We start from the raw sequence: 141,409 nt of genomic DNA on the forward strand, positions 1-141,409 counted from the left end.
CCAGCAGAGGTCTGGTAATGATGCAGCATGGCTGGGTGTGGGGATGTGGCCGTCAGCTGAGAGCCGTAACCTGACCCTATGCCGGCATACAGGGCGTTTGGATACGAAGGCCTTCCCATTGGCGTTGGCGTAAAAGCGCTGGAGCTCTGCATGTAACCGGGGTATGTGCTAACGTCTGTGCGCTTGAATCTTTTCCTTCTCCTCAAAAAACTTCCGTTGTCAAACATGTCCTCAGCTGCGGGGTCTAACGTCCAGTAATTGCCTTTACCTGGTCTGCCGGGCTCCCGGGGGATCTTCACAAAGCAGTCATTGAGCGTGAGGTTGTGGCGGATTGAGTTCTGCCACTTCTTCGAGTTCTCCCTGTAGAAAGGAAAGCGCTCCATTATGAACTTATAAATGCCCCCTAAGGTGAGCTTCCTCTCCGGGGAGTTAGCAATGGCCATGGCGATGAGAGCGATGTAGCTGTAGGGAGGCTTCCCCCTCTGGACGGGCCTCTTCCTCCTGCGGCTCCCCGTGGGCAGGTGCTCTTCAGTCTGACCCAGAGCGCCTCCGTCCTCCGTGTTGGGACTGTTTCCTCGGGGCTCGGACTTGATCAAAATGCTTTCCTTTGACCGGGCCTGCAGCATCAAAGGCGGCGGAGGCAGCGGCGAGTCCAGGCTCACATTTGGAGACATGACAACAGGACTTGCCTCGGCAGGTGATTGCTCTGCGGTCATGTTGCACATGCCAGAGAAGTAGGAATAATTTGCTAGATTCATAAAAGAACCAATGCAACGATCGCCTTTTTGTCGAAATGATCAGCAGGGGAAAGAATCAACCAGGTGCATGTACAGCCCCTTGCTCTGGCCCCTATCCTGCCCTGGTGTTTGGGGTAGTGTGTGTGTCAGTTCAGGTGAGAGAAAGGCGTTGACAGTTTTATATGACAGGGCAGGAATGACGCCACTGAGTAGCCAGTGACGACTGAGGCAGGAGGACCCACCGAGTACTCACCCAGAAATTGTCAATTTTCTAACAGACTGCTGTTTATATAATACAAAGACTTGCATGTAATGATTGTAAAAAGTGTTGTATTTTTACATTGTAGGATTTAACATCTTTAATCAGAAGAGGCCCAAATATGGCAGAACCAAACAATAAAATTGCATTTATTTGTCATTCTCACATGGATGTAATGTTTGAGACACTAACAAAAATTTTAGTGGTGATGCATTCTCTGTCTCTCTCTCTCTTTCTCCTTGTGTGTCTGTATCTCAGCTGCTCTCTCTGTGCTTTCACTAATGCCTGTGTGTATATCCAGGGCAGAAACAACACTCGGAGAGCTGCTCCATGCTACTCCAAACCCAACAGCCAATCCACCAATTGAAAAATAATAACAAGCCACTGAAAACAAGCAATTGAGCTATCAAAGCTTTTGGGCAAGAAAAGTAAATATCCCTTCATTTCATTTTCATTTTTGGAGAGCGATAATCAAACACTCCCCGTGGTGTAGAGGAGAGGTGTTATCTTATGGATTTTGAAGTAAAAACAGGGTTGTGCACACAGTTGGTATGCAGACAACACTCTTTGAAGACCAGAACCTGAAAGTGCTTTTAAATGATCATTCAGGCAAAAAAAAGAAGGCTGAAGTTAATTGCAAAGGTAAAACGTACAGAGATGAACTACCAGTGTTTAAAATGTGGGTTAAGGTGTTGAAGCGAGCTGAAGGGAAGCTTAATAATGTCAATGACATCCAAGCAACAAATTAAAGGAAAACCGAGGATAGAAGTGGTGGAATCGCTGGAAGATTTCATAAGTAAATATTACGTGAGCAGTATTATAAGTCATGCAATCACCAAAAATCTAATTCAACAACAACATGTCACACAAGGTTACATTTTTTGGTAGAAGGGTCAAATCTATGACAAACTAAACTGGGAGCATGCATTTGCCAGACACCATATTGGAATGTTTTTTGTTGTTTTTCCTTTTAGTTGATCTCCCAATTATTACTGTACAAATATGTGGTAAATTATTGACAACTAGGTAGTAGAGGTGGGAATCACCATACATCCCACGATACGATATTATCACAATACTTAACGCACGATACGATATTATTGCGATTTTTTAAAATGTTTTGCGATATTCAGATTCTGTACATAAAGGTAAACTTTATCAATATTCATTTTATCTAATATCAAAGTCTCACACTCAGTCTTTCTCTCATTTCAGTTTTATTGTTGACAAACTGAACGGTTTGTATTACAGTCTAGTCCAACTTAACTGAACGCAACCATCTGGTACAATTATAGCTATTCTGAACTATGCAGTTTATGAAAACTATGCAGCCCCTTCAGCAACTGAAGAATTTGAAAGTAAATTAAAACAAAATATAATTTTACATGAAATAAAAAAGTTTTAAACTTCATTAAAATAAAACATGTCTTAAATTAAAATAAGTAAACTGTCACATTTGGACAGTGAAGGAATGTCAGGATTCTTGCTCAGAAAAAGGATCAACATGCTCTGAAGTCAGAGCACAAAAACCTTTTTTGTAACAAAATATCGATTTCTGCTGTCCCTGTATCGATACATTATTAGCAAACAAAATATCACCATACTACACAGTATCGATTTTTCCCCCCACCCCTACTAGGTAGAACAGATCGTTGGAGACAGAGCGATGATGTTCAAAAGGAGAAAGATGAGATGGCTCGTTTTCCTTCCAACATGAGTAACACAAATAAAAAAGTTTTGACAACAGCCAGACCAAAGCTATTAATCATCGCTGCCCACTCTTCTCCCAGATGCCTTTTCCCCCCGATCGCCCTCTCTCTGCCAGCACACAGTAGCTGCCACCCCTTCCCACAGATGACTGGACCCCTCCCCACCCAGCCACAGCTCAGACAACACTAAGCCCAGCTAGCTACTCACAGCCAGTGGCTAACAGCTTCAGACAGGCGTGGGAGCGGGGATGTATCCAAGCAGGATCTGCCCCCAGAGCTGTCAGGTCAGGCAGGACAAACAGGGGCTCAGGCCAGGAAACGAGGCCTTCTGCCTCGGGGCCTGCGGCCTCTTGCTAATCCCCACGCTGACCACCTCATTACCCTGTCAGAGCCTTCACACCTCTCTGTACCTCAACACTATCAGTACATTAGTCATGTTGTACGGCCAGTCTGCGTGCTTTACCGTACTTTTAATTACTTTATTATGTTGTGGCTAGTCAAGAAAAAGCCTGCTATAGTAAAACATTTTAAATGAAGTCTATGGATGTGGGAGAATTAATCTAAAATGTAGAACAACAGAAGTTACCGGCACCCAAAAAGTGGAAGTTTCATCTTAGAGTCCAAAAACCCTGCTTAATTCTTAATAACTGCAAGAATAGTGACTAAAACTAACTCCAACTCTTATCTGCAATCCAGTTGTTTAATAGTTTAATAGCATTAGAACATTTTTCATCAAATTAAACTTTCATACATTTGCTATTTTTTTTATATTTAACTGTATATTAGACTGTAGTCAGTCAGTTGGAGTAACTTCACTGGTGGGAAATATTTGTTTGTTTTTTCGTTAAAAAAAACCTGACTTCCTTAGACGCCTCTGAACCTACGCTGTATTCTAAAGCGAGATGAATCATGCATCATATCGACAGGATTTTAACTGGAAACTATTTGGTAAGTGACAAATTATTTTAACGTAGAATCCCCCAAATTTACTAGTAAACAGAAGTCACAGACTTTCTCTAACATACAGAGCAGAGCATATATTTATAAGTGCATGAAGACAGAATACGAACAGGTAACTTTTTTCACCAACATCAGTTAAACGTCGCAGCCACTGTGCTTTAAAGGGTAAACATGAACTAACAAGACTTTTTTTAGTTCCACCCGTTCCGCTGCGCATTAACCTAAATATCTAATCAGCCACTCACATCACAACTTAATGCATTTAGACATGGTCGAGTCAACATGCTGAAGTTCAAACTGAGCATCAGAATAGAGAAGAAAGTTGATTTAAGTGACTTTGAATGTGATATGGTTATTAGTACCACATGTACTGGTCAGAATATTTCAGAAACTGCTAGTCTACTGGGATTTTCCCACAAAATCATATTCAGGGGTTACAGAGAATGGTCTGAAAAGGAGAAAAATATCAACTGAGAGCTGATAGGAAAGCAACAGTAACTCAACTAACCGCTTGTTACAACCAAGGTGTGCAGAATAGCATCTCTGATACAGTCCTCACAGATTCGCCAGAATTGCACAATAGATTGAAAAGCATTGTCTTGTCTGACGAGTCATGATTTCTGCTGCCACATTCAAATGGTACAGAAAGGAATTTGGTATAAACAACATGAAAACATGGATCCTTCCTGCCTTTAACTAACAGCTCAGGCCTCTGCTGGTGGTGTAATCATGTGGGGGATATTTTTTCATGCACTTCGGGTTGCTTAGTACTGACTGAGCATCATTTAAACACCACAGACTGCTTAAATATGCTCGATGGACACGTCCGCCCTTTTATGACCACAGTGTACCCTGCTTCTGAAGTCTCCTTGCAAGAGGATGACACACTACCACAAAGCTCAAATCACCTCAAACTGGTTTCTTGAAGATGACAATGACTTCACTGTATAGTCATCTACAGTCACCAGATTTCGGTCAAATAGACTTTTGGGATCTGCAGCTGATAAATCTGCATCAGTGGGATGATGCTATCATGTCAATACTGAATGTTTCCAGAACCTTGTTCAATCTATGTGTCACGGCGGGGTGCGCCGGTGTGAAGAAGAGGTAGACCCAGATGCAGACACGGTGGAGACAGAACTAGGTTTCCAAAAATAAAGCGAGCCTTTATTGTGGCTGATGGCATGACAAAAACACTAGAGAACACTGAAACTGGGAAAACTAAGGAGACCAAGAACACTGTGTAACCTAAAAAGACTACGACACTCTGTGAAAGAACTATGAAGAAACTATGAACACAGAGTAACAAGGCAGGCTATGAAACAGTGACACAATAACGGAAACTATGAAAAGATGAGGTGAGGATAACAGACAATCTGACCCCGACTGAGCAGAAACACACGGATTAAGTACACATAAGGAATGATCAGGGGAAGCGGAATCACATGGGGAAAACAGCTGACAACAATTAACATAATGACAGGACAGGACGTGAAGCTAAATACAATAAACAAAAAACACAAGGATCCTTCAAAATAAAACGGGAAACATAACGAGACCCAGACATGACTCGAACTAGACAAACAAAGAAAACTTGGACATGAAACATGACAGATAAACACACGAAGACTTAACACAGAAAACTTCACACAGGGATGAGACAATGGGGAGCTTGATAAATCATGAATTAAAACTGTAACCCAGGCATGACAGAATGTAAGTAGATAAACTGAAATGAAACTAGACTGAAAGGAATAACAAAAACATCAAGAAACTCAGAATACTGGGTTACATGACCCAGGACCATGACACTATGCTGCAAATAATGAAGACGCTTATGAAAGCAAAAGGCAGTCCAACAATGCTAGCAATGTGCATCTAACAAAGTGTCCTGTGAGTGTAAACTGGATGCTTATTTAAGGAAAGATGGCTACTTCATCTCAGACAGACAATTTAACTTGTCCAGTTTTATTTTGTTCTAAATGTTGATTCCACATTGTGCCGCCACACTGGATATTACATCCATCCTGAACCACTTCAGCCAGAGTTTGACACTGGGGGGATTTTCTCTCAGGAACTGATCATAAGTTTGCAAGATTTTCTGAACCACTTATGCCACTGGTAGGAAATCATGTAGCACGTCTCCTACAGCATGTACTTTTCTTTTACTTTACTTTTTTGTGTTTTAATGTTCTTCACAAGTTTTAGCAAACCTCAGTTACATTTCCAGTCATATTTCCCAGTTTGCTAAGAGATTCACTGACGGTAGCAAGTTCACAGGTTCTCTTTTCCTTTTCCATGAAATCCTGAGAAGTACAGAGGGTGAGATGGATGGACAAAGTTGCTGAGTAAACACTTGGGATCTATTCATTCGCACAGTGGCTCCAGGGGATGGGGAGGAGGGGTTCATGAGAAAAAGTGGGGGAATGAATGAGCGAGAGACAGAGGGAAAGAGAGGGAGACACAGAGAGAGAAACACACGGGAGAGCGCAACCTTTTTCTTGCTCAAGCTCATCAAGTACGGGCCAGGGCTCCTGAAAACGCAGGGATTACCAGGGTACAGGGGCTGTGCTGGCCAGGGCCGCCTCTGCTCACTCCTGCACTGCACGCTACACTGCCCCGCTAAAGCACAGCACATGGTTCTCACACACACACACACACACACACGCACACACACACACACACACACACACACACACACACACACACACACACACAAATCAGTCATGCTTGATGCTTACATATAAGGTAATCATATCTCACAGATAAAAAAGAGTGAATATATGCATCATAAATAGCTTTATAATTACTTCACAAGTAGTAATTTAAAAGTAATCCTCTCTAATTATTATTATTATTATAATTTTTTACATTTTGGGACATTAATGCAACAATAAACTGTCTAGAGCAAACCCCAGTTTTCTACTACTGACCTCTGAACATTCAAATGAAGAAACAGACTTTACCTAATACAGAATATACAGTTTATTCTGCAATCGTTCCTTCACCGGGCAACATAAACCTTTGACCCGTTGCTATATGATTAAAGATGTGTTACTTAAGTTACTTCCTGGATAAATACTTGTCTGCCCCCCAAGACACCCAGACAATCCCTCAGCCTCAGGCAATGCAGTGAGGGATGCTGCAAAATACATACGTAAGACTGAACACCAAGCAGAGGTCAAATCCTGTTAAGGTAAACACCAACAATTAGGAAGTGAGCAACATGTGCATAAAGTGGAAAACATGACCATCTGACAGAGTCTGGTGAAATGCTTCAGGGGATTCTTTTAGCAAGAAGCGAGCGGCGCATAAACAGAAAACTGAAGGTTAAGGAGAAGGGAAAGCGAAATATAACGGCGAAACTTTTAGTGTTGACGTCTAAGCCAAAAAATATCAAAATAACTGACTGTTAACATCATTAAAGGAATAATTTGGCCAATTTAGAAGTGCATCCATTAGAAAGATGAGAGGATTAAGTCCACTCTTTCCATTAAATATAAAGTTGTAGTAGGAGATGGCTAGCTTAGCATACACAGTGAAAGCAAGCAAACAGCAAGCCTTGGTATATCCTATCTGAAGGATTAAAGAATTCACCTAACATCTTAAGTGCTCTCTAATTTAACATTGCATAGCCTAATATAGGTATTTACAGACTTTGTACCCATTTGCTATTATAATGGACTAGTTCTTATACAGCACTTTCCACTGGTGCTGCGTGATACTACAAAAATTGGCATTTATCCGATACCAAGTAAATACAGAGCCCATACTCCCAACACCAGTATCGATACTTTTAACCTATAAAGGCAGTTTATGGGAGAGCAGGGCGTTATGAGTTATGAGATGAATATTCATCACTTTGCAAATTCTGAACATATTTTAATGATCACTAAATTATGTGTACTTTTCTACTATAATTGATTCATCTGTCAAAACACACCTTACAGCTTCAGCGTGTGTTTTTAAAGCTGGAATGTAAATGTTCCTGTCTCTAAAGCACTTTGGGTCAACTTGTGTTGTTTAAATGTGCTACAGGCTATAAATAAAATATAGATGACAGTCAACACAAAAACATTCAAACATTTTTCATACCGGATGTTTAAGATAGAGGTGGGGGAAAAAATGGATACTGTGTAGTATGGTGATATTTTGTTTGCTAATAATGTATGGATACAGGGACAGCAGAAATCAATATTTTGTTACAAAAAGGTTTTTGTGCTCTGACTTCAGAGCATGTTGATCCTTTTTCTGAGCAAGAATCCTGACATTCCTTCACTGTCCAAATGTGTTTCACTTTTTTTTGGCAGCAATAAACATGACAGTTTACTTATTTTAATTTAAGACATGTTTTATTTTAATTAAGTTGAAAACTTTTTTATTTAATGTAAAATTATATTTTGTTTTAATTTACTTTCAAATTCTTCAGTTGCTGAAGGGGCTGCATAGTTTTCATAAACTGCATAGTTCAGAATAGCTATAATTGTACCAGATGGTTGCGTTCAGTTAAGTTGGACTAGACTGTAATACAAACCGTTCAGTTTGTCAACAATAAAACTGAAATGAGAGAAAGACTGAGTGTGAGACTTTGATATTAGATAAAATGAATATTGATAAAGTTTACCTTTATGTACAGAATCTGAATATTGCAAAATATTTAGAAAAGTTGCAATAATATCGTATCGTGCGTTAACTATTGTGATAATATCGTATCGTGGGATGTATGGTGATTCCCACCTCTAGTTTAAGATAGATTTTTTTTTTCATTAAAAAATGTTTTTTTAAACACAATTCGAACTTTTACATACTGAACTTATAAGATGGAAACAAAGTATCACTCTCATTTTGCTAGTATTGATCCAATACCAATACTGGTGCACTATCACTAATGATACTACCCATATTTGGATCCATCTGCCCACATTTACTTTCCACTATAAATCTCACTCACCCAATCGCATTCATTTTATCTAACATTCACACATACACTCAGATCAGGGACAACTTCAGGTTCAGTATCTTGCCAAAGGTAACTTTGACACAAGGACACGATTGATCCAACAACCTTCCAATTGGTAAACGATGCGCTCTACTAGCCACAGCCACAGCCACCCTAGTTTAATGACATAAAACACAGAAGTTCTTATATTTAGGGGCTAAAGTAGTCAGAGAAAACAACGAACAGCCTCGTTATAATAAAGTGAAGAGGCAAACACTGCCCTAATACTCAGGGGGAAGCTTGCTGAGTGTAAAGGTCTTGGCTGACTGGTCTGTAGGTGCTTTTCTATAACAAGAGCCGCTGACAGAAGAGCAAACAGAGGAAACCATACACCCCTCTGTCCTGGAGAGCTGAGCTGGCCAGAAAACAAAGGAAGGAAATTCTTTGTCTGCTGAAAATAGTTTCACATAGATAAATAACAAATAATAATTAAACCTTGTTTAAAGCATTACATATACCCACAAGCAAAACCTTTAAACAGAAGGAAATATAGAGCATGGTGATCTAATTCAGATACTGAACGTTGGAAATACTGTTTGTTGGCTTTGCTGTATGAGGTTCTGTGTTTTTGAAGCATTCCTGGGAGGCTATGTGGACCAGACTGGCAGACTGGGTGATGAGTAACAGCTCACCACAGAGGGAAGAAAGGCATGGCTGGCTTGTGTCTGTTTACACATTATCAAATGCGCACAGATGTTAGGAGTAAATACAAGTGTTTTACTCTTCAAAGCTGTTTCACCTTGCATTATAATCATCCCAAACTGCAGAGCAGAGTATCAGTGAGGTCACAGTGACATAGGTAGATCCTTCATTAGACGTCAGAGTTTCGGAGCAGAGCGAAAAGGCAAGAGAGGTGGGCTCAGAGAGGAGACAAGGACTTTCATTCAGCCCCTCCATGTCTCCTTGTAAAACTATCTTTCAACATGCACTTCTCACTCTTTCAGTGCGAGCCTTCAAGCCTGCTTTCAATGTCTTATTTTACTCCAGAAAGGAAGCGAAAGGAAGCCACATTTCCAGTAGAACATTATTTTTATTTAATCATAAATATTACAAACTGACACCAAAAGTGTCAGTGTTTATGTCACCATCATTAACAACACTTCTTGTATATCTCAAAGCAGTCATTGGTGCTGGCATTGCCTGGTGGTGAGAGATGGCCAGCAAGCATGCAAGCTCACAACAGCCATCTTCAAGGCATTATTACTCTGAGAGAGAAGAGAGTCGCGATAAGACCCGGCCTTTACACAGACTGATAATGTAGGGTTAAGGTGTCTCTCTCTCTCACACACACACACAAACTGTATGCACACACAAATACAGGCATGCACTTGTGTGTGAGATCAGTTTTAGTGCCAAGTCCAAATGGTCAGCCTTCATCGTGAAAAACTCATTAAAACAGAAAGGTCAGAATAAAAGTAGTTTCAAAGGCTGGATGTTTTCCAGCACGTATAAATGTAAAATGTGAAGAAAAAAAACCTTACTGGAAATGGAAACGCTTTTCTCCTCTATTTGAGCACTCAAACTACTTTATATAACATGCTTTGTTCACACAAGCAGATTTTTCTGTCATTCACACACAGATGAACGCACTGGAGAGCAACTCTGCCCAAGGATACGTAGTGGAGCAGCCAGGGATTGAATCACCAACCTTCTGATTAGTAAATGATCCGGTTGACCTCCTGAGCTACAGTCACCTCAAATAAACAAGGATAAGAAGAAATAAGAATATAAAGCCAAAAGTACATTCAGTTTTAGATACCCAGTTATTCTTATGTTCCCTCTTGCTGTCTACTTCTAATGGTTCATCTGTTCATTTCTGTGGAAGGGACTTAAGACAGAAGTGGCTGACCAATGTTTGTCATCCACTACCACACCCTGTTTCCTCCTATTGTCCTTCCTGTTGTTTAAGACTAGCCTATACAGGTGGGATAAGCATTCATTATGTCTTCTAAGACCAGTGTACACAAACCACCACAAGTAAGATAACTCACTAAGCAGATATTCACATATGGGCTGAAGATACACATGTAGGTACATGCATCAGGTCTGCATGTTCTCCGCTGCATCTGTCTGTGAACAGGATCCAGCCAGGTCATCTCTGTTCTTCTGACACCCCAACGAGATTAGCTCCAGACACCTCTTGACCCTCAACAGAAACAAAAACAAAAAAGAAATCAAAACATCTTTACATCAACTGAAATGCAGAACAAATACAGACTTAAATGTAGTTTTAAAAATGATTTTTTGTAATAACTCCTTTATTTATCAAGGTAAAAATCTCACTAAGATTAAAGATCTCGTTACCAAGAGGCGTCATGGCAGCAAAAGTCAAAAACACATGCACCACATAACTACATAGCAATTAAAACAAATACAATATTCCGTACAAATATGTGAAAAATACACAATAACAGCTTTTAGCTTTTTAGTGAATGAAGTTTACATGAATGTCAAAGAAGTTGAGCTTACACTGACAGTGGATGCAGGCTCTTACACCCATCTAGTGGTTACCAGATCAACTGCAGTCTCTGAAATTACCTGAGGTCAGTAGGAATTCTTTTTTCCAACCATAATTTGACTGGAGATCCTCGGCTTGGTCACAATATACAGTTAATCCCATAAGAGTTAAGTATCAGGTTTTTTTTTAATTACAGTCATTTTTATATATAGTGGCCATATTAAATTGTAACTGGACAATTGTAATTGAAAAATTAGGGCCAGGCGAGGTCTATTCCTTCATTATTCCATGACAAATTAAGAAACTAAAAGATCTGGAGTTGATCCCAAGTGTTGAACTTGCAATTTGTAGCGTTTCATTAGAATTCAGTCAGTGCAAGTGAAGGGGGCCATAATTAACCCCCACATAAATCTATTAGAGAAAGTTGCAAAATCAGCAATCTGGTTCCATCTTAAAAAGAATGAATACTCGGGAACACCAAAAGGTCAGGAAGATCATGGAAGACAACCAAAGAAGATGATCACAGAATTCTCTCTGTGGTAAAGAAAAAAAATTAGAACATCTACCCAAGTGAAGAACACTCTCGATGAGGTATGAGTATCATTATCCAGGGTTTACAGCAGGGTGCCATCCACTAGTTACACTTAAGAATGGGAAGGGCAGATTAAACTTTGAGAAAACATCTAGAAGACATCCACAAACAAGCAACAGCTGAAGAGTGCTGCAGTAAAGAGAGAAAACGGTATTTGGTGATATCCATTAATTTTAGGCTGCAAAGGATTTTCAACCAACGACTAAAAACTGTTTTTATACTTAAAATTGTTGAAATTGTCCTTAATTTTGAGCTTCTCAAAATAGGGAATTGTGTATAAAAAGACAGTTAATGCAGTTAAACCCCATAAGGTAAACCTGAAAGTCTGCACTTCAGTCAGCGCTTGACTGCATGATTCAAAATCCACTGTGGTGATGTACAGAGGCAAATTTGCAGAAAATTGTCCAAGTTTGCAAAATCCTAAGGACGTAAATCTATGTGCAAACACAATTGTTGCTGTTAAAAATGAAGCTTCAGAATAAGAAGAAGGAACTTAACTAGGGGTTATGTGATATTCTGAAGGAAAAGATTACGTAGCTACAAATCGTTTAGTAAAAAAACGAATTTAGATGAGCCGTGATAACTGTACTTCAGTACTGTAGGTGCAACAGACGTTCCAGTTGCTTTTAAAAAGCCGCGGTCGAACACGGAACAAAAAGAAAGCGTGAGTTCATGTTTCTTCCGGTTTACAAAGTCGGCGTACAGGCGGTTTTCTTCAAAACATTATGGCGTCGAGAAGAGCGACAACAGTTCCAAGTAGTTTTAAAAGCATCCCCACCGACTCTAAAAGGTAGTTTCTATATTTTCTTTTTTCTTTTACACTGCTGTTGTAACATTCTCCGGTGTTTGATTTGTTTTAAATTGTAGCTTATTTTAATGTGCAGAAAACACACTGAAGCTCTGCGGTTTCTCTTTGACGCACTATATATTCTTTTCTTTAGCGACAGGCCTAGACGTATTTAGAAAATAGTTTATAAGTAGAAATACATTTACAAGAATTTTTTTGTGTAGAGAAAGCTGAGGATAGCTCGGCTAACATTATAGCGTCTGGCTTAGCATACTTTGTTTGTTCCATTTTCGTCCTCATTTCTGTATCCTTTATTTCTTCTCAGTTCAAAAAGCAGTAACCCTGCTAATAAAGCCAACAACGTCGGATCTGTGAAGAAAACTGTTAAATGTAAGTATGCGATGCTACTATGGGCTTAATAGATTGTTAATTTTACCTACAGCTGTCAGTGTCAGACATCACATTAATTTATAGTCCTAAAAACTCCTCAAAGGGTCTTCCACAAGGTATTTGAGCTGATCACTGTCTGTGTGATTTTCCACAAAAGATCTAATAATGCAACTCAATTTTCATGATAGCTGTTAGGTATAAATAAAATAATCATGACACAATTTTTCTAGAACTTGCTGAACTATTTTTCCTTTATAGAGGACTTTAGTGATGTGAGGCTTGCACAGATGTGTTACAGCAAGGGTGGGGAACTCCAGGTCTCAATGGCCAGTGTCCTGCAGGTTTTAGATCGCACCCTTGGTCAACACACCTGAATCAAATGATTAGTTCATCGCCAGGCCTCTGGAGAACTTCATGACATGTTGAGGACGTAATTTAGCCATTTAAATCAGCTGTGTTGGATCAGGGACTCGTCTAAAACCTGCAGGACACCGGCAGTTGGGGCCTGGAGTTTCCCACCCTTGTGTTACAGCAACATTCAGTCTAAATGTTTTTTTCTTTCTTAAATAATATCCATAAATGTCCTCATTAATCTTTAGCAAGTGGGACTGTTGTTAAGTCTCGATATCTTCAGTCTGCTGAGAAGACATCTCTTTCAAAGGTAAGGTTATTTTTATTTCTGTTTTTCTGTAAAATATGTGCTTCACTTGTTCATTAGATGCATCGTTCTTCATCGTTTTACATAGCTTTCAAAGCTAAGCTAAGATGTTGGGATATTGTCTTCAGCCTCACATTTATATTTATCACACGTCTTAATTTCATCTTGAATTTTGCTGTCACGTTTTTCATACTGATTGCATCTCTGTAAACATTAACAGAGTAACTCACTGACCAATGAGTCGATCACTGTGCCACGACCATCTTCACCAAAACCCACAGGTGTCAAACCAAAGGCGGCTACTCCGACAAGACGCTCAATGGCCCCATATGCAACATGTAAGTAATTCCTGCGGCCATAGTTGTGACTGTGGGTGCTGATTCAGACGTGTATGGTAAGTGTTGTGCGCTGTAATTATATTATCAGCTTTATAAAAAGCTTTTATTTTCATCTGTCAAGACTTTGATGCAGATCAGAGGTATCCAGTTCACTTTAGAGCTCAGTAATTTGGTCCACCTTAGCCAACATGCCAATAAAATCATGCATTATGATAATAGAGTTACAAGTGGGCTGCCAAACAACCAAGTCACAACCACTTGAAATATTACAGCTACAGGCAGTTTTTAATTTTGGACTGCAAAAGATCTTGTATCATGAAGTTTACAACATAGCATGCGATCTAGCCTTCTGGAGAGAAATTGGATACACATAAAAATAAACAAAAATTAAAAGGAGAGAAGTGAGAAAATCCCTCACTTTGACTTTGGCTCTTCTAAGATAAAACTTCCCAACTACATTCCATCAGTTTGAGACTTGATGGAAAGTAGTTTTGTGCCTCTTTTCAGTTCAGCGGCTTTCCGAATCCACTGTTCCTGGATATGGATGTGCTCTGCTTGTATATATTTAAAAAAAGTGACAATGGAAATTATGTTTTCTGAAAAAATATTATCAGCTGACAAATGGATACAGTCAACTATTTAGATGGATTCTAGTTGAATTGTTTTCAGTTAATATCTTTAGTAGTGCAAAAAACACAGCATCTGAGTAAGCATCTATGGTCTAAAGCAGCGGTCCCCAACCTTTTTTGCGCCACGGACCGGTTTATGCCCGACAATATTTTCATGGACCGGCCTTTAAGGTGTCGCGGATAAATACAACAAAATAAAACTAGTACCGGTACTGAAAAAAAGAAGATTTATTCATAACACACGTGAAAAGACCAAGGAAAACCGAGTAAACGATAACAACAATAACAAAATAACGCTGAAAACCGATAAAAACCCTGAAAACCATACATTTCCCACCTGAGCCTCAACTCTCGCGGCCCGGTACCAAACGACTCACGGACTGGTCGGAGGCCCGGGGGTTGGGGACCGCTGGTCTAAATGATAGCTGTAAATAACACATTCTCATTTTTCTTCCTTTTTAGCAATGATGTCACGTGAAAATGAAGCATCACTTCTTGGGAAAAGTGTTCTGCAGTCCACATTCTCAGATAATCCCCGCTTTCGACCAGATTTAGATATTTCAGTTATCAAAGGTAAACTGAATAAAAATGCTGAAAATTTTTTATGGTTTGGACTGTCCTGTAACTTTGTTTTTTGTTCTATCTCCCAAGATCGAACAGTCATTGAAAATGCAGTAGAACCTGAAAGAAATCCAGAGAATGAAAAGATGATGGTTGAGATGGAAACATTTCTTCTGGCCTACCTCACAGCTAAGGTTAGTTGATGTAATAGATCTGATAATAGTTCAGTTAGTGTACAGTAAGATATTAAGTGAAAACATAGTCATCTATTTTATTATTTTGGTGACTTCTACATTGGGAGATATTATGCTTACAATTTTTTACTTAAGATGGAGAGCAATACAGCAAAACTCAAGGCTGAGGCAGAAACAAAGATTCTGCAAGCAATGGAGGAAGAGCAGTCATTGCATGATGAGGTCAAGGAGAAGAAACGTCAGTACCTCCTCGCAGAAAAGAAACGGCTGGTGAATGAACTGCTGGATTTGCAGGTCTGGAATAATAAATGGTGTTTTCCTTTTTTAACATGCGTTTTAATGAATACTGTTGTGTGTTCTGTTGTGGCACTGCTTACAACACTTGTAAGCAGATGAAGCATGGTTCTCTAAAATCTGCTGGTAGATGTCTGTGTTGATTTTGGACATGAAAAGTGATCTGGACCTGGATTCTGTGACACTGGCTTTCATTCACTCCTTGGGAATCTCTCACATGTCCTTGAATCAACTTTTCTTGACAATCCTCTCAGGGCTGTGCAACTTTTCCTACCACATTTTTTTCCCTATTTGTTGATAAGATAACAAATAGGAAAGATTGGGGAAACCTGCAGCTGAGACTGAAGAGAGGTCCTATTTGTTGACTTCCTGTTAATATGCTTTAGTACAGCACTCTGTGAGCATTCAGCCTTTGCTGTCCTCGTAGAATGTGTCGATCATTGTCACCAATGATGCAGTCCCAATTCAGGGGCTGCATCCTTTGCGGTCTACGTGGACCAGGTCCTTCAAAGACCGAGAAGTGTGAGGCTGTGATATGGGACGGTCTAGTCTTCAGATTTGCGTCACTGTCTCAGAGGAGTTTAATAAACGCAGCTGTCTGCTCCTGGCTTATCTAAAGGAGTAATATTTCAAACTCTTTAGCCACTCTCCTCTGCCATTGCTGCGCTTGAAAAGTATTTTATATTATTATAAAAATATTATAAATAATAATTTAATTAAGTATTTGAAAAGAGTAAGAAGAAAAACCTTACAGCCAAGTAGCTGCCGTCATTGTTGGAAACTGGAATTGGCTGGGCCGTTCTATGAATTCTGGGATAGGTTGGGCCACGACGGATACCCCCGGCCCATCCTTCAAATTTGGGGAAATGAAGGACGCATTTTTCGGCTGCATTTGGAGCAGCCTTCGAGTTGGGACAGCCTTTGTCACCTGGCTGTGAGGTAATCGGCCTTCAAATGCAGCCTCCGAAGGATGCAGCCCCTGAATAGCACAACTGTCATCAGTTTTCCTCATATGGCAGCTGTAAGCCAAAATTATCAGAATTAAACAAAAAAGGCTTGAAATATTTCACTTTAAACATATTGAATATAAACTATATTAAACCTTTACTTTTTTGAATTAAATTACAATTGTGTTTTTTTTTTTTGGGGGGGTTTTTTATGATTCTAGTTTTTGGTGACGCACTAGGATATTTAATGTCCATTTGAATTTTGGGTTAACTAATGCGAAAATACACTTAGGTAGCAAACTTTGGTTCTTCTGTACACTCTTTTGAATGATGCTGGATTCTATTAATGTCTGGTCAAAACACGTTTTTGAAATGAAAAATGGTGGACACACAAAGCGTATAATTGATTCATGTTCTATAATTATTGTCCCTCAGATTGCTACACTGACTCCTGTGGCAGAGGCTGTTGGTCAGTTTACAAAGGACTACAAGTCTTTTGCTACAGCTGTTGACACCACTCGACATGAGCTGCCTGTTAAGAATTTCTACATTGATGGAGATAGACGTGAATTTCTAGGTAATTTTTTTACATTAAACTCATAAGTACGATTTTAAAAAAACACAAAATTGCACTGATGCAGACTCCATTAAGCCTCCATATAAATGTTTTGATCTACTAATTATGTTGGTGAAATTTAAAAGCTACATGGAGAAATCCTTTCTATGTCAAACTGTTGACAGGAGGAGGATACACACACACACACACACACACACACACACACTAATTTAAAAATATACTTGGGGTGATTTAACTGTGGTTTAATAACAAAGTGCTGGAAAATTAATAAAGACTTAAAGAACTGCATTTAAAAATAAATAAAATAAAATTCTTCCATGAATCAAGTTTTGCTTGGGCTCTGTTGCTTGGATTTTACAGGATAGTGGTATACTGTAAGGCTATGGTAAGACCCTTGTTTTAAGTCTAATTTTATATTTAGAAATATATTTTTGAGGCATTTAAAACTGTATAAACCACTGTGGGCTTTTGTTACAACAAAAGTCATATGTGGTATGTAGCTTGGAAAAAATTATATTGTGTTTTCTGATGGTTTTTTAAATTTTTTTTTATTTTTTAAATTTAAATTGACCCCTTTCAGATAAAGCTGTGGCATCCTTAAAGGAGAGTGAGAAATTGCTGTTGGAGTGCACAGAGGGCGATTATAAGGACAACAGCACATCTCTGGAGTGCCTTCGAGACATAAAAGTAACATCAAAGGACATCAGTCAGCAGCTGTCCGGGTAGGCACATGTATAAAGAATGTTGTTTTGCTGTGTTAGGTTATGATTGTTTTGTTCCTTCACAGGTTGTGTAACAGTGTGGGTATGGCAGCTTTATCAAAACCTTTAAAAACTATCACTTTTTTTTTTCTCCCTCCAGGGCCTTTAAGGAGCAGCTGGAACTGTCATCACTGGTCTGTCGTCAAAGAATCTATGTGCAGCAGAGCACAGAGGAGGAGCAGCTGGGCAGTTCAAGATCCAGAGAGCTCTACTGCCCCAAACACTGAAGGATCGCATTCAGCATGGGATACACAGAACAAGCACTTTGGATATGCTCCAACTCCACATGTTTTATGATTTCTATATATTCACAGGTTTTGTCTGTTTTTGTGTGTACTGTGTAGGTGTACATTTGTGATTTTCTTTGTGGTTGTGTTGTAATGTTGTAAATGTGGACTAATTGCTTCTTTATAGATGTGACCAATAAATACAAGAAAGAATTTAGATTTTGCAGACTATGAAAAATCGCATTGCACTAAGAATCCATAATATCCTAGCCAAGGTTGCTGAATACATGGATCAAATAACTCTAACATACCTTGTCACTAAATAAAAAACTTGTGATATCTCGGAAATAAATTGGCAAAATTATTAATTTGATTTATGAGTCTAACAACACGTTTGAATTTTTGTTCTACCCCCTATGTGTGCTTGTTTTATATTGCAATTTTAACTAAACATCAAAAACTACGTTTTAAAGTCGTAAAAAAATTCGAATTTAAATAAGTCCATCCTCACCCGGATGTGACGTTCATCAAGACAACAATGGGTCATTTCTATTGGTAGTTTGTGGAAAGTGACGACCTTCCCTTTACAGAGAGCCAATGAATCGCAGGAGAAACCGTCGCATGTGAGTAAAACATTTATTTCACATAAAGTGAGCATTTCTTAAAATTGTATTATAAACCAAATGTCAGTTGTATGTTTTTTGCTTCGAAAAACAGATGTTTGGGTGGAAATAACGATGTTTTTGTTTGGTAGCCAACCGTCCAGACCGCTAGCTAGCCGTCCAAGTTAGACATTAGCATGATGGTCAGCGCTGCGCTGCAGTAACACCTGTGGCAGATATATATGTATATATGTGTGTATATGCAGTAATTTATCTTTTACACATTGCATGCACGACACCGTATCCTTTGTTGCGTTGTGTTATTCTAACCCTGAATCTGCAACGGAGCAAGAGAGGTACTTTAAGATTTGGGGCTTCCTGTTTTAGCGGTGGGATGAAAGCGTTATATAAAAAAAAGTTGCTTGTTGCATATTTACTTGGATAAAACTCGAATATGCACATTATAACATAAACGTTAGCAAAACGTTTATGCTGCAGTTTAAAAATGTTGAATTGGTGCATGTATGAGGATAGTGAGACGGTAGTGGCGTGTGCAGTACAGCGGGCATCAGCACTGAGATTTTCCTTGTTTGCAGTGGTGATGGACAGGCTGACAGATGAGGTCAGGCAGGAGTCTCCATGGACCATGATCTCTGCAGGTGATATTGTGTTCTTTAGCGAGAGTATGGTGCAGGTATGCTCTGGAGATGAGAGGAATAAAAGTCAGTAGAAGCTAGACAGAGTACATGTGTGAATAATTCAATTCAATTTTATTTATTTAGCGCCAAATCACAACAAAAGTCGCCTCAAGGCGCTTCATAGATACAGAGAAAAACCCAACAATCATATGAACCCCTATGAGCAAGCACTTTGGCAACAGTGGGAAGGAAAAACTCCCTTTTAACAGGAAGAAACCTCCGGCAGAACCAGGCTCAGGAAGGGGCGGGGCCATCTGCTGTGATTGGTTGGGGTGAGAGAAGGAAGACAGGATAAAAGACATGCTGTGGAAGAGAGACAGAGATTAATAACAGATATGATTCAATCCAGAGAGGTCTGTTAACACATAGTGAGTGAGAAAGGTGACTGGAAAGGAAAAACTCAATGCATCATGGGAATCCCCCGGCAGCCTACATCTATTGCAGCATAACTAAGGGAGGATTCAGGGTCACCTGGTCCAGCCCTAACTATATGCTTTAGCAAAAAGGAAAGTTTGAAGCCTAATCTTAAAAGAGGGATAAGAGGGATACACGCGCAACAGCGAAGTTGTAAGAAGTAGAGGTATTGAAGGTAGGTATGTTTAGATACCTGGGGGCAGCCATCAACACCAAAAGACAAGAGAACAGAAGAAGAGGGTGCAGGTAGGGTGGAGCAGGAGGATACAAATCTTGGGACACATTTGTGACAGATGGAGAAAAGGGGAAGATCTATCAGAAAGTAGTGAGACCTGATCTGTGGTTTGGAGACAGTGGCACTGACAAAAAGACAGGAGGCTCCAGGATTTCCATTGAGAAAGACCACAGGATTGCAAATATAGGGACGGTTCAGGTTGAGCAGTTTGGGGGCAAAGTTAGAAGCAAAGATGAGACCAGAGAAAGCGGTAAGAGCACAAAGAAAATGTATTCAGCTCCGGAGATAGTCCTTCTTCTATTCAGCAGTTATTGTTGAGTTTTGTGGACCAGCTGATGAGCCAGTACTCCACCTTCTGCAGGGGCTAGCTACAGTGGCTTCTACCTCACAGCAGTTCCCTGGTGTAGAACTACCATCGTCAGCTCCAGTTCAGTTGAAGATCCAGGAACACAATCCCCAAGGATGACATTTATCCATATATCGTCTTTGCTTACAAAGACCGAGTATAAGCGGTAATGTTAAGATGATGCTGGGAAAGATCATGATTTTAGAGGCAGCACAGAAATGAAGTAGCAGCTTCTGTTGTTTACCTTGGCAGACGGATTCAGGCACAAAGCAGGGCTCATTTAAGTTTGCTTGACAACGAGTAGAGATTACTTGTTGTTGAAAAAGGTAAATATGAGGTAAAAGGTGCTTCTAATACTTGCTTTGCAATATCAATATTAATTACTAATTAAGCTGTCAATCAAACAGATCTCACTCACAGAGGAGGGGTGCACCATCAGAAGGACAATGGAGACAAAGGGATAAAGAGCAATGGCAAGGTGAAGGGAAAGCACAAGTTAGACAGGCGGACGAGGAGGAGCAGGAACCCAGACAGCATGAAGAGGACACGGTGCCAAAGGGGACCTGCCAAACGATGTGCCCCGCTCAGGAGTTACGGGATCGTGAGGCTCAGAACCGACTTCACCATTTTGAAATGTTACCAGGCACAGAGAAAGATCGGCGGCCAAAAGGAGACCCATCGCGTGCCGTTAAGGAGTATTCCAGACCAGCAGCTGGGAAGGACTCAACTAAACCCAGTGACCTCAGACCACCTTCTGTGCTGCTGAAAACTGTTAACTACCTTATTAATGACATTGCAGCCGCCCCGAGCCTGTATCCATGGACTGAGGTACGTAGCATTTACACCGATCGGTCAAATTGTTGATTTCCACAAAAGCTTGGGACTTTGTGTAACAGTAAATAAGTCCAACCTATACCCGCTATAAAATGTGTAAAATACTGCATTCACAAGAGTCTTTCTGAAGTAACATTTCTCAGCAAAAATCATTTCATTGTTTATGGTACATAATATCAGGAAATGATTCATGTTTAATAACTGAATTGGTGACTTAGAAATTAAACTTTTGTTATTATTTAAAGACAGCTAAAGAATTTAAATTTAGGATCCATCCATCCATCCATCTTCATCCGCTTTATCCGAGGCTGGGTCGCGGGGGCAGCAGCCTAAGCAAAGAGGCCCAGACCTCCCTCTCCCCAGCCACCTCCTCCAGCTTATCCGGGGGAACACCAAGGCGTTCCCAGGCCAGCCGAGAGATATAATCTCTCCAGCGTGTCCTGGGTCTGCCCCGGGCCCCCTCCCGGTGGGACATGCCTGGAACACCTCACCCAGGAGGCGCCCAGGAGACATCCTTGTCAGATGCCCGAACCACCTCAGCTGGCTCCTTTCGATGTGGAGCAGCAGCGGCTCTACTCTGAGCCCCTCCCGGATGGCCGAACTTCTCACCCTATGTCTAAGGGAGAGGCCAGCCACCCTTCGGAGGAAGCTCATTTCTGCCGCTTGTATCCGCGATCTCGTTCTTTCGGTCACTACCCACAGCTCGTGGCCATAGGTGAGGGTAGGGACGTAGATCGACCGGTAAATTGAGAGCTTCGCTTTTACACTCAGCTCCCTCTTCACCATGACGGACCGGTGCAGCGTCTGCATTACTGCAGCTGCAGCCCCAATCCGTCTGTCGATCTCCGGCTCCCTTCTCCCATCACTCGCGAACAAGACCCCGAGATACTTGAACTCCTCCACTTGGGGCAGGAATTCATCCCCGACCCGGAGTGGGCACTCCACCCTTTTCCGGCTGAGAACCATGGCCTCAGATTTGGAGGTGCTGATCCTCATTCCCGCTGCTTCACACTCGGCTGCGAACCGCTCCAGTGTGAGCTGGAGGCCTTCACCTGATGAAGCCAACAGAACCAAATCATCCGCGAAAAGCAGAGATGAGATTCTGAGGCCACCAAAGCGAAACCCCTCCGCCACTTGGCTGCGCCTAGAAATTCTGTCCCTTAAAATCATGAACAGAACCGGTGACAAAGGGCAGCCCTGGCGGAGCCCATCACCCACTGGGAACGAGTCCGACTTATTGCCGACAATGCGAACCAAGCTCTTGCAACGGTTGTATAGGGATCGAATGGCCCGTAGCAATGGGCCAGATACCCCATACTCCCGCAACACCTCCCACAGGACACCCCCATTTAGGACCCATTTATTTATTTTGCAGAAGTGTGTGTTACCATCTTCAAAACAACATGCATGTGCAGAAGCCAGTTCTTTATTTTACCAAGAACCTAATGGTGCTTTGACAAAAAGTGCAGTTGTAAAACTTTAATTTTTTGTTGTTGTCATAATCCCAATTCTTGAACCTTCCCGTCTTAAACTTGCTGTAGGTTATTCTGCTATATACATTTAAACTGTATTGCAAGTGATTCTTACAAGGGATTTATGGGTCAACATAGGCTGCTTGCTGTGAGTGACTCTTTCAATATGGTCACTTCCTCCTGTGCATCACTATTGCTACAGCTACTTTTTTGCTGCAGTTTTTGAATTTATCAGTGAAAGAATAACAATCGCTTTCTCTTGAACAAATAATCATGACATCAATATAAACACTCACAAATGTCAGCAAATTCCTGAAGGGAGATTGGTGAAACTATCAGAATGGATGTGAGCAAATGTACAAAGAAATGGAAAAATTTAAAGATACAAATATATTTGCCCCAAAAATAACTAACCACAACAAAGAGGCGGGTCACAGCTCGCTGTACAACCCAGGGACGTTACAACAAGGTAATTAAAACATAATACACCAGCACAAGCATAAATGCCAGCAACAACATTAGCCACCTACGTAGGTTACGTTATAGCCAAAGTCTAAATCAAGCCTTACCAGGGAACGACAAATATTTCACTGTCTGTTCATTTTAAAATATGTGAAAATATCTGATGGAAAAATAGCAAAACAGAATCTATCATCATAGATTAAAGATGACTAGTTTGTTGTTTACTTATTTGTTGTCGCGCAGGTTTATACCTTTGTCTTTGACCGTCTTCGTGCTGTGAAGCAGGACATGATCATCCAGAGGATGTCAGGATTGGACTGCGTGGTCATTTTAGAGCGGACTGTTCGTTTCCTCATCTATGCCTCTTATCGTCTTTGTGGGGAGCCACTGCGGCTCTACGACCCACGTATCAATGATACACACCTGCAGGAATACCTCAGCTGGTTGCTGGATTGCTACATGACCAAATCAGGACCTCATCCCAACCAAGAAGAGTTCCAGTCGCTCAGTTTGCTGTACAACTTGGGTTGGTGACTTTGTTTATCATCTGCTATTTTGGTGTATTTGTATGCATGTTCGAGCTGGAAGTCATGCATGCATTAGTTCAGTGTTGTGCAAACAGATTTTTGATGCAGGGAATGTTTTCAAAAATTAAGAACTCCTCCACGTCCTGCAGAAAGCAATTCATTTTGTATGCTTTATTTTCTCTTACAGGTTCAGCTCGTGCTATGCAGCACACCATGCAGCTCCCATTGCGACTGCGCAGCACTCCAAACATCAAACTTGCTCTTGTCATCAACCAAGCTTTCCTTGAGAGAAACCCTGTCCGTTTGCTTCGGTCGGCTCAAAAGCTAAACTTCCTACAGACCTGCGCGCTGCACCGTCACCTGATGACATGTCGTCAAGATCTGCTGCTCATATACAGCCACGGATACAGCAGCCGCAACTGTCGCTTTCCTCTTGACAGACTGGCTAAGCTCTTGTTCTTAGACGCATCACTTACAGCTCAACTGTGCCGGTCATATGGAGTTGAGGTTAACAAGGACAATCAAGTAGTATTCTCCAAAGCTGCTTTCACGGAGCCGGGACAAGGAACACTGCACTGTAAACTGTATCACAGCATAGCATCTGAGAAACAGAGAGATCTCACTGTTAAGAATATTCTTCAGAGCTGTGTTGAGACAAATAAGAAGTAAACAAGCCATACAAATACCGCTCGGTATTCTTATAAATTAGGAAATGGACTGTTTGTTTGTTTTTTAAGAAATCTGGACTGTCACTGAGCTGATGGCCACGAGTTACATTAAGATGTGAATTACTTTTATATTACTACCAATATTTTGTGTTGATGTTTCCCTTGAGTATTTTTTTACAAGAACTGTACAGAAATTCAAAGGTGTAACTGTTTACTCATTCTTATAAATTCAAATTTTGGAATCAATTCAATAAATTTGGTTACAGTCGAAATACAATGGTGGTCAGAAGTTTACATACATCACGTCGCGGTAATTTTGAGCTTTTAATGATTTCTTTCTTTAATGGCTGGAATGTCTGTAAAGTGTACGTCTTTAAAGGCTTTTTCTTTAAAAACAAAATGAATTTATTTAGGATTTTCTGTAATCCACACAGGCTCGTGCACTCACTTCATTTGTTAAGTGGTGCTGAAGGTTCTACGGTGTCTTCTACCTTGACAAGACTTATTAACTTATGGCAGAGGTGTCCAACTCCAGGCCTCGAGGGCCGGTGTCCTGCAGGTTTTAGATGTGTCCTTGAACCAACACAGCTGATTTAAATGGCTAAATTACTTCCTCAGTATGTCCTGAAGTTCTCCAGAGGCCTGGTAATGAACTAATTATGTGATTCAGGTGTGCTGACCCAGGGTGAGATCTAAAACCTGCAGGACACAGGCCCTCGAGGCTTGGAGTTGGACACCCCTGACTTATGGTGATCATCATCGACTGAAACTGGTAGTTTCTTTGCAAGTTTAAAAAACAAAAGGATTTGTCAGCACAATGTTAAAAGTCCAAGGAACTTGGTGTAGATCTAAGAAGGAGAATTGTAGATTTGGGATAGTATCTTGGGGTCATTTCTAAACAACTGCATTCTAAGATCACCAGTTCAAGCAATTGTACGCAAGTACTAGTTATTCACTGTCACCCAGACGTTCACCCTCAGATGAGAGGAACTTGATTACGACGTTCAGGAACCACGAAGGCTCAAGCCTGAACTGAAAACTGCTGGTTATCCAGCATCACTGTATACAGTGAAGTGGGTTTTACATGAACATGGACTGAGAGTGTGCTGACCAAAAGGCCCTGATGCAAAATTGACACCTTCCAGTCCAACTGAAATTTGCAGCTGCCCACATGGACGAGCCTGTTTTGGTGCCAGTGGTAGTGGCACAGTGGATGGAATAATGAAGCATGACTACCTCCAAATTCTTCAACCTTACCACAAAAACCAACAGCTAAACGGGTGAAACTTGAACACAGCTGGGTGATCCAACAGGACAATGATCCCGAACACACATCAACATTTATTTGAAAACGAATAAAGAAGCTTCTGGAAGCTAGGATACGCTTAAACGCCTTACCAGGAAACCAATTTAAATGAACTTTACTAAAAACGTGTATACTGTACAATCATTCCACCCTGGACAATCAGCAGCTCGAAAAAGTAAATAAAAGACCAAAATAACCATGACATTCATGCCCAGGATGAGTGTATGTAGACTTCACGACTGCATGTAAACCTAAGTGCCACTAGAGGGCAGCAGATATCTTATCAGGGCATCAATGAACTCCAAAAGTGCAAATTTAAGTGAGTAAAACTGTTATAATCACGCCTTCAGTAATTGAATTGTGTCATTTCTGTTATGTTTCATAACAAAACAAAGTAGCTGCAGATTTGAGATATTCTGACTTTTTGGCTGAGCTAAAAACGTGCAGATAGTTTTTAGTGGCTAAAAGGACACGTTGCTACTGTTTCTTAAGCGGGTCTCATTCATGCTCTCTGCAGAGAAGAGAAGGTATCAAAGCGAAAGAAGCGCCGTCTGATGCCTCTCAACGCGATGCTGTAGGAGCGGAAAAAAAGACCGTCCGACTCGAGATCACCAGGAACAACCGGGGACAGCGAGAGCTGCTCGGATTTTAGATGTCAAACAAATCGTAACGGTGACATTTCTCCGCGCTGAAGTGGGAGGACACTTACAAATTGTAATGCTGAAATATGAGAGAGCGAAGCCGGGGCGGGTGAAGGCACATGGGAGAGGACTGCTCGTATACTCCGGGCTCTAAAAGACTAAAAAAACAAAAGGCACGATTTGCTTGGACCTGGATTTGGCGAAGACAGATGAATTCATTAAGTTGATCTTTGGTTCTCAACGGAGCTCTGCGCACCTTTCTCTCCTACCGATCTCAATGGATAGATAGATAGACCGTGAGGGTTGGGATTCAATTTCATTTAACATTTAATCAGGGCTTTCAGAGCCAGTCTCATTCAGACGGTAAAGACTGTATCCTGAAGTATCCTGGGCTCTGGAGCCAAAATGTTACGGTTGTCTCTGACAGCTTTGAGGCTTTCGTGGATTTTGTACATCTGCACCGTGAGCACAAGTTCTGCACAAGAAAGACAGTAAGTAGCCTGTGTTACATGTGGTGTCTTTGAGCTGCTGTGTGCTCTACTACAAGCATTTCCCGGTGCTTTAAGTATGGATAGACTGTGATTGTTCATTGGAAAACTTTTAAAAATTATCTTTAAAAATAGTTTTATTTAAACTGAGTGTACGGATCAGTCAGATTAAAACCTTTTTGTGAATAAGCCACGATTTAATGTCATTACTGTCCCAACCACACTGCCACTAATGTATTGTTGTCATACTTTCATTAATTGTGTTACTGACCTGTGAGGAGTCACACAGAGTGATGCATTAGGTCAATGATAGCCCATAACCTGCCAAATATGAATAGATGCACTCCTGTGTTTCTTTCGTTGTTGTTGTTGTTGTTTAACCCAGACCCCGATTCTATCAGTCAGGTGCTTGAGGGGTTAATTGTGACCTTGGGAGATAACAGACCAACTAGTTGTAGCCAGGGGCGTAATTTCCAGGGGGGTTAGGGGGGTTATGACCCCCAATAAAATTATGAATTATCTTGCATAAATAGGATGTTGATTTTCTTTACTCATTCCAGGTATTACCAGCAAAATAGTTGCATGTCTAATCATCTGGGAATTTACCCAGATTTATTTATTTAGACAGAGATCAGCACAAAGTTACGCCGATGGTTGTAGCAATTCTTCCAGGAAGAGAGGAGGGGTTGCTATCAAACTCAAGCTAAAGCAGATCTTTTTGTGAAGCTTTAAACTTCTAAGCTAACTTAGAAGTTTGAGCAATGAGCAAAACATGAAACCATGTGACTGTTAAAGGCTTCACCTAGACATGAGAGCAGGCTCTTAACTCCCACAGGACAAAAGTTGAGCGAAAACAATTAGAACTTGAGTAAATGGAGCCATGTGACTGAAATAAGCACGGTCTCCACCACCTGATCCCAGCTCATCCAAGAGCTGGTTAAACTCACTGTAGATCAAACGCACAGAGTCAATTTCCTCTTATTATCCTCCTTCTCCCGAAAGCCTTATTTTCCAGGGGATTTTCTCATGACTTTTTCTCTCTCTCGGGAACTGCAGTCGCCTCTAGCTGTAATGCCGTTGTGCTGTAATGCCAACCACCTGATCCTTCTCTCATGCATGCAACTGGGCTTGTGCTCAAGGATTTGCTCACCTCTAATTTGTGTGATCTTCAGTTAAGTTGTTAAGGGGTGAGTTGGCCCAGTCGAAAAAAGCTGCAAGGCTGGGGTGAGCAAGCAATGAGTTAGACTAACAGGAAGATATTTACACTTGCGTTGCTGCGTCAGCCTCGGTCATCACATGGTCAAAAATAATTAAAATAAGAGTCTCAAACACAGCTCAACATTTGGTGGACACTTCAGTGAACTTGCTCCACACACTCTGGTGATTGAGTAATACTGGAGCATGCTAACAAGAGCACCTATTATTCTACCTTTGTTACCTGAGAGAAGTAGCCCCTTTGTGCCAGAAGGCATGTTCTTTCAAAATAAAACGTAAATTGGACCCCCTCCCCGCACACACACACACACACACACACACACACACACACACACACACACACACTCTAGACTCTTAATAAGCATCAAAGAATGACCTTTGCTCTGTGACCTCAGTGACAGGTCCCCTTCCCTCAATTAAATGTCAGAGTGACTGTGAGGAATCTCAGCCATTATTTTTCCAAACAGATGTCGAGGTTCTGTCAGAGGGTGCCGGACCACCCAAAAAAAAGGTTAAAGCAACAAGCTCAGTGGTCGTCAGGTGCTGCATCCCTGGTGAAAGCTGCAGCTAACCTTGTGCGTGCATGGAAGTGAAAAACATGAAGCGAGACAGAAAAAAATGTGTATTTACACCTGGTCTCCCATCTCCTTTTGCCTCCCTTGCCATCACCTGTATTCTCCCCCTACTGTCATCTCACCTCACCTTACCCCCTTGCTCCCTCCTTCCTTTAAACTCTTTCCCTCTCTCTGCCCTGCTGCTCTTCTCTCAGGGGTTACTTGGTCGCTGCACCCTCCGTCTTTCGAGCGGGCGTCGAGGAGAGCGTGAGCGTAACCATCTTTAACGCGAAAGCAGAAACCCGCGTCCAGGTGCAGCTGTCGGTGAAGGGACAGACGGTCGCCCACAGCCATGGCTCAGTGCTCGGTGAGAACAAAATTCTTTAAGCTAAAGTTACACTGGCACAGTGGGTTACGTTTGGAAACAAAGCATGCACCGACAAGTTAGGCAAGCTAAAAGATACCCCCTTTATGTCACTGTTTTCAAAGGATGCAGGCAAATAGATTAAAGAACACACACACACACAGACGGTGGGAGCCTCTGCTACAAGACAAGCTTTGGCTTTTATATAGATTATCTGTGACTGCAGGCATCAGTTCAGTCCAGCTCATCGGCCACTTAATGTACACACTGTGCGATTTGTTTGACAGCGTAGATAGATGGTGCTGACTCTGCTTAGAGGAGACAGGTTGCAGCTGGAACAGCAGCTGAACTGACTTAACCACAGCGCTTACAGTTAAAGCATGTTAGAAGCATGCATTTTATTGATCACTTTACAGATCTGTGAGAAACTGAGGTTTAGTTTAGCTTGGTTTATTACGATCCCTATTAGCTGTAGCAGCACAGCAGCTATTCTTCCTGGGGTAACTGATTACTCAAAGCCGTACAGCATCAAAAACAAAACAAACCACACATGCAAACAATCAAACAGCTCCTCACAACACAAATGGTGTTCCGCACCAGCTAGGCACTGATGACACACTATTCGTACGTACGCACTAGTTCTGCTACATTGGCAATGAATTCTATTCCATAATAGACCAATAGAAAACTGCTCTACTGATTGAACTGCTTCTTGCTGTGAGTTATAAAATCTCTCCTTGTGTGGCGTGTTTGGTAGAGTAATTTGTCATTCATTTTCAAACAAAATCATTGGAGTGTTTGTAACAAAATATCCCAATTCGATACAAGGAAAGAATAAACGAATCCATGTTTCACAGTTAACCAGCTGAGGCGTTTGTGCATTGTTACAATTAGGGATGCAACGATACCAATTTTTTCAAACCGATACGATACCGATACTTGGATCTGAGTACTTGCCGATACTGAGTACAAAAAACGATACTTCTACCAGACACACACACACTGCCCGTGGATTTTCTCTTGACATTTTTCATCGCTTTTCCAAAACCTGAGTTAAAGTTGGCTGTTCCGGTCCACACTGCTGACATTTTGTTTAGCCTAGCTACAGCAGCCTCCAGTTTCTCTTTTTTATCTGGAGCTGCCAGTCTCACTCGCCTAACCCTGTGCCTGTTAAGCGCGGGATGTCCCCCTAGTGGCCAATCTAAAAAACTACAACAGAAATGACATGCCACCCTCTGACTAATGAAATAAGTTGGTATCGGTTAACTTTTACGAGTATGAGTACATACACATTTTACAGTATTGGCCCCGATACCCGATACTGGTATCGGTATCGGGGCCGATACCCGATACCGGTATCGGTATAGGTGCATCCCTAGTTACAATGTAACTAACTTTCTACCACTTGCTACTTCTTAATCTGCTTCTTTGTGCCACGTAATGTTGGGCAATAATCAAGATGAGACAATATCAAAGTCTGGACGAATTGTTTCATTGGGTTTGGTTTCAAAAATTTTGCACATCCTTTAACTACAGAAATCCAGTTTTTCCCATTTTAGCTCTTTATCTCATTAATGTGTTCAGTCTCAGGGACTTGATCATCAAGCACATCGTTAATAGAAACCTCTAAAAGAGTGGTTGTAACCCAACAAAACCCATTCAAAATCAATTTATTCCTCTTTATCTATTTATTGATTGCACTTAAATCTGAGGTGCAGTCAGTGGTCTAATCGGGTGTGTGTGGCAGAGCCTGTGGGGGGGGGAAAAAAATCTTACTTTAAATCTCACTTTTTCTCCTTTTAGACAAAGGCGCCATCAAACTAAAGGTGAGTGGAACTTTGTGTGCCACTAAGTGCGCTTTTATTTTCTCAGCGGCGGTGACAGCTGCACAGTAGTGAGAGCCCCCTGTCCGCTGTGTGCACATTCCTCAAGCAACATGCAAATCAACACTAACATTATTTGCAATGCAACATCTGTCTCTGCTCATTCATTGGGAATAAGGTAACAGCCTCGATGTAATACGCAACAGCTGTTGACGTGCATGTATGGTCCGCCGCCCCCGAAGGCTGGAATAGATCAATCTAGTATGCACGACTTTTAGAGATTCTTCGCCTCTGTCTCTCTCTCTCCCTTCCCTTCTCATAACCTCTACCCTCATTCTCGTAAAATACCGTCGCGTGAAGCGTACTCCGTTGGAGGCTGACGTCTTCTCTGCTTTTTTTTTTTTTTAATCTGTTTTTGTTATTCTGGAGCTTTTGTTCTCTAGAAAATGAAATTGAATAAATCACGGCAAATAATTCAGCCTCGAGTAAACACTTCGATGCTAATTTACGTTTTCAGTTCCCGCTGACTTTGCTTTTGTATGCGTTTATGGATGTGTGTATACGCCACCAGGTTCCCTCGGGGCTGAGAGGCCAGGCTCACCTGAAGGTCTGGGGGAACCGTCACCTCGCGGAAGGAGGCTACATTTTCCACAACTACACCACCGTCACCGTGGAGAGCAAGGGCACGGCTGTGTTCATCCAGACTGACAAACCCATCTACAAACCCAAACATAAAGGTTCCCTCATAGTGCACCTGGTAGTTAATCAGTTAATCACAGAGTAATGCCAGTTAGAGGAAATAAGTCAGGGGATGCAGGCATGTTGATGCTGCATTTGAGCTGTACAGATGTTGTAGACATAGCTGCTGATTGCATAATTAAGGATTTTAACCCATCAAATGATTTCAGACAGCTGGGGTTGTTTTCTTTAGAAGTATCAAGATTTTCATGTGCGTGCAGATTTTTCTGATTAGAAACACGAAAGACTTATTTTAAGATTATTGCATTTCTTTTTTTGTCTTTAGTTCTCATCAACGTTTACACAGTTGACCCTGACTTGAGGCCAGTAAACGAGAAGGTAATTCTGAATTGATCTCATATTCAGACAAATATTAAAGCAATTTGTTGTGCTTCTTCAGCAGATTCACAGTAAAATGATAATCTTTAATAAAAACGTGTTGGGTTATTAGCAAAACCTGTGTTTTTACGACAGAGTTGACAGACAGACTTTGATTTATGACCGAGTGTTTACTACAGGCATGCTTTTCCACCTTTTAATTGGTGGAGTTAAGAGGAGAAACTTTGCACTGTGCGCAAGCAAATGTACAGTTGCCTGTTTACTGTAGCCGAGCTCGACTCATTTCTCTTGGAATGTTAGCAATGACTCCAAACATACTGTGCAACTGTGCACACAGACAGCTTATTGATGTTTGCAGCTATAAAGGTACATTGCAGGTAAAAGGGCAAAACTTAATTGCACAGACAGAAAATTGTTGAAATCGAAATGAATTGGAGGAAGCATAGAGATAAAACACAGGATTTGTACTTTTGTTTGTCATCTTTATTGCAACTTTTTCTTGTGTTTCTCTCTTTTGTTCTTTTTTTTTGCAGATTGAGGCATATATTTTGGTGAGTGCAGGCTGACAGGACCACCCAGGGTTGGCAGAGCCACGTCCGGGATGGGACAGTGGCAATTTTAGTTCCCAGCCTGCTTGGAGATTACAGAGCAGAAGTCAGGGCAGCTCACCTAGATAACAGGGTGCTCTTTGGACCAGTGCAAGGATAAACAACATGAAAGGAACCTCTTCTCTTCTCTTCTCCTTTGTCTTTTTCTATCTGTACATCTACAACACACTATAATCCCTGTATTAGCAAACCTAGCTCACATTGGATCTTCATTCATCTTTCCAGATCTTAGGAAATATTTGGAAAACACCAAGCAAAGACTTCATGGGAAGTGAAGAAAAGCTTATACATGAGTTAACAGTAGCAACAAGCACACAGATGCATTTTTCTCCCTCAGTTCTAGCCTACAGTATATGTTATTTTTAGAAAGAGTTTTAAAAGTATTTTGGCAATGATATCAGAACCCAGATATCTGGGTCAAGTTCAGCGAGGGGACTGTTCAGCAATAATAAGACTATTTATGACTTTTTCTATTGTGTGATAACAACATTCACTGAGCAACTAAACTTGTACCACATTTTTTTCTTTCGGTATGTGAAGTAAAGGAATCTTAACATTGGTTTGTGACGTCCTGCTTTGATCTTCCAGGATCCACGAGGATCCAGGATGGTGCAGTGGAGAGGGCTTAATTCTGTCTGCTGTGGTGAGCCGCATCATTTGCAGTATTTTTACATCATCTTTGTGTAAGCTGCACGTTTACATTTCATTGCTAGGTCACTCTGGGGGATTGAATTAAAACACTGCTTTTCTGGACTCATAATTGAAGAACGGTGATATATGATTGCTGCAGTTTGGTTAATCACTATCAAGGACGCAGGAGTTAAATGTGTTAATTAGGTTTTTGCGTCCTGTAGGGGTGGTGAACATGAGCTTTCCTCTGTCTGACCAGCCTGTGTTGGGAGATTGGTTTGTCTTTGTGGAGGTGCAGGGCCACACCTATAACAAGTCATTTGAAGTGCAGAAATATGGTGAGGACCTACACACTTTTGCACACCTGCCATTGTTTATTGAGAGCACTGTAATGAGTGTGTGTGTATGTTTTTTAACATTGTGGGCTCTTTTAAATGCCTGTCTTTTTATTTCAAGTTGTGTTAAAAGCATATTTGCTGTTTTACTCTACTAAAATGTGTGTAGTTGTCAAATAATATATTAAAATAAACAACAAGGCTATTGCTGTATAAGATATAACACAAGAAAAGAAATATTGTGCTGCCTCTCTTTCAGTGGCGCCCAAATTTGAGTTGGTGATTGATCCACCGCGCTACATCCGTGATCTGAACTTATGTGAGCAGGCCACGGTCAGGGCCAGGTAAGTCACTAAATATTCAGCGCTGTACGAAAGAGGAACAAGACTTTAACCTGGACTTGTGGAGTGGTTTCCTTGTTTCTTTGTTTACACTAATCAGCCACAGCATAAAAACCACTGACTATGGTGAAGTCATAATCTCATTCCAGTGCAGCGCTCTTCTGAGAAACTGTGGGTCCTTACGTGCTGACTTTGACACACAGCGCCTGCTAAACATTCTTGCAAAAGGGGACATCTTCCCATGGTAGTAGCCTCCTCCTTTAGGGGGTGTGCTCTCATATGCCACATATCAAAAACTGCACAGGATCAGCTTAAAGGACACATTAAAGTGCACAAAGCGTTGACTCGATCGCCAAACTTAACTACCAGCATGACAGAGCAGCCATGGGGTGCACTAGAACAACCCTGGTGCACAGAGCCCACTGCCATTGTCCCGGTGCTATACATCACATGAAATCCCAGCAGGTATTGTTTCCATGCCCCACAAGTCGGAGCAGTTTTGAAAGAATGAAGGGGACTTACTCAGTGGGAAGCAGGTGGTTTTAGTGTTGTGGCTCCTTGGGCTATGTCCACACGTACCCGGGTATTTTTGAAAACGCAGATTTTTCTATGCGTTTGCACCTTTCGTCCACACGTAAACGGCGTTTTTGGTCACTGAAAACGTAGATTTTTAAAAGCTCCGGCCAGGGTGGAGATTTTTGAAAACTCCGTTTTTGCATTTAAGTGTGGACGAGAAAAACGGAAAAAACGCAGCGTCAAAGGTGTGCGCATTTTTTGACGTCACACTGTGCGCCACGTTATTGTTTCGGTGAAATGAATTTCTACAATACTGTTACTGTTAATTTTACTCTCTGCAGTGTTTAAATGCTTACATATACACACACAGTTACTGTCCCTCCACACATACGATTCGGTTCTGCTTCTATGCGCCAGCTTTGTTTACTTTTTCCCCACTGAGGCTTCTAGACTTCTGATTGGCCAACATTTCTACACGGTTAGGAATATAGCGCCACCTGCTGTTTTGGCATGTTCCTACAGCGTTTTCCTTCATTTCTGCCTTTACGTGTGGACGGGATTATTTTTTTAAAACGGAAACGGAAAATCTCCGTTTTCAAAAATATCCGTGTACGTGTGGACGTAGCCTTAGTGTGACAATGGAGTTATAATAGGTTATAAATGTAATGTTTGAACTTTTATTTTGAAATCACCGGATGTAGATAGGTACGCCGGCAGCTTGTTCATGTGCTAGCTTAGCAGTTTACAGTTGCTTACGGAATAAAGGAATCTATATGACGACTCCGAGGCGATTTCTTCATAAGCAGTAAAGACACAACAATAAATGTTTTTTATTATTGTAATATTTATTTACAATACAACCAAAAAGAACACATCATCAGTTTTACACTCTGGCATGTCACTCTTTTGCAGATATACCTTTGGGAAACCCGTAACTGGGAAGTTGACAGTAAATATGACAGTGAATGGGGTCGGCTACTACCGCCATGAGATGGGCCATCCTGTCATAAAAACTATGGAGGTTAGTTCATTTAATCCCTATTCTACATGCTTTGTGAATTTATTAGAGACTTCCAAGCTGATATGGAAACAGGGTTGTTGATTGATTGTTGTTTTGTCTTCAGAGTTCCTTCAAAGTGCTACTGTTTTATGCATACACTGTAAATCATTGTTATTATCTAAGAGGTTAAGCTCCCTGACACCAAAATTATACATGTCCTGCTATACCTGATTACATCTTTTCTGCTGTCAGATCAAAGGCTCTGCAAATTTCAGTCTGTGCGTCAAAGACATGATGCCCTTGGATGTGGCTGATCACTTCAGGGGGACCGTTAGCATTTGGGCTTCTGTGACCAGCGTAGATGGAAGCAAGCAGGCCACATTTGATGATTCCACACCAGTCCATAAACAGCTCATTGACATCAAGTACTCTAAGGATACACGCAAACAGTTCAAGCCTGGTCTGCCTTACAAAGGGAAGGTGAGAGCCCGCGAAAACGTTATTGGCACTGTGGGGGAAAAAAGAGAAGAGAAATAATCAGCTTGGATCTTCATCTCACTGGCGTTTGCTTTGAGAAGAGCTCAAAGTATATTTATTTGTTGTGCTTTTTAAATAAAGTATCACTTTAACTGCTAGTCAGTTAAATGCTAAAGATAATTAAGCCTGTATTCAGCCACGTACATTACTGATTCACAAATGAGTCTGCATTTGCACACTCAGTCGTTTTCCCTCTGCTCTGTAGATTGAGGTCACCTATCCTGACGGGAGCCCGGCTGAAGGGGTAAAGGTGCGCGTTAAAGCAGAGCTGACCCCGAAGGACAACGTCTATACCAGCGAACTAATCTCCAAGGATGGCCAGGCCACCTTTGAGATCCCGTCCATCCCTGCAGCTGCTCAGTATGTCTGGCTCGAGGTCAGAACTTCCTATTGTCACGTAATATAAACAGAGTGATGCAAGAAGCAATTTGAAGCTAATCCTAATTGTATTTTCTTGACAAAGACCAAGGTGGTATCCATTGAGGACAGGACAGTTGGAAACCAGTACTTGCCCAGCTACCTTTCTATCAGTAGTTGGTACTCTCCTAGCAGGTGTCACATCCAGATCCAAAGTCCCAGCACCCCGCTCAAGGTAGGCGTGACCTTTTTCGTCGGTATGAGTTTCTTGCTTGACTTTGGATGATTTAAACATGTTTCAAAACATCAGATTGTGAAGTATATTTATATCTGTCTGCATGTATAGGTTGGACAAGAGGCAGAAGTGGCTCTCAAATCCACTTGTCCCTGTAACTTCACCCTGCATTACGAGGTAGCATCCAGGGGAAACATTGTCCTATCAGGCCAACAGGCAGCCAACCTGACAGCCTCCCACAGAGGAAAAAGGGCCACAGTCACCTTTGACAAGAACATTCACAGCACCCACCTGCCTCCTTCTGCTTCTGGTACTCATTTCTTCTTATTACAACTCTAACTTCACTGTCATCCAGGTAATTTTAAGAGCTAAAGTTTCACAGAAGCTGTTTTAGCTGTTTTTTTTCTTTCATTGTCGTAGCGCTTGGGAAATCAGTGTCCAATCAGAATGCCAGATAGTTTTGGAGAAAGCACTGTCACCCTGTCACTCTGCCAGATGTTGCAGGCTCTTCCTCCCAGACTGAGATGGACAGATGTGTGTCCTACCTACGTTTTCCTGTTAGTCACAGCATGGCACCACTCAGCCGTCTGCTGGTCTACTATGTGAGGGAAAACGGTGAGGGTGTCACAGACAGTCTGCAAATCCCTGTCAAGCCCGAGTTTGAGAACCAGGTTTGGAAACAGAACTATTATAACTTAATTTATCCAGAGAAAAGTACTGCAGTTGGTACTGTTGCATATGCTTGTTACGAAAACACCAGTGTTTTTGGATATACAAAATTAAGTTTGTGTTTTCATGTTTTGTTTGGGGGGTTTTTTTGCTGCTAAAATAGCGATTTATTAAAACCCGGAGAAAAGGGTGCACTCTCTGCATACATTTTGGAGCTGAGCCTAAGTATCCATGCATCAACCATTACACCACAGTGTAATGTCTGTAAACAAACAGCTGTGTTGGCTTGGGAGAGATCCCCAGTTCCTGCCTGCATTAGGTGGAGTTAACTCCCTGAAGTATTTACAGCTCTCTGGTATGCCCTTACAACACTAAGTGTGTGTGTGTGTGTGTGTGTGTGTCGTGCGTATGTGTGCCGGAGGAGGGGGTTGTGAGGGCAGGATGAGACAGCGGCCGCACAGGCCGCAGGCAGATAGGTGGGGTCATGACGGGAGAGCATGACAGGTTACAGAATGGTGAAAGGAGGGCAGCGGAACCGATTAACGGTTAATTTGTGACTTTGTGCTGGTGAAAAATAGTTCTGATGTGTGAAAGCTGACTCTGGCCATCCCTCCCTCCCAAGGCTGTAGTTTTCCACTCTCAGTCAGAGCTTTCCAAAGTTTGCTGCTTAGAATTGTCAGACTGATATTATTCCGAATGCCACTGAGGATCTGCCAGCTAGTGCTGAAATTATTTAGTTTTTTAGCTGACAGTTTGATAGTTTTGATAGATATTTCAGATTTTTCTCTTTCATGAGGGAAACATTCAGTCTTCTGGTTCAAGTTTTATGTTCAAGTGAGCAATTTGAAGACATCTGTGAACCTTTTCAGTAAATTTATAACCGGAAATGTGTTAAATGCACCTTGTTTATGCAGAATGCACTTATGCGTCATGTTTTGGATCGCAGGTATCTATTTCTATGTCGACCAACGAGTCCATGCCGGGGGACTCGGTGACCCTGCGCGTTCGGGCTCAGAGGGGATCCTGTGTTTGCGTGGCCACTGTAGATAAGAGTCTTTACCTGCTGAAGCCCGACTTTCAGCTGAGTCCTGAAAAGGTTGGTCATATTTATAGATTATGGTGATATTACACTTTAATAAACAATTGATTAAAGCGTTCTGTAACTTAAAATCGCTTTATAGTTTTTAAGATGTTACCTGCTGCATTTTTGTAAATAACTTTACTTTTAGTGTAACTTTATATAAATATGTTTTTCACTCTGCAGGTGTTTAAAGAGCTGGCAGAGTTTGATGTTTCAGACGCTTTCAACATTCCTAAAGACGACGGACACTTCTGGTGGCCTGGGCTGACGGCAAAAAGACGGAGGCGGTCCTCTGTGTTCCCATGGCACTGGGACATCACTAAGGACGCGCGCTTTGCTTTTACAGTGAGAACATACACTTAGTGAAAGAGCTGACAGCTAGTGCTGTCACTGGGTTAAAAGGTAATCAGTACTAGTGCGTGCAGATGTTTATTTCTCCCTATATTTGATACAGGAAACGGGACTGGTTGTGATGACAGATATGGTGAGTTTAAACCATCGGCAGAGTGGGGGCATGTACACAGATGAAGCTGTTCCTGCCTTTCAACCGCACACCTCTACCTTGGTGGCTGCTATGCCCTCCCGCCCCACAAACAGGTACAGGATGTTCTTTATAGGTGTCCCAGGCTGTCCACTGGGCATCAGCAAACTCTAATGATCTCATACCTAAAAATGTGCAAATTGTATTATTCAAAGTTTTCATAAATGGCGTGAAAGTTCTTCTTGTACCAGCCGACGTTTCTTTATATTTTACTTTCATTTTTTTAAAGTGGTTTTGAGAAATAGTTCTCCAGGCTTTTTGAAGGACTTTTAAAGTTTCTCTTTAGGCACCGGCTGCTTTTGCATTCATTTTCATGATCATGACCATTTTTCATGGGAATGATTGTCTATGTGACTCTTAACTCTGTTGAATCATTCAAGCATAAAAAGGGCCCCTAACTCAAGGGATGAACCAGTCTTGTGTGTACACATAATGGGCAACTTAGCAAAAAAAACATTTTAAATTGTATCGTTAGTGTCATGGTTGGACCCAAAATTGCAGGACTCTGGGAGACGGGAATAAACTGAAAACACAGCTTTATTGCTGGAGGAATGATTCACAAAATAAGACTTACAAAAGCAAAACAAAACTCTAAACCGAGGTGCTGGAGGACTGGTCATTACAAACACACAGCAAGTTGAGGGTGAACAGACGTTAACGACGCGACACCGAGTAGGGGAAAACACAGACACTAAATACGAGAGGTGAACGGAGCGAAGAGGAAACAGCTGGGAGACACGGCTGACGCTGATTACACTGAGGAGACAGGGAGAGCACAAAGCTGAACGCACTGACATAGGACACAGACCTACAAAATAAAACAGGAAGCACACGACAGACAGAGACACAGACTCGTAAACAGGCATAATGACGTCACGGACAGACAGAGGGACATACGGGCAGAGAAGAATAAGCACAGGCAACCTAAACCAAACATGAGGGCAAGATAACAAAACCTAAACCAGAAATAATCGTCATCATCATCATCATCATCGGATAACTAAAGAATCAGAACATAATTATAATCAAAACAGTATCACCAGAGAATAAAAACTAATCCATAATGCAAAAATAAACCAAAACATAAGAAACTCAAAATGCTGGGTCGAACCGACCCAGGACCGTGACAGTTAGACACTTTGTTACTAGCAGCACGCTGCAAAATTAAATAATTTCTTCATTTTTTTAGTTGAATCTACAAAAATCTCTATTTGTCAGCGTTTTTGCACCATTGAGGTGATTCCTAAAGAGCTGTAAGCCAAAAACTAGCGTGTCCTTAAAAAATGAGGAAATTGGACAAATCCAACAAAGACCTGACACAGGACCGAAGAGACTGATCTGGACCTCTGCTGGATCCATCTGCTGTTCACTACTGCTCGCTGTTCATCAGAATTTATCTCTGTTAAAGGGTGTCTGTCAAAGAAGCCATTGTAAAGGAAGGGGAACGGGGGAAAAGGCTGAGGTTTGCCAAAGACCTGGACTAAAAACCATTGGCAACAGGTCTCATGGAGTGATGAATCCAAAATTGGCTTTTTTTTGTTCAAATTGTTGTCAGTATGTATGGAGGAGGTCAGGAGAGAGTGTCTGCAACCCTCTGTAAAAGACGGTAGAGGCTCTGTCAAAAACTACCATCAGATTTTGATCTGCCATGCAGTGCAGCTGGAAAGTATCTGATTGGCTGCAGCGTTATTCAAATAACATCCAAAGAAGAGCTTTGAATTGAAGAAGCCTGGAGAACTATTCCTGAAAAATACTTAAAGAAATCAGAAGAAAGCTCATTCGAGAGATTTATTTGTTAGAACTATACAAATAATTGCACATTAAATAATGTGTTTTGCACATAAATTGAAATTTGCCAGTTTTCTGGCAACATATAAAGGAATGAGGGGTGGATCAAGACTTTTACACGGGACATTATAAATTTTAAAAGCGTGAATTATAGGAAACTAGCTTATCAAATACCATACTCTATTGGTATTACAAGCCACACTGTGAGCCACTTGGGTGTGGTATCATGTCAAAGGTTATTCAGTTGTGTTTGTGTATGTTGGCTCTTTAACTGATGAAAACAGATGATCTTTGTCTGTTTTGGAGGTTCTTTTTAAACCATTAAATTTGTGTACTTGTATGTATTACTCCACCCTCTTTAATGTCAGAGGGAAAAAAGTGGTTATTATTGTTGAAGACGATTAACTGTAATCCTTCACTGGACCACACACTGTAATATGGGCATGTACTTTACCGAAAACAAGGAATCTGAACGCAAACCCATAACAGAATAATGATTACATCAAGATCGCCCTCTTTGTTTGATTTCATATGTTAGGCCTGTGCTACGAATACTTTTCATTTTAGTGCCGAACTTTAAACACATGATGTGACTTATCACTGTGGAATTTTAAATAGTATATTTTTCCATTATGTTGTTATTTTATTAGCTAAAGCTTTTTCACTGATGTCTTCTTGTGTTTTGGCTGTAGAGTAGAGAGGCGGAGGCGTACATTTTTCCCAGAGACTTGGGTGTGGCACTGCCTCAACGTCAGGTATTTAAATCTTTAAATAATATTTGTCTTGTGTGAGCGTGTGTGCGCGTCTGCGTTACTTGCCTCTGGCGAGATATATCAGGTGCAACAGATTGTCTATCCTTTTATGTGATTTAGTGCTTGAGAGAATAGAGAAATGGAAAAGAGAGGAGCAAATGTGGGAAAAAAAATGATAGCATGAAAAAGATACAGGAAAAACATTTACAGAGAGCAAAGAGGAGGCGAGAAATATGTGAAAAGCAGAATATAGGTAGACGAAGAAAGGTGAGAGTAGAGCTGGGAGAAAAAAGATTGGAGAGTACTGGAAAGGAAAACGTGAACATGACAGACTCTTGGAAGAAATTTGTGAGAGGAAAGGTGCGAGGCAGCGCTGTACGCCAGACGGCCGCTCTTCCATCATGCAGCAGCATCCGCCACTTCTCCCACTGGGTGTGAAATGCCTCATTCAATCTTGGAACAGACTCTTACTTTCTCAAGAGCTCCTTCCATTCATGTTTAGCCAATATAAATGAATTGCCCATAGATTTCCATATGCTTGATTCCCTTGGATGGGACTTCAGCTCTCACTAATTTCCTGTGAAGTGCAGAGCTCTGATTTTTCCTTAAAAGTATATTAAAATGGATTTTGGACGGCTTTGATCAAAAGGTAGGCTGTACATGCAGTTTTTGAAGTTTATTGTGCCCTCTTGCAGTTTGCCAAGACCAACATCCAGTGAGCGCTGCCAATAATGACTCCAGCTCATTTCTTTCAAAGAAACAGATTAGGTCAACACCTGACCGTCCCTTAAAACCGTCCATTTTTAGAGTGTTTGCTGTAGTTATATTGGTGCAGACGTTGGTGTTGACACAGGTGCTAACATTAAAGTAATCTCCAGCCTTTGATCAAGCTCTTCCTTGTAGTTGATGAATTTTAATAGCTTGTATTAAAAAGAAAATACGCTTGAGTTATTTTATTCCACTGTTGCGTCTCCACGTAACAGCTCTGAAACTGGGGAAGCTGAACTGCACCTGGATGCGCCGGATTCGATCACCACGTGGGTGGCGGAAGTTGTTTCCCTGTCCGAGCAGAAGGGGTTGGCTTTAGGAACGAGAGCAGAGCTTCGCACCTTCAAGCGCTTCTTTGTGGACTTTACGCTGCCCTACAGCTTAATCAGAGGGGAGCAGACCAAAGTTCCCCTCACCGTCTACAACTACCTGCCTACCTGCTCTGCGGTAAGATGTTTTCTTAATGTGGCAGATGGACAAGTCTCTGACATTAGTTCCTAGCAACTGCCTTCAAGTCCAATCTTGACATCATATTCTTTAAGACAGGACATGTCACATCCGTGCTTTTTAATCATTTATGACTTGTAAACCATATTTCTTAATACATTTTCACTAATTATAGGTTGGTATGACATGTTATCCAAACTCTTAACAGTTAGTTTTAACACTAATCCTAAAATGACTCCATCTAAACTAAGAGTCTGTTAGAACATCAAGTTAGGAACCACAATGACGTCACTGAGACGTCTCTTCCTATTTAAAGGCAGTTTTTCCTTCCCACTGTCGCCAAGTGCTTCCTTACATGGAGTCGTTGGCTTTTCTCGCTATTATCGTAGGGTCTTTAACTTACAATATAAAGCACCTTAAGACAACTGTGATTTGGTGCTGCATAACAGACCATTCTCACTCCTGAGGCGTAATATACCGACGATTTGTCACCTAGTGTCAAATGTTACGCTTTGGGAGTGAGAACGTGTTGCGTATCAGTAAAAATGACATTGAAATTGTATTAAAGTGAAGAAGAGCAACCCATAATGTAGCGCCCGAAAAATTAAAAGACCACATTCGGCAAATATCTCAGTAATCTGAATTTGATAGTTAAATAAAACCACAATGACGTCACTGAGACGTCTCTTCCTATTTAAAGGCAGTTTTTCCTTCCCACAGTCGCCAAGTGCTTCCTTACATGGAGTCGTTGGCTTTTCTCGCTATCATCGTAGGGTCTTTAACTTACAATATAAAGCACCTTAAGACAACTGTGATTTGGTGCTGCATAACAGACCATTCTCACTCCTGAGGCGTAATATACCGACGATTCGTCACGTCCCAAGATGTTCCATAGGAACGTGCCCGGCGCGAACGGTGACCTTCAGCATTCTTATGCTGCGTGCTGGGTTGTGGATGAAATCCAGTGGAACGACAGTCCCGTGGTAATAGACGTTCCAGCCATGTATTCCAGCCCTAAACATAACCTTATCCCTAACCTTAACCACCACTTTAATGACGTTAGATAGTGTTTTCCAAAGCGATTTAAGTAAAATAAACGTACATGTGTAGATTCATTCCAAACGGTTCTCATGTTTTCCTAATTTTTCCGATCTTGTAATATAGGGACGTGTTGGGTGCCCGGAAGCGTAATATACCAACGATTTGTCACCTAGCGTCAAATGTTACGCTTCGGGAGTGAGAACGTGTTGCGTATCAGTAAAAATGACATTGAAATTGTATTAAAGTGAAGAAGAGCAACCCATAATGTAGCGCCCGAAAAAATTAAAAGACCACACTCGGCAAATATCTCAGTAATCTGAATTTGACAGACTGACTGCTCACAACTCTCGCTATGATCAGATCCCAGATTTGGTTAAGAAAAAGGTTTCTAAGAGGATCATCAAAGGATCATCAAAAAAGAAACTTGAGGTTTGTCAGTCAAATGAGGCATAAAGTAGGTGCTCCGTTTAGTTATTAGACAGAATTAGGTCAACGATAAGCTGATAAAATCCATAGTCATAGAGATTTGGGAATCTTGGAACGAGATGAAACCATCCAACACACAAATGAGTTCTCAAACCACTTCAGGAGCCCTTAGAACACCTCCTTCCAGCGGCTCTTTATGCAGAGCTCGTGGTTCAGACCGGATACGTCTTGGAATTTGTCCAGTCCTTCATTTTGTTCATAGCTATGCACTAAAAATGGTACGTGCCATAAATCACAGAGGATTTTCCAGGTAGGAAATATTAAAATATAAGATGCAAATAACTGTGTTGATATTATTTCTGCATGTATCAGAGCTGGTTCGACATTATATACACATGCAGAACAAATATTTTCAAGTGAAATAACTTCTTCGGTAGTAAGTATAGGTTTGTAATGTGACGATGAAGAGATTAGCCTAGCATGTTTGTTCCAGCACTTACTCCGAAGAGCCCTCTAAGCTCTGTCCCGGCCTTAAATGGGTCCATCCTGCACGCCATACGGATGACATCATGATGTTTGCAGATGAGCCTGTTAAACGGCCTGTGCGTGTGCTGCCCTGATGTCATGTTAGGTGAATATGCAAACCAGAATAGCCCATCCTTTGATGTCCACCCCGGCAACATGTGATTCCTATATTTTCTGCTCAGTTATTTATGACTCGTGGCATGCGGATAAAGAACAGTTAAAAGATCCTTCTGCATTACTGAGCCCTGTGAAAATTGGACGATGAGGGGAACTTAATCCTTCAGGGAGTTTGAGAAGCATGAGTCAGTCAGCATGGAAAATTCACAGTGCGATTTAAAAAATTCGCCCTCGCTTTCAGAGCTTTGACGAAGCACGCTATATGAGGGAGGGGCGTGCCTAACAGATATGATGTCATTAAAGGCTATCGGAGGAGATCGCTTTTCTCTGATTTGGCTCTTCTTCTCCTCTCCACTCGCAGGTTCATTTAAAAGTGTCGGTTCCAGAGGGCATCAAGTTTGTCGGCCATCCCGGAAAGCTTTATCTCACCAGGAAGAAGTGCGTTGCTCCCGGAGAGGCTGCTCCTACAAATATCGTGTTGTCGTTCACTGAGCTGGGATCGGTTAACATCACAGGTATCCACAGAGCTCAGTCAAATTCGTAAAACTCGCTTATTATTTTATTTCTAGTACTACGTTGATAAAGTGGCAGAAATGTTTTATGTTTCAAATATCTTTTTATTAGGAGCAAGTATCATGGTTGTTACAAATTGATAGAACTTATGTCCCTTTTTTTCTCTAAGCTTACAAAACAGACAAATAAACAACATCAAAAGAAAGAAAGGAAAAAAAAAAACACCCACTATGAGCCCCAACCCCCAAGTTTATATTTTCCCAAGGTATGTAAGTAAAGGATGCCAGATTAGTTCAAAGTCTTTTACATTATCATTCATGGTATATCTTATTTTTTCAAGATGAAGAGTATTTGTAAGTTCTGTAAGCCACGTCTTTAATACAGGAGTCTCTTTGCCTTTCCAAAGCTGCAGGATCAGTTTCTTTGCAATAATCAATGCATATGACATAAACCTTTTTTGAGAGTGTTGTAAATTTTGTGTTTCTTTGGCGCTCCCAAAGATAATTACTATCGGATTTGGCTCAATCTTACTCTTAAAAATATTAGACAAGTAGGTAAAAATGTCACACCAAAAACCCCGAAGCCTCGGACAAAGTGCAAAACAATGTAACAGATTTCCATAATGTATCATACATTTTTCACAGAGGGGGGAGCAGTCTGGGTACATTTTGTGAAGTCATTCCCTTGAGTAGTGTAACCTGTGTATGATTTTGTACTGAATTAAACAGTGACGGGAATTAATAAAAGACGTGTTTATGTTGCGTAAGACCTCCTGCCAAAAATCTTCTGATAGGGGGATCCCAAATTCCTTTTCCCGCTCCTCTTTAATTGAGTTGAAGGTATACTCATCTCCTGTATTGAGTTATAGAATAGTGAAATTCTCTGTTCAAACCCCCGTCTATCACTAAGGCATCTATCCAAAAAGTCAGACGGCATGTTTTCAAACTGCGGATTGTTTTAATTAGGAAGCCATAAATATTTTGTTGAGACGTATATTTGAGCCACAGGGCAATTTTTCACTTCTTCCAACTGTGGAGAAGCATCTCTGCAGCAGTGCATGCTCACGGATGGTGATTGTGTTACCAGTGCTATAAAAGCATAGACCTGCCATAAAGTTCCCATTCTCTAGATCAGCCGTTCTTTAGAAAAAAGAATGATGCAGGGTTTTGATGCTAATGTGAATGTTACAAGGTTGATTTGTGCTGACTCATGGAAACGGCCTTATTTGCATTGGCACTTACAAGCAACAGCAAGCTTTCACCAGGACTTTGGTCCACTCAGTGTGATTCCACACAAAAGGGCGAGCCTATGACTGAGGAAAGCTTTGCTGGCCAAGGAGCCGTGTGTGTGATCTGGTCACCCACCCGGGTTACAAATAGTCCCCTCCGGAGCGCATGTGAAAACAAAGCAGGCCAGCAGTGGGGGAGTAACCGGAGCTGCACTGTGACACTCAGTGGCATGTTGATGAGTTTGCAGGTCACTGGCGGTCAATGGGCCCCCCATGGCCCCACTCCTAGTCCACTAGCCCCTTGTGTTTCCTTCTCACTACACACACACAAAGAGACACAATTGGCACAGGGCCACATTTCCAGTGGCCTCCCCAGCAAAAGAACTGGGAATCCTTTTACAGATATGCTTGTCTTGTCTAATGTATTTTGATGTCTGGAAATTTTGCAAAACATATTTATTTGACTGCTGATCATCTCACTAAGAAACTAATTAAGGTAATTAGAAAAAAAAAGTATCCCAAATAGACAGAAGTACAGATGGGAACAGGCTCACTATGACTCATTTCCCTGGCTAAAGAAGAGCAACTGCTCAAGCCGCTGTCTCTGAAGCTGCATATGGTGTCAACAAAAACAAAATCTTAAGCTGACTTTTGTTCTGTGCTGCCTTCACAGCTCGTGCCATTGCCTTTAGTGAACCAGGCTGCTGTTCAGATGGATTCCAGATAGGCAAAATAAGTAATGACATGATCCAAGGCCAGGACTACATCCGTAGGACTGTCCTGGTTGAGGTAAGAAAGCTGAGATTTTCCTTTAATATTTTTTTTTTTTATCCTTTAATCTTTTAATAAGAAAGAGCTACTTTTTTATTGTTTGTTTTGTGTGTTTCTGTAATGTTTTTCTGCATCTTTTCTCTTGCTGCCACCCTGTTTACAGCCAGAAGGCCTGCCCAGAGAATACACCTACAGTGTTTTCTTCTGTCCAAATGGTCAGTGTAAATCATTTTTAATTGATATAGCATAATGAGAATACGTTTAAGTTTATTTTGCATTTCATTTCTCAGAGAGGATTCATATTTCTACCCCCAACAAATATGAGTATCAGTATGTGAAAAAGCCAAGCAGGATGAACCAGTTCCAGGTGGCGGTAAAGACACACAACGATGCCCATTTTGCCCTCTCTGCCAGTCCCCACGACAGCGCAGAGATGCTGGAGATCGTACTCGGGGGCAGGCAGAACACTCGTTCCTGGATTTCCGCTGGCAAAATGGGCGAGCCTCTTGTCAGCGTCCCTACGCCAGGGATCCTGTCTTGGGATGAGTTCCGCAGCTTTTGGATCAGTTGGAAGGGAGGCGTGGTACAGGTAAGAAGAGAAAGGAATCGTAGATGTAACACTTCCAAATGTACGGCGTATTTGCTTCGAGGTTGCGCTCGGATGCTCTGACACAAAAAGAAGTGCGGCAGGCCATGGGGTCTGTGTGTTAGGAGAGCTGGCGCCGTTTTTACTGGTGTGCCTCTGGGTGAACTCACACTTAACAGGGGACACTGAGGGCAGTCGATGATCCATGGCCAAGGACTTGCATGGCAGTGAATGGCTGGCACACCACTTCCCGGCTCCGGCCACAGCATTAATTAGACTTGCACCATTCACCAAAGGCAGTAATTAAAAAGCCGCATATTACTTCCCAAAGTACTTTGGGAATACGTTTATTTTCTTCAACACCAATAGCGTTGGGAAATGGATGAGTTTCATGGTCTTATGGTGTAATGTGATTATGAAATTAAACTTTTGTACCGGAGAGCAAGTGTGCTCTGCATGGGTCTGTGTGAGTGTTTGTTTTTGGGATTATCTGTGGGAGGTGCATGAATCACAATGGCATCACCAACAGCTGGAAGAAGGACCAGCTGGAAAGGAACCGTACCAGTAGGTTCACAAACCCTCTCCCATAAAAATTTAAATCTTTAACACTGTTAGCATGTTCATATGGATTTTTTTTATATATATGCTATAAGAGAAGTCAAAGCCATGGCTAAGAATTTTCACTTTGTACCTCTATATGTACCGGTGACAGTCTTAAAAACACGGATTCAAACAGCCAGCGTGTCTATGAAGATACCAATATTTGGTAGTTGGTATCCTACTCTAAGCCCAACGCAGAGTATTTTGCTAAGACAATGGGACAATGAGAGCAAATTGAAATAGCATTAGGTTAACTTCTAGCTTTATTAAACTTGCATGCAGTGTGTTTGCGCTATTGCTTGTGGGAAAAGAGAGGGGGGGTTTCTTTTCTACTTCCTGTATCCATTTTCTAAAAACTTCCCTGATGTTTTGGCTGGTTGGTTGGTGGTTAACCAAGACCAGGAGGGCACCTGGTTTGTAACACACTAGTGGAAATCTCTTATTTTATTCAGTTTGAATGGGTACCATCCAGGCGGTGCCCACTGTGGATTTGGGACCTTTTCCATCTCCTGATCGTCTGGATGGATGTTGTGTCTTACTTTAAGTAGCAAGAGAACCCAGTCATGAGTTATGAGGCTGCAGATGCAGTCAAACAATAAAGGGGTGAAGAGGGAACTGAGTTCTTGGAGCAGAGATAGCTGTCAGCTATCTTGGGTCTAATCTGTGCCAATGTTTTTGTTGGTATCGTCTATTATGGGGCGAAAATAATGAAACGTTTCAAGCAAATGCAGAATAATAATTACAAATAATTATTCCTGCGTTCCTTCCAGGTGGGCCATGGTTTACATCCAACCAATGAATCGGTCATCCTGCGATGGGCAGGCCAATTCACAGGACAGGTTTGACACTTTTATGACATCTTTGTTCCAACTCCAGGAAATTTCTTTAGAGATCATTTCTGTAAAAATACTCTTTTTTCCCATCCAGGTGCGGCACATAGGCTTTTCTACAGGCTGGGGCTCAGTAGGGGAGTTCAAGATTTGGAGGAAGGAGGACTCTGATGACAACCACAATGAGGCTTTCACACTTGGAGTCCCACAAAACATGGTGCCTGGATCAGAAAGAGCTGCTGCATTTATGATTGGTAAACTGTTTTCTGGTTGGATGCTTATACATTCCATATACTATTATTGCTTCCACCATACTGTCATTTACATCTGAAAAAAAACCTATTTTAGATCATGCAATCCTCAAGTGAATGGAACTAATATCCTGCACATTTTGCAGTGTCAGTAAGTGAAGTGTGTTTGTGTATCTTGCTCTAATATCAGGTGATGTTATGGGGCCAACTTTACATAACCTGGACAAGCTCTTGAGGCTACCCTTTGGGTGTGGTGAGCAGAACATGATCCACTTTGCCCCCAATGTCTTTGTTTTGAAGTATCTGCAGAAGACCAGGCAGCTCAGCCCTGAGGTTGAAAATGAAGCAACTGACTACTTACTTCAAGGTAAAGAAACTGAATCCTAACAAATCGCTTCCTTGGATCAGATATTGAGTATTTTCTTTTCCTCATAGGTTAAATATGACCTCCTCGCTAAGACAAGCTCTGATGGTCTCTTTAGAATTATTTGTTCAAGTCCAAATGTGCTTGAGCTGTCATCAGAGTATTTAAGATAAATAATATATTAACAAGATGCTGAGTTAACTCAGTAACACCAATGTGGTGATTCTTAAACATATGGATTACTTTCAGTACCACAGATTCTGCCATTCGTGCCCTCCCAAATACCCACCGATGTAAACCCAGTTAGAGACCAGCACATTAAACACAGGAACAAGGAAGTTATTTAAGTTCTTCAAGAGTGTGTCATGAATCTCAACAAGTCAAATCCTTTCTGGCATGAAGCTGCGCAAAGTGGCGTCATGCTCAAAGAAAGGAATGATTTCGAACAGTTTGCTGTTTTCTTCAAGTTATGCACCATAATTGGGCTGTCTGCAATCAACAAGAATATAGTTTACCTTGAATAACGGAGTTCATTTATCAGCCTTGGACTGGCTGGGATTCAAAACTTTGAATCGTAACCTGAAACATAAAGGTTTATTCAGAGTTATCAAGATTAGTCTTTGTCCCTCACAAAGATATAAAAGGAAAACTTCAACTTTAATAAATGTCAATAGGCTTTGTTATTGTGCCACACAAGGACAGGTAAATTCAAGAGTTTGCCTTTGACACTAGGGCTGACCCTAAAACAAAGTGGAAATTCAGCTACCGAGTGTCTACTGTCTTAGGTACAGCAACAAATGTTTGAATATTGGTAAATGATTATATTGTGGGCTATTTTTCTTGTTCGTTTGTGTTTTTTAAGACCTGAAAACTATGCTGGATTCACCCTCTTGCAGGCAAGCACCAGAATATCTTTGCACAGTTTGCTTCATTGCATAGTTGCAAGTGAAACCACTCAACTGCATATGTAAGAACATCGGGAGCATGTCCGAGCAAACGTTCTGTTTTCCTTCATTTATTTAGTCGCAGCGCACTATGCACCACAGAGCTGGGTGAAGAATCAGAAATCAATGCCAAAAGAGAATTTCAGGGATCCACAAATGTTATATTTTTGAAATGTATTTGAATTTTTTGGCTACCTTTTAATATACCATGTTTAGTTTCACCGCGTTGATTCTGGGCTGCCTGATCTTCCAAGCTCACACGGGCTCGTTAACATGGTGGTGCTTCTCCTGCACATTACTTTTATTCTGTGCACATTTCTGCAGCGGTGGATAAAAACTAAAAAAAATACATCCACCTCGAGATTTATCAGCAAACCTGAAAAAGATGTACGTAATTTCTGCGTGTTCTTAGGAACCAACCTTTCTTACAGTATTCTCTTCTCATCCAGGCTACCAGAGACAGCTGACCTACAAGCGGCGGGATGGATCATACAGTGCTTTCGGAGAGAGGGATTCCTCTGGCAGCATGTGGTGAGTAGCTGTAGGTGTAGTTGCTGAAATGTGCACAACACATACCATCTAAGCTATGCTCGGCTGTAGCCACATTCTTCAGCTTTCAGTGGGACATGGGTTGCCGGCCAAAGCAGTAAAGTTTTTATCAAAACCTTCGTACGCTGTGCTCATATTAATCTATTCCTGTTGGTATGTTTAAATCTCTGAGTTTTTCCCTTTCGAGTGTTTATTGCATGTTTACACTGCCTGGAGGCAGGCAGGCAGACAACCATGTTAATATTTATAAAACTCGATTCGGTTGTCTCAATGGGGAGCTCCACTGCTTGTATTTCGAGGCCCACGCAGAATGTACATACCTCTGGTTGATTTATGAACTGAGGTGGGTATTGTGATATTTAGTAGAGCTAACACCGTGAAACAGCAGGTTACATAAATGACAGAGAATAATAAACAAACTGCATAATTGGATCCCTGAGGTAGGCAAAGTTGTCAAGATTTATTTGCAATTAATCAGGGTTCATATCCGTAGCACTGAGTGGACCCATGCTGCTTTGGCCCCGCAAACAAGCTCTTAATGCCACTATTGGAGACAGTGTTATAAGTTGTCTGGAGCCACTTTACCAAAAAGGTTTTACCTTTTTTTTGACATGGTCTAGAAAATAGAAATGGTGCATGTCTCCTTATGACTCACTACCTGGGTGTAATTGGTAACATTAAACCGCTGCTGAAAGCTTGAACTCTTCCCCTGATGACTGTGAGAGGATATGAGGATGTAACCAGCAGCGGTTTGGAGTTTTCCTTGGCACCCGGGGTAACAAGTGTGGGCTGTGGGCACAACACAGATGGTGAACATTCAGTAAAACTGCATCAGACACTTTATGAATCCATCAACAACATGTTTGCATCCAAAACAAGCGCAGCTTTTGCTTCAGACTCCGGGTTCACGAGCAGAGCACGGCTTTACTGCCTGCTTAAAAGCAGCTGTAATGCAGTGTTAATGTATCCCAGGATGTGGAAATGTATCAGTATGGAAATTGACAGGTTTTAATGAAAAAGGTGTGTAGCGCTAATTATCTCTGATGTCAAGGCTGTTAACAGTTCACAAACTGGGCTGAGCGTTCGCTGACTTGATGTTGTGCAAAAGTAGAGAAACGCTGGCAAAGAAAGAAATTATGAGATGTGTTTCTGACCCTTTGCCTCTTTCATTCTTATGGTGATAAGAATTAAAAGAGCAATATTTTGCAAATACAAAAATATAGAGATAGAAGAAGCAAATGATGACTTCACCCATTCATTCGCACTGGAGCTGAGTTTAAGCTGAGTGCAGGGCTGTCAAAAATAAAGCCCGGGGACCAGAATCAGCTCGGTAAAGACTCCAATCCGGCCCACTTGACAGCTTTGGAAAATGTAAAGTAGGGTCTAAATTTCCAACTTTTATCTTAACTTTTAGAATTTTTTTTTCTAATGATAAAGACATTCCCATGGCCATTCTTACTACACTGAAGTAATTAAGTAATAGTTAGCAATTAAAGGACCGAAAAGTTCTCCTGTAGAAATTTCAGTTTTTTACAGTGTCCACAGTTAAAACAATAAATAGGGCATTCCTTAGAATAAACAGACATCTGGGCAATGAGAAGACACATCTTTTTCTGTAATTTTACACATTTCCTTTTTCCAATTCTTACCTCAAAGATGGTGCTGACAGATATTTTTCATTTACTTCAAGCAGAATTTCTTTATCATACAGAAAAACTGAGACATACAATTGAATTTGCACTTCTTTTTCTTATATTAAGATGTCTCCAAGATTAAATGTGCATTTTAACCTCTATACACTGACAGAAAGGAGAGTTTCACTGATCCGACCCACATCAAAGTGATTTGTATGCAGCCCACAATGTAAAATGACTTCGACGTCCCTGGCCTAGAGATTCGCTTTATGGTCCACACCATCTCTTCTGGTTCGAGCCAGGATCTTCCAAATATGGGAAGGGAGCTAGAGCAGACGAGTGACACTTGAGCCTGACTGGGGTGCATAGCTAATGTGTACACATTGTACTTAATGCCAAAATTGCCTTGTCAGTCTCTCTAGACCAGGCATGTCTTTTAAGCCGACCACGCCCCTAAAAATACCTCCTTTCAGGCCTGATATTTGCTTCATATTGGAATTAATTTCAAGATGATCACCAGCACACTGAATCGTATGAAGTGGATTTAGCGAATGACATCACACGGACTTGTGGAACCAATTTACAGACTCACTATTTAATGAGAGAGGTTGACTCATTTTCATTTGGGGTCTATTGAAGGCAGAGATTCCTGTTTTGTTTTGTTTTTTTAAGCCAGCACCTGGTGATATTGTACTTTAAAGTACTTCTGGATTGTCTTCAATTTAAGATGTGAAGCCCGTTTACTGACAACATCAGTTTCCCCTCACTTAATCCCTAATGTGACCTTTACCCCTAAAAGTAATTGAAGCCTTGAACTTTATTTCAAACTAGAGGTATGAATTCACTATTTGGATACAATTACAAGATTTTTACATTCCCCCTGCACAATATTTTTAATATTCCAGGCAGACAGTAAATAAAACTTCAGAGTGAAGCCTGTCTTGCAAACTGCAATAAGCCTTCAAATTGTCTTGTATTCTTTCATTTTAGCTAAAAGAATAAAGCAAAGTTGTAGTAAATCAAAATATGCTTTAAAAACTTGTTGCTTTTTCCTTATATAATTATCCTTAATAATAGGGTTTAGTTCTTGGCTCTACATGTTGAGACCGGCATGTCATTTGTGTCTCGACCCAAAGATTGATCTGACAGCATTAGCAGGGTTACAGGCTGAATACCTGAGATTAAAAGAACTGATACACACTGCTGTATTAACTTAATATGTTTCCGTTCCTGTGCCAAACCTGTATGTCAGTGTTTGTGTTGTCGCTTTCCTTCTATTTGCAGATGTGTTGTAAAATATGTTTTAAAGTAAAGCCATTTACTGTGTTAACTATATGCAGTGTTGGGGAGTAACGGAATACATGTACCGCCGTTACGTATTTAAAATACAAAATATGAGTAACTGTATTCCGTTACAGTTACCGTTTAAAAAGGTGGTATTTAGAATACAGTTACTTTGTTGAAATAAATGGATTACACGGCGGTACTTCCCTGTTTCATATTGTGGCGGGTCAGGACTGTTTGGGTTTTGTTTGACAGCTACGTTCTGTTGTTCCAGGCGGCAGCGTTACGGTTGCCATGGTTACAGGGTGACGCTCTCTCTCTGCGTGTTTCCTGGGTGAGAGAGGCCTTTTTGTTGTTGTTGTGCTAAGCTAATAAGCAGAATGCTACAGGTATAGCTCTAAAGAATGTAGCATCATAGGCAGTGTAGTCCGTGCTGCAGGGAGAATGGACTGCCATACCCGTTATGTGTCTGTGAGCGAGGGAGGGAGAAAAAGGAAAAGTACGAGCTGTCATGAGCAAAAACGGGAGCTGGAAGCATGTAAATATAATAATAACCACTGCAGCCAAGAAGAGAGCCTGACGAGCCCAGTTGTAAGTAAGCTATTAAGACTCGACTGTACACCGTGTTCGTGTTTTCCTCCAAAAACAATAAGTTCTGTTGGAGCAGCCGTTCAACGCCTCTCTCTGTCTCTCGCTAGCAAAGTTGACCCAGACAACAAAGTAAAGCTAGTTTTCGGCTACGAGCCTGACGTATTAGCCAGAGGTCCCTTTACTACGGTTCAGAGCCGCGGACCTTCAGTAACAGTAATAAATCACATGTAGTTGTAAACAGCATGATAATATATTAAGTAATCCAAAGTATTCAGAATACGTTACTCTCATTGAGTAACGTAACAGAATACGTTACAGAATACATTTTGGGGCATGTATTCTGTAATGGAATACATTTTAAAAGTAACCTTCCCAACACTGACTATATGATATATATATATATAGTGAATCCAGGCTCCTTACAGTAACGATAAGCACTTTCTCTGAATCCACCTCGTAAAAATTCTCCTTAAAGCTTATCAACCTCAGCTTTATCATGGAGCACACCCATGCATTGATCAGAAAAGTCCTTTAGCTCTGACGGGGCTGGATAAGTGTAGCTCATAGAGAGGATTTGGATGTGTGGAGTCAGAAAACAGGAGAAACAATAAGTGAAGGCGAGAGTCGTGAGACGGTGACCTTAGTCGTGGGGTGAGTGGTGGAAGTGAGCTTGTCTACTGCTTCCTTCCTTCTCCAAGCTAAATCATATTTACATTTTCCAGTACCTTTCCCCGAAGCCTAACATTTAAAGTCAGTGACACAATATCACTTAACATTATAAAAATTCCAGCGGACTTGTGGCTTCAGCCCTAGTTTTGTCTCTGGGGAGGAATAATCCAGGTTCCAACCACGGAAGATTTAATGTTTTTGGTTTATGAGTGCAAAGATCTTTTTTTCCAGTTCATCCCCTCTGGTGCTCTTTTCTCGGAGTGTGATCTCACTTACAAGCTGCGTTGAGAAACTAGAGTGTGACCTGTTTGTTTATTCCGTTATTTCTCTCTTGTGTTTCTTTGTCTTTGTTGTAAACAGCTTACCTCATCCTGTGAGTCTCTTTTGGTAAGGGGGTGCTGTAATGGAATGTCTTGTTGTCACTGAGCGGTTGTTGGCCAGAGACCGCTGCTTTCTACCAGTACCGGGAGGTCTGTTGTTTATGGATGCGTGTATGTTTATTAGCTCAGCCGTGTCCCCCAGGGCTGACCTTAGCCTTTCTCCATTTCTCCCCTGGTTCTTCTCCACTGTGGCCCACTAAAGCCACAGCTCATAAACTCTCAGTTGCACTCCCAGGCCAACTGGATTCGCAACCTTCGTCCCTGATATTCATGTTTGTGTAAGTTTCGGAATGCTTTCGGGGAATCTTCGAATCACAACCAGAAACATATTCGATTGGCCCGTGCGCAATTTCACATTCCCAAGAGCACAGCTGCCGCATCCTGTAGCACTGATCAAACCCTGCCGCACCCATCTGCTCCCCTCCTTGCTTCCTTGCTTTTTTCCATTTCATCAGCTCCATCTATACATACCAGTCCTCTTGGAAAACAACATCCCAACATTTATGGACGTCTCTATCAGCCCCTCTTCCCATTTGTTGACAGATAGAAAGAGTGTGGAAAAACGTCTCAGTCCACTGAAATAGTGATTCCATATGTTGTCAGAGATCTTTGATATCTTTTCCTTTCCCTTTTTCTCTCACCTCTATCTGTCCTTCCTCTAAGGTTGACAGCATTTGTGCTGAAGTCCTTTGCCGAGTCTCAAGGATTCATCTACATCGACCCCGATGAGCTTCATGCAGCCAAGTCTTGGCTCATCAAGCATCAGGGAGATGACGGCTCCTTCCCCGCTATGGGACGCATCCTCAACAAAGACCTGCAGGTAGGGCTGTGTCTACATAGATGTGAGGTGACAGATGTTTAATTTTCTGTGCTTGCAAAGCAGGAACGGGTGTAAGAAGTAGATTGGATAGACAAGATGGATAATGGCATTGATTGAGAGGGCAATAATCACATAAATTGACAGCATGAACCTGGTGCCAGACTTTTTAGCTAAAGGATTTCTGGACCGATGAATACATGTAAAGTTTAACAATATTTATACTGCGGAGAAATGAGAGCCGAGATGTTATTAAGTGAAAACATGTCTGGTTTTGACCACAGGGAGGAATCCATGGGAAGATTTCACTTACAGCTTATGTGGTAGCAGCTCTGTTGGAGACAGGGATTACCACGGAGGTAAGCAGGCCAGCAGCACTATTTATTCCTCTCGCTTCACAGTTGCTCCTCAGGGGCAAACAAACTAGCGTTGAATTAGGCAGGCCTAAACAAGCCCACTAAAACATGCTAAAGTTTCTCATTTTGACTAATACGTCACGTAAAATCAACGCAGTGGTGTAAAATTTGATTCACGGTTTCATCCAGTCTCAAAGTGAGGTGCTTTATTTAATAAAACATACCTGCCCTATACTCCTAAAGTCCTTCCTCGCAGCCTGGGTCGTGTGTGGACGTATCGCTGCATTCCTCATAGTTGTGAAGATGGATGTGTTGGCAGTCCGCCTACTCAAATTTGTTATGCCCCAGTGCTGCTAATGTACCGTCTTATCACGTTTAGGACTACTTCAAAAGTTTCAGGCTGATGCGCAGAGACATTTGATTCCCATGAAAGACACCTCTGTTGCATTGCTCTCTTTCTGCCATCTGTTTTTTCCCTTTGTCCCTCCGCTTTGCTCTCTTTTTTTCCCACCTTGCTTTTTCTTTATTCTCCTACTAGTAGCCGCCCTCGATAAATAAACATTAGTGTTCACTAAAAGAAATGGAAAAGTTAGGAAAAGATGATCGTCCTCAGCGTGTGCTGGAAATCCCTTAAACACGAAAGCCTCCAAACCTCAGATTGTTTTTGTCTTTGCTCACCAATCGTCCAGATAGTTGACTCTTTATTTAGCATTTCCTCCGCCTGGCTCCTCTCCACCCATCTGTCTTCCCCCCTTCCTCTCCTATCTCTCCCAGAAGGTTTCTTCTGAGAATCTGCGCTTTTACAACTGATAAAAACCAAAAAGGTATCCTTCACTTCAAAGCAGTACACACACCCCCACCCCCACCTCCTTCAATTTCACTTAATTAAAAGATGACTGCTGCAATTACAGTGAGTGGCTCTGGAGACCTATCATCGCATGGATGAGAGGGGAGGTCACGTCTGCATGAGATGAAAGTCACTCTCAACTTTTTAATGGCTAAAATGAGTGTTTATTCAATAACTACTGTCGTGTTTTTGGACAGAGCAGCCTCTTAAAATAATTAGGTTGGTGATGATTTTGTGTGCGTGTGTTTGCATTGGGGATTAAAAGTGTAGCAGTAGTTACAATAACTAAAAGCTATATCTGATGATCCTGGGATATAGATTTGCACAAACAGACCAAATCACTGTAACCCACTCTGTTATTTGCAATGTAAACTATAGAGATTTTGTCGCAATGTTAACAGCGCATTAAATGTGAAATATATCACACGTTCATCTGTGTTTGCCCTGTGGTCTTTCTTGTCTGGTCCAGGAAGAGAAAGTGGCAGTGGCTAAAGCCAAGGACTTTCTGGAAGGGAACACATACACTGCTGATGATCCTTACACTACCGCTCTGTCTGCGTATGCCTTGGCGCTGCTACGCAGTCCTTATTCCCCGCTGGCCTTGCGACGCCTCAACCACATGGCTATCACACAAGGTACCACTATGAGCAATACTGTTAGTAGTAGTATTTTAAGTCAGAACTTAACCAGGAAAATTGAATCAAGTATTTTTTTTGTAACCACGACAATATTGCACGTTAAAATGTAGAGATTTAGATCTTCTTTGGTCAAATCTTTGCAGCAAAACAAAAGTATTACTGGTTTATATTTACAGCTATATATAGCTATATAACTATAGGAGAGCAGCTACTTTAAAACCAGCTGCTGCAGTATTCAGCAGCAGTTCGCTCCACCCCTCCCTTTCCCCTTGTCTTTCTTATCTTATTGTTGATTTCCTTTGGCCATTTCCTTGTCTTCCTCTTGCCTGAAACGTTCTGCAAGTTTGGCAGATTTAACAACGTTGCAGGCGTCAGGGGGAGTGGGGCTCTTCCTTGATAGCAATCATTTTATTCCCCAGGTACAGTAAAGGCATAGGGTGGGGTAGCAAAAGGATAATCAGGATAATGATCCATGAAATATCTAGCATAGTTAGCGAGCCCACAGTGAGCTAATGTGTTGAATTTTGCTTGTTTCACTTTGTCTTTGGGCGTTTGGGTGTGGATGTTTTCTTTTAGTTTTTATCAAAGGAGATCGATGGAAGGAGCGGTGAGTCGTTACCCCTGCCTGTCTGTTTCACCTGGTTTGTCTTTATAGATGGACTAACCCACTGGAGTTTAACTGGGAGCACGATGACAGATGAAGACACTTTCATGGGGTTCAGTGATGGCCTCGCTCAGTCAGGTATATTGTACATTTACAGAATAGCTCCTGCCTGTGTAATAAAAAAGAGAGCATATAACCCCCGTGCTGGCCTCTCTGCACTGGCTGCCTGTGTCTATTAGAGTTAATTTTAAAATTCTTATGTTTGTTTTTAAATGCCTTCACAGTCTTGCCCCGCCTTACCTCTCTGAGCTTCTTCATCTCCACACACCCTGTCGGTCTCTCAGGTCAGCTGACCAGCTGCTCCTGGAGGTACCGAGATCCAGGAGGAAGCTCAGAGGGGACGGGGCCTCCTCTATTGTGGCTCCAAAATTATGGAATAATTTGCCCATGCACGTTAGAGAGGCCCCTTCACTGTCCACTTTTAAATCACGTTTTAAAACCCACTTTTATTCCTTGGCTTTTAACCTCAGCGAGACTTAGTTTCTCTTTTAATTGAAGTAGTTATTTAATTAATGATTTCACTCTTCTTTTATTTGGTTTTTACTTATATCTCATGTAATTTTATTTTACAGTTCCAATGTACAGCACTTTGTGTCAGCTGTGGTTGTTTTAAAGTGCTTTATAAATAAAGTTGATGATGATGATGATAATATAATGCAAAGGAGGTGACAGAACAGTACTATACACTAGCTTTGAATTAGCCGCAACTTTCCTTCTTATTGTTAACACCAGCAATATAGCACTGATTGAGTTTTTTAATAAAGCTAAGAGTCAAAATGCTGCCCTTCAAAATCAGTTTTTATTTGTAGTGGTATCAGCAGAAGTGGAGATGACCGCGTATGGTCTTTTGACCTACACGCTGCTGGGGGATGTGGCGTCTGCCCTACCCGTCGTCAAATGGCTCTCCCAGCAAAGGAATGCCTTGGGTGGCTTCTCCTCCACACAGGTACCTCTGTTTTTGTTGTAGATTAAATTAACTATAAGTAATAAATGACAGCAAACTGTATTTCAGTGTTATGGACAGTTACTACTAAAGTATAAATTGTTAACTTGGTGCTTCTTGAAAACCCCCTGTGCCAGGACACATGTGTGGCTCTGCATGCTTTGTCGGAGTATGCCATCCTGTCTTATGTCGGAGGGGTAAACCTCACTATCTCACTGGCCTCCACCAACCTTGACTTCCAGGAGACCTTTGAACTCAATAGGGACAACAAGAAGCTCCTCCAGAGTGCCAAGGTAACCTGAATACATGGTCTAGTTTAATGTCAAGGCTGTTCAGCGGTTTTGCACACAGGTCATAAAGGAAAATGAAGACGTTGTCCTTATGCACATGTAACACACAGCAGGATATACACACATCTAGTTTAGGCTAGCGTGGTCACACACACAACACCTACTCGGTCGCTGTGAATCCTTCTGACAATAAACAAGTTATCCTCATGTGGGAGCAACAAAGGACGAACTCTGCAATATCTAATGTCTTGAAAAGTCTGGAACAGCAGTGCGGTGTGTGAAGATGCCCTAATTTGACAGCGCTTTATCAAAATGAAATCCCTTAATCATGACCAGTACTTGAGGTGGTAAATCCTCCCTAAGAGAACCCAGTGCACTTTAATGCAGTTTAGGAGCTGTGATTGATGAGCAGTTATGTACCAGAGCTGGTATTAAACATTAATCCCCGTTTCCGTGTTCAACTGTGCAGTAGCCAGGACCTTTTGATACTGCCAAACCATACCAGGCTTAACTGGGCCGGATTTCCCGAAAGCACCTTGTTGGTCTGTTGATTTAATAACTGGATTTATTACAAACCTGACAGCTTAGGCATGAACTACCTTGGCCAGAGCACTGTGGTGTCAGGTCAGCACTACTCTGTGTGTGTGTGTGTGTGTGTGTGTGTGTGTGTGTGTGTGTGTGTGTGTGTGTGTGTGTGTGTGAGAGAGAGAGAGAAAGCGCTCCATCAGCCAGCTGGAGTGGTTCAGGTGAGAGTTCAGTAGGTTCTCTCTGCCAGGCATATTCCTCCACTGTGATTAGTAGTGTCATCTTAATTGGGGCAATTAAGGCCTGCTGGTTAGTAGCCAGGGAACCACAAGTGGCAGTGTAGCAGCCTACAGCATTCATTCACTTGATAAATGACTCATTCACCTCTCCCTGCCCCCCCTGACTCTCTTTGTTTCTCCTCTCTCTCCCATTTTTTCAGATCCCCAGTATCCCCACAGGCCTTTTCGTCAGCGCTAAAGGAGAAGGCTGCTGTCTCATGCAGGTACCGTGCTACTACAGACACAGGCTCACACAAACACACATTTGCATTCTTGAAAATTGCCCAAAATTGAACTTTAATGCAATGCTTATTTCAGTGACTCACAGCAACACTCTGCCAGTAGGGGAGAGGCTCCACAACGCCTCAAATTCCAACATGAAATTTGAAATGATCTGGCATAATTTGGCCAGTTGTTTTGGGGTGTGTTGATCCCTGTTGTCTCTCCCTGCCTTGTCACAGACAAACAAAAGCCCCTTTTCTAAACAGAAAGAGTTATTTTTCTTTGTAGATGATGACCGTGCCTCTCTTCTTATCACTCATACTCAAACATGTGTCTGCTTTAAAACTAAACAAGTTGTAAATGAAAAAGCATGTGCGATCAAAGATGTTTACAGTCCCATTTTCCAAATCCTGTATTTGAAATCTGACTTGATTTGAATGAGGCACTAGAGGATGTGGTGGTCGGCTTCCAGCTCTCTCCCCTCTGCACGGTTCCCACACACAAACATGTTTTTTTTCTTCACACCTCTCTCCCTCTCTGCTTTCCCCATATCCACACCTCTCCGTGAGTCAACACACCTCTCTGTCAGCCCCTGGGGCCAGCAGCACCTGGGCTCTAATGAAATACTTGAGCGGTCCTGCCTGTGTATGTGTTTGTAGGCATGCAATGAGTATATGCAGTTGCCTCAGGAATATCATTTAGCAGCTCTGCTAGGGTCTCGGGTAACACTGAATGATTTATCAGAAATGTGGACAGTTCTGTTGAGAATAATCTTCTGTGAAATTAAAACGAGCGTCAAAGCAGTGAGTTGTCCGCAGGCTAAAATACAAGCTGCTGAATGCATTTCTGTTGTCCACAGAATATGATTTGCAGTTTACACTTTAAAGACCTTTTCTGCTTTCTCTTTTTGATGTTAGAGGTTATAAAAGAAGGCGTCAAATTTTTAAACATTTTGTTACTTTTCTTTATTTTACTGACCGTGTTGGTATTTTTTTTTAAAAAGTAAAACTTCCATCCAAAAAGTGAAATAATTTGGTTGAAAACAAAAGGCTTCACCTCTGTAAGATCAAAGTTAATAAAGAGGAAATAATCAGATTTCACTTTTTTACAATAAACTTGAAATACGACAAGGACTACTAATCAAGATTTAATATCCGGATCACAAAGGAGCATTTGAAGTCTACAAGACCAACAGGCCACAGTCATACTACTGGCTTTATGAGACAGAACTGTTCTTAGGCATCAACGTTTTTCAGTTAGTGTAACCGGTGTGATTCTGCGTTGTGTCTGATAAAAAAGGTAAAAGAAAGAAAGGCCTCCAAGTAAATAATTTGCCCACTCCAGCTCCTACGACCAAAAACAAACAGTGGAAGAGGGTTAGCTCAACCCACCACAACTTCCAAGCTAGCAAGAAGTATATATTCATGCTAGCATTTATGGCGCCTAAAACCCATTTATGATACATACATACTACACACTTGTAACATCTAACAAAAAACAGGCTTAATAATGACAATAATTGAACTAAAATCACAATCAGAAACATCCAGGTGGCTAAATATGCATTATATGAGCGTTTTACAGTGTTGGGAAGAAATGACACCCACCTCTCCCACAGGGGAATTGTAGAAAAGGGGAGAGGCAAATGGGGTACACTGTATTTATAGGGTTGCACCAAAGAAGAAGAAGAAAAGAATGAGGAGGGGCTCTAACTGATAATGAACATAACTACAGGCTTGGAGGTCCTAAAAGTCAGGTATAAAAGGAACGGTTTGGGGGTTTAGAACACATTTTGTGTAATTATAACACTGTGATTTATGACCCTGTTACATTAGCATAAGGCACCTCGAGGAATAATAATATTACTATTTGCATTTATCATTAAACCAGTGGTATGGAAAAAGTGGTTGTTAGATTCAACCTGAGGGAAGAGTGAATGTCGATAACAGCTTTAATGGCTGTCCATTAAGCAACATAATGATACAGGGGAAAGTCGGGGAAATACTAAAGTCAGCAGGCTTCATCAAATATGTGAGCTTTTACCATAATTTGGAAAATAGTTGCAAAATGATGGAAAAATGCAGTCATGGTAAAAATAAAGTACACTCACTTTCACTTCTAAGAGCTTACGCAACAGGACATAACGACATTCTGTTCCTTGGAAGGTCTTAAAATTGCATAAACACAACCTCAGATGAACAACAAAACATGATGTATTACATCCGTTATTATTTAATCAAAAGCCAAAATAAAGAAGCAGTATGTGAAAAATGAAGTACACTTTTACTCCTTCCACGGGAATTAAGAAGGCGCTGCTAATCAGATGCAGTTGAGTACTTGATCATCAGCAAGTGTGACCATGTTTGTAAAAGCAGAAGTTTTGGCAGTTTGGAGGTCTGGAGCATTCAGGTGTGTTCACACAATGCCAAGAAGAAAAGTCATCAACAGTGATCTTGGAGAAGTAATTGTAGCTCCCCATCAATCTGGAAAGGGTTAGAAAACCATTTCCAAACAATCTTAAGTCCATTATTCTCCAGTGAGACATATAATTCATGAGTGGAAAACATTTTAAACAATCTTCCCAGGAGTGAACATCCCAGCAAATTTGCTCCAAGATCTGACTATTCATTTCTCAGGGAAACAGTCCAAAAGTTGAGAGGTACATCTCAGACTCAATAGACCTCAGCTAGCATGTAAATGTTAAAGTTCATCGCAGTACAGTTAGAAAAGGACTACCGTATTTTTCGGACCATAAGGCGCACTGGATTATAGGGTGCATTAAGCCAAACAAAACAGTCAGATAAGTCAAACTTTACTCAACTCCTTCTTGCTTCCTCCACTTCTGTACCATTGATTCATTAATGTTGAATTCTTTGGCAGCTCATCTATTCTCATGTTACTGCAGTATATTAATGACTAACCTCGTACTGTTGATGGATTATCTCAGTTGTTTTCCTGACTGATTGGTCCATTTACAACATCCTGCCATGCGATTGCATTTGTCCCTAACCATTGGGAACCCTCACGCTAACTTTTATCGAGTGGTAAAAAGTTAGCGTTCATCCTCCAGCTTCACTGTGTTTGTGTTATGCTAACATAGCTGTGTCGCTAGTGATCACGTAGCACAACATTATATACTAGCTAGTCCAACTTCAGTAACCCTACAAAAGTGCTGTTTAGTTTTCTGTCTTGATTTATGTTGGAAGTGATAGCAGAGCTGTACCTTTTAATTTTTTCAGAAATCTCTCAGTCAGAACATGCTATATCGTGTTTAGGTGGAAACTAGCGAGCTAACTTATGCTAACTCTAACGCCATTAAATTTAATAAATTCTGTTTTCATGGATGCCTGGATGTTAAACTTAATTGTTACACCTGGTAAAGCAGCAACACTGATCATTTTATTAAAGATGAAAGAATTTAGACAGTTTTTAACTCTCAGGGATGCCGCAGTGTTCGTGTGACTTTGGGACCTGAAGCGGAGTTTGGACCCAGATGACTCTGCGAGGCTCCTGACTACGTTAGCCGTATTGCTCCGACAATCCATCAACTGGTGCGGCTTCCTAGCTTACCAAAGTCGTACTAAAACATATGTTTTGAGCACCATGTACAACATAAAGTTGGTTCGAGGTCAGTAAGCAGAACCAGAAGTCATACATAAGGCGCACTGGATTATAAGGCACACTGTGGATTTTTTGAGAAAATTAAAGGATTTTAAGTGCGCCTTATAGTCCAAAAAATACGGTAAACAAGTGTGGCCTATTTGGAAGGGTTGCCAGGAGAAAGTCTTTTCTCTCTAAAAAAGCATGGCAGTACAGCTTACATGTATGTTTGCAAAATTCACCCAACGTCTGGAACAATGTCCTTCGGATGAAATGATACCAAAATGGAGATGTTTGACCCTCATGTACAGCACCATGTTTGAAGAAACCCACGTACAGGATAAACTCATACTGTAGATCATTGGTTAAATGATCGCCAAACAATAGACTAACAAAGCTAGTCCAACCGGAATAGTATGGTGGGGGAGTTTTGTTCTTCCGGTACAACCATTGTGTTTTGTCATGTGCTGGAGTACGGATTAAAGTTTTATAGCGGACCAACATCCAGAGTGATCATTGGCTCATCGCATCACACGAGAGTGCTACACATACCAAGTGTTAAGCACGGTGGTGGAGAGGTGATAACTTTGGCTTGTTTTGCAATCACTGAATCAACCATGAACTTTTTTGTATACTAAAGTATTCTAGCGTCACATGTGAGCTGGGGTGTTCACACTCGACTTCTTGGTCTTGGCTTTGCTTTTATTAAAAAAAAAAAATCACCTGTGTTGTTGGTCATCTGAGGTTGTATTTACCTCATTTTAAAAGGTGCTTTTATTATGTCCTGATAAGTAAAACCGTAGGATTGACAGAGGTTGTGCTTTCTTTCTACTATAACTGTAGCTCAGTGGTACAGACCCTGAAGCCACATTGCTAGCGTGCCTGATTTTCACAAGTATCTCCTTCTCTCTGTGTGTCTGTAGATCGACGTGTCTTATAATGTACCTGACCCAGTTTCCAAGCCAGCCTTTCATCTCAAGGTGGATCTGAAAGAGCCTTTTCAGGAACGAAACCTGCAGCCCCTCTCCTCCTCCTCCTCCTCCTCTTCCCGTCATTCTACTTCACGATCCCGGAGCCGCGCTGACAACCGCTCTGAGCTTAACTGGAAGCGACGGGCACCCATTGACGATGATGACCCAGCAGCCCACCAGGACAAATTGGATTATCACATCTCATTAGAAGTTTGTGCAAGGTAAACGATTACCACACACTTACACACAGAGCTGGGGAAAAACATGTATTCATCGCCAATCCTTTGTCTAGGTGGCTTCATTCAGGCTCGTCTAACATGGCTGTCATAGAAGTACCCATGATTTCTGGTTTCCGAGCAGATGTCGAAAGTCTAGAGCGGGTATGTAATCACACATGACCACACTTTAAAAGAGGCATTTAGCAGTTAGCCATAGTGACTGACATATTGCTTGACAGGCAGGTAATCAGGTAGTTGACTAAACTGAAAAGAAGGTAGAAAGAGACAGATGCATCTTGAGGCCATTTAACAATAATGAGTACGTCATGGAATTGATCAAACCCCTTTGCAAACACCACGCTCACACGCTTCACAACCTTCACAACCACACAGGATGCAACATTTAATTCACTCACATAAACAAACACACACATTTGAGATATTGTTGGGTTTTAGCGTAAATAGCACAGTGAAGCATTCTGTCCCGTGTTGTTTGACAGCACAGCTCCTGAAAACATCCTTCAGATAGAGGCAGGTCGTTTAACTACTGCATGTTATGCAATATGTGCTGCTGAAATGTTATATTCATGTGTCTGCATGTGTGTGTATGTGTCTTGCTGATGGGGATCATTTTTAACTTGGAGGTTAAAAGTCGTCAGGCCTCTCTGGGCTTACAAGACCGTAGACATACACTTCACTAGGCCACGTGGGGTACATAGAAAACTTGTAAAGTGTAGAGTTGACAGACAGCATTATGCTGGATGGATGAAATGAGTAATGGAGAGGAAGGTAAATTTAAGGGCTGTATCAAGGTCAGCCCTCCAGCCACCAATCTGAAACTTGTCCCTCATTACTAGACAGTTATAGGGCTAAAGTCTGCAGGCTTCCACCTCCAAAAGAGCCACCTCTCTGGCTACCTGGAGAGATGTAAAACATGCATACTCATACACACATAGTACTGTGAGTATATCAGTCATGACTGACCCGAGTTGTAGTGGCTAACAAGCTCAGTTTACACCCCTGGAGTTTTACTGCTGCCTGCCCGACTGCCACTTACATTCCTCAGTTTATGGTGGCAAGCTTGGCTTCTGCAGTGATGTCTAGTTGCATTCATTGATGCTGCAGTACTGAATGATTAGTCCAGTGACTGACTGGGAGCTGCCACAGCCATGGCCTCTTATCACCCAATATAATGAGCTTTCTTTAACAACCCAGGGCACTCTGGGGGTGTAACATTTGAGCAATGGGAGTTCGTGAGCAATTTTTGGTTATTATATAGACAAACAATGCTTTCGTAAACAGCGTGTAAGTGCGTGTGTCGTGGTGGCGCCAGCTCAGGCTGAGCACCTCATAAACCCCTGCTGTCCAAAGGCTGCCACCTCTGACAGAATGAAAATCCCCCGGTGGGGGGAATTAACTGCTGGCTCTCTATGCACACGCTCTGATTCTGAGTAAACAGCATCCTCGTCGGTCATTCACACCGTCCTAATTATTAGACCGTAACAAAAGCCAGGCCTGCGGCGCTATTTCAAATTCTTCCTTCCATAGTTAGTGGTGAGTCGAATACAATTATATTGCAGAGACAAATTTTCGTGACTATTAAGTTACATCCAGGCGAACAGTAACGTTGCATTCGCAAGGAGATGATGAATGCAAAAATCCCAAGAATACTGATGTTAAATGTTTTTTAAAAACATAGACATTGATAATTGCTCTTTGTGTGGTGATGTTAATGCAAAGTTTCATTCATATTGCCCCAGGGTTCATACAGGAATATATACATGCAAACCCTATGATCATTATAGGAAGATGTTCATATAAACATGATCATTTGTGCATAATTTAAAAAAATAAGTATTAAACAGAGTTCCGGTAATTCTACAGGAAAGCTGTTTATTATTTTTATTTCAACTACTTAGAAAAAGCCTTTCTGAGTCTTTTTCATTTTCCACTGTGGACATGACTTCATGATAGAGTGGGTATGGTTTGCATTTCTGTTGTTGCTCACACATGTCACACAATAATAGAAATTCTTTATATTCACTACAGTCTGTACAAGCAGAAAAGGGAGCATTTTAGTTAAATAATAATATCCTAGATGCACTGTAGTGTAGCGGTCACGGGGTTAACAGAAGAACTGTGGGTTTTCTTTCATGTTTGACACGTTATATTTACTGTTCTGTAAACCTCGGTTGGCATGAGGTGGAGCTGTCCAGACTGCTGTGGTGCTGATTACTGCTAATGTCCATTGTTAATGACTTCTCTGCATGTTCATATATAAATACTGGAGCCGTACATGTAGCTGACTTAGCTGGACGCCATGCGTTATGCGTTTTTAAATTGGCATTTTATAATCTTACTCGGCTGCGATTTTAGAAAATCTAAACACGTTTTTATCAGGATCTGATCTGATCTTTAATTCTTCTCAATAGGTACAAAGAGATATTCACAAACCCCTTCCAGCACTATAAAATCAAGTTAAACGTTATTAAACTTTTGCTATTTTAAATGAGAATGTCAAGAGATCGAGGTTAATATTTGCGTATGAAGCTTGATTTCTTTATGTGCTGTGCTGGTCAACAGCTGCTTATGGACAAGAGAGTCGGTCTGAAGAGATACGAGCTGAATGGGAGAAAAGTGTTGTTCTACTTTGATGAGGTGAGTGCAATCAGTGTGTCTGATTGTTGCATCACTGTAAACACGAGATAAAAAGAACCTCTGATTTATTTATTTGGTTTTTTAAAAGCAGGTTTAATAATACCCATGTGTGTGTCTGTATTCATGTGTATGTGGGCTAGGGTGCTTTCATGAGTCTTTCTCTGCTTCGACCTTTTGTAGATTCCCAGCCAGTGTATGACGTGCGTGGCCTTCCAAGCTGTCAGGGAGTACATTGTGGGCAAGACGGCGCCTGTTCCGGTCAAGATCTATGACTACTACGAACCAGGTGTGCCTCTGATGAATATTTTAACCCTTTAAAGCCTGAACTGTGAAATAATCGCCATAAAATTCAAATTATTTGAAACTGGAGTGTTTATTGAACCTTTTGGCAATAAATAAATACATATTAATATGCATGTATCATATTTGCTACATTCAGCATTTTTTTGCAGTTTATTGCTTAAATACATTGTCTGATATATTAAGACTTTTTTAATAGGGGAGAAAATCACAGTGATGATGAAGAAGTCTTAAAGGCTCTGGGCATTAAGAGCTTAAGTGCTCCTCTTTAAGGAGTTAAACACTTTGGAATTTTTCAAGTTTATGACCTACTAATGGTGAGCTTCATTGTTTCATGTGTGTGGATGTGTGAACATGCTCGTGTGGGTCTGTGCTTGTCGTGCAGCTTTCGAGGCTACCCGGTTCTACAATGTTAGCGAGAGCAGTCCACTTGCACGGGAGCTGTGCGATGGACCTACGTGCAATGAGGTGGAAAGTTCAACCAATCAGTGGATAGGTGAGAAACACGCGCAGCGCTCCTAAAAGTGTGGAAAGGCCTCGCTTTCATGAATCTAATGAAAAATGATGTTTCTGCAGGTTTCGTGCAGGCGAACCAGTGCAACAATGTGTTTGGCTGTCTGGAGGAGGAGCGGTTTGAGCGCTGCACGTGCTACAGGGATTGCGGTTACGATGGCGATCCTGTTTGTGGGTCAGACGGGCAGCTCTACCAGAACCAGTGTCAGATGGAGGTCTTTGCCTGCAGAAATGGCACGAGAATCAAGCAGGTTCCGTTGTCCCAGTGTCCAGACGGTAAGAGCTCTGTCATCACGCATCATCTCATCTGTTCACAGATTCTGGACCTCTTTGTTTAAGCTTAGTTGTTGTTGTTTTTTAAAAATGCCTCTAATAGTGATGTTTGCACAATACAATAGCCAAGCTGCAGACCAAAGACTCTCCCAAATCCTGGATTTGTAGTGATTAAAATAGGTCTGGTTCCTGTTGACAGGAAGCCAGTGGTAAGAATAGATCCGTCATGTCTGTTCATCAAAAATTTCAAGTTTTTGCAAGTCCACATGTTAAAAAGTTGTGAAAACATCCTCTGCAGTTCAGTATCAACAGGAAATGTCACAGACTGGATTTATACCTGACTCGCATCACAAAGGTTGGCTGAACGAATGATCCAAAACTACTATTAAATTATTGTGTACACGTCCACATTTCTCTCTGTTCTGGAAGAGAAATGTCACAGAAATAGACAAATTTCAGTTAATATAAAGCACGTGTCATTTCATTTCTCTATACAGTTAGTGGTCTGTGGCTCTCGGGCATTAACAGCGTGCCCCAGTGTATTTTAATGGGCTCATATGAATGTGTAATCCTCATTTTACCCTTTATTTTTATTTGCGTTTGTTCATGTACACATGCCTCTGTGTATGCAGTGATCTGAGTTTGGGAAACAGCTGTTCAGGTGTTGAGCTGATTACTGAATGAGTTAGGGGTTTTTTTGCGGGGGGGGGGGGGGGGGGGGGGGGAGAAAAACTACCCATCGCACCCCAACCCCCCCCCCCCCACCCCCACCATCCTCTCTCACTCGCTGCTGTATTACAGGGCTCCCTCCAAATGACAGAGTGCTTTTGTCCAGCCTTTGAAATCCTTGTCACATTCCTTTCCGACGCACAGCCCAACAACAAAGGAGCCTTCATGTCGTGGAGCAGATTGGGAAAAGGCATAGACAAAACTGTGGTGGGAAAAGACCTCGGTTTGTGCCAAGTCGTTCATGCTGGAGATTATCAAAAGGATTGTATTTTTTTGTTTAGGGCCCTCTGACCTTGTTTGTTTGTGTACAGTTGTGCGAGGGAGATTCATGCCACCGTTTCCCAGTTTCGAAAAGGAAAAAGATATGATTCGCTTCCACACATGGCCTTCTGGCCATGCTTCGGCCCCTGCTATTTTTGGATAGATAGGATTTAGTGCGAGCCTCTGTTCAGACTGAGTGTGCATCGTTGTCTTGCCAAGAAGTGTTGCTCAGTGGGGTGGATAATGCTGCTGGCCAGTATTTAGATTATGCAACAATGAAACTCTGTTGAATTCATTACTTGTTTTTTAGGTGCTGTGGCAGCCGCATAAATGTGAATAATCTAACATGTGTCTGTTTATACTTCCAGTGAAGACCACGGAGGACAGGCAACCAATAGTGAGTCAGGAAACTGAGCAACCCTCAGTGCCTGTACACACAGGTAGCCTCCCATATACCCACCTTTTCCCCACTTACACAGCTTTGCATTCTTTCATCTCCTCTCTGCACTTTCTATGCGTTTTTTCTCAAACTCATAGTTTGTCTTAGAGACAAAGCTTTGCTTTTTTTTCTGGTTTTCCTTCATTATTTGCATGTTTTTAAAGCAAATCTAAATCTTAAATCTACTGACTAATCCACTTTTGCTGCCATTATAGGTGAAACTCTATTTCTATGTTAACTAAATGTAAATGTGGGCAGTGAGCGACCCCGTGTTTGTGGCACATTGGAGTTTGCAAGGTCCAAGAAAGGATTTAAGATGAGGATGAAAAGGTTGAGACGGTGTGTAAGGGCTGTAAAGCTAAAAAGGAGGAAAAAAGAGTGAAGGGGACGACCAGGAGACGGGATCAGAAACGAGAAAAGGAACAGGGTCAGTGGGAGAGTATAGGAAAGTAGATATGCAGGTGGGGCGTACGGCAGCACATTCCCCTGCCACCACGTCATGTTTTTACAGTCTGTGTGATAAATAGGTGGATCGTTTTCAAACAGCCGGCTTGATTGTTGCTCCGTCATGAGCTTAGATCAGCTGCCATTTTCAGGGAGGCAGCCAGAAAATTCCTGATAGGATGTTTGGCTGTGCGTGCAAGGAGGATGTAGCTGTGTTACATTTGGCAGTGCAAACATTAAAAAAAACATAGTCATTCACAAGCTGCAGGAGCGTGTACTTGCATACTGCACCGCATGCCGTTATACGTGCGTGATTTTAAACTCGGCCTGCGTGAAAGTCTGAGTTGCCTACAGGTGTGTGTGTGTGTGTGTGTGTGTGTGTGTGTGGCACAGCCTGCACTGACTTGTTGCTGAGCCCGCTACCCTCGGTAGCTGCAGTTCACTAAGCGTCTCTCACTCAAAGGTCTCCTTAGTACAAAAGCCAATGCTTCACACTCACCACAGGAATGTTGTTTCGCACTTACACAAACGCACACGCATATCTATACGTGCACACGTAATGCATACACTTCCTGCATGTCCACACAGGCAGATATTTGCCCACACACAGAGACACACGTGCACACTCCTCTAGAATAAGATAACCCCGGGGTGATTAGATTGAATAAGTGCTGTAAAAACACTGTCATTGTAAACCATTAGAACATTCACTACATGCCAGATAAGTGCACCGAGAGTGTAATGGGTGAATGTGAGTCTTGCCATGAACCTGACAGTTTCCAGTGTAACAGCGGAGGACGCTGGAGCTCTGGAATTAGCTTCCATGTGCAGACTTGTCATGTTGGTGACCTTCTACCAGAGGACAACATACAGTACAATACCTACACAGGCGTTCCTTCAGCTGATTTTTGCTCATCATACATACATTTTTTTGGTTACAGACAAAATTCCCCCATCATATTTGTCTTAAATTTGTTTAACTCTCACCATATGTGCTGCAGGCCTCAAAGAAGGAAACTCCGATTGCAGGCTACTCAGAATAAAGCGAACTTTCATAAAGCTATACCTTGAAAAGACCGATTCAAGCCGAGCACGCTTATACGAGGATACAACATTTTAAGCAAGGTGCGACCCCTGCTGTGTGTGATGTGGTATTGCTCCTCAAGAGGTCCAGATGTGCAGTATATTAGAGGTGTCCTGTGGAGCTGTCTCGCAAGCCAGCAGGGTTAGGTTTAGATTTAGTGTTGCTAGCCAAGATTACGATCTGCATCCTGCAGGAAAAACATTTTTCTTTCTCACAGTTTACATCACTGTTTACTTCTTAAAAGTCTTCCTCATCCCTGTGCTGAAACATTGATGTGTTTTTCGTGGCACATTACCACCCCCTGTAGTTTAGTGTAGTAGTACAACACCAACTACATATATATATATTTACATCAGGACAGATTTTTAGAGTATCCATGACAGCCAGAACTTTCATTTTTATCTCACCTACCTTGCGTCTGTGTTTCTCACTAACCCTGTTCTCTCCAGGCGAAGAGGAGCAGGGCTCTATGGCAGAGGTGTCCTACTACTCCTATGAATACGACCCAGACTCTGATCCTTTCCTTGCCGATGCAGAGGGAGGGGACCATTTTGATCTTCCTGAAGGCGGCAGGGGTGTGGAGCATAACGTGCTCTTGCCAGTAGATTCCCAGCTACCCACACTGGACACAAAAAACACCCCTGAGCGATGGTATGAGCTACAGCTTTGACGTATTTGTTTAACAGACCTCTCTGATGTTTTCCAGGTATCTGGAAGAGTCTGTTGTGGATATTCATCTTTGGTAATAATGTTAAAGGAATAAAAAAGCAGTTGTGCATCTCCCAATATTATGTCTCCACAGACTTCAGCAAGAGATGCTTTAACGGTGTTAACTCTTTCCCCTATAAAGAGGACGTTTAATCTCCCCTGTTCCCAAATGACACCTCGTATATATCAATAAAGTGGTTTGATGACCATTAGCTTTTCAGTTTTTCCAAGGGTAGCTGCACAGGGAGAGACTGTCCTCACTTAGGCTACATTCACACTGCAGGCGAAAGCGCATCAAATCCGATTTTTTTTGACCCTATGCGACCCATATCTGATCATGGTGTGACAGTGTGTGTAGTGGCGGCACTCCGTCTCTATTTCACTCTTCTGTACCACCTTTAGGAGTCAGTCCGGCAACATGCATTTGAAATGCGAGCAAGTCCAGGTGCTTTTCTTGCAAAAAGATGTTTATTGAAACTTTTAATTTACATGGCAAGACTCGGTCAAAAAACTGTGTTGCTTCCAGCTTATCTGACTCCCCAACTACGTAATTACAGTGTGCCGGAAGCCCAAAATACTAAAATGCGCATTAGAATGTCGCACTTCTATATTCTATACCTTTAACAAAACAGTATTTTGAAATTAACTAGAAATTATATTCTTAACATCAAACATGTATATTTCTCCTCTAATCATTTTACAAGTACCAATAAAATTAACCTTTAATTGGCTCTTACAGTGTGAACGGCACAAATCCGATTTTTTTGACCCTATGCGACCCATACCCGATCATGGTGTGACAATGTGAACGGCACAAATCCGATATTTTCAAATCCGATCGGGGTCACTTTCGTATGTGGTCCTGAATCTGATACATATCTGATGTTTTAGGAAGCGACTGCTGTTTGATGGTCATGTCGCATTAAATCCGTCTTTTACGTCACTGACACAAGACAGACGCCAATTATCAGCACCGGAGAAGACATCGCGAACGCTTCCTGGCCATCCGGTGAAACTGTTGGGAAGACAACGTTGGAGAAACGTGAACATTTTATTTGTACTGTATAATCTGCAGATTCTGACAGAAATCTGCAACTATCCTTTGAAGCAGCGCTCCTCTAAAACAGCAATAAGGATCATTATTAGGTTATTTACATTATTATGTAAATAACAAAATAACTTAAAGCAAAAATTGTGAAACGTGAAGTCCGAAGTCTTTATATTAAGGGCCATCAGTCAAACAATACTGTTTGCTCTGGGTCTAAACAGAGCGCGTTGTGTGTGACGTCTTCTTTTGCGCATGCGGCCGCTTTGAGCGTTCACACTAGAGCGCGTTTGCTGTCGCATTTTATTTGTAGTGTGAACGAGCAGACAAATAAATCGGATTTGATCTAAAAATCGGAATTGAGCATTAAGACCTGGAGTGTGATCGTAGCCTTACTTTTGATAAAAACCCAGTCACTTTGTTTTAAAGGCTTCAAGAGTTACTCAAGGAGGCTTTCAAGAGACAAAGAGTTAAAGATGATCCTTTAAAGAACATGTGTTCTGTTTTCTTGTCATCTACAGAAACACTCCCAGAGTGAAGCCATACCCACCTCCGAATTGTACATTATTTGTGAATATGCTAGTGAATGGAAAGAGAAGAGAGACTTGCTGAAAGGAAGACATGGTGGGGGTCTGGAGAATGAGTGTTTGACCTTGTGTGAGTCAGAGTGGATGCATTTATAAGCCTGTGTGTGTGCTTGGATGTGACTGTGTACGTTTTTTATTCAGCTAGTATCCTCCAGACTTGTATTTTTCCTCCTCTAGACTCCTAGTAATCAATAGGCACAATATCGTATTTGTTAATCACTGTACTGCCTTAATAATCACTAGAAGAAATAATCAAGTATTTATGTTTGTAATTACACCTGATGTTATGCAACGTATTTTGTTATATTTTCTATCTGTGGTATTTATTTTTAGATAGAGATCATATCATTTTTGTTTTCTAAGCCGCCCCCTCAGTACAATCTACCTGCCCCCTTGTGGATTTTTAAGATGTATGCTATACTTATCCAAGGCATTTTTTTTTCTTTCATAGCAAGCTTTAACCCAGTTATTGCAATGTTTGATGAAATTCCTCTTCTGGTATCCTGCTGGAAAACAGACATATGCTAACCATATGCTTTACGGAAACATAAGCTGAAATGTTTTTCATTTTAAAGATTTTTTGGGGGGGCATTTTTGTCTTATTAGACAGCAGAGCAGAGATTGACAAGAAACACAAGGAGGCAGAAGGGGACTGGCATGCAACAAAGGCCTCTGGCCGACTCTGACTTTTACAGTTCGACCCAGCTGTAGTGTTTCTGAAACGATTCTGCCAAGATACCAGCATCTCCTCTCACCATTGAGATTTGATTGTACAGCTCATAAGCTATTTTGTTTTTTTTTTTGTTTGATTTTGATCTTTGAAGCAGTCAAGTTAAAAATATTAAAGAATAATAAAGAATGAAGTTTTGATTTCTGTAAAAGTACCAAATTTGATCAAATGTAACCCAGATCGATATCAAATATTGTGATTTTTAAAACAAATGAGAATAAAATTTGTATGCAGTTTAGGCCTTTGGTTTTGTTACTTCACCACTTGTGTTTCTCCAACTGACTTACTGTGAAATCTGCATCTGCAGCACAGTACGTGTCTCTTTTTTCAACTAGCAGAGCTGCAGTGCAGTTCTTTATGAGAGATGCGTTGCTCCATTTCCTCTAAATGGACGGTGAAGTCAGCAGTCAACTGTATTATACTCAAATGGCCTTCTGCTTTCACTCTTATTCCTTGTATGTAGCTGCATTGGAGACAGAAAGCATGTTAGTGTGTGTGAATTTGTACCTAACTGCATACTTGGACATGTTTGAGCCTTAATGTGTTTGTGTTATTTAGGTTGCCAAAGGACGGCACCCCCAGGAGAGAGTTAAAGCCTGTGAAAGTTTAATGTTTGCTTACTGCACGTCACTTGTCGACCCTCTCGGTTACAGTTGTCTCTGGAAACTGGCAGCTCAGGCCTTTAAACCGAATCAAATCAACACATAACTGTGTCTGGAAAGTGTGCTTGGCTCGAGGTTAAGGATGATAAATCAGGGGTTGTTAATTCACTGTGTATTACATCAGTTCAACGGGAGATGCCAAAATACAGGTTCATGTGTGCTGCACTACATTTGACTCTGGTTTGGGGTTTTATAGCGTGTACTCTGCATCAAAGCGCTGCTGTGCTTGTCCATTCTCTCTGCGTTCGTACTTACAGAAATAATACAAAGCCATGTGGCTGCACTGTATAGAGATCTGGTACCGTCAGCAGCGTGAGGCCAAATTTGAAGTTATCAAACTCTGAGCAGTGACAGCCGATGTAGCTACTCATTCTGAATGGAAAACTTTGTTCTTGTTGTGACAACGAGGCAGCGGTGCAGGGGACCAGGCTGCAGCAAGCTACCCACAGCAGTCTCCGTGGCAACTGTACGCATGGCTGAAGAGTGATATTGCGTCTCCACGCTGTGATGAGCAGAAAGAGTCAAAAGAGAAAGGACGGAGAGGGGGATCTTGGTTTCATGGTTTGCGGGGGGAGCGAGCTAGCGTTACATGAGAGTGAATCGGAGTGATGACATTGTTTCTAAGTGCCAGCTGAGTGCACCTATACACCTACCCCCATGGAGGAAGGACTAATAACCTGTCCAAGCATCCACTGATGAAGCATTTGGACAAAGGGGCAAACGGGCAGACAGAGTAAACCCTATCCAGGGTAGATCCTCCTCTGTTGTTGACACTTTGACAAGCATTATAGGTCTCAGGTTTCCTGATTGCTTTGGAGGAAATTGGTGATTGATCCTAGATCAGGCAGGGTTCTGGGTTTCTAAAGTCACCTGGGGCTTTGGTGATGCCGGATCAAGAGGAAGCACAGATATCTAAGAAAAAAGAAACAGACAATAGACCAAGAACAGCCTGAATGAAGGAATCACTTGCGCCTCTGAATCTGATGACTGAATTTCCTGAAGCCCGCCTCACAGCCTGCCAGTTCAGCTATTTTTATTTATTTATTTTTAACTGATTTTACGAGCATATAATGCCCAGAGCAATCTGATACTTCTATAGAACCACTACCATTGCTGGACTCCTGAAGTAACTATCAATTCTGCAAAGAGTAAGATGGAGAAAAAATACCCAGTAATTGCTGGACGAGAAAAAGGTAAGTCATCTTGAATAATCATAATCATGGTAATCAATAATCATGGTAATCATGAATCATCATGGTTCTTTGTTAATGTAAATTAATATTTACAAATAAATATCAGTAGCTTAATATGCTGCAGTTAAGCAGAGTGGGTCGTTTTGCAGTGGGCAGACCTGTCAGGACTTGCTCCACTCTGTGAAAAAAAATGCTCCCACCTTGTTAGCTGTTTGACATAGTGTGCATAATAGTGTTTCATTCAAGGCTGAAAACTGGAAGGCTAATCTCTAAAATTCACATGAATTTTCATTTGTATTGTCTAGTTATCTTAGGCAAAATTATACAGACCTTATTATTTGCAGAGAACCTTACATAAAGCTGCGTTCACAATCAAAGGAGCCATTGTCACTTTAGAATTTCCCACATGTATGACTTTTGTAAACTGTGGATGTAATTTAAGACACGTGTATTTTGAGGTTATGGCAACTTTGTGACATCTTCTGCTGTTTCAAGGGCCTGGACCTGGTCGCTATGGGCTTCCTCCCACTATTGGATTTATTGGCCATGACTTCACAAAGTCAACTAGCCCTGCCTACACTTTCCATGGAAGGATGACTGATAATAGTGAGCCCCTCTCTTGCTTTATGGTTTATCAGAAGTGGGCTAGTTTTCAAGTTTAACTTAAAGCTAACTAAAGTATTACTTTTTTTTATTTATTCTATGACTAACTAAATAGCGCCTTTTTTTTGTCAAACTGCTGATTTAGGACACAAATTAGCTGAAAGCATTACAGTCACCAATACACACATTTCACAGAATTTGTGTATAGTAATTTATATCGTTTATGTCTTTGTTTTCACAATAATTTCCTCTCCTGTAAAAATGATCTCACAAAAATTTCCGTTTGGTGTGATGTCAAATTCAACCACTAGGTGGAGACAAGACGTTTTTCTTCACTTTTTTTTTTTTTTTTTTTTTAAACTGCATCTACAGATTTTCAGGATCAAATTAAGCAAAAAGAATGAAAAGAAGTTTACTTTTTAAAAATATAAATTTGTAATTATCCAATTAATTTTTAACAGTGTATAGTGTTGACTCCAGTCCAGGGCCTCGGTATCACATTGATGCAAGAATCACTCGATTTGGAAAGGATGGCACACCTGCATACTCAATGCTGGGTAAAGTCAAAGCCCAGAGTAAGTATGCTTTCCTTCATTATTGGAGTTTATTTTAAAATTAATTGTGACATATTGTATATCAGTCAGATCAATAGATTAGTGAAGAAAACATGTACTTTTGACCCTTCTGGAGAACCCCATGTGATTGTCTTCTGCTCACTAGAGGAGCTTTTCCACACACCAGGACCCGGTGCATACAGCCCTGAGAGAGCCCCACCATGCAACCTGCAGCGCAGACCTCCATCCTACACCATGGGCTCTCGCACACACTACCGCAGTGTTGACTCGGTCCCAGCTCCCAACAAGTACTCTCTACCGCCACTTATGGGCGCTCAAGTCCCAAACAAGGCATCCAGTGCAAGCTACACAATATCAGGTGGTCTCAACATAGGGGGCCCATCTGAGGATTTAGCCAAGACTCCTGCGCCTTGCAGATACAATAGTACAGACCCAAATGTTTATCTGCTCCGACGGCCAGCGTTTTCCATGTCGGGACGTCACAGTTTACCCAGAGATGGCACCAAGAAACCAGGTCCAGGAACATATGATCCAGAGAAAGTTACCGCCCACAAGGCCCGGGCACCAGCCTACTCCCTGGGTATCAGACACTCAGAATTTGTTACTCCACTTATTGTCAATATTTCTGACTAAACAGTCATCTGAGAGAAAATTACATCATTCTTCAATTAAATAAAAGGAAAAGAAGCAAGTATTAAGGAATTAGCATATTTTATTTGTCCAGTATCAAAGAACTTGACAAATCAACCATAACGGAGAGCCAAATGTATATCAAGAAATAACATATGCACATAAAATACATACGTTTAAGGAATTATCAAGAAATGTTTTAACAGAAATGTTAGGGATGTCATTGGTTTGAGAAAAATAAAATCATATGCTCATATGGCCATTAAGTAAATAGATCAGTCTTGACAACATTACACCTAAAGATAAAAAAAAATTGTACAATTGACAGGCAAACTTCCACCTTCAAATTGTTTTAAGTTATCATTCACAGTGAAAACAAGACATTTGTCTCTCATAACCTCTAAAAACTGAGGAAATTTGAATGAAGGAACACAAAAATATATACACACAAAACTACAGGGCATCTACACAATATATCAGAACACATATAGATTTATGTGCAGGACAGATATAGGATCGAAAGACAATACATATCAGCAGAGGAGATAGCAGGTATTTTAACAGACAGCTTCCCCTTTAATCCTTTGGGAGAGGCCTTCTGAAAAGCAGTATGTGTGGCTCTAGGGAGTAAAGCAAGAAAGGATCTGTCAGCATCATCAGTAAGTCATCAAACACAGTTAAGCCTACAGCTGTACGTCGACTACACCCAAATTTGATTGGGGCCAAATAATGCAGTGTAGAAGCTGTACAATGACAGATTCAATTCTTATGTCAACTTTAGCACAATACTCATATGCTGTTGAAAGTATAATGAAGGGGTTTCAAACACAGGGACCAGAAGCCAAATCCAGCTCAGCAAATGCAGAGCCAAGTCAAAATTTTGTTATCAACTTTAGAGTTATAGTTATTTTGAAATTGAAGTAAGTCAAAATCTTGAGACAATAACCTGAAATTTTAGACTTAGAGCTTTATTGTCATTGTGCTGTTTCTTGCACAGCGAAATTGGGTAGCTGGACCACAAAGGTGCAAAAATAAGAAGAGAAAACAATATACAACAAGGGGGGAAATAAATAAGAAAATAAAATAAAAAGCAATATATATGTATACATATATGTGAGTGAAACTATATACACATGGTGTATGCGTAAGAAACATTGAAACAGAAACATTGTGGGTCTGTATACAAGGGCAATTATAAAATATAATAATTGAAATGGTATGGATGTCAAAAAACGTTCTTATGTTTGTTTATTTTTACCAACAATAACAAGGTTCTATAGGGTAATTATTAAATGTTTTTAGTCAGTAAAACACCTTGCCGTTACCAGCGTTTCTTCACATGACTGATCATTTATGGACATTTAATTCAGATTGTTTTGTTTTTTTAATGATCCAAGCAAACAAACAAAAAAACAAAAACAATATTGCTTCTTTCCAAAAAAGATTAACACTTAAATCTTCTCTAATTTTGTATATTCACTGTGATCTATACATTTTAATATATCTTCCTGGGAACCAAGGAAAAAAAGAATCTTCCCATTGAACTTTTTTGTGATTACCATCCTCTTTGGAGCTAAAAGAGGCCACCCAAACACATGGGATATCAATGGAAAGCCCAGAATGTCCTCTATTTAGTCCCTCAGGACTTAGTAGTATAGCTCAAATAAGTCAAAAGATATAGACAACAAATGCCTATTACAGAGGACATAAATGAATGGGCTGGTTCTCAGGAGGATATGTCATAATGGTACTGGCTGTTTTTAAAACAAACAAACAAAACACCTTCTTGAAATTGTGCTTATTTTTCTTACAGTTTCTCAGGGTCTCAACCATCTCTCCTGTGGATGTACTACTTCTTACCCACACAAGATCAAACTAGGCTCTTATGAGTTTGACCCTGATATAGGGTCACCATGAAAATCACCCTGATATAGTCATCCCTCTTCTTTGATATATATACCAGGAAGAGATCTGTTCATAATGGCCAATAGAATACACACCATGTAAAAAGGCTGAGCTAAAGCTAAAGGCTTCAGCGTAGAGTGAGCAATGTTATGGCCTGTATTTGTATAGCGCTTTACACTACATTCAGTCATTCACACATTGGTGATGGCAAGCTACAATGTAGCCACAGCTGCCATGGGGCGCACTGACAGAGGGGAGGCTGTTATAGCTTTTTTATAATAGCAACCCTGATCATTCCCTGGAGACGCTTTCCTACTCAAGTGACAGTAAACAGATGGTGAAATGTCTGGTTTAAAACAAAAAAGAAAAGAGCCCTAAAACACATATTTGCTTTTACTGTGCTTTGTAGTTTTCCAAAGGTTTGACAGATACACAGAAACGTGGTATTTTCACCACCTTAGATTCAAAGAATGATGACATCAATTTGTAGTTCTTTAGATGCACACATGGGCGTCTGATTTAATTTTCAAGACAAGACTGAGGAAAAATGTGAACTTATCCTTCACACCATGATTACTGACCTGGTTTATGGATCATGTAGTGAATCCAGCCCTGACTCTGTTGGACTCCAAGTCCTCTCCACTCTTCTTCTGTCATCAGGTGGGAGGAGGGCACCAGTTTGGACAGCTGCTTGGGAAGCACAACATGCCTGAGAATGGAAATATAACAAACATATTGTTAATTGCCTACTAGGGGTAAGAGAGTTTATTTTGATATATTTTAATATCAACTGCTAACGCTAACACAAGAAGTCTCAATTTACAGCGGCAATAAGTTATCTCCACCACGTTCAAAAGCTACTTTGACCTTAGCTAATTACTCGAACTAAATTAACGGACTCTTGAAAACGTTAAAAACATAATACCTGTACTCGAAGTCGTCATCGGTGTACTTGTCAGAATAGAAAATCTGTTTTTTCGACATCTTCAGTTAACAAAAGCAACAAGACTGAGCTTCAAAGAGGGGATATTGGATAATGTGAAGCAAATATGTTCGCTAGCAGTATCTACAAGCTCAACGAGCTACTGTCATCTGCCGCTGTTTTCTGGGGATGATTCAAACCCCAACGGTTACCCGCACTCCCCTGATTGGTCGAAGCAGCAGCACGCGGACTTAACAGGATCGTCTATTCAAAGAAAGATGACTCCCTCCGCGGGGAAAACACAAGCCTTGTGGCGAAGCGCTATCGCGATAGAATTTGTACATTTAACGGTATATTAGGAATGGTTATATCTGATTTTAAAAAAAATATACGTTTTTGATTTTTAAACCCAAGATTTGTGATGTATTTTGAAAAGTTCGTGGTCTTTTTGTCAGATATGTTGAGAAGTTGACACAGTAAAAGATCTTCGGCTCTCAATTATCTCTGCTACGTAGTTGGTCTTCTGCAAGAGAGTACTTTTGACGTAGACGAGCCGGAGTTTGACAACGGAGGGTAAACTTTCAGGAGAAAAGTACACAAGGTTGGCGATGTATCCACTGGGGGTGAAATCGTATGTATGATTCACTTCTATACTTGCTGTTCGACCTGTGGTGTATTCACAACAGCGTGGGAATATGAACACTTAGCATGACTACATAAATGTTATTACTTTTAAAAAGCACTTTGGTCATAGAACACTGAAAGTGAATATGGCAAAAATATTTAGAGAAGCATCATCAGTAAGTGATTAAACAGTACAGTCAAGCTGCAGGTCGTCTACACCCAACTTTCATAGCCAAATTTTATATATATGTTTTGTATAAATAGCATTATATTCTCAGTCTACTAACTTACTGCGAACTCATTTTACATTTTAACCAAATAACAGCTTAAATGTTCTGTGCTGCAGGTACCTTATGACGTTTTGTTTTATTAGGTTGTGTCAGTGGCTGCTAATGAGTGGTGTGTTATTCAGAGCAGGATTTGTTCCACTTGTATATGTAAATTCATGAGGTAAATCCGTTAACTCTTGACATACAGAGAAAAAAAATGTGTGAATTAAATTGGTATTATTTGTAGAATGAAAGTGGAAGTAAGAGTTTGAGGAAATAACATGAACACTTTAATTTTATACATGACACTGTTTTGCCAGGGAAAATGGGGAACAGAAAATACCGAGAAAGGCTACTGCATCTGTCAACATGCATCGATTACATCTGGTTTATCAGTAACTTTTTATACTCTAGCAAACAACCACTGCAGTGGTCATGTAGCAGCTTTCTCAGAGCCTGACACAGGTAAGATCCATGCTTCTTTCTAACTTTTAGATTGCAAATGTGTCAGTCGCATGCCTGTATAATCTCTTATCTTGTTACTATTGTTCTGGATGAATTGGACTGTAGTTTGTTTACTGTAGTTGTTCTAGAGTCGGTGTTGGATAAATGCCACGGTCTCCAGGTTCTCCAGATTCTCTGAAGCGCTGTAGAAATCCTGTGAATTACAGACCTTTCTTCAGCTTTTTGGCATGACAGCGTGTTGGGTTAGACACAATATATTTTTAGAAACTTGTTTTGGGGAATAGGTTTTCCTTCTGTCTTCTGTGTCAGTAACCTTTTTACTGCTTTACCTGTTTACGTGATTTGACTGAAAATCATCGTTTAACTCGCTTTATGTTTCTCACAGAGAATCCTGACGCCTGATGCGTACCTTCTGTTGCCTTTGTGTAAGACGGAGGAATGCAGTTGCGAGAGAGAAGTAGGAAAGAGATTGAACGGGGGAAAGGGAAAAAGAGAGAGCAGCTAAAAGGATCTTGCTGAGATGGCTGATTGTTCTCTTGGGAGACGGTTGGGAGGGAGATGGGAAGGGAATTCAGGCAGATGGAATAGGGTGGATGTTTTTAGAGATGGAGTCCCTTAGGAGAGTGGCTGCATTGTTTTCTTTGTGAAGTCTTTGCCTATAACCAGGATCAATTATAAGCATACATCCAATCATACAAAATTCACTTTAACTAAATGGACAGGAAATTTTCTGATATTCATCAACATCCAAACTCAATCCCCTCTTAAATATTTTAACTTTATATCTCAATATAGCTAGTTCTAGAGCTTTGTTCTTCTGTTGCTGTGCATTTGTGTAGCGTTGGTTACTTTTTGAACATGTGAATCTAAATTAAGGACATTATTTTGTGTTAGTTATCAAAATGCAGAGACAATTGAAATACAGAAGGCTTAGATAAAAAAAATAAACAGAAAATCTATAGATAAGAAAAATTCCAAATGATAATGAACTGACAACGGATGGGCAAGATGCTTCGGATGTTTGCAGCCTCTCGCCCAGTGTTAGCTGAGATCCCAGCTGGATAAGTGGTTAAGTGGATAGATATATCGTTTTATTTCAGTCATATTTTTACCGTCGTAAAAGCAATGCAGCCTTTTTTTATAATCTTAATATCACTGTTTTTTTATTGTCTGAGGTCAAATGCTGGCATCGAGTTCATTTGAGGAGTAGATTCCAAAATGTAATGATTACTGGCTCCAATTACTGCCTTGCTGAACGTCCTTTATGTAGAAACACAGGTGCTCTGTAGTGTCAGTGTGTACGTGTGTCTGGGAGCCGGGTGGTTCAGGCAGATGTGTTTTAGCTAATACAGTCTGAGAGCAGCTGGGCAGGGCTAATAGACCGATGACATCATCCAAAGAGAGAGAAGAGAGAGAGAGCAAGACTGGGAGCACAGCTTGCCTAAGGCAGGGAGAGGGAGCGGGGCAGCTCAGTGAGGAGAGCAGCATGAGAGCGGGACAGTGTGTGTGTGTGAACGGGAGAGGACCAGACAGCATTCAGTTGACTTTGACAAGGATATAAGACAACAAGATTTTCCTGCTAGTTTTCTCCTTCTCCTTCTTTGCACCTTTCCCCCTCCCCTTCCCCCCTTTCCCCTTCTTCCTCCATCCTGTGGCAGTTATCCCCACTCACAGGTCCTGCTTCAGGCGGCTACTCCGGGCATGCTCCTTAAGCCAAAGTATGACCGCTTTCGCAATGAGTCTGTGACCTCCTCCGACGACCTAATGCAGAGCTTAGCCATGAGCGGCAAAGTTGTGGCCACACCAGTGGTTCCCTCCTCCACGCCAAGCCTTCCTCTGCCTCCTTTGCCTCCCCTGGATCCCAGCGCCAGGTCCTCCTCCTCTGCTGGGGCTATGGCCTTGGCCGACTCTCCTTGCCTGGATGGGGAACAAGATGCCACGACAACCTTCTGCATGCTCATTCCTAAGATGCCTCAGTGGAAATTCTCCAACTCCCTGCTTAGCCGGAGTCCATCCAACTCCAGTTCCAGCTCCAATTCTAGCAAGGACTCGGGCAAGACAGCGGCAGCTACTTCCCAGGCCTCTGTCGCGTCTTCTTCATCATCACACAGGCCCGGCGGTGGAACCTCAGCCAGCGGCCCAGTGGCGAGCCTTGCAGCAGTGCTTAACTCCTGTGACCCGGTGTGTGTCACTCCTTGTTCCCTACAGGCCATTCGGGGGCAGCGAGCAGTAGCGGCGGCAAATTCTGCCAGTCCAGGGGGGCACGTATTTGGAGCCGCAGAGGTCATGGCGAGCCCCGGTGGCTCCAGCAACTTCAGATCAGGAATGACGCGCAGCACAAGGGTCGAAGGCATGTGGCTTGGGGGAGAGGACTTCAACCAGAAGGGCAGCTTCATCCACAAACCCTCTCAAGGCTGGCTGCACCCTGACAGAAAGATAGTAGGACAAGGAGCGTCCTACATTGTCAGGGTAAGCTAGCTGCCACTTTTTTATCTTCTTCAAAGAAATAAAAAACAACCAAAGGAAATATGCAGTAACTTTTGTCAGGTACTCATCAATGAGTAAAGAGAACAAGATAATTGCAGAATATTAAATATATGACCCCACTTAAATATTCTCTGACTGCGTAGAAGACAAAAGGACACCTCACTATCAGGCAGTTTGTTATGCAGCTCATGTGGGAAGACTGGGGAATACATAATTTAATCCAGATAGATGGCTGAGCGTTGCTCATTGGCAGACAGCATGCAGGCGTCAGGGCGGAGAGAGATAAACCATGAAATTATGTGTACAGACTGTAGAAAGGATTGTGGTTCAGCTGCACTGTTTACCAAAGGTAGAATTTATCATACTGTACTTAAACAATGAGAATCTGTATTTATAGAGCGTGTAACTTACGTCTGATTGTAAGCTCCCACTGCAAGCTTGTGGGAGTGGTTGCTCTTTGTTTTGTTTCGGGATTGTTTACGTTCTTGTGTGCAATGAATTATTATGATTTTACCCATAAAATGTTATTTACAGCATCTCAGGATAGTCGATACCAAATGTTTATTTCATTATCGTGAAAATATGCTCAAAATAAGCTTTTTTTATTATTCTGTAAATTTGTATCAAAATAAACTGATACATATAGAAATGAATGTGATCATTTCAAATGATACAGATAAATCTGAGTTTCAAAGAAATCTTGTTGTCAATCCGAGCTCGCTGTGTTTACAAAGGGCTACCAGCCTGAGCAGAGTGCTCCCCTCAGCAATCCACCATAACTGTTCACCTCTGCCCCCGTGCTCTCCTCCTCCTCAAACTAATGACATGACTCTTGATTAGCCCAGACTGGGGCCCAAGCACGCTTTCTAATAACATTATACAGGCACCATTCATTCCCATATTCAATTACATTTAATCACAGTCATTTGCATCATATGATGTGGAAGAGGATGGTCGGATCTGTATGGGAGCAGTCCAAATGTTGATTACATATGAGCTCTCACAGCCAGGAAGGGCTTTCTGAAATGTATAACAAGTGCTCTTTTCATATCTGACTCATAATCATATTAATGATGGGACCAGGCTTTTAACAGCTTGTTGTCGTCATCAGAAACTGCCCTCTGACTATTGCAGATGACCTGAAAGAGCCAGCGTTTGAACGCGTTTCACGCCTCTTGATGTAGTACTTCGGGAGACATGTATGCGCAGCATGCATTTCAATGGTAAATCTATGCAGGGAGGCGTAGTCTCTGCATGTATTAGTGTCAGAGTGGCGGTTGATTTCTGCTGCACGGGGCCATTTTTTAAGTAGCACGGCCACTATGCTGAGCGACTCTCATTCTCTCACTCACATATTCATACATATCCACTCCTCTGCTGGGAAAGACACAAATCAGATTTTTAGCAATGCTCTTACTCGCTCGCTCTCCCTCTCTCTCGCTGCATAGCCACGTCAAGATCTGTGTCTGGCCCGCATCTGCCGTCTCTGCTAGTCGGGATTTTGCACCGACCATCAAAACACTGCAGAGACAAACTGTTTCTATTTTGTGCTATTCACTTATTTCACTATCAAAGCGAAGCATAAATATTTGCAATGTGATTGCCTGTTGCTAATTGATGCAGTTTCTAGAAGGGTCCGTAGACTTGAGTTGTTGTAATTTTACTGTCATGTATTTTTGAATATGCTCTGCGTAGTGTGCAGTTAACCAGGAACAGAGAGTAACTAATCACATGCTTTTATCTGATCATCCTTTACTACATGGCTGTTGTTTTGTTGTAAAATCTGATCACATTGGCTAATAAACTTCTTTTGGAAATCTTTTACAGTGACAAACGATATAATTTGTCAATTATTTATGCCGAAGGCAGCCGCTACAGCAAAACACGGCTAAATAGGACATGCTAATGTTATTAAATTTCTAAGGAATGTGTCTTGGAAAGTCTACGTCCCTGTAGTCATAGCAATAGTGTGCAAGAGACTTGGCCAAAAGGACAAGAGTGCAGATAGGGTGATGGAAGTAGGGATGTTGCATCAGGAGATTGAGTTTGTGACAATGGAAGCATTGGCAGAGAGAGGGAAAGAAAAAAGAGAGGGACAATTTCTCTGATGGAAGACGTCCCTCATGTCCAAATCTTGTTAGCGAGCTCGTTATGTTCTCTGGCTCAGAGGTCCCACTCTGTTTCTCTCTCCGTCTCTCCAAATAAGTTTCACAAAGAGCTGCGCTTTACATCCCCAATGCGATGTGCTGCATTTAAGATGAGTGTCACATGTTTTTTAAGGAGGATGCGATTCAATCAGTGTAGCAAAAAACAGGAAAAATTGTAATTATTAATATTTAATGCTGCATCTGTTGTTTTTATGTATTCATGGGTTTATTTACCAATGTAGCAGGAATGTGGTAGATGGTAGATGGTAGCTTTTTAAATGAGTTATTATCTCCGAGTTGGTTTTTATTTTTTTATTTTATATATATATATATATATAATATATATATATATATATATATATATATATATATATATATATATATATATATATATATATAATAATATATATATATATATATATTTAAAAATATATATATATATATATATATATATATATATATATATTTTTTTTTTTTTTTTTTTTTTTTTTTTGCCTGTCCCATTTGGTTCTTTAGCCGTCAGAATTGTTGTCTGAAGACCAACAAGGATACCCAATGGATTTATTTTGCCAAATGGATCATCATGGCATTGCCGTTTTGGTCCATTTGAGTTGAGTTGGTTTTTAGAGACTGATTATGGCAAACAAATGCCAAGCAATTCGTTCGCAACTTCATCTTTTCATGATAACCACACAGATATGCAAATAAGAAGCAGAGGGCGTACTCACATGCTGATTGTTTACAGAAACACACTCACGTCCCCCAGAGGGCTGAGAAGCTGCAGTTTATCCATGATTTGGAGCTCTGAGTGCTGCTAATCCAGTCACAGTGCCATTAGCACCCCAACCTGACGGGCATTAGGAAGCTGCTCAGCTGGGACCTTCCCACTGGAGGACACTACATTAATGGGCTATATGGGGATTTGATTTAGATTACTGTTGAAAGTAATCACATATACCAGCAGAGTATAGTCTATTGTGAACATGACATCTCTTTCTGGAAGTGTTGTGGTGTGGTTAAAATACAAACTTAATTTAAATGCAGCGCATGTTTATAGTTCTGTATTTTTGAATAGTTTCATTCAATTTATCTTTTCAAATCATAAAACATATTTGAACACTTCGTGAGTTTATTTTTAAATTAAAAATAAGGTATTTAACTTAGATTTTACTGATTTTTCTCCCTTTGGTTTTTTCTTTACAGTACATGGGATGCATTGAGGTGCTGAAATCAATGCGATCCCTGGACTTCACCACACGCACTCAAGTGACAAGGTAAGCTGGTAACCGTCATATCTGCCAGTGTAGATGTGTAGTATTAATTGAAGTGTGAAGAGTTTTATTTATATATATATATATATATATTTATATATATACTTTAGCATGGCCAATAGATTTACACTTGTCACATTAGTCTGTTTCGATCAAGAGCCACAACTTTGAATTTGAAGTTTCCGTTGCAGTGGAGCTGTCCAATAACTCATGCACTTGCAAGAACTAAATGCATGAAGACAGCATTATAGTGTGGGACTGTTAAGAGATAAACAGAGCTGCTGTATTTGTGTTCAATGGCATCAAAGGCCAGAAGGTTACACATTAAACTATGCCTCAGGGCCTTACTATGTCTGTGTCTTGGTGTTTTTATGCCCTACACGTCATGTTATTGTTATAAAAAACAGGGATTTTTTGCAGTCCTCAACCTCATGGGAGAAGTCCTTTTCCCCACTCCCTCCCTGTCTGCCTCGCTCTCCGTCTCTCACCCTCTCCTCTCTCCTGCACAATCGATCGGCGGTAATCTGAGCCCACCGTGCATCCGAGGCTTAAGTGCAGGGGGGAGGAGGTAGCAGAGATGGAGTGATGGAGAGGGAGATCTATTATTGATGATGTTCGTTAATGACTGTAGAAAGCTGCAGTGGTCCCCGTGAACGCACCCTGCTGGATAATGTCTGCGGCTGTAACTTCTTGAGGGGGGAGGAGGAGGAGGAGGAGGAAGATGTCCACAACAAAGCAGCAAAACAAAATGTTTGCACTGGGAGTAGCCATAGAGAGTAAGATGTCTGGTCTTGTTTTTATGTGACTGACTGAGTCATGATTATTTCCAGAAATAATGAATGTTTTTTGTTTGCATTCCTGTCGTGGTTGATTTTAAAGTCCCGTTTAAGTGTGTTTAGCCCTCGGTCAAGGTCAGAGGGGCCCTTTTCACCTAGAAGCTCACAAAAGGCATTTTTTAAAAATTCAAAATAGGTTGAAGTCCTCCATGATGCTAACAATACAAGGCTTTTGTTCCTGGGTCTTTCCTTACTTTGTTTGCCAAAGTCGTGATATGTGTGTACGTGAATTGCTGGATATCATTTAAAGGCAGCACAGTAAGGGCTTACATATCCATTCAGAACGGGCCATTCTTCAGCTTCCTGACTTATACACAACTTGATTTAGTCCTGGAAGACCACAACGAAACAGTCAGCAGCTTCCAGTATTTCAAAAATGTAATTCAGCTCCAGGATTTAAAGAAGGTGCTTTCTCTTAACAGTCCTCTCTGTGTTTTTTGCCGTTTAACTGCAAAATGAGTGAAACGAGGTGCAGCATTTTATTGTAGTCGAAAACAACAGCTCATCTCTCCCCCCTCCTCTGTCTCCTCCTCCTCCTCTTCCTCCCTCTGCTCTCGCATCAGCATGAGTCATTCGAACATTGTGGTGTTTTTCAAAAATCCCTGAGAAGACTTTTACTCGAGATGGGGCCCGGGACGCTGCTTTTTAAATATTTACGAGCCACTTGATAGGGGCAGCTCGGTTCTTGATTGTTCCCACTGTCCCCTGGCAGAGAGCGTGTGAGCTCCCGCCTCAAATCCACTTTATGGCTCAGCCGTGCCATCACGCTTACACGGGGACAGACCCTTTAAATGCCCATTAGGCAGTCATTCCCAGGAGTTATATCAGTTTTATCGCCAACTTGTAACAAATGTGTAGGGAGAATTGCACTGCAGAAAATAAATGCTAATGCTAAATGCCCTAAAGAGGTCTTATAGACTATTTACTTTTTTATTTTCTTCATCTGATGCTGTTTATTCTCCCATAATTTGGGGATTTAAATTCCCAAATTATTCATCGACAGATGAATACTGTTATTGTTTTCTTTCTCGGGTTAACATTTCCAACATTAACGGTAAAGCTAGATAAGAATGTTGTGACTTTCTTATCTATTTTCGTGACCTTTGAACTACGATTTGCCTACGACCTATGGGCTTGTTTGAAGGAAGGGAAAACGTCTGTTCATGTTTAACCTAACGTTTCCATTACTGTGGGGCGGCGTTTTGTGTTGTGACTCAGTTTTCTGTATTTTTGCACAGACAACACGAGTCCATATGATTTATACGTTAAATATTATTATTAAAAATGGCTGAAAAGTGACCAGTATATTCATCTTTAGTCTGATCTGAAATCTTTCTTCATGTTTCTCTTTAGGGAAGCCATCAACAGACTGTGCGAAGCTGTGCCAGGTGGAAAGGGGGCTTGGAGGAAGAAGGTTAACAGTAATTTATAATTCTAACATACATGCAGTACTTTTGACAAGCAGTCAATAGTAATTTTATATACACACAATAGAGGTGGGGGAAAAATCGATACTGTGTAGCATCGTGATATTTTGTTTGCTAATAATGTATGGATACAGGGACAGCAGAAATCGATATTTTGTTACAAAAAGGTTTTTGTGCTGTGACTTCAGAGCATGTTGATCCTTTTTCTGAGCAAGAATCCTGACATTCCTTCACTGTCCAAATGTGTTTAACTTTTTATGGCAGCAATAAACATGACAGTTTACTTATTTTAATTTAAGACATATTTTATTTTAATTAATTTTAAAACTTTTTTATTTAATGTAAAATTATATTTTGTTTTAATTTACTTTCAAATTCTTCAGTTGCTGAAGGGGCTGCATAGTTTTCATAAACTGCATAGTTCAGAATAGCTATAATTGTACCAGATGGTTGATTCAGTTAAGTTGGACTAGACTGTAATACAAACCGTTCAGTTTGTCAACAATAAAACTGAAATGAGAGAAAGACTGAGTGTGAGACTTTGATATTAGATAAAATAAATATTGATAAAGTTTACCTTTATGTACAGAATCTGAATATCGCAAAATATTTTTAAAAATTGCAATAATATCGTATCGTGCGTTAAGTATCGTGATAATATCGTATCGTGGGATGTATGGTGATTCCCACCTCTAACACACAATATATATGTATTAAAATAACAACAAAGGGTAGAACGGACTGCTGCTGCTCCATGTGGCTGTTTTTCTGGTAACTAATATACAGTATGACATTTTTATCTGTATCTACAACTGAAACTATATAACTGTAATTTTCATTGCATCCTTTATTTTGTAGGTTCCAAACAAAGCTCTGCAGTCAGTCATGGGGAAGAGTAACCTACGATTTGCAGGCATGAGCATCGCAGTCAATATTTCCATCGATGGTATTAATCTGCTCATTCCTACCACACGACAGGTTAGCTGATACTTATTTAAGGTGGCGAATGTACTTGCATGACCACAATGTGATTAAGACCTTTATGATGTGCCAGCTATTATTTTTGCATTTGTCTTTATTCCTATAGCTTAGCTTTACATAGACGTTAGCATATTTTCTCCTAACTGTTAATCACTGGGTAAAATATGTGTGAAATCACTGATGAGATAAAAAACAAAACTCTTTGTTGGAAGTTTGTAGTGAACAATTTTACGCTCCTATGTGAATATTATAAATAAATACCACTTTTGTGAGGTACAGAGTCAATCAAACCTTTAATTGGGACTTTGCCCAGTTGTCCATTATGTGTAGATACAACAGGTTCATCGCTTGAGTTAGGCGCCTTTTTTATGCTTGAATGATTAATAGGCCAGAGTTAGGTGGTTAAACAAATTTAAAAAACCCATGAAAACTGTTAAAAAGCAGCAAATGTCCAAAGAAAAAACTGGAGGGCTGTTGCTCAAGACCACTTTAAAAGAATTCAAAGAAATTTTAGCTCCTTGGAAGCAAAATATGAAGAAATGAGGGGTGGGTCAAAACTTTTACACAGTACTGTACATTCATTGACAAAATAACGAATGGCTTCCTTTTTCTTTCAGGTGATAGCTCATCATCCCTTGCAGTCCATCTCATTTGCCTCTGGGGGAGACACAGTGAGTGCAGCATTTAATATTTACTCTCCATTAAATTGTTGGAATGAACATTTTGCCTATGCAAATATGTATGACTTGAATTAATCGTTAACAGTCTCAAGCTTAAAAAATTACTGATGGTTTTGATTTATCGAGCTGATTTCCCCCAAACTAATATGTTGCAGGACACACCTGATTATGTTGCATATGTGTCCAAAGACCCAGTGAATCAGAGAGGTATGTTCTAAAGTACTGCTGTCAGTGTTGCCTTTTATTACTGTGGATTATAACATTACTATTGTGATATCTATAGACAGTTTTTCTTAAAAATGCTTTGATTCCACCTCTAACTGTATTATGTGGTTTGTCTGTGGCTTAATTACAATTATTATGGGTTTAGGGTGAGTGAGACTGTAACAAAAACAGTACAAAATCATTTAAAAACAATATTTTATTAGCAATATTGATGATTTGATTTTAGCATTTACATTGTAAACATATTAGTATTTAATTTTTAAACATCACAATTATTAAAAGAAAACTAAAGTATATAAAATGTCGTAATATGCCGGTATCGTAAACCAGTATTGTTATAAAATATCCGCCTATTGCACCACAAAATAAACTTTGTTGGAAATTAAATAGCTAATAAACATTGTGTTTGCTGATGTCTTAAAAAAAATTAATATTTTAAAAATCCACATATGTAGAAGCCAATAAACTATTGGCTCATTGCTGTACCGGGAGTTTGAATAGCTCGTGGCAACTTTTTAACTCCTCACTGGCTCTCTCTCTTTTTCTTTTAGCATGTCATATCCTGGAGTGCTCAGATGGTTTAGCCCAAAGTGTCATCAGTACCCTCGGCCAAGCCTTCGAGCTGCAGTTCAAACAGTATCTGCACAGTCCACCAAAAACCATGACATCTGTGGAGAGGTAACAGAAAGTCCTGCCACTTCTCACGTACTTAACTGGATGAAAAAGAGTTTTTGTTACTCTCCTTAAAATCAGTGACATCGGTGAAGCGGTGGGATAATGACTCATAAATTATCCCAGCGTGTCAAATAGAAAAATCTAGTATGTTGACTTCATGTAACAAAAGCACCAAAAAACACTTCAGGTTAAGACTCCCAGGACTGTATACATCCCAAGCATTCTTACCAGCAGCTTGTTTGTTTACTGCACATTTTATACATATATATATAGTCATATATATATACCTGTATATACAAACTTCGGTTGCTTGTGTATTAGGGCTGCCACAAACGATTATTTTGATAGTCCACTAGTCACCAATTATTTTTGCGATTAGTCGACTAATCAGATCATGCATCCATTGGACGTAAAACATACAGCTTATTGCACCAGCAGCATCTGATCTTATATAACTATCATTAGCTTACAGCTTTAAGTGTTTAAGTTATGTGCTAACTAAAAATAAAGACAAGATGATAGTTTATTAAATTCTAATGAAATTTGCAGATTGTTTCGGTGAAGTTTAATAAACTCCTTGCTATCTAAAATATAACGGGACACCGGAGTATATTCTCCAGCATCTCACACTTCTGATAATCAGTTGTCTGCTTGATGTTTGTTCAGCTGTGTAAAAACTATAACTTTAATCTCAGCCAAACCGATTTACTCAGGAACAAATAAAATACTAAAAAAAAAGCCAAACAATAACATTTTAAGTTATCTAAGTGACTTATATATCATGTTTAACCTGAGTAGAGAATGGTGGTGGGTTTGAAAACGATCTGTCAGGAGTCCGGTGTTCTCACGGCTCTAGTGAGCCTAGCCCCCGGCTAGCTATCGAGCTAGTGGGTAACAGACGTCTCCGAAAACGTCAGAGCGCTTTTGAAAATATGTGGTGTCTTGATAAACTGAGCAGATATTTGAGGTTTACACAGCTACATTCTCGCCTGAAAATATGTTAAACGTTTATTTTGTGACCCAGAAAGAATAATAAGTGTATTATTAAAACCAACTAGCTGCCGCCATTGTTGGAAACTGAGCTGGGCCGTGCTATGAATTCTAGGACACAGCTTCTTCTTCTTCGGGGTTTAACGGCAGCTGGCATCCTTGTACATACAGTGCTGCCATCTTCTGTTTCAGTCCGTTATTACACTCTTAAATCCTACTACTTATTCCTGCGTCTTTTGTGATCTTACAAAGCTTCAAACGATGCGTCGACTATTAAATTAGTCGTCGACGATTTTGATAGTCGACGTAAGCGTGACTAGTCGACTAATCGTGGCAGCCCTATTGTGTATATAGGACTACCTTGTGTCTTCCTTTTATATTTTACTTTCACTTGCTGTAAGAGCTCTGTAACACCAAAATTTCTCATCTGTGGGATAATAAAGGTTTATTCTATTCTATTCTAAGCATCCAGCAGAAAGAGCTTAGCCACCACCAACCTGATCTAGTTTAGAGTTCTCAGATTTCTTTCTTATTTATTACAAGGAGATGTGATACTTTGTTCTTGTATTTCTTCAAAATCAGGCTCACAGTGTTGTAAATACATAGATTTTCTCACATATGAGATGCCACTGCAGTCACCAGAATAACTCCAGACAAGCAGTTTTTTTCTTCCTGGTTTCAAATAAACAAATCTTCTCAATTTCGGATGTGGAGATGTTACTTGATCAGAACAAATCAATTTAAGAACGCCGATTTCCTCCTCAAATTAATGCTGTAGTGTTAACATCATTATAGAAATGAATACATAATCATATTTGGAAGTTGTGGTTAAAATACTGTTTTTTGCTGTCTTTATTCGGACCTGTAGTTCTGTTGTCAGACTTACACTCACAGTATATTTCTCCTCAGGTCTGCCAGGACAGAAGAACCAATTTGGAGGGATGATGAGGACTTCTCTGAGCCGGATTACTATAACCGTATTCCAGGGAAGGAGCCTCCTGTTGGAGGTGTAGTAGACTCCAGACTCAGGCCCAGTGGGACCCTCCTTGGTCACATGCACACTCAACCACAGAGCAAGACAGCAGCTCAGGTGAGTATCCTGACATGGCTATAGAAATACTGTTAAATCAGGCTCTGCATGTTGATATGGTAGCCTTAGTTCTACTGTAGCTGAATCCAGTTTTGAGGTAATTGCATGTTGTGTATTTATATTTTTCTATTTGTACGGTGTATTTCTGCTTCTCTAAGGCTACGTCCACACGTACACGGGTATTTTTGAAAACGGAGATTTTCCGTTTTCGTTTTAAAAAATAATCCCGTCCACACGTAAAGGCAGAAATGAAGGAAAACGCTGCTAGGAACATGCCAAAGCAGCAGGTGGCGCTATATTCCTAACCGTGTAGAAATGTTGGCCAATCAGAAGTCTAGAAGCCTCGGTGGGAAATAGTAAACAAAGTTGGGGCATAGAAGCAGAACCAAGTGGTATGTGTGGAGGGACAGTAACTGTGTGTATATGTAAGCATTTAAACACTGCAGAGAGTACAATTAACAGTAACAGTATTGTAGAAATTCATTTCACCGAAACAATAACGCGGCTCACACTGTGACGTCAAAAAAGGCGCACACCTTTGATGCTGCGTTTTCTCCGTTTTTCTCGTCCACATGTAAATGCAAAAACGGAGTTTTAGAAAATATCCACCCTGTTTTTAGTTTTTAGAAATCTCCGTTTTCAGTGACCGAAAACGCCGTTTACGTGTGGACGAAAGGTGCAAACGCATAGAAAAATCTGCGTTTTCAAAAATACCCGGGTACGTGTGGACATAGCCTTAATTTCATCGAGAAGACCTCCGGTGCATTTTTGTGTAAAACTGTAAAACCTTCCTGCTTGTACTACAGACTGAACTAAAACATCTGCTCATTATCATGAAGTATTGGATTAATGTTTAGAACAGAACTCTCTGACTTCTCCCTCGTGAACTGGTGACTGATGTGATTTCATGCTCCTGCCTCATATCGTTACATGGAATTAAAGCAGAGGATCATGAAAATATACTCCATAACTGTGCCTGCAGCATAATTGCCTAAGACAAATACGATTACACAAAGAGCCTCGGGTTCTCTGTAGCCTATCAGGTGAAAGGACCCATCGCCCCCTTTGTTGCAACTTGTTCACAACAGGGTGACATCCTGCAGCTAATGTTTCAAATAGAGTGCTTCGAAACTACATTATGCAGGGACACGAGACGAGAGTTCTTGGTTATACAGATCCAGATGTGTTTAGGTTGTGTTCTTGTGGTGTGATTATGTGTTAGCAGATGAGCTCACCAGCCAGGAGAGATCAAGCGTCTCACCAGCCTGGTCAGCTGTGTTATGAGCTTCACTGGGACACGGAGACAACCTGCAGCTCAGGTGAGACATCCTGTGGCGGGGAGCAGCTATAACAGCTAAAACATTGTGACCTTTTAGGTTAGTTTTTATAATACACTTGTTATATAGAGGTGATGTACTTAACTGGGGGGATTTCAAACAGGTTTTTAAATGAAGGATTTTTTATTTATTTTTTAAAATATATGAGTTGCAACGTTTTCTAGTCACATACTAAACAATGAGGATTGTCAGATTTGTTTTGTGTATATATTTATGTTAAATTGTCTCTAAAGGAGGTTAGTTGTTTTTTTCCCATCCTTATTGTATTACAAAGCTAATCATCACAGTCCTCGTTGCCTGAGGGAGAGAGGAGCTCAGCGTTTGCCCTCTTAATTAACAGAAATAGGATCTTGGCATTTTTTAATGAGGCCCCCTTCATGCTTCATATTGTTTATCATCTTTAACTAGACTGATGCTAGGAGGATGATCAAGATAGGTACGACAATTAACTTTTTCCTTTCAAAAATATAGAAAATAATAGTTAGACTTTTAGCAGTTGGAAATTATAAGTGATATTTTGTGATTTTTCTTTTATATAATCAGTTGTTTCCGTTAGCAGCAAACAGTGCTGTAGCACGGGGCAGAAACTAGTGAATGAAACGCATTTTGTGCGCACCTTTCTGTCTTAGGTCTGACATCAGATGGTTATTTGTGTGCTGACGGTCAGCCTCCGGGCAGCAGAGACTATGAGGAGCATCAATATGTTAACACTCAGAGTCTGGAAAACCTGGATTCACTCACGCAGGGTCCTGATGGGCACAGAGGCACCAGGGCACCAGAGAGTCCCAAAAAGGATCTCTTTGACATGAGTAAGTCCTGCCTATGACATCTTCGGACATATATATATAACAGAACGACAGCCAGACTTTCTCTCAAGTGTTTGATTCCCAGCAGATTCCCTTTTTCACACCGTCCTTTTACGATCAAGCCACGGATCTTTTGCTTGTTAGGCAGACCACTACACTATGAGGAAACAACAAAACCACTACCTTGTGAAACATCTCAAGCGCCTTTGTCGTCTCTGTAGGGCCCTTTGAGGATGCCCTGAAACTCCACGAGGCCTGTGGTGTCGGGTCCACTATATCTGGAGGCGCTGGTGCTGAGGGAGGAGTGGGAGGTGGTCGGGCGTTGGAGGATCAGTGGCCCAGCCCTCCACGACGCAGAGCCCCTGTTGCTCCAAACGAGGAGCAGCTTCGCCGTGAGCCCTGGTACCACAGCCGGATGAGCCGACGAGACGCAGAAAAACTCCTGAGCCGGGACGGAGATTTCCTGGTAAGGGAGAGCACGACCAATCCTGGCCAGTATGTGCTAAGCGGCCTGCACCGTGGCCTCCCTAAACACTTACTGCTAGTGGACCCTGAAGGAGTGGTGAGTCTCTTAAGAAGTCGTTTCAATAAATCACACTGCTTATTTGCTTTATTATGAAGTTACACCGGTGTACTCCTTTTGTTTTGCTTTTCCCTTCAAAAAAAAGGTCCGGACCAAAGACATGTTATTTGAGAGCATAACCCACCTCGTCTCGTTTCACCTGAAGAATGAGCTGCCTATTGTAGCAGCAGAAAGTGAGCTTCATCTCAAACGGGGTGTGAGGAGGAAGCAGTGAATTACCTGGACCTGTGTGGGACTGTAAGATAGCAGTATACACTATGGACTTTTCAAACCAGATACATGAATCATTTAAGGGATTATAATGCAGCCATAAAGCAAGGAGTGCATGCTAACATTATCATTTTAAAAAGCATTGCTATTTCTTTACATTGTTGAGGTGTTCATTTTGTCTTTAACTGCAAAGGGAGGTTCACATTTTAGCATGTAGATTATTTAGATTCACACACTTGGTTACAATAGATCTAAGTAGAAATAATGTAGTATTTCTTTCTCTCTCATTCTACAGTGCTAAATTCCCATACAAAAAACATAAAAACTGAATCTAGGACTCATTATGGGATGATTTTTCAACGGGAAGAAAGAATATCAGCAATACTTTCTTTCCATGGACAATCCTTCTAAGGAGTCTGCAGTGTCTGATATATCCCTGTACATCTGCTTGTTGACTACCAGGATAAACCAAATATCCCTCATCTGTCATAAACTCCTCAGCATGCAGTTATTAAGCTAACAAACCAACCAGGATCCACAGTCTGTGCTGTGCCCGAGCTGGATAATCACCAACCGAGGTCAAAAATTTAACCGACAACCCGTCTGGAGAGGAGCTAACCTCAGGAAATCACAAAAGGATTTAATGCACAGTGAAGAAAAGCCTGTAATTGTGAAGTGCTTCCTTTAAACCACAACTTGCATGACTAGTAAGTCACAGGTTATTCAAATCAACCAGTTGTGGGAATCACCAGAACAAACTGTCACTAATTTTCTGGTGCACCAAAAAAAATTCAAAACAAGACGTCCAGTTCGTCCAGTAGTTCATCTCGGTACAAATGCAGGAAATGAAAATTCTGCAACTGTTTAGAATGTAAAGACTGTTAAATGCTCATGTTCAAGGTCTGCAGTATCTGAATTTGTAACAGCCACGAAGCCTTTATTGTTTCTCTGAGCTATTTTTAAAAAAAAAGCATAATCATGATACACTGATTAGCCCCAACATTAAAACCAGTGACAGGGGAAGCGCACATCACTGATTTACCTGGGAAACATTGGGTCCTGGCATTCAAGTGGAAGCTATCTCGAGACATCAACCACATAAACAAGTTCCAAGTAACAGCAACCTCAAGTGTTTTCCTCAGGAACAGTTGCAGAACATGACAAACAGTGCAAGCTGTTGAAGCAGCCCGCCTCCCTGCAGATTCTGTTTTCGGCCACGAGATGGGCCAGAACAAGCCAATCCACTGCACCAACTCCATGCAAAGAGCCAGACAGCACGGCGCACCCCAAAACATCACCTGTCGCTGCACCGATCGGTCAGAGCCGTTTAGGTGGAACAAGCGGGATCTACACAACGGATGGTTTTAATGTGGCTCATTAGTGTATTTATCAGTGCAGTGGAGATCGATACATTGTCCTGACTGAGAAGTTTGATCACATTTGCTATTAAATCTGCTATTTGTGCTGTTTGTAAGGGCTGTTCGTTATTTTAGGAAGTCACGTGTGGTAAAAACTCCTCCGCATTAATGCTCAGTATAGCCATGCCCGTTCTCCCCAGCCTCTCCCACTTCAGTGCCTTAATAACTACACTGACAGGCGTTTGTGTCAGCGTGTATATAATGTGCATTTATGCTCTTGTTGCAAAAGAACAGTTTTCTTGCCACGCCAATGAGTAAATGAACAAACTTCAGGATGATTTAAAGTTGTGTACATGTAAACAGTAATGGAAGCTGCTCTTGTTTTGGGGTGAATGAGTAATACTGTCTATGATGGTCTTAAATGTTATCGTCTTATGTGTGTCCCTCAGAGTTTTTAAGTCCGAGGTCAGTCATAGACATGTTAAAGAAGGAGCTTAATTTTTCCCAGCTCAGGGAAGTGCATCACTTTATTGTCCTTATTCCCTGTCTGTACATTTTACTGACTTGCTGGTGTGTTTTTGCTCCACGTTTCATTCCCAGTTTTGACAGTGTAATACTTTAAAATTATTTTGTCTGCTTTCTGCCCTTCCCCCCCTCTCTGTTCTTGGCTACTTAAGTTTAATCAGGCCCTCCTTTGTTCTTAGCCTCATAAATGCACATAAAGATGAGGTAAACTTCAACAGTTTTTTGTGAGATCCAGATCATTGTCATTCTTTTGTATCTCCCCTCAGGAATTTCCTGGACCTTTTCTTCTATGATTAACTGACTGACCCTTTTGTTAATAAAATGTATTAAAAAAGGGTGGGTTGTCATTTGTGAGTAGAAGTTTAACCATCTAACAACAAGCAAAAGATCCATGTTTAGATCCCACCTAATAGGGCACAAATCCCACTGGGGTTGTGTTAGGAACGGCATCGGATGATCAAAAATGCAGTGCAACTTTTTGTGAATAGGGAAGCAGCTGAAAGTTGTTTACACCGTGTTTTTAATCCTCAAAGTATAAATGGTTGTATGCACTAGGGCTGCCACGATTAGTCGACTATCGACGACTAATTTAATAGTTGACGCGTCGTTTGAAGCTTTGTAAGATCACAAAAGACACAGGAATAAGTAGTAGGATTTAAGAGTGTAATATCGGACTGAAACAGAAGATGGCAGCACTGCATGCACAAGGATGCCAGCTGCCGTTAAACCCCGAAGAAGAAGAAACTGTCCCAGAATTCATAGCGCAACCCTGCTCAGTTTCCAACAATGGCGGCAGCTATTTAGTTTTAATGTTAGTTTTATTATTGTTTCTGGGTCACAAAATAAACGTTTAACATATTTTCAGGCGGGAACTTCAAATATCTGCTCAGTTTATCAAGACACCACATATTTTCAAAACCGCTCCGACGTTTTCGGAGATGTCTGTTAGCCACTAGCTCGATAGCTAGCCGGGGTTCAAGGCTCACTAGAGCCCGTGAGAACACCGGCAAATCATTTTCAAACCCACCGCTGTCTTTCGCTACTCAGGTTAAACATATATGAGTCACTTAGATAACTTAAAAATGTTATTGTTTGGCTTTTTTCAGTATTTTATTTGTTCCTGAGTAAATCGGTTTGGCTGAGATTAAAGTTATAGTTTTTACACAGCTGAATAAACATCAAGCAGACAGCTGATTATCAGAAGTGTGAGATGCTCAAGAATATACTCCGGTGTCCCGTTATATTTTAGATAGCAAGGAGTTTATTAAACTTCACCGAAACAATCTGCAAATTTCATTAAAATGTAATAAACTATCATCTTGTCTTTATTGTTAGTTAGCACATACCTTAAACACTTAAAGCTGTAAGCTAGTGATAGTTATATAAGAGCAGATGCTGCTGGTGCAATAAGCTGTAGTTTTATGTTCAATGGATGATGATCTGATTAGTCAACTAATCGCAAAAATAATCTGTGACTAGTCGACTATCAAAATAATCGTTTGTGGCAGCCCTAGTATGCACGTATTTCAGGTGTCTCTAGCTTCTTTAATGTATGTGTATGGCTGCTGCAGAGGGTCATGGATCAGGATGTCCAGAACAGCATGCTGGCTTACATACTGTGTTTTAAATATGCATTTGACATATTACTATGCATTTTTCTCACACACTCCATATTATGGTTACTGGAATGGATCCTATATTTGTGTGCTAACGTATCGGGTCCACAGTTAATCCCAGAGTCACTCAAAAACAGATGAATGGCAGTATAGGCTGTGGACTCTGAAGCCCAGTGTGTGCTCAGTCAACCGACACTCTTTGATGGATCACTTTAAAAAGAACACAGTGAACCGCACAGAATTTATCTTCTTTTTTTTAATTAAAACTATTATGTAAAAAAAACAAACAAGTCAATGCGTCTGGTATCATCTAAATATCCACTCTGTCACATTCAAATTCTGCTTTCATAAACTCCTCACATACTACACAATAAAGGCACTCCATGTTCCATTTTTCTATCGGTTGTTTGGGTTACTACATTACAAGCATGCAGCTATACCTGACCACAGATCAGTTGTATTTGGCTTTATACTGGGTACTGGTCCCACAGGCTGCTGTGATAGAGCTGCTGTGCTGCCCTGTAGAGGGGACTGGAGCTGAGAGAAACTTGCAGATGCTCTAAATTTCAGTGCCCCTGGTGTGTCATCTTCAGGATCTGGAGTAGCAAATGCTGCACCTCTTCATCCATGCGACCCTGTTGACAGACGATGATGCCATCTTGAAATGAAAGGTAACTGATACTGCAAATAGCAGTCTAAGATACTTGTATTTCCAGAAAAACAATGTTAACCACCAACTAGGGCTGGGCTATATCATACCATTCACGGTAATACCGGTGTAATTTTGGGCAACGATAGGAAAATGACATATCGCGATAGAATATGGGTAAAACGCGCATGCACTGTGCCTATGTTTACATACGCACATGGCAGCGACACAGAATGAGAAGAGCGAAAGCAGATCGTTGAATGAAACGGATGAACCAGAACTGGTTTGTAAAAATGCTGCAACTTCAGTGGTGTGGAACTGCTTTAGCTTTCGTCCGTCAGATACACAACAAAGCACTATTTTTGGTAGAGCATGCTAGCGGGCCGTCGTTATTACCGTATTGTTTGGAAAATACGGCACACTTAAAATCAATCCTTTGATTTTTCTGAAAGTTGACAGTGCCCCTTATAATCCCGTGTGCCTTGTGTATGAATTCTGGTTGTGTTTACTGACCTCGAAACGATTTTATGTACACGGCGCTCGAAAATCTGTCAAATGTTTTAGTACGACTTTGCTAAGCTACGAAGCCGCACCGCTTGATGGATTGTCGGAGCATTACGGCTATTGTAGGCGGAGCCTCGCGGAGTGATACGTACTGTGCTTCAACATAATATTACCGTATTGTGTGTGTATAACCTCTTTTTAAGTTTTGTGGATATTATACATGGTTATGCTGAGGATATGTCGGCCAGTTTCCGCTGGAAACGGCTTTTGGTTAAACTGTCAGCAAGGAATTTGCACTGTTACATTTTTATATAACTTTAATGCACATAAAAAACAGCTGCTTGTTTAAGTGAAAATACATTGATGGGTTTTTTGCACTAATAAAGTTGTGGAGTTGTAAAGTATTTTGTCTAGTGTCAATTATATCGTCAGTTATATCGTTATCGCAAATTTTCAAATGTATTTCGTGATAAAGATTTTTGGCTCTACCACCAACTAAACATTACAATAACTGTCCCATTTTAAGAGAGGCATCAAGAAGACAATTCCTACCTGCTAAAAGCATTAAAGGTAAGCAACTATGCAGCCAGCTCAACAACATAGAACAATAAATTATAGCTAGCATGCCAAAAGGTAACAACAAATGTCTACATTTGTTGTGGTAGAGAAATATGATGAAGCTACTGGGAAAAAAATAGAAATTTGAGTTCCTTTTCTTTAAAACCTCGTCTGAAATTATGCTTTGCTCAGAAAGATGACAGACACATTTTTATCTATTTATTTATTTATTCATCTGTCTTAAATTATATTTATTTTTTATCATTTAAGACAGATGAACTGAACACTAAAAATCACTGTGATCTAGATAAATCAACTGAACTGACCCCTCAGGCTCCTATTAGATATACCTTTGGTATCAATTTGACATCGACTTTGAGGTCAAGGTCACTGAGATCTAAATTTGTCTGAGATTTATAGTAGATACACCTTTGTATCAGTTTGAAACTCCTATGTTGCATCATTCTGGAGTTATCACACTCATAAACGTGTGTGTTAACGTTGCCTGCCTGGCAGGATGACTACAGTACTCTGTCTTTTACAGCTGAGGGTTAAAAAGTCCGAACAACAGGGTCAACAATGTGTACGCACGTGATGTAATTATACAAAGACTGCTGTGGTGTGATCCAAAGTAGACACACACGCAAACAAATCCTCAACAAATTTCCATTTCAGTCCTAATTGTTGTGCATATGAGTGCACTGAACTGACCTGCACAGCTGCCAGTAAGTGTGAGCGGTATACAGTCACCACTTGTTTGTGCTTTCTCTCCCAATCCTGCAAAAAAAGACATTATTATCATATTACAGTACAAATCTGTCTACAACCCAGTCAGGCCTTTCCAGTCATCAAGTGTAGATCTTTTAACTGTTCCCAGAATTAGATCCAAGTGCACTAAAAGCTGACTTCAGTTATTGTGGTTGTGTTCATTTGAATAAGCTCCCTGCTGGCCTCAGATCAATTATATCTATCCAAACATTTAGAAGGAAAAACCAATCAAAACCTTTTTATTCGTCCAGACTTATGAGTACATTTTCATGTTGAGTCTAATAGATCACCTGGAGCTGTTGAGTGAGGATGGCGATCCTATTCTGCAGAGCCATTTGCTGTCCAGGGTTACCGTGATGGGTTGATGAGGAGGAAGAGGTGATTCCGAGAGGAGGCGAGAGAGCACCCAGGGCCTCTTTCAGTCGGAACACCTCCTTTGACAGCTCTGTTATCTGCACACACATTGAACACATCACTTTTCACAACCTTGTTCTTCAAGAGCAGCCGTGAACTTCATGAACAGCTAGCATCTCACCTTGCGGTCCTTCTCTTTCACGAGGCTCTGCGATTCCTGGATGTCTTTGTGGAGTTCCTGGATATGGGTCGACTGGGCTTGTAGTTCAGCAAGTTGTTTTTGAACGGTGGCGAGCTGCGACTCTGCGACCTGCCGCTCACTCTTGTTAAAGAGTGCCTCCCTTTGTACCTGGAATACCTGCAGTAGACAAATAATCCCAACAGTCTCATCCTGCCTCTTAATAAAAACAAATCTCTGCATTTAACCGTTTAGTTTATTATTTAAATGCAACAGCAGATGTGAAGGAAAATTCAATTTGGAGTGTCACTAAAGTGAGATTAGATGTACTTTATTTATCCCACGTTTGGGAAGTTAATTTTTTTACAGCAATTAAAATCACTTAAATGCAAAAATATATAATAAAAACTTAAATTAGTAGGATAGTTGTATTGCTTTCTGCTGTTTTGTTATATTTTGAATTGGTACTGCACAAGCAAATTTAGTACATGACTCAGTACACATAAGGATGGGTCATTGCAGCAAAAAGAAGTACAGAAGTAATGGAGTGGGACAGCGGTCCCCAACCTTTTTTGCGCCACGGACCGGTTTATGCCCGACAATATTTTAATGGACCAGCCTTTAAGGCAGCGGTCCCCAACCCCCGGGCCTCGGACCGGTACCGGTCCGTGAGTCGTTTGGTACCGGGCCACGAGAGTTGAGGCTCAGGTGTGAAATGTATAGTTTTCAGGGTTTTTATCGGTTTTCAGTGTTATTTTGTTATCGTTTTTATCGTTTACTCGGTTTTCCTGGGTCTTTTCACGTGTGTTATGAATAAATTTTCTTTTTTTGGTACCGGTACTAGTTTTATTTTGTTGTATTCATCCGCGACACCTTAAAGGCCGGTCCATGAAAATATTGTCGGGCATAAACCGGTCCGTGGCGCAAAAAAGGTTGGAGACCGCTGCTTTAAGGTGTCGCGGATAAATACAACAAAATAAAACTAGTACCAGTACCGAAAAAAAGAAAGACCCAGGAAAACCAAGTAAACGATAAAAACGGTAACAAAATAACGCTGAAAACCGATAAAAACCTTGAAAACTATACATTTCACACCTGAGCCTCAACTCTCGCGGCCCGGTACCAAACGACTCACGGACCGGTACCGGTCCGAGGCCCGGGGGTTGGGGACCGCTGGAGTAGGATAATGTAAAGGCAGGCAGGAGGGCATCAAGGCCCACGGCTACTGCTGCTGTTGCAAACAATAACATCTGAGGTCTCACATAATATCATAGACACACAGACCTCAGTGCAGGTCTTCTCGTGTTTCCGAGTAAGATCGTTGAAACGGGCCGTGACGGCGTTGATCTCAGCCTGCAAAGAGAGCCGAAGGGCCTCGTGATCCTCCTTAGAAATCAGACCCTGTTCTGCAGCCTTCTGGGATTTCAGCTCTCTCAGTTCCATCTCCTTCTCACTCAGAGCATCCCGAGCTGCTGCTGCACCGCTCTCACTTTCCTGCAGGGCGTGCTGGAGCTCTGCCTGTGAGACGAGCCGGGATTAACTGAAGAGTTTTATTCCGTCTGACCATGTGTGCATTTAAAACAAACTTCTAAAATGTGGAAATTCAATATCAGTATTATTATCATTATATGCCATTTAATAATATGCAAGATGGCAAGGTTCATTAACAAGGGATCTGTTTGTTCAAGAGTTGTGGCTGAATAAAATTAAAAGCAGAAGGAGAAGTCAACTAAAAGCTCTCACTTCTCTCCATACCTCAATAAACAATTTAAAGAAACTGCAAATGCCCATTTTGTAATTCATTGTATTTAATATTAAAGATTTTTCAGGAAAAATGGAGGCATCATTCAGGCCCTGAAGTTTCATGCTTCAGATAAAATGTATTAATTTTCACTGCAGGCAGATTCACTCACAATTAGCTTTTTACAGAACAATTACAGCAACTTATTACTGTATATTGTGTATGTGAGTTAAGGTGATGAAAGAATGTGAACCTGTCCTTTAAAAGTGGAGGAGATGGTTTTCCTTCCATTTATCAACAAGCGAGTCTATATTTAACATATTTAAGAAGAGCTCGGCCTTATCAGCTACTTTTGATCACTGACCTTTTGATCTGTTATTATCATATTTGTACATTTCTGCTGACCTTGACTTTCTCATGCTCCTCTTTGGGAATGGCATCCTGCATGGCCTGCAGTTTAGCCTCCAGTGAGGCAGCCTGCTCCTCAGCGTGGCCCCGAAGGGTTTTTTCTTCCTGGAGCTCCTGCAGTGTCTGAGCGAGTTGTTCTGACACCGCAGACAGCGCCTCTTTGTGTTTCACAAGTGGCACCGTGTCCTTCAGCTGCAGGGCGTCCTGTGCCCGGCTCTCTCGCTCGGCGCACAGACAATCCAGAGCCTGAGCCGCTTCCTGCCTCGCTACTTCAAGTTCTTCTCTCACTGCTGCTAAGGAGCGTCTGGAGTGCTCTGATTGGACAGAGGCACAAATAATAACACGTGAACTCAACCTGTGAACTAAATACAATGGCTTTCTACTCATGCAAAATGACATCGCATTATCAGTTGTACCTGATATGACTGAGGGCTCTGAACTCTCTGAATGCTCTTCCTCCTCTTCATCTTCCTCTTCTCCGTGTGGTGGAGGTCTGAGTCTCTCCAGCTCCAGGAGGGCATCGTTGAGCCTTCTAGCCACATCCGCCCTCTCCCTTGCCAGCTGCTCACACTGGAGTCCCAGATTCACCTGCACCTCCTCCAGCTCCGAGCGGGGCACACATTTCCTCAGTTCTCCCTCCAGCTCGTGCAAACGCTCCTGAAGGCGATGGACCTGATCTCCATCTCCTGCTCCGCCTCCATCTTTTTCTGATAACCTGCTCTCTGCCAGGGCTGCCTCCAACTTAGCAACTTTGTCACGTAGGCACTTCACTGTTTCTGGATCTATTTTGTCTTCTTTCTCCTCTTTCTCCTCTTCCTCTTTCGTAGACTCCTTCTGGGCCAGAGCAGCCTGGAGTTCCTTTACTTTCTCTGTCAGCTGTTTGATTATGTCACTGTCCGAATTGCTCTGACCCCCAGCCTCACCCGTTCTTTTAGAAAGCTCCTCCTCCAACTCTGTCACCCTGGCTCTCAGCTGCTCTGCCTCCTGGCTCGGGCCCTCCTCTGAAGCCCCAGCACCTGCTGCAGCAATATCCCCTATACCACACTCCACAGAAAGCACCCCGACACGCATCTGCTCCTTTAGCTCCTCCAGCTCAGATTTGGAAGAGGCCAACTGCTCCTCCAGCTCACGCAGCTTCTCCTTCAGAGCTGCTGTGTTCTCTGAATCTGCAGCTCCTCCCTGAGAGCGCTCATCGTCACTGCAAAACAACAGAGACTTGAAGTGAAATTAGGAAAACATGCTAGATTCATATGAGTGAGACATTTAGTTATTACAGAAAACAACAAGCACACAAGGTGATGTCCTCAAAAAACAAAAAAACCCAAACGTAATTATAAATATTTAGCCTTTATGAAAACAAGTGACATACAGCTTATTGTTAAACAAACAAGGGTGTAAATGAGTGACTGCTTCAGAATTAGACAACACTCTCTCTGTGTATTATTGAAGTGTTTTGTTGCTTAGCTGCAACACAAATGAGGTTTTATATTCAAAGAAAAATAATACACATGATGCAACAGCAGTCATGAAACCTTATTAGTCATGAGGACTCAATTTGTAAACAAGCACATTTTAGACTAAAGGCCAGAGCCAGTGAACGGGAACTCTTCCTGTGATTCCAGTTTGAAGTGGTAGTATTTCAAATAAATGCTTACTGCTGCTCTTCCACACTTGAAGCCTCTGCTGAAGCCTGGGCCTGAGAGAAGCGCTCCTGAAGGGTTTCATACTCTTTTCTCAGGGTTTCATACTGAACGAGAGGCACAAAGTCCGAACTGGAGGTCTGCATGTCTGTGTCATCCTTCTCGAACATCTCCAACATCTGTACACAACACAGGTGAAACTACAGCTTATTAAAAACTGTTAGGGTCCCCGGGGTCGTCGACCCAGTGTTTTGTGTTTTTGGTTCTTTGATTTTGTTATTTCATTATATTCTAGCGTTGCTTTATGGGTTTAAGAATTATTCTTAGTTTAGGTTCTCTGGGTGGGGTTTGGTTAGAGTTTTAGTGTTCTGGTTTTCTGTCTGCAGTATCCCCACGTCCAGTCAGTGTCTGTGTCTGCCCTGGTCTCACGCCTCTGTTCCCTTTGTTATAGTGCTTGCCTGTGAGTCTGTGTTTTGTTTCCTGTTTTACTTTGAAAGTCCATGTCTCATGTTAATACGTCTGCTTTTGCTTCCCCTTGTCTCGTTAGGCCTGATTTGCCCCAGCTGTGTCTCCCTCCTGTTGCCCATTCCCTGATTGCTCCCTCTGTGTATTTAAGCCCTGTGTTTCAGTTTGTCAGTGTCGCGATCTACTCTTATCTACCCTCATTCATGCTGTGTTACGTTTTGCCATCCAGCAATAAAGCTGAGTTTTGGAAGTACACTTTTGCCTGTCGAGGAGTTTGGAGCACTTTGGGTCCTTTTCCTGCCTTCACACAGCCGTTACATGACAAAAACTCAGTTAGCTTCAATATGTGAGCCCAACAGAATGTGCACAGAAAATTCAGGTAGTGTCGTTAGAGTACCACGTTTTTGTGACAGTGTGAGCACATGAGCATATACTGCCAGTTCAATTCGATTTTACTTCAGTTTATTTAAGTCTTTATTGAGTTTGGACTTGTGGGGAATGAACAATCACACTATAACAGAATGCTTCATAAAACCATCAGCACTAATAAGCTCTGATTAACTTCAACTAGCATAGAACGCCTGCAAAATGCCTCCATGTCTACTGCAAATCTGATGTTGCTGTGGTCTATTTATACCTAAATAAACTAACTGCCTGGTACATTAGTGCACCAAAGTGAAGCATCCCAAAGTTTAAGTGGTCATGACTAATGCTTGAATGAAGGACACTCGGCAACTCTTGAAACAGAATCTTCATCTCCTGCCAGGGAACCAATTAATACACTTTTGACTACCAATTTATCTTTGTTAATGAGTCAACATGTCTGTGCATGTGTGAGAGTAGGTACTTATGCATTAGCTGTGTATTTATGCATTTATGCTGCCTGACCTGAACTTTCAGAACAAGTTCAGCATTCTGGGAAGTAAGTTCCTCTATTTGTTTATGCAGCTCAGCAACAGCTCCTGGGTCTGCAGGGGCAGGAGAGGGGCTGACTGAGTCGATGTCCGTTTGAGAAGAGACCTCATCCTGAGCAGGGGAGGCTCTGGAGCACTTGGAGAGCAGCTTTTCTAGAGCGAAAGTTAAAAAGAAACAAAGACAAAAATAAATCAGCATGACTCCCTGACATGAAAGATGTAAGAATACCCAAGTGGCACAGCAATGACACCGGCATGAGGCTCATGCACGCTCTGTGTGTGGGACGGGAACGTTCACAAATACTTGGATCGCATACCTGGGAAGTCCAGCATTTCATCCAGGTCCTCAGAGTCACTCGCCCCAATACCATGGACTGCTTTCAGTTCCTCAAGCAGTTTGTCCCTCTCTGCCTCTGCCTCCTCCAGACGTTTCTTTAGTTGGGAAAGCTAGTGAGCAAACACACATAATATTAGCCACTGCAGTTGCATTCAAGTACAATTTCAATCACTCAAGGTTTAAACAAAATAAGGGAATGCACGCAAAGCATTAAGGAGACTCTTGTTCAGTACCTCCTCCAAGGCAGAGAGGGCACTCTGCTGCTGCTGCTCCAAGGCTTTGATCTTCTGGAGCAGACGGCCTCTCTCCAGACGCAGCCGCCGAATCTCCTCAAACACCTCCTCGTCTTCAGCCTAAAACAAAACAAGCAAAAAACAAAAACAACCCGACACAAAATAATTCAACCAATAATAGTCTGCCTTTTATGTTAAGATAAAGGAAGAAACCCTTAAAAGCCAAATAAGAACCAACATTACAGCGCTAACCTGGGGTGACTGCTGGGCTTCTTGAGGCTGGGGAGAGGGAGGTGGGGACTGGGACTGATGGGGCTCTGGAGAGTGGGCAGGAGGAGCTGAACTCTGGGACTTTTGGGAAGGTGGCACGCCCTGCATTTGTGAGATTAGCAAAAAAATCAAGAGAATCACATTACACAGATCAATCAACAATCCAGTTAATGTCTTGAGAAGCAATGTTGTAGCTTAGAGATTTCAGCAAAGAAATGATGGTACAATTAGTATGAACAGGGACACCTGCTAATTTTTTCAGAGTGCCAAGTGGAGCTGTAAACTAAAAATTCAGTCACATCTTTTTATTTCCTACAGTCAATCAAAAGAAAATCTTACGTGTAACATATCTCAAGTTTTAAACTAATATCGCTTCATGTTTAGGGTACAGGAGATACTGTAAGTGCTGACAACACTGAACAGAGAAATGTTTCCTGCCCACTAACATGTTTCTTACACTACCTGAAGAGGAGACCGAGGTGGTGGAGGAGCTTTCCGTTTGCGGGGGGTAGTCCCCCCTTGCACTGATGAAGCGGCTGAGGGGGTTTGGGAAGGCTGCATTGAGGTGAGAGGGTGATAACAAGCAAGCAAAGATCAAACTCAACTTAAAAAACAAACAAAAGGGAAAAATGGAGAAAATCAAGATGAGACAAAAGGTCGGCAACTAAAGAGAAAGAAAGCCAACAAAAAGAAAGCAGCACAAAACAAAACAATGACCTCATATTGGAAAACATGCACAATATGATTGCCAAAGTGAGCCATGATCTCATTTATGGAAGGAGTGATGCAGCACAAGAATATGCAACATTACCTCCTCCCCTGCGCCCTCAGAGACTATGTATGCATAGGGAAAGAAACATTAAAGCACTTAAACCTCATCCGCACAGAGACTCAGAAAACAGCTAGAAAAACATGCAGACAATGCCCTGAAATCGCTTTCTAATATGCAGTTTACACGGGTGCCATTCATGTATTATGTAGTAAATCTATGAAAATCTCTCAAATTATTATGAACCAATGTAGCCAGGCATCATGTGCACACCAAATTACCTCCTTCATCTTCTCAAAAAAAAGTCAAACATCTGTTTTCCATGTAGCCTATCAGCAAAGTCTTTGTTGAGAGATAAAAGCGGAAGCAGCCCCACTTTACAATCACGCCCAGCTGTCCTTCTGATCCACTTCCCTCTATTACAGTTGTTTTCCAAAGAGGGCAATGAGAATGTCTGGATCTGGAACATCACAGCAACTCAAACCATACTCATACTCTGGGTCTGATTATCTCTGGAAAGTCGCTGTGTACCATGTGTTACAGTAGGGATCAGAGTAGCTGTGTTTTCACCATTCCCAAACATTCAGCAATTTGATTGATTATCTGAGCTGCACTACTGAGACAGGTCTTTTGAGATCTTAGAACAAAAGCAAATGCAAACACTACTGAAAGCAGACTTGGGCCTCATACCTGAAGGTACTCCATCCTGCAGCATCTCAATGATACGTTGGTTGCCTGTGGTTACGCTGTAGTCGGTAGCTTTGTGTTCGAGGCCGTCGACCAGCTGTGTGTTGGCCCCACCTCTCAGCAGAGCCTCCACAGTCTCAACGCTGTCACTCTCACAGGCCAGCATCAACGCAGACCTGTGACCCCACACAATATATAATTACAAGGTAATAAAAAAATACTTACGATGAGGAATGCAATACAAAAAGAAACTACAGAAGTATTAGAGAATGTTTATTTCTTTCCAGGCCTTCACTTACATATTGTGCATCTCGTTTGGCATGTCAATCATTGCAAAATAAAATATGCTAAAAAAGGGCGCAATGGTTCATTTTGTTCAAAGTTTCCAGTTATAAAAGTCAGGATGTGTTTTGAAAAACAAAAAACAAACACACTGCAGGACACTCAATATGAAGCAGAAAATACTGCAGTTTTTCTTTTTATGCCAAAATTGTGTCTTTTCCCTTGTTAATTTTAACCAGAGGACTGTTCTCTAGTAATCCTCTCCAAGGGGCCATCTAAAGCCAACCCGAAAGCTGTTGCCCCAGCTGGAGATCCTGACCTGCATCCCTCCAAATCTCTCGACTACTGGAGTAATTCTATGGGAATCCTTTCTGCAGACCCAGACTGCTGTGAGAGTAATCCTGTGGAGATTTTATTTTTGTTCTAGCTCAGCTAGAGGGTTCTAGTGGTTTCATGACACTTTCTATTGATGTGAAATTCCAACCTGTTTGACACTTCAGTCATTGCATCTATAAAGATTTCAAGAAACAGGAAATGAAGGCCCAAGCAGTCATACCACTGCCTCACCAAGCCGTGCAAGGAAAACAATATTTGGGATACTATCAATAACAGTTCACTACCTTCCTTGATTATCTTGTATGTTTGCATTTGCACCTCGACCCAATAGAAAGACACACAGTTCCACTCTACTCATCTGGGCTGCCAATATCAGAGGGGTGGCCCCGTCCTGGAAAAAAATAAATAAAAATAAAATTAATTTTTGGTCAGCAAAGACAGCAAACCAAACAGCTAAATTGTCAAACTTACAGTGTCCTGGGCATCCAGATTGGCTTTAAAGTCCCACAGGGTCTCAGTGCAGGACATGCAACCACTGACCGCTGTGAGTATAACCAGCGTTCAGGCGATTAAAAGTTTGCATATAGTACGTTTTGCAATGACGTGATTAAATTCAACTGAATTTCTAAACAGAACGATCAATAAAATCTTGTAATAAGCAAACTGTTACAGAATTAAATAAACTGGTGTAATAATTTTATGCTGTAACAGTGACCTGCAAGATGGAGTGGTGTCCTTCCAATGCTGTCCGTGCAGTCTACCGCCATTCTTTCCTGTTAGAGGAAACAAGCACGCATCATTGGTAACCGGATAAATATTTAAAATAATGGCTATTATTTTTATTAATGATTTCAATAATTAATTGATTAGCTATGGTGTCATTGTTGGGTTTTTCTTTTACCTGTAACAGTCTCTTTAAGCACTCAGACTGGCCATTTTTGGCTGCAAGATGAAGGGCGCTGAAGCCTGCAGTTAGACAGTTACAGGTATTTTATAAACAGCCCTGTGGTTTACAGGAACTATGTTTCTGTTTAATAAAATCCCTCACCAGCCCCATCAGTGACGCTGATGTCTGCACCATGAGAGATGATAACCTCCAGACAATCTAGCCGGCCTCGGGATGCAGAGAGGTGAAACCTGTCAGGAGAAACAGGACATGCCACCACATCTTACAGGTGAGAGGATAAAAATAAAAATGGCTTTTATATCTGTATTTCTATTGCAAAATGTCACAATTAGTGATCCTTCTCATCGGTTAAGTTTCAGCTCAAGATTCTAGTTTTATTTACACTTGTGGTCATAGATTGACATTCCCTAATTATGGGCACGAATGTGACGGTAATTTAAGGTTTTTAAGGATTTCTTTGGACAGTTTTAATTGTCTAAGGTGCACTTTTTGGTAACTGTTGGTAAGTTTCTGGCACAGCTGATATTTGACCACTCTTCTTGGCATAAATGGTAGAGTTCATTTGAACTGGTTGACTTCCTGGTACTACCTGGCTACAAATTTTCAACAGAGTTGAAGGCACAGCAAACTTAGGGACTCAACTTACGCCGACTTGCCCTCAGCATCCAGCTTGGTAGGACAGAGACCTTTTTTGACAATGAGAGCTGAGACTTTATCGGGTTCATTCTGCTCCACAGCCTGCAAGAGCCTTTCATCACTCTTACTCCAGTCCTGACTCTGAGGGGGCCAAAACAGAGAACAGGTCACCACGAAAACTGATACCGTACCACTTCTCTTGCCATTCAACACAACAGATGACTGAGAAATATGGAGCAGTTAGAATGGACAACTAGTGATAATGATCCAGTAAAGAAAAGAAAAACACAACAAAGACAACAGAGCACAACAATTTTATAGTTTATGCAAAATAACTTAAAATTATAAACTACGGAGGCAAAAAAAAATCACTTGTATTTCTATTTGATACCTACTGGCAGCGGTAGCAGGCTGAAACAAGGACAGAACCTCTTCATCAGGCTATAAACAGGCTGTTGAGGATCCATGCTGCTAACAGGGTGTCACGCACAACTAAATGCAGCTACAGTATACGAAGCCACTGCTGTGTTTCCTATCAGACAATACACACTGCCACCTGGCTTCATAACAATACAAACACACTCCAAATGATCGAGAAAAAAAATCAGCTACTCCTGAGTTTCTTTAAGCTACCCTTTAGAGGTCAGAGCAAAAACACAGCAAAGCTCTACCTACCAGACAATTTATGCTCTCGTGAAATCATACCTCCGGTGAAAACGAAGGACTGTCACACATAAACTGTGACGCATGTACACATAACACAGCTATTTTCTGTCCTCCCTCTCCGCATTTAAAACAACATCCTTTCGTCCTGCTCCAGCTGCTAGCAGAATCGTAACAGTCTATCCACTGCACCACACACTCTCCCTCCTTTCCTCACTGCCCTCCTTTCTCTAACCTAACATTTTCTCTTGTGCCTTCCTCTCTATAGCCACCTCATTTCTTTTCTTCATTAGTTTTTTTTTTTTTTGCCAGGTCTTCCAACAGTACCCCTTGACGTCAGCGTCACAGATCTGTGCCTCTGCAGCTTCAGAGTAGGGCCTGTGCGATGTGAGGACTCAGCAAAAACGGGAAAAGGGAGCTGGATAAGCTGCACGCTGCTCTGCAGGTTTGGGACGTCATTTATAGGGAACGGGGGGAAACCAAGACACACAAACACAAATAGGTACAAACCACAACAACAGGACAGCCCGAACTAGCCATTTTACCTATCTGGCCTCTTGGAGTGTTAAGTTATACTCCACACAGTCTCACCTAAAGAGGTAACCTTCATTGCCACTAAGTCAGGGTGATACAGCACAAAGAAAAGCCTATAATTGTTCTAAAAGCGTCACCACCATGAAAATGCTAACACAAGTAGTCTAGTTAGATAAACCAGCAACTTTCAGTGCAACCTATCAGTTTGAATCCACCACACTGCATCGAGTAGAGGATTGCTATAATTCTCTGTTGGTTCTTATTTAAAAAGTTAACATTTTAAACAGCTTTCATGTGAAAAAGGATAACAGCAGGATAATAGGAGCTATTTGTGTGTGCAGGTACATGTGAATAATTGAGGGCTACCTGAGATCTCTGGTTACAGCTGCAGTCTGGGGACAGTCCTGCCTTCCTGCTGCTCAGTGACACCAAATCCCACTGCCCCCCATTACACATACACACAGAAAGCAACCTGGGACTGTATAAATGACTACATAACACAGTCCAGTTCAACACCTTAACATTCATTTAAAAACCAAATAACTTGAAGCAGCATATCAGACAGGTGTGCTCCTTTAAAACATACCCACCTGTAAAACTCAAGATGCCACACAACAGATGGCTCTTACCTCAATCTTTTTAAATTTTGCTTTCAGGCTTTTCATAACGGTTGGACAGCCTTTGTCTAAACAGGTGCACTGCAAGGTAAGAATAAAAAAATAACTAAAGTTAAAATGCTAGTGTAATTCTCAGTGGGTCTTAAGGAGGGTTTGATTCATTTACCCATTACTCATCTCTCAATAGTGGACCAGCCACACGCTAAGTACTAAAATTTGGGGAGTACATAGGGAATGTACCACCAGGCTAGCATCAACACTAACGCAGTTCATGCAGACACACAATTACACAGCTGGAGAGACGTGCAGCCTACCTGTGGACGACCGTCTAGCTCCAGGTGAGGGTTTCATCTGTCCCACGAGCTCCTCGCGGCAAAATACTGAAGTCACTGCTGCCTGGCGGACAGCAAGAATGCGCCCGCCCTAATCGTAAATTAACCAATCAGCACTGCGGGAAACGCCGGATCAGCGTTTGATTGGAGATGATGGATGGCAACTTTGTTCTGTCGCGTGCAGCACAGCTAGCCAAAGGCAGACTTGTTCTAAAAGTTGTGGTTTCAAGAAGCGTAGAGAAGCAGAGACGAGCACAGACGTTTCATAGGGTGATGGTGACATTATCGAGGTATTACGTCATATATAATTTGTTGTTTTGTCGCTGTTTTCTGCTGCGGGAGTCTCCTTGTCTCACAGTTCAACGCGGGTAGTGGTAGCGGTGGGAAAGTTCCACAGTTTAGAAAATATTAGCCAATCACGGAAGGTAAACCTCACCAATGGCAACTCCGGAGGGCCCGACCCCGGAAGCAAACACCTTTATGCAATAAGAAAGAGTGAGGTGAGGGAAAATAGAATTTACCTTAATGTTACTGTATTACAGGTGCCACGTAAAGACTAGTGTGTGTTTTACTAGGCTGATTCGCATTACTGCGGTTTATTTTTGTTTTTTTGTTTGCAGTTGCCCTGTTCTTTGTCGTAACTGCATGATAAGTAAGTTAACTGTGGTTAAAGTGGGACATTGGTGTGCTCATCCTTATTAAAGAGCACATGCAATGCAATGCACACCAACCACCAAATGAGGGCAGTCGATGCAAGGCAGATGAAGCTATGGAAATCCGCTGCTTCTACAGGTCTGCTTTGCACCCCCCTCACTACCTCCTTTTTTCAAGGCAAACGCTTATGCTGACATTAAGATTAAACTCAAGGCTTTGATCTATGTGTGCATCACTGTGTATGTGTGAAACCTGTAGCATGTTTGTGTTTGCCAAATTTCATAAATGATAGCACATTGAAGCCAAAATCTGAGTGAAGCTTGGAGTTCAGAGGAAATGTCACCTCTATATTTAGCCCATTATAATGAGGCAGCCTTATTAATTCTATGAAAAGAAAAATACGGAGCTTCTTTTTCTGTTATGTAACTGCGGGTTTTTTGCATGGAAAAAAACTGCAGTCACTATTTACCTGTCTGATTGTGTGCCTGTCAGTCTGACTCTGATTTCATGTCGGTGAGAGATCCAAATTTTCCATTTTAGCTTTTCTCCCCTCTGCGCTCTCCACGTGTCCTCCTCTTGCTCACTCTGACAGCTTGCATATCTGTTCATCTCTGATTGTTCCCTCTACTGCTTAGTCTCTGTCTTTGAGTTCTGGCTTTCACCCTGGTCGGGATGGAAATAAAAAAAATAGATGTGTCCTCAATATGGTACTCGCTAGGGGGTTAGAGGAGGTGTTGGATTGAAGGGATTGTGCAGATGAAAAAAGGGGAAGGTGTGACTAAGGGGAGGGGGAAGAGAAGAGATATTACAGCTACAGTGAAAGATATGACAGGAGATAAAAATTCAAAGGTGGAAAAGAAAGGGCAGGGGAAGAGATATTGGGAGCTAGTAAAGCTCCAGGAAATAATGACAACCAAAAGATGGCTTTTTTCCGTTGTCATCTGGAAGAAAAGATTGTAGGTAATTTGATAACATGATTTTGTGGGGACGGCATATTTTTGTTAATAAATATATGGATCTAATTCCTATAAGATAAAACCTTTAGCACAATGCCCATATAATAACGACTGATTCTGAGACTACTTAAACCTCACAATGAGACTTTGTTTTCAACTCTGGAAACTTTCTTTTCCCCAATAAGAATAATGGCAGGCATTTAGTGGCTAGTGAAATTGAATCCCTTCTTCACATTTACTGCTTCACCGCTATAATTGATTTAAATCGGGCTGCAGGGCCCACAAAGATTTGCATTCACACTAATAAAGTGCACTCAGATTTCTTTCAGAAACACCTGGAGCCATGTTTTTGATCTCTTGACCCTCTTTGGGTATGGAGCCAGTACTTGGTAAACACTGGTGGAGACAGACTCAGTAGGCACAATGGCGGAGATGTAAAAAGCTAGATGGGATAATGTTGATGGCTGTGCTGATAGTGTGGTGGGGGTGGATTCTAGCTTGCTGACCTCATCCTTTCTCTCTCACCCCTGGGAGAAAGTGAGCTCATAAAGAAAGAGGCATTTACGGTCTTTTAACAGACTTATATGGTCCTTAACCGCTATTGCACACAATCCAATTTTCCTGCCTGTGCAGAGGATGATGTGACATTTGTGAGAGGATGAAACACATTCAGAGAGGTCAGTAAGGATTAGAAGAGAAGATGAAACACAAACATCCTTAAGTTTTTCCTCAGAGTGGATGGGACTTGATGCCTTTTGGCATCTTGTTTGTGTGGTAGGGCTTTCTTTTGTTTGGTCCCTACAACCCTGATCATGTTGTCAACTGCGTGGGAAGCAGATGACATTTTCAGTACTATTAGTGCGTTTGAAGTTCCCAGTTGTTAAAGGCAAAATCATTTAACTTACCTAGACTGACGCTGAAACATTAAAATTGTCCAATGATGTCATGCGAATAAATAATGCACAAGTTTGGATGACATTCGTGCGAGGTGGGTTTTTTTTTATTTATTTATTTCAGCTCCTGGATCCTCTTTAAGAGGATGCAGCTATTGTTGAAGCATGTGCGATGTGCAGATATTTCAATGAATGAACGGTCGGCTGACTGCGAAAGGGAGTAGGATGATATTCCACAGGGAACGAAGCACCTCCCCTTTAATCGCTCGGTTGAGTTTCTCTCGGAGCTGTAGTCGTTCTCGTCACTCGCGCATTTTCCGCCAGTCGTTGGAGGAACTCTGCTGGATTTCAGGGCTCTTGTGTTAGAAAGGATACTGTTTGTTTTGGTTTCTTTCGTTCTTTCTTGTGCTTTTGTGGAATTAAAAAGTGGAAGTAGAAGGTTTTGACACTTGTCGGTGTCGTTTTGTTGTCATCGAGATGGAAAAACGCGGAATAAAGCATCCAAAGTGGCTGAAGGACTGAATTGGCTGGGTGAGTGAATGTGCTTTCGGAGCGCAGCGCTCGCTCTGGCGTTTAAATTCAGTGTTTTGGTCATTGCTTTTGAGGGGAAGTTTAGGGAAATCCGCGTATCTTCGGCTTTCTGAAATAAGACTGGGTCAAAACTGAACTTATTATTTTGTGTTCCACAAATTCCAAAAAGTGAAATCGTTAAAATTTAAAGCAACTTATATTTATTTAATTCCTCGTTTATTTCTAATATTCTCTTCCAGACTTTGCTTTTACTTTTGTGTCACCGCGTGATAGAGTCGCCTTTTATTGCTGGGGTGTGAAATGTAATTGCAGCCTTGGGCAAAGTCCAGATGCCAGACGTTATTGCTCCCTGCGTAAAACAAAAGGAGTGCGTAAAGCCCAGCTGTCGGTGTAGTTTAATGTCACACCAATGCATGTAAAAGCACCGAAATCGTGGCTCTGTGATCAGGGGGAGATAATCCTACACAAATATTGTTAGTGAAGCAGGACCTGTGGATTATTATCGTCGCGGGTTTTTGTTTTTTTTTATAATTGAAAGATTTAATTTTTAACCTGTCACATTTAGAAAAGCACAAAATCTCACAAAGCAAATCCAGCACATAGCTCACAAAGCCTTACAAGAAAAAAAGGTAAACCAATAACCCTTCATCTGTCCATGTCTATCTCCTCCAGCCTCCTGCTCTCCCTTCACCACACGCTGGCATATTTGGAAGCTGAGTGGAAATGGCCAAGTGGTTAAAAGACTATCTGAGCTTTGGCAAGAAGGTGCCTCCACAGCCTCCAACACCAGACTACACAGAGAGCGAGATCCTCAAAGCCTATCGGCTCCAGAGAGACCTCGATTTTGAAGATCCCTATGAGGAGTCAGAAAATAGACCCAGGGGAGAGTCTGGAACTTCTGAACCTGCAACACCCGTCTATGGGTCTCCCATGAAGTCATCCAGTGTGGACGTGAAGTCTCCTAAACACAGACTGATCAAAGTGGACTCACAGGAACTGGGACGCACCAAGATCCTACTCAGCACCATCTCTTTAGAGGATCAGCAAGAGCCAGTGAGTTTCTCTTTGTACCTATATAAGGAAACATGTAGGCGACGACAAGCTTTTTATGTGGCTCTCTTGAGAACTAGAGGGATGGCTAGCGAAGGAAAGAAACTCTCCCACTTCTCTCATCCCATTTCCATCATTGTGACAGTTTTATTGATCAGACTCCATAAGCAAGTGGCTTTAATTTGTGTCTGAAATATGCATTGTTTACATAAATCATGATATGTCCTATGCAACATATAATCTTACTACCTTAGACTGAAGAAAGAATTATTGATGGCTTGAGCGGACCATTGAATCAGAGAGGGTCACAGTCCCCTGAGTTTATGTCCTATAAATAATAGATGGGGTTTGGTTTTGCAAGCTGAGAGAGACCTCCACATGAGCAGATGTTAGGAACCATATACTGTATGGTGTATGGTGATATGTCAAGGGCCAAAGGGAGCTGAAATTTATTCTTTGGCGCTGTTTGAGTCATCAGGACTGTATTGCTCTCTTGGCTGCGTGCTCTGCATATTGTGCTGTAGAAAAGCTACTGAGAATTACAAAAAAAGGGCAGATGTTAACAGAACGACTGAAGAAAAAAATTTTTTTTTACGGCAGTATGGTGTACACATCAACTCGGCAACATATGTTGAATAAGTTATGGAATATTTCAGGCTTTTCATCACTGCAGTTAAATCCATGACTCCACTCATGGAAAATGCTACAAGTGCAAATGTCCTGAAGTGGGTTGAAGTAGCAGTCTTAACTGAAGTCAATAGCTCCCCTCTCTGCCCCACTCTTCTTCTGTTCTCGTTAATTTCCCATGGTCCGTGGGAACATCCGCACTCTAATTAACATTGCAGATTCCTGTGCATTGATAGATAACCTGTTACAGAATCAACATGGGATTAGGATGTAATTTTACCCGGGCGCGTATGTGTTTATCTTGAAATTGGCCAGCAAGTCTCGCTACAGTGATTTCCTTTGTCAGAGAGTGACAGACAAAGAACATTGTGCGTGTGCACGGGTTTGTAGATGCATGTGCGACCATATGCTTTCCTACGTGGCTGTCACTGTGCCAGGTTACAACTGTTTACCTCCTGTGCTTGTAAGAAAGAACAAATGCCACCAACTGGACGTTTCCCTCTTTAATCTCCTCTTCTCTACCTTCAGCCAAAAACTGGGTCGTGCTAAGATAGGATGACTTCTCTCTGTGTTGTTTATTCATTTAATGTGACAAGAAAGATGCAGTATGTTTCCTTCAAGGGATTCAAGAGTCAACTGCCTTGATTAGCTGCTAAATATAGTATACACGGTAATGCTGTACATGTGTGTTTGTTTGTGAGCAAACACCTATTTAGCATGCCATTCAGTGAGTGGGGATCTTTCTGTGCAGCACTCCTTACTTTTTTGGCATTAACATGGAGACTGTGATTCCCAATTATCCAAAAAACACTTGTTTTCTAGGATTGGCTCGTTTGATGTGCAACTCCAGAAATGATGGATAAAAGTCCAACTAATTATAGCCTGTCACTGGACTTCTAGCTCCTTTTGAAAATGTGACTCATTATACTGAGTCAGCATTTTCTTTCCAGAGGGTCAAGTTAAAGTTGTGTAAATCTTCTCTTTCATGAAGAAGTTTGTTTTGTCCTTTAGGTGGTGCCGTCCGCTCCGTTGGCTGGAGACACAGATTATTCGGACCCATTTGATGCTCGACTGAACCACCGACCAGACCCAGATCTTCGACCTGTTCCCTGTGAAAACAACGGCTATATGGAGCCCTATGAGGCCCAAAGGGTCATAACAGGTCAGGGGGGCCCTTAACACCCTAATTTAACCAGTCCCAGTTTTGCCACAGGTTTTAATTTTTTTTCTCATCCTTTTTCATCTAAATGTCACCCTCGTTCCTGCAGCTTCAGAATACAACAGCTGGATGTGTTACTGATTTTAGCAGATGGCATTACGTCACCTTAATGGTATCTTCTCTTCATTAGCTCCTTGTACATTTTAGGTTCAGGTTACTTTATTTGTACTGAGAGGTAGATTTGGTCTGCATCTTCACATGCACATTTTGAGTACAAGTACAGACATAATGAAGAAATAAATAATAATACCAAAATTACACAACGTCATGTAGGACAGCCTGTAGGATGACTCGTTCATGTGAGTGATGGCTGCTTGAATAAAGCTTTGTTGTTTTGCACTTTGGCACCAGAAACCTCGTCCAGAACGCAGAAACCCGCTATGAAAAATACAAATATAACTGAACCAGTGAACCGCTGTAACTGTGGTTACAGTGGTTCACTGTAACTGTGGTTACAGTGTGGCATCCAGCATCCCTGTACAACAGGGATGCTGGATGCCACACTGTAACTGTGGTTACAGTGTGGCATCCAGCATCCCTGTACAACAGGGATGCTGGGTTCATCTGTGGCTTACTAATCATCCTGATTAGAAAGATTTTCTGATCATTTTTAAAGTATTTCTTGGTCTGTTCCCAAGCTACACAGCCAAACCATCACCTCCATCGAGCTGCTTCACAGCCCTCGGGTCATTCATAGTCAAGACTGTGCCCTCCAGCTTGGAGGCGCCCAAAGTATAAAGCTTGCGGAATAAGTGCCGTTTTACATCCTGAAGCACATTTTTATAGACTTGTGAAGTTTTTATTCTTGCATGATTGTTTCTATAACATAATGTTGCTTTAACTTTCTCTTTTTTTTAAATTTCCTCTCATTTTTGTTACTCTTGCACTTTGCAAACACTGGTTTTTAAGTTGCTATAAAAGTAAAATCGTCATTCTTAATCTACGCAGCTCTTACATGTAAGTGATTAAATGCAAGTAACAAAATCACGGATGTGTAATTTGTCAGCTCTCTCTTTACTGAAGAAAACCAGAAGACCAATATAACAATCCTTTTCTCTGTAGTTCAGTATAAATATCGTATAATATGTTATTTAATTGCTACATTTATTAGCAGAGTATTCACCTTGTAACAGACCATCCCAGAGTATTTTAGCAGCCAGCTGTGTCAGTTCTCAGCCTCACGAAAAGTCCCTTTATTGAGTCTAGCCACGATACAGTCTTGAACCCCTCCCCACCTCTGTGATTATTTTCTCCCACATCGTCTAGCTCACATCTATCGTTTTCCATTTGTCTCTCCTTCTATAACATCTCTGTCTGCCCCTTTAGCCCCTCTCTCTTCCTCGTCTGTCCCAGTCATTTAGTGTGAAAGCCTGCCCCCTCCTCTCTCTCCATTTCTCTATCTCACTTCATCTCAAGGGCTCTCCCCGGCCCTGAGGGGAGTCATCGGCTGTCACTCTAATCTGTCCGTTACCGAATTTTGTGCCCTGTCCTTTCTCCGCCGTCGCTTGTGCTGCCCTTTTAGTCGTCACGTGAAATTCATAATATCACGGATAAGTGCAAGGTGCATCCCGTCCTTCGCCTAAACCAAGAAATGCTGGAGAAATTCTTTTGTGGTTCAGCTGGATGGAGCTATTAGATGCGCAGTGGTGATGGCGCAGCATTTGGGAGGCCATTGTCAAATTTCTTTCACTGACTTTGCATTGAGTCTGTCACTCCTGCCTGTCTGTCTGCCTGCTTTTGTCTGTCCCTCTGTCTGTCTAAATCTGCCGTTTCCCGCTAAAGAACAGCAAAGCAGCAAAATCAGGTGCGCAATCAGAATTTTAATGATCTCACACAAAGACTGTCCTGAAAACGGTGCTTTTTAGTAGTAAAGATCTTTAATGTTACTCTTCTTAAGCAGCTCCGTCGTGATTCTTAAATTGTGCTCGTGGGGATAAAAGATTGGTCTCCCAACTGACACGCGTCTGCATGCCTAAACACTCAGCAGACTTCCTGTCGTCATTCCCTTCTATCTCCAGTGTCTGTCACTCTGTCAAATTGCTGTTTTCTTACACCCGCCACCCCACCCCCACCCCCTGCTTGTGTTTTTCTCCATCGTGTTTTCTGTGAATTTACCATTTTATTTCCTTCATGTCGGTTTTTATCTCCCGACCTTCATCTTTTCCATCTCCGGGCTGCCACGGCACCACGGGTTCCCAGCGCAGGTAGAGCAGCATACAGCCCCGCTGTGCTTCTGTCTCAATGACTTAACATCAAACACTGACAGACCCCAATCCTCCCTCCGCCCTTCCTTGCCTTTCTCTCGCGCCCTCCTCTTGTTTCCTCATTGCTTCCCTTTCCCCTTCCTTTTCCTACGGCTCCACCACATCCTCTCCTCCTCTTTCCCTCGCTTCTCTGCCTTGCTCCATCTCTTTCACGATTTGCCCTCCACCCTCATCTCCATTACCTCTGGGTCTTTCCCGAGGGGCCCACCACTTGGTCACCATGGTGATTACAAGACCGCCCAATAGCTGTATCTTGCTGTGTGAAGGTTAAAGTTTTTCTCTGCCTTTCGAAAGCAAACCTTTCCATCTACTCTTCCTTACAAAACAACCAGATGTGTGCACAGAAATGTCTGCTCTTCTATTTTTTCCTCTCATTTTCACTACTACCACTACTTTGTTTTTTTAAAGCGGGCACATTTCTGAGGTCTACATATAAAAAGCCATTGCTGCTTGGTATTGCTGCAGCATAGAGGCTCTTACTGATGCATTTGGAAATCAGATTTTCACCTCTTGGTTGCATCAATAACCTTAAAGCCTTTTATCTCATGGCCACGTTTGACTCCACATAACAGTTGCAGGTGCCAAGTAGCATTTGTTGGTTGAAAACCTGCAGAGAAGGTAATGAAAATGTTAACAGGGAATTGCGGATGCTGCGTTAAGCTGTGCTAGATTGCTGCTGGGATTCAGGTTGGACAAGAGGAGGGGTGGCGGGCTGTCTACTGTGTTGCTGCTCAGCATCTACCCCAAGGCATCATTAAGCCCCCCCATATGAGATTCTGAGCTCACAGCAAGCTGTGCAAACATAATTTATCTCTTTCCCCTAATTCTAGTCGAGGCAGAGCTCAACAGGCCTTTCGTTTAAATTTTTTAGCTCGGAATAATATTAGCATAGGGGAACGTCATCTGTGTCAGATATTATTTTGTAATGTTATCTGTTTTCTTTCAGACTGGTTAAACGCGATGCAACAGACATATTTTTGCATGTATATGTTCGTGGCGATGTATGAACTTGTTCTTTTGGATCTGACGTGACAGAGCTGCAGCGTAACCCAGGAGGAGGTCAAGCGCGTGGAGGGCTGCAGCTCTATGACACCCCCTATGAAGACATCCGAGGCCAGTGTCTGGGTTTGGTGTATGGAGAAGCTCAAGAAGAGGGCAAGGAGAGCAGCAGGCTGCCGCAAGATGACGAGAGACCGGCTGATGAATATGACCAACCCTGGGAATGGAAAAAGGACAACATCTCTAAAGCTTTTGCAGGTAGTTAGAAAACTAACTGTAGTGCTTTTTTAAACCTTTGTCAATATTTTCCAGATTATAGGTTATTTAATGCATTTCCCACAAAATGTAAGCAATGGAGACTCTGAACTGCGCTTCGTTTTTTAGTTATACTGCCTAATTAGGTAGTAATTTATGAGCCTGAAGAAGCGGTGAATCACACCATTTCCCTTCAGTCAGTGTTAAGAGAAACAGATGAAAGTTTTCCTTTTTTACATGTCACACAAAACAGGACATGATTCACTTCAGAGGCGCTGCTCGCTGCCGATAATGTCCTGTTTAATTTAAATGAGGGTGTTGCCTGGATAGAGCACGCAGGACGCATGATGCCCACTCACTCACTATAATTTTACTGGACAATTACACCTGTTATTCTCACACGGGGGCATTTGAACATTTGCATTCTCGTCGGCACTCCATCAGGTAATATATAGAAAGGTTTGGGGTTGCAGTGAATGCGTGAAACTGCTTTAGTCAATGCAGTCTCACATAATAACAGGTTATTTGCAAAGAAAAGTGGCCACATATTGGCAGTTCTCTATTCTGTTAAAAGTGCCTCGGAGTAAACCTGTGAATGCCTATCAGACGAGAGTTCTTGAAACCAGATGGTGTGATGTTAGTCTGATCCATGAGGCATGTTTAGTTTTTCAAATTTAGTTTTAGCTTTAGCTTTTAAAAAAAAAAAATCTGTAGAATATGTCAAGATGGTTAAAATCAGGATCAAAATTTTCTGTTTTTAAAGGTCAGAGCACTCCTAGGAGCACACAGACAACCCCTACTGCTGATACTACAAGGCGAAATAATCGTCTAACTCTCTTGACCTTTAATATCGTTATTACACCCCCTCAACCCCACCCAGTCATTACATCTCCTTTTTACCAGGAAATAGCGAGGACTCTGACTTTCACTCTCATTTCAAATGACGAAAAGCCTCTCTTTTAATGTTTAAATGCTTTCTGGTGAATATTGATTTCTTGCTGTCACACATGTGGCTGACCGTGGACTTAATCTATGAAGTGATCATTAAAACCGATAATGGTTTCTTCTGTGTCCGTATTGGGGGAAAAGGAATAGTTGTCAAGAAGAGACGGCTAAAGATCAACAATGTCATATTAGCTACAATATGTCTTTAAAAATTGACACAGCGTGTCATTTTTCCTATTTGTTAAAGCTGTGTAGTTCATGTCTCACATCTCGTTATGTTCCATATAAGGAGTCGAGTTGGAGGGAAAGGATGAACTGGGAATGAAAGGGACCGAGGGGTAAAGAGAAACACAATAGGACTGATAGTTGATTTAGGAGTGGATCAGTGCAAGGCATTGCCAGTCTAATTGAGCTGCATCTCCAAGTCACCAAGGTCAAGGTGATGGGATAATAAATCAACTTGCCTTGTCCTCACTCCCCTCTCTTCTCTTTCCCTGGTGTGTATGCCCACCACCCCATCCCCCTCTTCTCAGTTAATTACATGCCTACATGTGCGTGACTGATCTAGTGCTAATAGGAGAGTCATGGTCCGTACACCATTGTCAGACACATGCACACTTTCAGAATCATACCCATGCACACTGTGTTCATGCCCAAATCGCGGTACGCAGAGGACCAATGAAGAGACACGTTAACCTATTTGAGAGTGATTTCAAAGAGGAGGTGCATGGCAGTTAATTTAAAAGCTAATATCACCTTTCACCTACTTAGCATTTATTCCTTCTTTATCTGTCATTTACTTCCTCTTCAGCTTTTCTTCCTGTTGCCACATACGCCGTGCACTCCTGCAGAGGAGCGCTTACAGCACCATTAGAGAACGCAGCGGAGGAAAACGCTTGTGCAGCTCGAGTCGTCTGACCCCTTGTTTTTTCCATTTGGAGTCAGCACTCTGAGCTGGCGTGCTGTCTGTCTGAGCACACCAAAGCACTGAAGTGTAAACACACAAACAGTATTTTCCATTCTCACTTTAATCCATATTCCCAGGCCCTCTCAGCGTTGCTAGGCATGGCCCACTTGCAAGGATGGGGAGAGATGGGGAGGTCAGAAAAATAGAGGGATGTAAAGAAGGGGGGGGGAAATGACACGAGAACTAGGTAAGAGAGTAAGAAAGATCTTAAGAGAGATGAAAACGGAGAGAATGCTAGCTGGAGCATAATAGAAAGGGACATCCAAGGTTATGGTATGTTTGGTGGCAGCTCACTGGATGTTTTTTGGAGTCCCAGTGCCTCTGCGGGGAGGGGCGGTGAGGGGTATTAATGGTCGGGAGCTATGGCGAGGTGTGGAGGAAGGAAAGTCAGGGCCATTGTAGCGGGGTGCAATCAGTCATCCACTAACGCAGGCTCACACATACACAGCAGCCGTGACAGGGCTGTCCCCTCAGCCCTTCGTCCCTGCGGATGTGACATACTCACTCAGATAACCTGCTGAAGGGGGCAGCGGGGAGGGGGATGCTATCTGCCAGCATCCCTACATCATCACCCACTCACATGCACAAATACACACACACATAAAATAGTTTCTACTAGCTTTCCCAGCTCTGATTATCACCATGCACCTAATTCAAGGGTGTTGCGTGCTGTTGGCACAGATGAGTGTGTGGCTGTGGGGGAGTTGGGAGGATTGCACTGCATTCATGCGAAAGCTTCTCTGATTGTGATTTTCACAGCTTATCCATGGTTACATGTAATCACATGGATGAATATTGAACGCTGTAGCTGTGTTTCATATATTATCAGAAATAAGCTCGCCTCCAAAGCATTGTGCTTATTTTCTGTCGGTTGCCAGGTCCATATCAGCCAGCGCTGTGAGGTTGAGCCTGTCAGTGCCCGAGGAGTCGGACATGACAGGCCTCTCTCAGCCCAGTGGGTTTTAATTGCAACGTTAGAAAGCTGTCACTAGTTACTACCATCCAGCTCAAATTACAGCAGTCATTAATTCCTGGAAGTTAATAGACGGTCCAGCAGTGAGAGATTGGCCCTGCAGCCATTCAGCATTATTAGTGAGCTAATGAAAGGCACCGTCTTATTAGTTCTCCGTTTGCCACACTTAATGAACAGACGAGTGGGCGTATAAGGTATTTCATGTTTTTGTATTTTATAGTCCACGACAATAGCTTTGAGCCACGCGATGCCAGTGATGGCTGTGTGAAGTCTGAAAGAGTGGGCACATGATGAGAGAGGCACAAATCAGCTGGAAATCTGGAAAAGGGAAGCTGAATGAATAACATTGCCACCCCTAGTGATTACTATTATGGTGCCATTGAGCAAAGCACTTATCCTCCACTTGTTCCTGTGCAGCTGCTCATTAGGCACCACCAAAGGACTGCACCTCCCCATACACAGAAGCTGCTCATTATGAATATTTTGCATCCTAGAAGCAAGGTGGTGGTGAATTCAGGGCTTATTTGGGTATAGCTTCAGAATAAGTCTTGCAGCACAAAAATACATTAAAGTGAAATAGTTATGAATCTATAGTGCATTTTTATTTTTAAATACAGTGCATTAAATATACATAAATTAGCTTATTTGAGGCTAAAAAGAAGGTGAAATTTCCACTTCTGTTGCAGTAGGGATTTTGCAACCTGTGCAAGTATAGCACTGGTAAATGCACCATTGTTTAAAAACCCTGCATTGTGGCAAGGTATTACTCACCAGAGCAGCAGATTCATACTGGTGACTTTTATGTTTGACTTTTGATGGCTCTTCTTCTATTTCCATTGTGCAATTAGCATTTTTGGTTTTTAGTCAAATGTTTTGATAACTAGGTGATTGCTGTGAATTTTGGTTTATACTTTCACATTTCCCAAACTGTTTTGATGATTCGTTAACTTTTCATACATCATCAGGTCAGAATTTTGATATGCTTTGGTTTGTGTTTTATGTGCAGCGATGGATTACTCTAGCAGTGTTATTTCTGTAAGCATGTTAGCATGGTGCTGCTAGGATTTAGCTCTTAGTACTGATGCATTTAAATAGTAGGTTGTGCTAGCGGAGAATTGCTTGATAGGACATGTTGTCTAACTTCAGTAAAAAGTGAAAACATGTCTAGCTCCACATGCTGAGTAAAGTTTGAGAAACTAGCTACATTAAAACAGTGGGAGTGGGAGATGAAACGTTGTTTATCCTCCTAAGACCTGAACTCTTTCATGGCATGCATTTTTAATTTCTCTTTGCGATTTGGGCTGATTGAGACCTGATGAATGTAAAAACAAAGAATTACCAGATTTTTTTTCTTTTTTACCAGATTTTTGTTTCTGAGAAAAATGAGATCCTCATATGAGGACATTCGTTTTAAATTTTGATAGAACAGTGGCAGCATAATGTCCTCGGACATCAGGCCCTTATAGAGCAAAATTTAGTATTTTGGTCTAGCTCAGCGGTCCCCAACCTTTTTTGCGCCACGGACCGGTTTATGCCCAACAATATTTTCACAGACCGGCCTTTAAGGTGTCGCGGATAAATACAACAAAATAAAACTAGTACTGGTACCGAAAAAAAGAAGATTTATTCATAACACACGTGAAAAGACCCAGGAAAACCGAGTTAACGATAAAAACGATAACAAACTAACGCTGCAAACCGATAAAACCCTGAAAATCATACATTTCACACCTGAGCCTCAACTCTCGCGGCCCGGTACCAAACGACTCACGGACCAGTACCGGTCCGAGGCCCAGGGGTTGGGGACCACTGGTCTAGACAACCCAAAATGTGATGCCCACATATTTGGACACCAGGTCCTAGGAGGTTAAAGATAAAGACAACAGTGTGTGTGATTCTAGCTGAATATTTAACCATTCTTCTTGGCAGAAATGGTAGAGTTCATTTAAATTGGCTGGTTTCCTGGTACAGACCATGCTTTGAAAAATAATCCATAATTTTTTTAATAGGGTTCAGGTTGGGGCTTTGGGAAGGTCTGTCTGGATTGTTTATGTTAGCCTACTTTATTCATTAAAAAATGTTTGTTTGGTATCATTTTACTATTGGAACACACAGTTATGTCCAAGCCCCAGAACATGATGGTACCACCACCATGCATGATTGTTATTACAGTGTTTTTAGGTTTGAAAGCTTCTACTTTACTACTGCAAACATTTTGTTATTGTAGACAAATAGCTCTGTTTTTTTCTCATTTAATCATAAAACTTTCCTCCAGAAGGCGTTTGGCTTGAATATGTGAGTAGCTGCAAATTTAAGTTAAGCTAGGAGGTGTCCGTCTTAGGGCAGGGCCTTTTTCTTGGTCAGTACTTTCTCAGTCCATGGTGATGTGCAACAGAGGTCAGTGTGGACAGTGACCGCCGGTGTTCCAACACTTCCAGTTCATCACAGGGTTGAACCTTGGTGGTTTCTGGTGTGTTGCTAAACATCCTAACCGATCCTAGAAATCTCATCCTAAAATTTTCCTTCTTAGCTCTTCACTGAGTTCCTTGAACCTTCCCATTGTTCTGAGCATTGGCCAATCCAATGAGCCCTCACAAGCATATCCTGCTTAAGAGAAACTACCAGTTGTAGTCAATGATGATGTTATTAATGATGTTAATAAGCCCTGGCCTTGTCAAGGTAAACATTGTAGAACCAGTATAACTGTTAACAGATTTAAGTGAATGTGTTTGTGTATATTTGAGCCTGTATGTATACTTTTGAACATGTGTGGATTAGGAAAAAATGAGCTCAAACCTCCATCCAGTCCTTGTTTTTCAAATGTAAATGTGTATGAAAACTTTTGATCACAACTGTATGACTTTTTATCTGCAGGCAATTGCTTTGCAGGTTGTCCAAGAAAATATACAGATGAATAGTTCAAATCCTTCTCTTAACTAAATGGCACCGTAAGCCAGATGCTGAAGGGCGGTTTAAAGTGTTCATGGTTACCAAAGTAGATGCTTTTTTGTGCAAAGCTTGCAAAGACACCATGACAAATGGGGTGTGTGTATAGGCTTTATCTTGATGCATGTACTCTGACAAGGCAAGGTTCCCAGGACTACCCTGAACATGCGCGTGTCTGCATGTTTGTTTGTGTGTGTGTCTATACAGTAACCTTCGTGTGTGTATGTGAGGGGAAAAAAAGGAAACAGTAAATGAGATTTCCATTTCTGGATTGATGCTGCTCTCTGTATCTCTAAGCAGGCCCTGGGGGCATCTGACCAGTCTCTTCATCAATTTACTCACACAATAGACTCTGCCCGCTCTCTCTCTTTCACTTTCACCTCTTTTTTTTGTATTTGTCACATTTCCTGTCTTTTTTCCCCTTCCGTCTTTCCCTTTTCCCTCCTTCAGCCTAAACCTTGACTGGCATTAATGAAAAGACATTTCTTTTGTGTCTCTTCTTCACTGGCCTGTACGAGAGATAACAGAAGTAGAGTAGGGCAAGAAAAGAGACGATCAAGGTAGCTTGAAAAGAAAGACAATGTCCCAGTTAAAGGGGGAAACAGGTGAAGGAGTAGTGATGAAGAAGGAGGAATGCTCAGCACGGAGAAAAAAAGACGGAGAGCACTATAAATCCAGAGGGACATGGATATAATGTAGGTCTGTAAAATGAAGAAAGAAAAGATGGGTGAGGAATGTTTGAATGTACTTTTTTTTGGTATAAGGTGATAATTATAAATCTTACTGTGTCCAGCAGAAGGTCTTTGTGTGTAGAGACACGCTGTGATGCCGGAGGTATTTGGAAAAACAGCTGTCTTCATTACTGGACCTAATGATGCTGTTATATTGTCTTTGTCTGCTCTCCCTTAATTATGAGGACACAGAAAACAGCTGGTGCACTTGAAAAGTTACTTATCCATCACAGGAGGAGATGTGTCCTCTGTGCAACACGCAGAGTAAAACCTACTCTCGTTTCCCTCCCCCTCAGATAATTTCTGGTAATTGTTAGCAGGTATTTTTGGCAACAGGAGATCTTGGCAGGCAGTTACCTGCTTCATTATCTGGGTTAAAAATGGATGAAAAAACACTCTTTTTTTTGCATAGACATTATTTACTTTACAAATGAAAAAGATTGCCTTTGTTTATTGATGTGGGCGTGCATTTGTCTGTAAACCATCATTCTCATTGTTTTGTATTGATGAACTTTCTGTGGACGACAGACCCACAGGTTCCATTAGGAGTGAATGGAAAACAGATGTTCCCTGGTAGTAAATCAGTGACATGCTGTGAGTTTGTGAATTTGAATAAGTGTGTGTGTGTGTCTGTGTGTGTTTGCTTGCTTGGGATTCAGTCTTTTGTTATTAAACGGAGGAGCTCTGTGGTTTGTGCTGTAATGCTTCTGCTCAGTCTTTTCCAGAAGAGAGATGTCATGGTCCTGGGTTGTGCAACCAAGTGTTTTGAGTTTTAGTCTATTTTGATGTTTATTGTTTGTTTAGGTTCATTAAGTTATTCTAGCTCATTTGTAATTATATTACCCTTGTGTTAAGTCTCCCTTGCCCTTCATGTGTTTATGTCTGTGTGTCTTATGTTGCCAAGTTCATGTTGTCGTTTCTGTCATCTCCCCCTGTACTCAGTCTCCCTGGTTCGTGCGTCTACCTGTCATGAGTCATGTCTGCGTGGTTATGTGTAGTTCATGTCATGTCTAATCTCCATGTTTCCTGTTTTACTTTGAAAGTCTGTATTCAGTGTCAGTGTATTTAGTTTCACTTCTCCTGTCCTGTCTTTAGATTCATGTGTGTCAGCTGTGCTCCCATGTGTGGCTACTTCCCCTGATCATCCCTCATGTGTGTTTAGTCTCTGGCTGCATCCCAATTCAGGGTCTGCAGCCTTAAAAGCCGCATTTTAAGGCCGATTACGTCACAGTGGCGCGCCGAAGGCTGTCCCAATTCGAAGGCTGCTCGAAATGCGGCCCTCAAATACGTCCTTCATTTCCCTGAATTTTAAGGACGTGGCGGTGTAGACTTCGTGGCGCAACATATCCCAGAATGCATAGCGCGGCGGTGGGTGTGGATCATTTTGCCGAAAAAAAAACGGCGGATGAGGGGCGCCCGAAGAGTAAACTTTAAGTCAGTACTGAATATTATGTCACTTATTTATGTGCAAATGTTTAATAACGAAGAACATTAAAACATTCCTGTTGGCCACATGTCGGCAAAGTTATGTGACATTAGTGACGTTTGTACTAACTTGGTTTTAAAGCCTTTACTTTAAAATATACGCCGTTCAATAGCTGAGCTTAATCAGAGAATGATCAAAGCTCATGTAGAAACAAACAAACAAATGAACAAAAGATTTTCTCCTTCATTTCTGTCAAACAAAGCTGTATGAAACGTTTCCAGCTGTTAGTGTCATGGTTGCTAGGCAACCTGGGCAGCGCAACGGAGGCTAGACCGTCCCATTTCACAAGCCTCGCACTTCCGGCCTTAGCGGTCTTTAAGTACGCGGCCCTTGAGGATCGTTGAGGCTGCGTACTTTAAGGCTGCAGACCCTGAATTGGGACACAGCCTCTGTGTTTCATGCAGTCTGTGTCGCGTCGTCTGTGTTCCCACCTCCATGTTTTCACGGTCAGTCTTTGCAGTGATCATCATAGTCTCTGAGTCGTCTTAGTTTGCCACAGTACTAGTTTTCCCAGTTTAGTTTAGCTATCCCTGCTGTGTTTGTACACTTTGTCTTCAGCCATAATAAAGGCTCGCTTTCTGTTAAGTTCACTCCCGTCTACTCACTTGTGTACGCACCTGGGTCCATCACACACACCACCACACGGCCTGTCTCCGCAGACCGTGACAAGAGATCCATTTGGATCGCAAAGATAACCTGTTTTTTCTTTTGTTTCTTTAAAAAAATAAAAATAAAATAAAGTCCATCAAAGCTCTCGTATTACAGCCCTTTAATAAATTAAGTGAGTCTCACATCGTGTCCTCATGAAGTGTTTGATGCTCTACCACAAAATCCCACCCCTGATATACGGGTGCAGCCCTCCCTGTTACAGATGGGCTGTTGTAGTCATTGTAGCATGTGTGCAAAGGTCACAGCACAAGTTACACAGTCACAAAATCTGTCTGACAGTTTGTTACTTTCTGAGCAGTTATTATTTAATACGTGAATGTAACCTGATATTTAACGAGCTGTAAGGGTTCTCAGACTGTTGTTGCTGCTGATTCAGTCGCTTTATTTTTCCCCAGTACTTTTCACGCCTTACATAAATAATCCCCCCCCCCCCCCCCTTCCCAATATTAGTAAGTCAGTGTTAACTTTTTGCAGATTTCCCAGCATCTTACTTGTCTGGAGTTCGTATTTGTCTGACTGCCAGTTTTTGAAGGTTTCGTACTCTCAGGCTTCTTCTTGATGATAAGCAAGGCTAGTGCAGTAACATGAGCTGTCTAAATAGAAGTTGTACGATCAATAAATAAATTGAGTAAAACACCTTGAAACCAGTGTGTTGTTAAAAATACTCAGTCGGATTCAGTTAAAGATGAGTCGTTTTTCTATTAAGTAAAGCAAAAATCTACAAAAGATGAGACGGGATAAACAGCTGAACCACTTCAGTCTTTTGGAAATTATTTAATTTTTAAGTCAGTTTTTTAATGAGCGAGCGCAACTAAGATTCAAGAATACCAGACAAACAATAACAGTAAAAATGAGGAAGTTTGATGGACTTTTCTCCTCCTGTAACACGCCACTAGCTGAGGTTATCTCTAACTCAGATGGCTGATCTCTAATAAATTGTCTCAGCTGTCTCCAATTTCTCTTTCTCTCTTTTCTCGTTACCCTTCACTTGCTTTTGTGTGCTTCTGATGTTAAACCTTCCTCTCTTTCCACACATCCCTTTCAGTTTTGCTTGAGAGTTAGAGGTGTGAAATGTGATGTGGAGGTGAGCTGACAGGCAGCAGAGTGTTGCAGTGGCGGCGTTGTCGGGCTTTCAGGTTAAACGTGCGCGTGTGCGCGTGGACCTGTGTTTGCGTGCGTGTCTCCCATCGAGGGGTGCCAGGCCACACTTTAATCCTGGCTTGAGCAGAGGTGCGGCCCGCTCCAGATGGGGCCATTGTACTGCGCCATGCATCAATAATTCACCGAGAGCCAGAGAAAGTGGCGGAGTGTGTCTGCCTGTTCAATAATTAACCAGGGAGGGAGAGAGGCATGTATGTACAGCCCGGGTCTCTTTCCAAACGCCCATTCAAATGGCCTTTGATGTCGTGGGCCCAGGGGGTCTTTGGATTTGTCGGCTCATTAAGATGTCACCCCTCTTTCCCTTTTATTTGTTTTGTAATCCGTTTTTGCGGCGAGCAGGAGCTGAACGCACAGTGTGAAGCTGGGAAGATGCATAATGTACGTGTGTCTGTGTGTGTAAGGCTGCGGTAATGACTGTTACATTAGATGGTCGCCTGCCATGGTATATAATGAGCTATTTTCAGATCTGCCTCGGAGTGCACCTTCAGTAGCTGTAGGTACGACGGTAAATGGAGCATGTTTCGTCCCCACGCGTCGCAGTTTCTCTGTCACGCTGCGCTGTGGGTTGTCTTGCATATAAAATCCTTGTTTTCATTACATCTAATGCAAAGGGACAGATTCTTACGATGTACTTATAGAGATAAATAACCCACGCCTGACATCTCCTGCTGTCTCTGTTTCATTTTCTTTGCTTTCTTTAGTCGTCTCTTCCACAATAAATTACTTTAAATATTGGCTGTGAAACACTACGCTATGTTTGTTCACGTGTGTGGAGACAGAGGAGAGAGAAGGTACAGTATATCACGTCTCCCCTTCTGACTAGGTTTAGTTAACTGCACTGAATGGCACTACATCTCTCATTTGACACGTCTTCTCTCCTACTCTCAGCTTCCTCTTTTTTTTCTTTCTTTCTTTCTTTGTCACGTCGACTTCTCGCTTCTCTTCACTCTAAAATCTTGCACCCGAGTTTACTTTCACCCCTTAATCATCACCATTTTCCTCACCTGTCTGTTTTCTCATGCTTAACTTCGCTTAAACCCATCTGTTGTTTTCTCACTCCTTTTTCTCTTGCCTCCTCCCTGCTCCCGCCTTTTATTAGAAATGAGGGAGTTGGCGGAGTTGCCTTGGCCTGCCCCTGTGGGTCAGCTGGAGGAGGAGCACCCCACCAAAGAACAAGGTGACCTCTCACCCTAAACACCAACAGCCCCCTTCCCCTACTTTCCTTCTTCAACCCCAAGCACTGAAACATGCAGTCGCCCTGACCTAATGACCCAAGCTGTTGTCCTGCATCTGCTCTGCCTCTGAGCCACCAGCAGCCTGCATCTGTAGCACCTGCGTCTGTCCCTGCCTGTTGTAACTGTTGGATGTGGTGTTGGGGGATGTAAGCACTCCCTTCTTACCGCATTCCCCTCGTGCATCAACCATGCATGAAAAGCTCCCCATAAACGAGGATGTCGGCTGTGTTCATGTCAGGGTACTTAGTAGTGCTGTGGTGCACTTAATGTTTAATTACAAGTTCACTAAGTTCAATTTCACAGAATTCACAGAAAAGGGGTAAATAACACTTCAGTCTCTGTAATTTGCTCCAAAGTAGTATTGGTACAGTCAACATCGAGTAATCTGCATTGTCTACTGCAAACAAAGACATGTGCGAGAAGAAAGCAGAGAAGACGCTAAATTCCTGCATCCCGCTGCCCTCCTAATCTTACAAACTCGTTCGTGGTAATTGTGATAATACTGCTGATAGTTTTGTCACTGTCGGACCCTGACATGCTGTCCTGTAGTGTGACCCACCCATGAGAGGTCTATGCCACATGCGCAGCTTTGCAGTAGCCCGATGTCTGATGTTTACCCTAGTCTGGCTGAGAGGCTTAATCCCTTTTGATAATATTGCTGTGTAAATAACATGACTCACTCTTTCTGTCCCCGCCTGCCAACAGCGCAGTTTGATAATACAGAGTGGGATCGCTCCTCGTCGCCAACAGAGCGGTTGCGTCCCCTGGGGCCCAGATCCAGTCCGCTGGCGGGAGGGGGAATGAAGTTTCGAATGCCCCACGAAGGCCTCACAATGGTGGGGGAGAGAGTGGACCCTACTCTGCCTCTGGAAAAGCAGGTGTATGTATGCTGTCTTTTTTGAAACCCATAGAAAGTCGGCATCATCCGTTTCTGTTTATCAGTATGGGCCATACTATTCAGGTTTTAATCAGATTAAGAGGCCTGCATGCTCTGATGTTTAGTTACTTCTGACAGGAAATGACTGAGTGCCCTAGATGCTGTCACTTCATTTACATTCACTGTAGCACAGGATAAAGACATTTCTACAGGCATCAAACTGTACGGTCAATGCAGTGAATGATTCAGTGTTCAAACACAGATCACTCCAAGTACATTGAAGCGTTGGATGTTCAGATGTAGAATCAAACCAGGTGCTTCATAACGCAGATTCATGATTGTAAATTAACTAAGAAAAGTCTGCAAACATATATGCTTTCTGCTAGGGCTGCCACGATTAGTCGACTAGTCACGATTACGTCGACTATTAAAATCGTTGACGACTAATTTAATAGTCGACGCGTCGTTTGAAGCTTTGTAAGATCCCAAAAGACGCAGGAATAAGTAGTAGGATTTAAGAGTGTAATAACGGACTGAAACAGAAGATGGCAGCACTGCATGCACAAGGATGCCAGCTGCCGTTAAACCTCAAAGAAGAAGAAGCTGTGTCCCAGAATTCATAGCGCTGCCCAGCTCAGTTGTCAACAATGGCGGCAGCTAGTTAGTTTTAATATTACTTTTATTATTCTTTCTGGGTCACAAAATAAACGTTTAACATATTTTCAGGCGAGAATGTAGCTGTGTAAACCTCAAATATCTGCTCAGTTTATCAAGACACCACATATTTTCAAAAGCGCTCCGAGGTTTTCGGAGACGTCTGTTACCCACTAGCTCGATAGCTAGCCGGGGACTAGGCTAACTAGATCCCATGAGAACAGCGGACTCCCGGCAAATCGTTTTCAAACCCACCGCCGTCTTTGGCTACTCAGGTTAAACATGATATATAAGTCACTTAGATAACTTAAAAATGTTATTGTTTGGCTTTTTTTTTTAGTATTTTATTGGTTCCTGAGTAAATCGGTTTGGCTGAGATTAAAGTTAGAGTTTTTACACAGCTGAATAAACGTCAAGCAGATTAAACTCCATTGAAACAATACGCAAATGTCATTTAAATTTAATAAACTCTCATCTTGTCTTTATTTTTAGTTAGCACATACCTTAAACACTTAAAGCTGTAAGCTAATGATAGTTATATAAGAGCAGATGCTGCTGGTGCAATAATCTGTACATCCAATGGATGATGATCTGATTAGTCGACTAATCGCAAAAATAATCGGTGACTAGTCGACTATCAAAATAATCGTTTCTGGCAGCCCTATTTGCTGCTATGCGCATACCTAAGGCATCCCTATAAAAGTGATTTTGAAATCGGGGGATTGTAGGTCCCACGAAAATAAATAAATAAAAAAAGCCAAAGCTTGTCTGATTGCACTGCTTTGATCTATTAAGGGCTTGGGCACATTAAAGTGAAACGATTATGTGTTTCGGCTAAGCAGCACTCACCAGACCTTACAGGACTGAGTAAGGTTAGAACGAGAGCTAATTAAGTCAGAACATTAAAAACACACATTTACTTTAGTCTTAATTTCAGACATCATTGGTGTAATTTATGTGCTGTTTCTGCGCACATTAAGGGTTGTTTTACTAATGAAATCCAAGCACACACACGCCTTAAGCACAGATACACATTCAAACACACATGCAACACTCTGGGTTGCTCTCACAAGCCTGAACCTTTGTACACATTCACATGAGGATGGTGTTGATTATTACGCTCCATTACTCCCTGATGATCTCTTAGAGGCTGTTTTGAGCTTTGTAGTTTCCTCCGCGAGAAAACAGCATCTCTGTCAGTCTGTAACATACAGCACCCCTTGCTCAGACATCTCCTAATAAAAGCTCATCGTTATAGAAAAGGATATTGCAATATCCTTTTTTTTTTGTAGCCCCCTCCTTTTAATGACACTCCAAAGATTCTTTGCACTTTGCTCTATCAGTCTGTCCAACACTTATGTTCACACTGAAGGTTTTCAGCAGTGAGTGATGCACTGCAATAAAATTCTGTCTGGACATTCATGCTAGCCAAGAGAAAGAACTGATGGGTTTGGCATTTGCAGTTTTAAGTGCTCAGCTGTTGGATGAATTGCAGCGAACTTTGCTTCAGATATCTGCGTCCCACTGAGGATGGATTTTAATTTGTGTGATCCCACAACCTGCTAGCAGACATCCTGGCTTGTTGACATTTT

The 141,409-nt window shown here is 41.5% G+C and overlaps 9 protein-coding genes across 18 annotated transcripts in view; 6 read left to right on the forward strand and 3 right to left on the reverse strand.

The window, feature by feature from the left end:
* foxe3 (forkhead box E3) overlaps nucleotides 1–758 on the reverse strand; it is a 1,466-nt gene extending 708 nt beyond the window's left edge. The window contains exon 1 of the mRNA XM_006800449.3: nucleotides 1–758. This exon is cut by the window's left edge and continues 708 nt beyond it. Within this exon, the coding sequence (XP_006800512.1) occupies nucleotides 1–758 (758 nt within the window).
* An 11,636-nt stretch (nucleotides 759–12,394) lies between these two features.
* haus8 (HAUS augmin like complex subunit 8) lies at nucleotides 12,395–18,362 on the forward strand. The gene is made up of 10 exons (XM_087836195.1): nucleotides 12,395–12,504; nucleotides 12,827–12,891; nucleotides 13,491–13,552; nucleotides 13,770–13,887; nucleotides 14,979–15,089; nucleotides 15,168–15,271; nucleotides 15,407–15,565; nucleotides 16,948–17,089; nucleotides 17,670–17,811; nucleotides 17,951–18,362. The coding sequence occupies exons 1-10, from the start codon at nucleotides 12,440–12,442 to the stop codon at nucleotides 18,075–18,077; spliced, it is 1,095 nt and encodes a 364-aa protein (XP_087692321.1). The 5' UTR covers nucleotides 12,395–12,439; the 3' UTR covers nucleotides 18,078–18,362.
* Nucleotides 18,363–18,621: 259 nt separating this feature from the next.
* sac3d1 (SAC3 domain containing 1) lies at nucleotides 18,622–24,595 on the forward strand. 3 transcript variants are annotated; one of them, XM_006800447.3, is made up of 5 exons: nucleotides 18,623–18,700; nucleotides 19,276–19,338; nucleotides 20,780–21,200; nucleotides 23,384–23,666; nucleotides 23,855–24,595. In XM_006800447.3, the coding sequence occupies exons 2-5, from the start codon at nucleotides 19,319–19,321 to the stop codon at nucleotides 24,334–24,336; spliced, it is 1,206 nt and encodes a 401-aa protein (XP_006800510.2). In that variant the 5' UTR covers nucleotides 18,623–18,700; nucleotides 19,276–19,318; the 3' UTR covers nucleotides 24,337–24,595. The 3 variants fall into 3 exon arrangements, with proteins under 3 accessions (XP_006800509.2, XP_006800510.2, XP_087692788.1); XM_006800446.3 differs by lacking the exon at nucleotides 19,276–19,338 and having other exon boundaries at nucleotides 18,622–18,700; XM_087836662.1 differs by lacking the exons at nucleotides 18,623–18,700; nucleotides 19,276–19,338 and adding an exon at nucleotides 18,953–19,035.
* A 1,452-nt stretch (nucleotides 24,596–26,047) lies between these two features.
* On the forward strand, nucleotides 26,048–76,079 carry cpamd8 (C3 and PZP like alpha-2-macroglobulin domain containing 8). Of its 2 annotated transcripts, XM_006800445.2 has the most exons (44): nucleotides 26,048–26,773; nucleotides 28,755–28,906; nucleotides 30,707–30,729; nucleotides 31,298–31,463; nucleotides 31,751–31,803; nucleotides 32,337–32,354; nucleotides 33,000–33,054; nucleotides 33,266–33,379; nucleotides 33,636–33,720; nucleotides 35,146–35,254; nucleotides 35,486–35,713; nucleotides 35,976–36,146; nucleotides 36,234–36,362; nucleotides 36,474–36,672; nucleotides 36,858–37,033; nucleotides 37,978–38,127; nucleotides 38,296–38,457; nucleotides 38,567–38,709; nucleotides 41,134–41,196; nucleotides 42,177–42,408; nucleotides 44,879–45,032; nucleotides 46,932–47,047; nucleotides 47,193–47,244; nucleotides 47,320–47,618; nucleotides 48,986–49,054; nucleotides 49,143–49,299; nucleotides 49,487–49,663; nucleotides 51,054–51,135; nucleotides 56,375–56,531; nucleotides 56,813–56,887; nucleotides 58,201–58,366; nucleotides 59,025–59,111; nucleotides 59,843–59,979; nucleotides 60,114–60,269; nucleotides 61,231–61,293; nucleotides 65,815–66,083; nucleotides 66,155–66,242; nucleotides 68,664–68,738; nucleotides 68,919–69,024; nucleotides 69,424–69,534; nucleotides 69,615–69,827; nucleotides 71,183–71,254; nucleotides 73,231–73,432; nucleotides 75,056–76,079. In XM_006800445.2, coding segments are annotated over exons 1-44 (5,598 nt in total). In that variant the 5' UTR covers nucleotides 26,048–26,687; the 3' UTR covers nucleotides 75,057–76,079. The 2 variants fall into 2 exon arrangements, with proteins under 2 accessions (XP_006800508.2, XP_087692096.1); XM_087835970.1 differs by lacking the exons at nucleotides 26,048–26,773; nucleotides 28,755–28,906; nucleotides 30,707–30,729; ... (4 more) ...; nucleotides 33,266–33,379; nucleotides 33,636–33,720 and adding an exon at nucleotides 34,972–35,038.
* A 1,587-nt stretch (nucleotides 76,080–77,666) lies between these two features.
* Nucleotides 77,667–79,517, forward strand: cimap1d (CIMAP1 family member D). Its single transcript, XM_006800443.2, has 4 exons — nucleotides 77,667–77,706; nucleotides 78,202–78,312; nucleotides 78,771–78,884; nucleotides 79,030–79,517. The coding sequence occupies exons 1-4, from the start codon at nucleotides 77,667–77,669 to the stop codon at nucleotides 79,515–79,517; spliced, it is 753 nt and encodes a 250-aa protein (XP_006800506.2).
* Nucleotides 79,518–79,578: 61 nt separating this feature from the next.
* On the reverse strand, nucleotides 79,579–82,563 carry cks2 (CDC28 protein kinase regulatory subunit 2). The gene is made up of 3 exons (XM_006800442.3): nucleotides 82,345–82,563; nucleotides 82,001–82,128; nucleotides 79,579–80,134 (listed from the first exon to the last, which is right to left on the reverse strand). Exons 1-3 carry the CDS (start codon nucleotides 82,401–82,403, stop codon nucleotides 80,091–80,093), a joined length of 231 nt encoding a protein of 76 aa, XP_006800505.1. The 5' UTR covers nucleotides 82,404–82,563; the 3' UTR covers nucleotides 79,579–80,090.
* On the forward strand, nucleotides 81,950–101,661 carry shc2 (SHC (Src homology 2 domain containing) transforming protein 2). 5 transcript variants are annotated; one of them, XM_087836922.1, is made up of 13 exons: nucleotides 81,950–82,174; nucleotides 83,555–86,168; nucleotides 89,537–89,607; nucleotides 91,794–91,854; nucleotides 92,726–92,845; nucleotides 93,466–93,519; nucleotides 93,684–93,735; nucleotides 94,305–94,431; nucleotides 96,328–96,508; nucleotides 97,734–97,827; nucleotides 98,475–98,654; nucleotides 98,873–99,213; nucleotides 99,320–99,710. In XM_087836922.1, exons 2-13 carry the CDS (start codon nucleotides 85,401–85,403, stop codon nucleotides 99,446–99,448), a joined length of 2,178 nt encoding a protein of 725 aa, XP_087693048.1. In that variant the 5' UTR covers nucleotides 81,950–82,174; nucleotides 83,555–85,400; the 3' UTR covers nucleotides 99,449–99,710. The 5 variants fall into 5 exon arrangements, with proteins under 5 accessions (XP_087693048.1, XP_087693045.1, XP_087693049.1 ...); XM_087836919.1 differs by lacking the exon at nucleotides 81,950–82,174 and adding an exon at nucleotides 99,740–101,661 and having other exon boundaries at nucleotides 82,857–86,168; nucleotides 99,320–99,471; XM_087836923.1 differs by lacking the exon at nucleotides 81,950–82,174 and having other exon boundaries at nucleotides 82,857–83,699; nucleotides 85,908–86,168; nucleotides 99,320–99,712.
* Nucleotides 101,662–103,200: 1,539 nt separating this feature from the next.
* ankrd24 (ankyrin repeat domain 24) lies at nucleotides 103,201–118,014 on the reverse strand. Of its 2 annotated transcripts, XM_087835931.1 has the most exons (22): nucleotides 117,708–118,014; nucleotides 117,406–117,474; nucleotides 115,590–115,720; nucleotides 115,085–115,173; nucleotides 114,938–115,002; nucleotides 114,752–114,809; nucleotides 114,508–114,578; nucleotides 114,321–114,427; nucleotides 113,422–113,594; nucleotides 112,425–112,498; nucleotides 111,945–112,064; nucleotides 111,693–111,812; nucleotides 111,440–111,569; nucleotides 111,097–111,275; nucleotides 109,759–109,922; nucleotides 108,520–109,301; nucleotides 108,101–108,417; nucleotides 107,239–107,472; nucleotides 105,958–106,134; nucleotides 105,713–105,874; nucleotides 105,366–105,431; nucleotides 103,201–103,578 (listed from the first exon to the last, which is right to left on the reverse strand). In XM_087835931.1, the coding sequence occupies exons 2-22, from the start codon at nucleotides 117,439–117,441 to the stop codon at nucleotides 103,510–103,512; spliced, it is 3,324 nt and encodes a 1,107-aa protein (XP_087692057.1). In that variant the 5' UTR covers nucleotides 117,442–117,474; nucleotides 117,708–118,014; the 3' UTR covers nucleotides 103,201–103,509. The 2 variants fall into 2 exon arrangements, with proteins under 2 accessions (XP_087692057.1, XP_087692058.1); XM_087835932.1 differs by lacking the exons at nucleotides 112,425–112,498; nucleotides 117,406–117,474; nucleotides 117,708–118,014 and adding exons at nucleotides 112,776–112,796; nucleotides 115,975–116,055 and having other exon boundaries at nucleotides 111,945–112,072.
* Nucleotides 118,015–120,525: 2,511 nt separating this feature from the next.
* The window catches only part of shdb (Src homology 2 domain containing transforming protein D, b), a 24,550-nt gene continuing 3,666 nt past the window's right edge, over nucleotides 120,526–141,409 (forward strand). Inside the window, exons 1-6 of one of the 2 annotated variants that reach the window (XM_006800440.3) lie at nucleotides 120,526–120,759; nucleotides 121,432–121,812; nucleotides 123,448–123,598; nucleotides 126,955–127,176; nucleotides 138,151–138,228; nucleotides 138,992–139,166. In XM_006800440.3, the coding sequence (XP_006800503.1) occupies nucleotides 121,483–121,812; nucleotides 123,448–123,598; nucleotides 126,955–127,176; nucleotides 138,151–138,228; nucleotides 138,992–139,166 (956 nt within the window). In that variant the 5' untranslated portion in view covers nucleotides 120,526–120,759; nucleotides 121,432–121,482. The remainder of the gene's footprint in view (nucleotides 120,760–121,431; nucleotides 121,813–123,447; nucleotides 123,599–126,954; nucleotides 127,177–138,150; nucleotides 138,229–138,991; nucleotides 139,167–141,409) is intronic. The other variant, XM_006800441.3, reaches the window with a different exon arrangement.

Source organism: Neolamprologus brichardi, chromosome 23 (assembly GCF_056152115.1).
Source record: "Neolamprologus brichardi isolate AB-2024 chromosome 23, ASM5615211v1, whole genome shotgun sequence".
NCBI lineage: Eukaryota > Metazoa > Chordata > Actinopteri > Cichliformes > Cichlidae > Neolamprologus > Neolamprologus brichardi.

Bases quoted from the DNA above. Each gene is read 5' to 3' on its own strand.
- ankrd24 (XM_087835931.1), bottom strand. From the start codon at position 117,441: ATGAAAAGCCTGAAAGCAAAATTTAAAAAGATTGAG. The intron at 115,003-115,084 runs GTGAGGGATTTT...GTCTAACTGCAG, and splicing joins CAGCGTCACTGATGGGGCTG to GCTTCAGCGCCCTTCATCTT. The intron at 106,135-107,238 runs GTCTGTGTGTCT...TGTCTACTGCAG, and splicing joins ACGAGAAGACCTGCACTGAG to GTATTCCAGGTACAAAGGGA.
- haus8 (XM_087836195.1), top strand. From the start codon at position 12,440: ATGGCGTCGAGAAGAGCGACAACAGTTCCAAGTAGTTTTAAAAGCATC. The intron at 13,553-13,769 runs GTAAGGTTATTT...AAACATTAACAG, and splicing joins AGAAGACATCTCTTTCAAAG to AGTAACTCACTGACCAATGA. The intron at 15,090-15,167 runs GTAAACTGAATA...CTATCTCCCAAG, and splicing joins AGATATTTCAGTTATCAAAG to ATCGAACAGTCATTGAAAAT.
- cpamd8 (XM_006800445.2), top strand. From the start codon at position 26,688: ATGTTACGGTTGTCTCTGACAGCTTTGAGGCTTTCGTGGATTTTGTAC. The intron at 41,197-42,176 runs GTATTTAAATCT...TCCACGTAACAG, and splicing joins TGGCACTGCCTCAACGTCAG to CTCTGAAACTGGGGAAGCTG. The intron at 51,136-56,374 runs GTGAGTAGCTGT...CCTTCCTCTAAG, and splicing joins GATTCCTCTGGCAGCATGTG to GTTGACAGCATTTGTGCTGA.
- shc2 (XM_087836922.1), top strand. From the start codon at position 85,401: ATGCTCCTTAAGCCAAAGTATGACCGCTTTCGCAATGAGTCTGTGACC. The intron at 86,169-89,536 runs GTAAGCTAGCTG...TTTTCTTTACAG, and splicing joins GAGCGTCCTACATTGTCAGG to TACATGGGATGCATTGAGGT. The intron at 96,509-97,733 runs GTGAGTATCCTG...ATGTGTTAGCAG, and splicing joins AGAGCAAGACAGCAGCTCAG to ATGAGCTCACCAGCCAGGAG.
- cks2 (XM_006800442.3), bottom strand. From the start codon at position 82,403: ATGTCGAAAAAACAGATTTTCTATTCTGACAAGTACACCGATGACGAC. The intron at 82,129-82,344 runs GTATTATGTTTT...TTCCATTCTCAG, and splicing joins GATGACGACTTCGAGTACAG to GCATGTTGTGCTTCCCAAGC. The intron at 80,135-82,000 runs GTCAGTAATCAT...TTTACTCCCTAG, and splicing joins CTACATGATCCATAAACCAG to AGCCACACATACTGCTTTTC.
- cimap1d (XM_006800443.2), top strand. From the start codon at position 77,667: ATGGAGAAAAAATACCCAGTAATTGCTGGACGAGAAAAAG. The intron at 78,313-78,770 runs GTGAGCCCCTCT...AATTTTTAACAG, and splicing joins TGGAAGGATGACTGATAATA to TGTATAGTGTTGACTCCAGT. The intron at 78,885-79,029 runs GTAAGTATGCTT...TCTGCTCACTAG, and splicing joins GGGTAAAGTCAAAGCCCAGA to AGGAGCTTTTCCACACACCA.
- sac3d1 (XM_087836662.1), top strand. From the start codon at position 18,968: ATGCACGACACCGTATCCTTTGTTGCGTTGTGTTATTCTAACCCTGAA. The intron at 19,036-20,779 runs GTACTTTAAGAT...TCAATCAAACAG, and splicing joins TCTGCAACGGAGCAAGAGAG to ATCTCACTCACAGAGGAGGG. The intron at 21,201-23,383 runs GTACGTAGCATT...GTTGTCGCGCAG, and splicing joins GCCTGTATCCATGGACTGAG to GTTTATACCTTTGTCTTTGA.